At 36.8% G+C, this 144179-nt stretch overlaps 3 protein-coding genes across 7 annotated transcripts; 2 read left to right on the top strand and 1 right to left on the bottom strand.

Moving 5' to 3' along the window:
* Positions 1-24324: 24324 nt before the first annotated feature.
* On the bottom strand, positions 24325-31278 carry CGGBP1 (CGG triplet repeat binding protein 1). Of its 2 annotated transcripts, none has more exons than XM_065913448.1 (3): positions 31097-31278; positions 30310-30513; positions 24325-28417 (listed from the first exon to the last, which is right to left on the bottom strand). In XM_065913448.1, the coding sequence occupies exon 3, from the start codon at positions 28396-28398 to the stop codon at positions 27895-27897; it is 504 nt and encodes a 167-aa protein (XP_065769520.1). In that variant the 5' UTR covers positions 28399-28417; positions 30310-30513; positions 31097-31278; the 3' UTR covers positions 24325-27894. The 2 variants fall into 2 exon arrangements, with proteins under 2 accessions (XP_065769520.1, XP_065769521.1); XM_065913449.1 differs by lacking the exon at positions 31097-31278 and adding an exon at positions 30665-31005.
* A 148-nt stretch (positions 31279-31426) lies between these two features.
* Positions 31427-121686, top strand: ZNF654 (zinc finger protein 654). 3 transcript variants are annotated; one of them, XM_065913443.1, is made up of 9 exons: positions 31427-31798; positions 59302-59447; positions 85791-85872; positions 101037-101172; positions 104082-104284; positions 104864-105003; positions 111773-111914; positions 115121-117467; positions 118068-121685. In XM_065913443.1, exons 1-9 carry the CDS (start codon positions 31610-31612, stop codon positions 118073-118075), a joined length of 3393 nt encoding a protein of 1130 aa, XP_065769515.1. In that variant the 5' UTR covers positions 31427-31609; the 3' UTR covers positions 118076-121685. The 3 variants fall into 3 exon arrangements, with proteins under 3 accessions (XP_065769515.1, XP_065769514.1, XP_065769516.1); XM_065913442.1 differs by having other exon boundaries at positions 115121-121686; XM_065913444.1 differs by lacking the exons at positions 31427-31798; positions 59302-59447; positions 101037-101172 and having other exon boundaries at positions 115121-121686.
* A 4546-nt stretch (positions 121687-126232) lies between these two features.
* On the top strand, positions 126233-132866 carry C21H3orf38 (chromosome 21 C3orf38 homolog). 2 transcript variants are annotated; one of them, XM_065913446.1, is made up of 3 exons: positions 126233-126639; positions 129582-129820; positions 131045-132866. In XM_065913446.1, exons 1-3 carry the CDS (start codon positions 126513-126515, stop codon positions 131615-131617), a joined length of 939 nt encoding a protein of 312 aa, XP_065769518.1. In that variant the 5' UTR covers positions 126233-126512; the 3' UTR covers positions 131618-132866. The 2 variants fall into 2 exon arrangements, with proteins under 2 accessions (XP_065769518.1, XP_065769517.1); XM_065913445.1 differs by having other exon boundaries at positions 131042-132866.
* Positions 132867-144179: the final 11313 nt, after the last annotated feature.

Here is a 144179-nt window from a genome sequence, read left to right as displayed (position 1 = left end):
TTTACTATTTGCTGGGTGACCTTTTAATCGTCAATCTCTGCAGCTTCACATTACTAGAAAGAGTGGAAAAGGGATCACAGATGTATTCATAAAGCAAAAAATAAGAGGACAAGTTCCAAATTAGCTTAGTATTTCAAACAAACATTGTTGTTTGCTGCCCCTTACTGGTAAGATAACAAAATTGCTAAATCACATTTTAAAAGTATAGTTCTTGGCATTGAAATCAGATTTTATAGGAAATAGCTCTTTTATCACATGCACACACACAAAATTACACAAGTGAGTTTTCTCAAAGACTGAGCACCATATGGGATGAGTCACTTAATTGAAAGCAGTTTTCTGGCCTTCAGTTTGGATAATTGTGCAGAAAAGTTAAGTACTAAAACAAGCCTCATGTGTGAGGTGCTCTCCCTTGCTTGAAAACTTCAAAGTTATCATTGGCAACAAATACAGTCAATTTCCTTGAAGTGATAGTCTTAGTTTTGAGAAAATATGTGTCAGGTGCCTACATCTGGATAACCAGGGTGTGTCTTCCAGTCACTCTTTCAGATAAAAATGGCATTCCTTGAAGAGCAGCAGCTAATTCAGATTGCAGTGGAAACTAGAGCCCAGGTTCTTCCGTCATGATAACCATCATAATACATCATTATTCAGCAAAAGGTTTTTGTGCACAGGTCCCATGGTATCACGCAGAAGTTAGAGAGCAGCAGGACTGAACTTCCAGAACACAGCCCAGAGCCTGGACGGTTCTCAGAGCCAGGGGGTTGGGCTTCTGCACACAGAGCCAGCGCTTCTGCCCTGGTCCCTGTTAATGGTTAATGAGCCCAGGGTTTCTGAGTAATGTTCTACCTTTACTGCCAGATTGCCTCTCCATGAAGGACTTTAATTTGGGCATGAAATGGCCATGGAAGTGATCCAGAACTGTAGATTAGCAACTGAAACTGTGATTTTCTCTGGTACATCATCAGGAAACCCCATATCTCCAGGGCCTGGGTTGAGATAGGCAGCCGCAAACAGTATACAGAAAAGACCTAATTCTTGGTGAACAGGTAAGAAGATTATGGGTAAAAAGACAATGCTAAAAATCCAGCCTAAAAGACAAGACAAGGATGAAAATAGAAAGTGAATAATGAAGGCAGAAGTCAGGATAGGAGAGAGCAGACAAAAGGAGGAAGCAATTGAAAAAACACTTTGTGCAAAAGCTGAAGAAAATAAAAACCTCCATCAGCACAAGAGTTCCAGCAGTCGCCCCCTTATGGTACCTGGTATGTGATTTGGGGCTTAAAGGCAGCTCCATAAAGGAATTATGCAGGGCTGGAACCGACAGCTAGGTGGGAGAAAAGTACCGGAAGCTGAAAGAAAACAGGATCAGAAAAAGTGGCCCCAGGAAGGGATCTGAGAGTCCGAAGGTAATTCCAGGCAGAGATGCATCCTCTCCTGTCTCTCTCTGTCCTCTGACATTCTCAGTGAGCTGCTGGAAAGAATAGTGCTGTCTCCTCTTGCTCCTTTTCAACTCTTTGCACTCAAACTTCATCCCCTACACCTCACCCATTATTAATGTCATCAGTGGCTTTCTAGCGGAAAAATCCTGTAGACTTACTTTAATTCTCCTTTTGCAACTTTATTTCCATCAAGCCTCTTCTCAAAAGTATCCTGATCAAAAGCCTCCTCTTAAAAGAGAAACCTTTCTTAATTCCCCCAAATAAAACAGCAGTCATTGTCATACAGTCACTATTCCTTATGTTATCCTCTTTTTTATGTTTATTTTTTGAAAATTCCGGACATAGGAAAGTAAACTGAACTGCTTCAAAACTTACCTAATTCATGGGCAAGTTTGTTTTACCTTGTTCCACACTAACTTTCCCCTCCTATATTATTTTGATGTAGTTTCCAGACATACCTTTTCACCCATAAATATTTTATATGGAGTATTTTTTGTTAAGCAATCATAATACCATTATCATAACTGGAAAAAAGATAATAAGTCTTGATATATATATGTATACACACACACACACACAATGGAATATTTATTCAGTCATAAAAAAGAGGAAATCACACCTTTTACAACATGGATGGAATGTGAAGTCCTTATGCTAAATGAAATAAGCCATATAGAGAAAGACAAATACTGTGTGATCTCACTTATGTGTGGAATCTAAAAAGAAAGAGAGAGAGAGAAAACCACTCATAGAAAAAGAGATTTGATTTGTGGTCACTAGCAATGTGATGAACAATGTGATGGCTATATTTAATGCTGTTGAATGATGTATAAAAAGTCATTATAAGAATAAATTCTTAGAGTTCCATGAGGAGAATTTTTTTTTCTTTTCTTCTCTCTTTTCCTTTTATTGCATCTGTATGTGTAGATGGCTGTTAGCTGAACCTATTGTGGTCATCATTTACAATATATATATATATAAATCAAACCATCATGTTGTATGCCTTAAACTGATACACTGATGTATGTCAATCATTTATCAACAGAACTGGGAAAATATAATAATTAGCTAATGTAGCAAATATTCAGTCAGTGCTTAAAGGACCAAGTTGCTCATTAATATCAGGTTTTCTTTGTTTGAATCAGTATTTAAATAAGCTGTATAGCTGATTTGTTGGTAAGTTTCTTTTCTCTCTCCCCACCTTTTCCCTTGGTAGTCTGTTTATTGAAAAAAAAACTTGATCATTAGTCCTGTATCATTTCCCATTCTGGATTTTGCTAGTGAGTTTCATTACCACTTTTCCTTTTTGGTATTTCCTGTGAAGTGATGGTTGGATCATATGTGGTTTTCTTGGTGAAACTGCTTTATAGGAGTTGTGGTGTTCTTCCAACAGAAATTATACTATTTACTTTAGTGACACAGGCAGAAATTGATTGGTATTGACTTGATCCATTAACGCACTAGAAATTTTAAAATGATAAACTTCAATTCTGTTGTTCTATCTTATTAACTAGAGTACTGTTATAAAGAAAAACTTCACCAGATCAATTTTTTTGGTTACCCAGCTGTAGAGTTCATACAGGAAAGGTGGGATAAATGCTTGATTGGTTCTCTTTAAAAAAAAGAAAATGAAGTTTCAAAATAATGAGTTTCTCAGCATCTTGTAGCAGTTACCAGTTGTGAAAGTTGCTCAGTTGTGTCTGACTTTTTGCAACCGGATGGACTGTAATTCACTAGGCTCCTCTGTCTGTGGGATTTATATCAGTTTGTTGAAAAAAGTCTCCCATTCCCCACCCCTACAAACTCAGTAGCTTAAAACAGTAAAGCACTTATGAATCTTGCCAAGATGGAGAAACAAGGTCCAGATTATCATCCTGCCTAAAATAATTTTTAAAGGTATAAAATATATGAGACAGCAATTTGTAAGACATTGGACATTAGACAACAAAGGACAGTTATCTCTGGGAGACACGAAACAAGGTAAGCTCAGTGGACGTCCCAGTGTCCTAACATGGGGGGATTTAGAGGCCATAACAGGAAGGGAAAGCTGAGACAGATCCCAGCAAACTCCCTGAACCAAGGAGATGCAGGCAAGATTTTAGTGAGTCCAGAGAAACTAGAGTTCACAGGAGATAGTGCCAAAGAAGAGAGAGAACTGTGGGGATAAGCAGAGGTACATCCTCAAGTATCAGCTGAGTACTGATCAGTATATGCATGTGAGGAAATTACCTGAGGTTGGAGGAGGATCAACAGAAAGGATGAGAGGCAGCGGTACCTAGCACTCAGAGGGGCCACAGATAGTGTCTGTCCCCACTAACCAGACCAGAAAACCCATAATTTATAGAGTGTTAGGAATAGTACATGGAAGGGTCTTGTCTCAGGATTAGAGATTACATGGCAATGGACTAAGCACTGAACTGATCTCACTTAAGAATCTTAAATTCAAGAGTTTGAAAGGTCAAAGTATTTCAGGTCACAAAACTGTAACCCAGAACAAAGTTCAAGAATCCTTTTGCAATGCAGAAAATGCCCAATACCCAACAAGATAAAGTTTAGATTGTCTGGTGTCCGGTAAAGTATTATTAGGTATGGAAAGAAGCAAGAGAGTTAAGACTTACTATTATGAGGCTATAAGCTACTTAATCAAAACCCATCAAGAATGGACATACCTGTTAGTAAACAAAAACATTAAAACATTTATTATGACTTTATTTCATACATTTGGCAAATTAAGAAGAGACAGGAAACATTGAAAAGATTCAAACCAAATTTGTAGAATTGCAATATGTGAAATGAAAATGTTGAATGTAGTTAATGGCAGGTTAGAGACTCTAAAAGAAAAGTTTAGGGGTTAATGAACCTGAAGATACCACAATAGAACTATTCAAAATAAAGCACCCAGAAAAGAGGGAACTTTTTTTTAATGAACAGAGCTGTGAGCTGCAGCACGATTGAAAGAGACTAATCTACTCATATTTGTAGTCCCCGAAAGAGAGGCGAGAAAGGAAGAGAAAAATTATTTGAAGAAAACCAGCTAAAATTTTCCAGATTAAATGAAAACTATAAAGCCACATTTCCAAATATTAAGCACAAGAATCATGAGTAAAAATATATCAAGGTACATCATAATCAAATTGCTCAAAACCAAAGTAATCTTAAAACCAACTAGATGAAAAAACGCAAAATACACAGTATATACATGTGACAGCAGATTTCTTGTCAGAAACAGTGCAAGTAAGAAGACAGTGAAGCAAGAACATTAAAGTGCTGAAAAGAAAAAGAGTGTCCCTTCTATACCCAGTGAAAAATATTTCAAAGATGAAGGTAAAATAAAGACATCTTTAGACATACAGAAGCTGAAAGATCTCCAGTATACCCACACTGTAAGAGATATTCAGGGAAATCCTTCAGTTAGAGGAAAATGATGCACATATGACCAACACTAAGGAATGAATAATTCCAGAAATAGTAAATTCATGGGTAAATGAGCATTTCTTTATTATCTAAATATTTTAGAAGATAATTGATTATTTAAACAAAAATAGTAACAATACAGTGTTGAGTTTATAACAGACAAGCTATATAACAAAAAATATGATGACCACAATAATGCAAAGGTCAGGAGAGAAGAAGGAGGTATGTACCATTGTAAAGTTCTCTTGATATACTTGAAGATACATATGATAAAGTAATGGAGTAGGAAATGGAAATCCACTCTAGTTATTGCCTGGAAAATTCCATGGACAGGGGAGTCTGGAAGACTACAGTTCCTGGGCTTGCAAAGATTTGGACATGACTGAGCTTGCACACAAGGCAAGGATGATAAAGCTATATACAATAAAACTTAAAGCAACCACAAAAATGACAAAGCAGTAAGTTACAGCTAATAAGGAAATAATGGAAATAAAATTTTATAAAATATTAAACCAAATGAAGGAAGGAAAAGAAAAGGGAGAATAAAGTAGAAAAAATGAATAAAGTAGAAAAAATAAAATATTTAAATCTACCCATACTATCCACATTAAATGAAAATTGTCTAAACACCCCAATTAAAAGGACAAAATTGTCAAATTGGGTTAAAAAATCAAAACCCAACTGTATGCTACCTACAACAAAACACACTTCAAACATATATTTTGTATAGAACAAAAATAAAAACCAACACATCAAACTCTGTGAAACACCAGTAAAGAATTACTTAGAGGGAAAGTTATAGCACTAAGAGCCAAAAAAAAGAAAAAAAAAAAAAGATCTCAAATAAATTAGTTTAATTTCCACCTTAAGAGTTGCATAATTGCGCCAAAGACTCTATGGCCTGCAAAGCCTAATGTTTTTACTATCTTTTTCTTTATTGAAAAGTCTGTTAATACATGACAGAGAAGACTAGGAAAGTACCACCACTTTGACCTAATGGACATTTATAGACTACTCCATTCAACAGTAACAGAAGACATTCATTTTAGATGCATGTGGTACATCTACCAAGAAAGACCATATTCTGAGCTATAAAACAAGTTTCAGTTCAAAAAGGTTAAAGTCATGCAATGTATATTCCCTGATCATAAATAGAATTAAATGAGGATGATGGATATATCTGTCAAATCGTTCACAGTGATGGTTTTATGTGTGTACACATATGTCACAATTTACCAAGTTGTACAGGTTAAATATGTGCAGTTTATTGTATATCTGTTATATTTCAATCAAACTGTTTAAAAAATAGGCTTGAAAAGTAATCTGGGCAGTTCAGCTTCTCCAGGCTGAGCTTTGTTGGTCAGCAGGCAGCTGGCTGGTATAGAATGACCTCAGTCAGCTGAGATGACTTAATTCTTTTACATGTAATGTCTCATCGACCAGCAGGCTAGCCTGGACTTTTTCACAGCATGGTAGGAGGGTGGCACAAATGAGAAAGCCCAGCTGTGTAAGAGAGCAAGCAGAAGCACACTTACTTCTTGAGGCCTAAGACCTGGCACATGGTCCTTTCTGTTGCATTCTGTTGGTCAAAGAGAGTTGGAGGGCCAGTCCAAATTGAAGGGATGGAGAAAAATACTCTGCCTTCTGATGAGAAGAACTGCAGTCATGTCATAAGGAAAGGAAAGCATTGAGGCTGTTTATTGCAATCTATCTTAGGATCATTATTAACTCATGGATTTAATCCTATTTGATGTATTTTAATCAAATGTAGTTATACTGACTTCAGATTGTCTGTATTAGGACAGTGGGAGCCACCATTTGCTTGGAAGCCCTGCCACATTCTCCAAGTCTGGAAACCACATTTTCCAGATTCCCCTTTCTTGTGTGGTTTTAGGTCAGAGTTTGTCAGTGACAGGAATGCACGCAAAATTCGAAAGTTGAAAGTGGAGGCAGAAGCCATTTTTTGCAGGAGTTTTCTGTGGCCAGATTCATTGGCTTCACAGATCTGTCCATGAGCTCACACTTCAGAGTCACAGAAGGTGGAATGACAGCTTCTCAAACTCTTCTAGAATTCTTTCTTTTCAAACTGATTTCAGCTTCATGGTGAAGAATTAGAGATGTGATCCTCTGGTTACTTTCTCAGCTTTTCCACACTCATGTAAATTCAGATTCTTATAACAAACCCTTTTATTCCTATAATAATTGTGTGACTCTTCTTTTAGTTGAATCTAGACTGATAAAGAGGTTCTTCAAGTTGGCCTCTGAGTCCTTTTGATATAATATTGTGTAATCTTTAATAACTCTCTTACTTTCTGGTATAAGAAGATACTCTTAAGTTTACCTTTTATTATTACTGCCCAAGATCTGAAATCAGTCATTTCTTCAGGGACCAGCTATTTTTTTTTTAAATTACTTAGAATAGTTGCTCTCTGAGTACATGGTTTATTAATAATAGCTCCTTTCACTATCTGACATTAAGTCATATATATATTTGCTTATTGTCTGTCTCCTCCTCTAGAATATATCTAATGGAAACAAGGACTAATGGGATACCAGTGTATCCTTAGTACATTTTCAGCTACTAAAATGCTTTATTTTCTTAGTCTTATCAAGTGATTTCTTACATTTTCTGTTCTACTGCTAAATAGCTTGAGCCCCTTTAATGCAGAATTAACTCCTGTACCAGAAATTTGTTTATATTCTTATCTTGTTTATCTATAAAATATATCCCAAAGATTCCTGACATCTGTTTATTTAAGGCTATGTACAATGAAGAAAATGTTGGCAAGATAAGTTTAATTAAAATTACTATGCAAGGTAACAAGTCAGTTGCTATTTTTTGTCTTTATTATACTGCAATTAATTTGAACATTTACAATTTCAGAAAAAAAATTGCAGGAAAGTGACTGTGATATGCAGCCAGACATTTTTCTTCCAAGGACAAACCTTGGATTATATACAATAAGAATCTACTAAACTGGAGCAAAAGTAAGTGTGGCTTTGAGCAAAAATTTGTTGCAATGCAGCTGTCATGTGACACCTAGTAGCTCTGTGGGTTTTGTGGACACAAAAAATAAACAGTGAACTCAGAAATGTATCACCACAGTAGTCTATTTTATATAAATATGCCAGTGCCAAACATTTGATGCTAACCACAGAGCAAAAAAGTCAGTATGCAGATTAATACATGGTAAAAATTGAAATGTAAATAATCATAGTCACACCAGTACAAACCACATGTTTTTCATAAAATGCCTCCAATTTGAATACTTAACTGTCAGGGTAAGTATCTGTAATTGGAGAAAGGGTGCAGTCTAGAGAAATACAAACTCTCTACTATAAACTTCAGTGATTTGATTGAGATAGAGGAGTACCTATAAATCTCTTGATGTTTTAACAAATTTGATGTTTAACAAAAAATTTTTGGTATTTTAACAGCTAAACTAAGTGTAATTAGAGAGGTCCTTTATGTTTTACCAAGTCAATATGCCTTAATATAAAAATTAAAATGTTGAAATTATATTTGCATTTCAAAAATTCATCAGGTTTTTTAAAACAATTCTTTATATTTTTGTATTCTTTTTTTTAATTTTTGTATTCTTTTATAATTTGCTTATACAATCTTCAAAGATCCTGTGAATTATTCCTATTTGAATTGTTCAGTTTCAGCATTTTGTAAAGTAGCAACAGATTTAAAATGGAAAATGTTAACTCTAAATAAATCAGAAACCACTCACAGATTTCTTAAAGCCAAAAAAGTAAACAAGAATGATATAATTGGTGCTGCCAAGCCAATATCTTAAGTTGTGATCTACAAAATGCGACTATTTGGTTAACTATAAATAAGTTAAAGAGCTAATAGTATTTTTATTCTTTTTTATACTATTAATATACTTTATGTCAAACCAGGGAAGGCTCTAATAAAAATAATCTGTTGATGTATAATAAATATATATCTATTTTTGATAGCTCAAAATTCATTTCACTGCAAGCCTTGATGGGACAAGGAATAAGGAAAGCAGAGCATGCTGGGTAGTAGGAGTCCATTTCCTGTAGCAGCATATGGGAAAAATCAGATTGCAAGTCTTCTGGGCTGGGCTTTCTTCTTAAATAAATACTGTGCTGCGCTATGCTGTGGTCAGTACACACACACTGATTTTCTCCTGTCTGTGTTGTCCTGGAAACAAACACCAGCGTGGAGTTAGAAATGCAGGAGCTATAGTGGAGATAGCACATGTGTAAGATGAAAAGCAGAGGGACCAAAAGTGGTCAAAGAAAGTCTACAGCCTCCAGTGCAAGTCTGACATGCGTGAAAGTGAAAGGGGAAGCAGGACTGTGGAGGAAGAGCCTCAGACCACGCTGCAGCTCCGAGAAAGTCTCAGTCAACCCAGCGGGGAAGGCTGGTGCAAAACTGTCCGTAGTTTCAAACTGGGAAGAAACTGCATGCTCTTCTAACCTGCTGTGTTTAGTCTCTCCAGGGACCTGCTTGAAGACAGCTTGGCCTTGATTTGAACCCTGGAATATGACCTGAAGGCACTGCTGTTGGAGGCTGTCAGCTCACTGAACTTGTGGCAGCTCCTCTCTCTTTTGTAAAAATATTTCTTAATTGAAGTATAGTTGATTTACAGTGCTGTGCCAATCTCTGCTGTAGCAAAGTGACTCAGTTATATACATGTATAAACTGTTTTTTTTTAATATTCTTTTCCATTATGGTTCATCACAGGGCTTCCCTGGTAGCTCAGCTGGTAAAGAATCCACCTGCAATGCAGGAAACACCGGTTCGATTCCTGGGCTGGGAAGATCCGCTGGAGAAGGAATAGGTTCCCCATTCCAGTATTCTTGGGGTTCCCTTGTGGCACAGCTGGTAAAGAATCTGCCTGCAATGCGGGAGACCTGGATTGGGACGATCCCCTGGAGAAGGGAAAGGCTACCCACTCCAGTATTCTGGTCTAGAGAATTCCATGGACTGTATAGTCTATGGGGTCACAGAAAGTCAGACATGACTGAGTGACTTGAACTTTTATGGTTTATCGCATGATTTTGAATATAGTTCCCTGTTCTATACTATAGGACCTTGTTTATCCATTCTAAATGCAGTAGTTTGCATTTACCAACCCCAAACTCCCAGTCCATGCCTCTTCCTTCCCTCTCCCCCTTGGAAACCACAGTTCTGTTCTCTGGGTCTCTGAGTCAGTTTCTGTTTTGCAGACAGGTTCATTTGTGCTGTATTTTAAGATTCCACATGTAAGTGATATCATATGGTGTTTGTCTTTCTCTGAGTAACTTCACTTGGTATGATAATCTCGAGTTGCATCCATGTTGCTGCAAATGGTGTTACTTCATTCTTTTTTCTGGCTGAATAGTATTCCATTTATCTACATGTATCACATCTTTATCATTTCATCTGTTGACTGGCATTTAGGTTGTTGCCATGTTCTGGCTATTGTGAATAGTTGTGCTATGAACATATGAACAAAGGAGTTCCAGAAAAACTTCTGCTTCATTGACTATGCTAAAGTCTTTGACTGTGTGGATCACAATAAACTGTGGAAAATTCTTAAAGAGATGGGAGTTCCAGATCATCTTACCTGTCTCCAGAGAAAAGTGTATGTGAGTCAAGAAGCAACAGTTAAAACGACTTGGAACAACTGACTGGTTCAAAATTGGGAAAGGAATACAAGACTGTATATTGTCACCCTGCTTATTTAACTTATAGGCAGAGTACATCATGCAAAATGCTAGGTTGGATGAATCACAAGCTGGAATCAAGATTTCCAGGAGAAATATCTATAACCTCAGATATGCAGATGATACCATTCTAATGGCAGAAATTAAAGAGGAACTAAAGAGCCTCTTAATAAATGTGAAAGGAGAGTGAAACTCAACATTCAGAAAACTAAGATCATGGCATCTAGTCCTGTCACTTCATAGCAAATGGAAGGGGAGAAAGTGGAAATAGTGGCAGATTTTATTTTCTTGGGCTCCAAAAATCACTGTGGACAGTGACTGCAGCTGTGAAATTAAAAGACGCTTGCTTCTTGGGAGAAAACCTATGACAAACCTGGACAGAATATTAAAAAGCAGAGACATCACTTTGCCCATAATGGTTCATATCGTCAAAGCTATTGTTTTTCCAGTAGTCATGTACAGATGTGAGAGTTGGACCATAAAGAAGGCTGAGCCCTGAAGAATTGATGCTTTCAAATTGTGGTGCTAGAGAAGACTTATGAGTTCCTTGGACTATAAGGAGATCAAACCAGTTTCAATACTAAAGCAAATCAACCCTGATTATTCATTGGAAAGATTGTTGTTGATGCTGACACTCTAATACTTTGACCATCTGATGGGAAGTGCTGACTCTTGGAAAAGACCCTGATTCCGGGAAGGATTGAAGTCAAAAGGAGATGTGGATGGCAGAAGATGAAATGGTTGGATGGCATCACCGACTCAATGGACTTGAGTCTGAGCAAGCTCCAGGAGATAATGGAAGACCGAGGAGCTTGGTCCTTGGGATGGCAAAGAGCTGTACACGACTTAGTGACTGAACGACCACAACAACAACAGGAGCCGTGCCATTACAGTTCCAAGGCGGACCATAAAGGCCAAAAAGTGGGCCATGGCCCAATTCCTGGAACTCCCCATCCCTCCTCCCAGATATCTAGAATGCTCCCCCCACTCATTAGCCTATAAAATTACCTGCCTGTATCAATGCTGACAACCCCATACCCTGGTGCTGCTCTCACCTTCTGAGATGGCCCACACTGTGTCTGTGGAGTGTGTTTCTAAGGAAGTCCACTTCTTACCTATTACTCTGTCTCTTACTGAATTCTTTCTGCAATGAGACATCAAGAACCCAGGCTTCATTAAGTCTTGAGACCAGGTATGACCTCAGTTACAAGACGATGGGGTCAAGTCCCAATCTGAGTATCACAGTTTTCAGAGGAATGTCAAATAATTATGAGTCATTTTTAATCCACCAAACAGCCCAATTACCATTCAGCAATTCTTGCATATAAATGATATTCTTGAATATGTTTTTTCAGTACCCAAAAGAAAGAAACTTTTTGTTCCTCTCTGTTCTCAGATTAATTCTGCTATAGCAGAATTACGTTGTACCTTATATTATGCTACTCTCTATATTTTAATATATTTAAATATTAAATATAGTTTAATCACCGCTTCTAAAGTCTACACTAAGTTATTTTACATTTATGCCCAAGTTGTTTATATACCAATATGAATGAAAAGTGAAGACAGAAATTTCATAATGCTCATTTTACTCCTCACTCTTTCTTTCTTTGCCTCTGACTGTTTTAATACTTCCAGTCTCTTTGCTCTTTTAAAACAGACTGAGTGTGCAATTACAAGCATCTCAGTGCGCACAGACTTTTTCTCACTATCATTAAATGATAGCGTGTAAACCCCAAAGTATTTTGGGAACCACTAAGACCAAATGTGGCATTTCACAGGAGTGAAATCCAAGGCTCACAGAAGTCTACACAAGCTTGTTCAAATCATGCAAATAATTTATGGATGAACCTAAAGTAACATTGAGGGTTCATCGATCCTCTCAGTTGCACAGATAGCATAAGTGTTTTTCGTTGGTATATTTTTCAAATGGAATTTTATTAGAAAACTAAAAAAACTATTTTTAAAAATTTTTATTGGAGTATAGTTGATTTATAATCTTGTGTTAGTTCCAGAGGTACACAAAATAAATCAGTTATACATATACCTATATCCACCTTAAGATTCTTTTCTGTATAGGTCTTTACAGAATATTGAGTAGAGTTCCCTGTGCTCTATAGGAAAAACTATTTTTAAATGTCAAGTTAACCATATTCAGAACACCAAGCCATAGCAATGATTGAATTTCCTCTGATTACCCAGTTACATCCTTCCTGTCTCTTAACACAGTTCTGGTCACTTTAGCCTTATGCAACCACTGACTCTTAACTGTTTTCAGGATAATTTCTTGTGGAAAAATACTGGGTTGGCCAAAAATTCATTCGGGTTTTTCTATAACATCTTTGGGGAAAATCTGAATAAATTTTTGGCCAGCCCAATAGAATGCATTTTCCTTCCATAGGAACCTACTGGTTTGTTAGTCCCTACCTCGGATATCTAGTAGAAAACTTACCTCTCCTAAAGAACCTATAAGAGGCAAATCAACTGTAGATTTCATCTTATTGGCAAACTTGGGTTTCCTCAGACTGCCTGCCTGCTAATGAGGATACAGATGATAAATAGCACTTGAGTAGTTAAAATTATAACACCAAGGTTTATAATTAAGAAATTCCATCATTATAAGAAATTTCACTCCAAGGAAATGACAAGTTTCATTCGGTCAAGGTGACAGACAACTCTCTCAAATGCCAGGAACCAGTTTAAAATTTTTTGACATTTCTTTTCCTGTAGACTATTCTCATCACTGAGGACACAGGACCTACTTTATGAGCTCACTGTCAATCAGATCTAGCTGTTTTAAAGCTGAAAATGTAGACAAAATTCTTTAAAAAGAAATCGGCACACCATTCCAGTTTGCCAGGGCTATTAAGTACTGTATACATGCTAGTGTGGCTTCGTAGCAGCTGAGTAAAGAGGGACGATGCCAAATTTATAAAAAAGGATTATCAAAAGTGTCAGTGGTTCCTGAATTTTCAGAGTGTCGAGCATAAATTTAAATAATTGACACCTTTTATGCAGATCCTTCAGAGTATAATTCTACATTAATATGACCACCATACCTTAGGCACCTCTCACACTCATAAAAGCAGCACATATATAAGATTCTCTGTGATGGGTTTGATAGGCTCCCACTACCTAATGGTCAGTTGTTTGCTCTAGGGACATTTCCAGATTAGAAAGTACACATATGCATGTACTAGAAAATAAAAATCCCTGTGACTCTATTACCCAGAGATAAATGTAAATACCTAAGGATGGATGTATTGTAATTTCTTTTTTTTTTCCACTTAAAAACATGATGTGAAAAAATTTTCATGTCTAAATCCTCTCTACAGTATATTTTTCTAAAAGTTGTGCAACATTCAATCCTATGGCTGGTTTAGAAAAATATACTAATTGTTAACCATTTTATTTATTTATTTTTTTTACTAATAATAGCAACACTGGGCGAATATATTAGAAGCATAATGGTTGCATACATTCATGAATTTTATTCATGACAGAATCAAAGAAGTGAAATCTCTGGACCAAACCAAAAGGTTTGCACATTTGAAGGTTTTTATAGCTTATTCCCAAATTGTATCCAGAATCTATAATTTGTATTGTCTCAGCAATTTGAGATATTCATTCTTCCCATACACTGCTGCTGCTGCTAAGTCGCTTCAGTCGTGTCCAACTCTGTGCGACCCCATAGACGGCAGCCCACCAGGCTCCCCCGTCCCTGGGATTCTCCAGGCAAGAACACTGGAGTGGGTTGCCATTTCCTTCTCCAATGCAGGAAAGTGAAAAGGGAAAGTGAAGTCGCTCAGTCTTGTCCGACTCTTAGCGACCCCATGGACTGCAGCCTACCAGGCTCCTCTGTCCATGGGATTTTCCAGGCGAGAGGACTGGAGTGGGTTGCCATTGCCTTCTCCATCCCATATTATAACTAACATTAAAAAATAGTCTCATCTTTACCAGCCAGAAGTAGTTACCTCACTAATATTTTAATTTTCCTTTATTTGACTAGAGTGAACTTGTGCTATGTGCGTGTGTGTGTGTGTACTCAGTCGTGTCCCACTCTTTGCAAACCCATGGACTGTGGTCTGCCAGGCCCCTCTGCCCATGGACTTGTTCAGGCAAGAATACTGGAGGGGGTTGCCATTTCCTACTCCAGCGAATCTTCCAGACCCAAGGATTGAACCTGCATCTCTTGCATCTCCTGCATTGGCAGGCAGATTCTTTAACACTGCATGACCTGGGAAGCTCTATTGTACTATACTGCAGTTTTTTTTTTTTTCTCTTCATATTCTCCCATATTAGAGTTTCTTCTTGAGAATAGCAGCCTACTCTTGTGTCCCCTTAGGTCTAGAGCAAAGAGTGCTGTCACAACACCTGAGTAGTTTCTACCCAGTAATATGTGTTGAATAAATGAAAGTGACATCATAAAATATAAGTCAAGAAACATAATAGATAGTGAGTATACGTCACCCATGACTAGAAATTTGTTAAAAACACATACACACAAAAGAACAGTTCACACATACGTAGGTAACATTAAGAAATTCATTCATTCTCTCATTGTTATAGGTTCTAACTGGATAAAGCTGTCTTAAGTAGTGAAAATCTTTAACCTTGGTATTTTTTTTTATGTGATTTTACTAATTTATGGTCATACACCCACAACTTGAAGAAGGTGCTTCCAAAACCTTTCAAGCCTACTATGCACCTGCTACAATGAACAGATGAGATGTATTTGTAATTTCAGCATTCCCTTGCCTGTATTAAATTCTTCATTAAAACCTCAGAAAGTAGATTATCTTAAGTAATATGATGAATTCTGTTGATTATTCAAAAGCTGCTAAAAGAAAAAACCTAGTTACTGTACATAATGTAATGAAAACCTCAGAGTAAGGAGTGTAGCCAGTAGAATACTAGGTACAAGCATGTGGAGTGAGTGAGGCTGTTTCTGTGTGTGTCTCTCCATTGTACTATCAACCAATTAAGTAAAATAAAGTTCACTGCCCTAAAGACTTTCTAGAGGGAAATCTTCCTAGATGACGAAGCAGTACACATCAATATGCCTTGTCATCCAGGAAGATTACCTCTTGCTATTATTTCTGTAGGAACACAGTTCAACTCCCAAACTTGTCCTTTCACTAGAGCCTGGAGTTCAGTCATCAGAGGAGGAAGAGAATAGAAGATTGCATGACAGAGATTAAAATTTGACTTCCACTCCAGGACTCCATCACCTGGGCAGGTAGGCTGGGATCTGCAGTTCCCTATCTGCAGGTTCGGTAAGCAGCTAGGCATTCTGTGCCACATCTTGTTTTATGTTTTGTCATATTTGTATAGCATTACACGGTGCCTTTGAGGATTTTGCTGTACCTGAGTCTCACAAGTGCTATTATTTCCTTGGTCTGTTTTACATTCACTTGCTTTTTATACTTCAAAAGATTTATTTAAAAAGAAAGCTATTACAACTGTAGTTGGAAAGTCAAAGTGAAATATCCATGAATAGGACTTAATTATAAAAGTAAATGCACTGAAAACAAAAATTTGTGCACATGGTAAGGAATGAGAATGCTTTTATAAAAGGGAAAAGGAAGTTGGATGGGTTGTCTTAAAGAGTTCACGGCTTTTCATTGGCTGAGTCCTTGCTAGGAAAGTATAGGTGTCTTTCTTTTTCCTGTTGGGTTCTGCCATCATTATCATCATCACAGGCCATGAGAGCTCCCCCTTCTGATCTTTAGACTCTATCTGATTGAGGTTTCTGTTTATTAATTTTTATATTTGTCACCTTTCTCTCTGTGAGTTTAAAGAAACTGAAAGCACTTAGATAAGAGATTTTCAACAACTTGATTTCTGAGTTCTTCAAAAATTGTTTGTGATTACTTGTTGCCAGGTCCCAATTATGCACATATGGATTCCAGTCATCTATTTAGTTCTCAAATACAAGTGAGCATCTATGAATCACTATATACTTAAATAATGTTTCCAATTAGGAAGAGATAGATTAAAATTAAGCAGTCAAAATAGAAGAGCCTGGAGGAAGCAAAGACAGTGCAAGAGCAGAAGAAAGCTTTTAAAAAGTTAGTTGTCACAAGATAAAAGAAAATTCTGCAGTCATAAACCTAAAATGGGATGCTATGAAAAGAAAATGTTCAGAAAACAAGACAGAGGTCTTTGAAGTCAAAAACAGAATGGAATAAATGAAGGAGAATAAATTATCAAAGAAATAATGTGAATGTAATACAAAATAATATGTATTTCAGCCCAGATTGGATGCATGATACAGGGTGCTCGGGGCTGGTGCACTGGGATGACCCAGACGGATGGGATGGGGAGGGAGGTGGGAGGGGGTTCAGGATGGGGAACACATGTACACCCATGGTGGAGTCAAGTCAATGTATGGCAAAACCAATAGGATGTTGTAAAGTAAAATTAATTAATTAATTAATTAAATTAAAAAGAAAAAAAATAATTGTATTCCATTTGTTTCCTTGGAGATCTTTCCTAGCCCTCTTTCCTTTGGCGCCAACCTGAACCTGTTTTTCTATAGATTCAATACAATTGTTATTGTCCAGTGGCTAAGCTGTGTCCAGTGCTTTGCAACCCAAGGGACTATAGCATGCCAGGCTCCTCTGTCCTCCACTATCTCTCAGAGTTTGCTCAAATTCATGTCCCTTGAATTGGTGATACTATCTAACCATCTCATCCTCTGCCATCCCCTTTGCCTTTTGCCTCTAGTCTTTCCCAGCATCAGGGTCTTTTCCAAAGACTTGGCTCTTTGCATCAAGTGGCCAAAGTATTGGATCTTCAGCAACAGTCCTTCCAATGACTATTCAAGATTGATTTCCTTTCGGATCAAAAAAGCAAGAGAGTTCCAGAAAAGCATCTATTTCTGCTTTATTGACCATGCCAAAGCCTTTGACTGTGTGGATCACAATAGACTGTGGAAAATTCTTCAAGAGATGGGAATACCAGACCACCTGACCTGCCTCTTGAGAAATCTGTATGCAGGTCAGGAAGCAACAGTTAGAACTGGACATGGAACAACAGACTGGTTCCAAATTAGAAAAGCAGTACATCAAGGCTGTATATTGTCACCCTGCTTATTTAACTTACATGCAGAGTACATCATGAGAAACATTGGGCTGGATGAAGCACAAGCTGGAATCAAGATTGCCGGGAGAGATATCAATAACCTCAGATATGCAGATGACACCACACTTATGGCAGAAAGTGAAGAAAAACTAAAGAGCCTCTTGATGAAAGTGAAAGAGGAGAGTGAAAAAGTTGGCTTAAAGCTCAACATTCAGAAAACTAAGATCATGGCATCCAGTCCCATCACTTCATGGCAAATAGATGGGGAAACAGTAGAAACAGTGGCTGACTTTACTTTTGGGGGCTCCTAAATCACTGCAGATGGTGACTGCAGCCATGAACTTAAAAGGTGCTTACTTCTTGGAAGGAAAATTATGACCAACCTAGACAGCATATTAAAAAGCAGACCTTTGCCAACAAAGGTCCATCTAGTCAAGGCTATGGTTTTTCCAGTGGTCATGTATGGATGTGGGAGTTGAACTGTAAAGAAAGCTGAGCGCTGAAGAATTGATGCTTTTGAACTGTGGTGTTGGAGAAGACTCTTGAGAGTCCCTTGGACTGCAAGGAGATCCAACCAGTCCATCCTAAAGGAGATCAGTCCTGGGTGTTCATTGGAAGGACTGATGCTGAAGCTGAAACTCCAGTACTTTGGCCACCTGCTGCGAAGAGTTGACTCATTGGAAAAGACCCTGATGCTGGGAAAGACTGCGGGCAGGAGGAGAAGGGGATGACAGAGGATGAGATGGTTGGATGGCATCACTGGCTCAATGCAGATGAGCTTGGGTAAACTCCAGGAATTGGTGATGGACAGGGAACCTGGCGTGTTGCAGTCCATGGGGTCGCAAAGAGTTGGACACAACTGAGCGACTGAACTGAACTGAACTGAGGATTGACTAGTTTAATCTCTTTGCAGTCCAAGTGACTTTCAAGAGTCTTCTCTAGCACCACAACTCGAAAGCGTCAATTCTTCAGTGCTTCTTTATGGTCCAACTCTCACATCTGTACGTGACTACCATAACATTGATTATACGAACCTTTGTTGGCAAAGTGATGTCACTGTTTTTTAATATGCCGTCTAGATTTGTCATAACTTTCCTTCCAAGAAGCAAGTGTCTTAGTTTCATGGCAGCTGTCACCATCCACAGTGATTTTGGAGCCCCACAAAATAAAATCTGTCACTACTTCCACTTTTCCCCCTTCTATTTGCCATGAAGTGATGGGACCAGATGCCATGATCTTTTGTTTTTTGAATGTTTTTTCACTCTCCTTGTTGTTGTTCAATGACTAAGTCATGTCTGACTCTCTGTGACTCTGCTAAGAGTCACTGCAGCACACCAGGCCTCCCTGTCCATCACTAGCTCCTGGAGCTTGCTCAAACCATGCCCATCGAGTCGATGATGCCATCCAACCATCTCATCCTCTGTTGTCCCCATCTCCTCCTGCCTTCAATCTTTCCCAGCATCAGGGTCTTTTCCAAGGAGTCAGTTCTTTGCATCAGGTTGCCAAAGTTTTGGAGTTTCAGCTTCAAATGAATATTCAGGACTGATCTCCTTTAGTTTGGACTGGATCTCCTTGCAGGCCAAGAGACTTTCAAGAGTCTTCTCCAACACCATAGTTTAAAACCATCAATTCTTTGGTGCTCAGCTTTCTTTATAGTCCACCTCTCACATCCATACATTCCTACTGGAAAAACCATAGCTTTGATTAGACAGACCTTTGTTGGCAAAGTAATGTCTCTGCTTTTTAATATTCTGTGTAGGTTGGTTATAGCTTTTCTTTCAAGGAACAAGTGTCTTTTAATTTCATGACTGCAAACAGCATCTGCAGTGACATTGGAGCCCCAAAATATCAAACCTCTCACTGTTTCCATTGTTTCCCCACCTTTTTGCCACGAAGTGATGGGATTGGATCCCATGATCTTCGTTTTTTGAATGTTGAGTGTTAAGCCAGGTTTTTCACTCTCCTCTTTCACTTTCATCAAGAGGCTCTTTAGTTCTTCACTTTCTGCCATAAGGGCAGTGTCATCTGCATATCTGGGGTTATTGATATTTCTCCCAGCAGTCTTGATTCCGGCTTGTGCTTCATCCAGCCCATCATTTCACATGTTGTACTCTGTATATAAGTTAAATAAGCAGGGTGACAATATACAGCCTTGATGTACTGCTTTTCTAATTTGGAACCAGTCTGTTTTTCCATGTCCCTTTATAGCTGTTGCTTCTTGACCTGCACAGAGATTTCTCAGGAGGCAGGTCAGGTGGTCTGGTATTCCCATCTCTTAAAGAATTTTCCACAGTTTGTTGTGATCCACATAAAGGCTTTAGTATAGTCAATGAACTATAAATAGCTTTTTTCTGCAATTCCCTAGGTTTCTTTATGATCTAGCAGATGTTGGCAATTTTTTCTCTGGTTCCTCTGCCTTTTCCAAATCCAGTTTGTACATTTGGAATCTCTCAGTTCACATTCTGCTGATGCCTAGCTTGAAGGATTTTGAGCATTACCTTGCTAGTGTGTGAAACAAGGACAATTGTACAGTAGTTTGAACATTCTTTGGCACTGCCCTTCTTTGGGATTAAAATGAAAACTGACTTTGACCAGTCCTGTGGCTGCTGCTGAGTTTTCCAAACTTGCTGACATATGAGTGCAGTACTCTCACTGCCTCATCTTTTAGGATTTTAAATAGCTCAGCTGGAATTCTGTCACCTTGAGTGACTTTTCAGTAGTGCTTCTTAAGGCCCACTTGACTTCACACTGCAGGTACATCTAAAAATGTGGGTTAATGACTACATGGTATCTAGACATGAATTTCCTACTTACAGCTCTTGTGAACTCACAGTGAGTTGATAATATTCTCTGTTAGTCAAAGAATTGTTGTGCTATTCTTAAAATAGCATAAAAATCCACAAGAGAAGAAGATGAAAAAGCGTTAGAGGAGAAAAAGGAAATCAGATGGGAAAGAAAATTTAGGGACTGATGGCTGCTGGTAACAAGGAAAGACTGCACCTTATTTGTTTTGTGTTACTATTATACTAAGTATTGGGTTGGCCACAATGTTTGTTCCATGAATATGGAAAAATGAGAACAAATATAGTGGCAAACCCAACAGTAAGGAAACTACTGTTGTGTTGTGGTAGTAAGCAAGGAGATGTAAGCTTACCCCCTGGTAGAAAAAGAGTATTGAGAAAAATGTACATTCCACAATAGCAACCTTCATGGAGAGGAACAGAAGTAAATTACAAATGATTATCAGATATGGAGTTCCAGTCCTGATCTAGTGCTGGTTTTCTGAAATAGGATATTAAGGTGTTACATAGAGAAACTACCTGATGATATTTTATGACATTCATCTTATTATCATTACCCGACAGATTAGAAAATACCTACGGGGTTGCTTCCCTGGTGGCTCAGAGGATAAAGCATCTGCCTGCAATGCGGGAGACCCGGGTTTGATCCCTGGGTTGGGAAGATCTCCTGGAGAAGGAAATGGCAACCCACTCCAGTACTGTTGCCTGGAGAACCCCATGGACAGAGGAGCCCGGTAGGCTACAGTCCACGGGGTCGCCAAGAGTCGGACACGGCTGAGCGACTTCACTTCACTTCACTTCACAGGGTTTTAGCAGTTTAATATTAGATTTTTGTTTGCCAGTTATTATTGAAACATTGTGGAGTAGTCCTTATAACTGCTGTAAAAAGCTAGAAAATTTAGGCTATTTATAGAACACAGGGATACCAAAGTCATAGTTTCGAAACTGACTCTCCATTACATACTTAGTAATGAATAACTTGGGGAAAAGAAAATGACTTCACTTTGTAAATATGCAACTAAATTTTATGAAGGTAAATTTTAAAGAATTCAAAAAAGATGGTTAAAAATATTTGTTAATCTATTAAAATTTTTTAGTAATCTCATTAATAAAGAGCGAATTATGTGACATTGCTGCTCTTTACAGTTTGGATTAAACTGTTATGTAGCATGCTTCAGTGAAGTCTACTGTATATTCTGTGTGTGTGACACAGATAACATGTGCTTATTTTAAGTCAACATACAAGAGTGTGTAAAACAAGGTAGATATTGCCCCCAGCCCCATTCCATACCACCACTTGTTAGTAATCTTAATCTGAATCATTTGGTGTATGTTTTTTTTTTACCACATAAAAACATATTGTGCTTTGCTTAACATTGTTTTTTCTCCAAAATACATTTGTATTTATATATGTGTGTGTGTGTGTGTGTGTGTGTGTGTTTGTGTGTGTGTGTGTGTGTATATATATATATTTAAATTTAACACTGTGTCTCTTTTAATCTGTTCTTTTGGATCACTTGAATAATGTCATGATATGGCTGTCATAAGTTTTGGACCATCCCAGTGGCAACCCCCCCCCCCCCAGTGTTCTTGCCTGGAGAATCCCAGGGATGGGGGAGCCTGGTGGGCTGCTGTCTGTGGGGTCGCACAGAGTTGGGCATGACTGAAGCGACTTAGCAACAGCAGCATCCAGTACTGCTGGACATTCATAACACTTGCAGATTTTTTATGATTACAATATTAAAATGAACTTTTTACATATCTGTTTATACATTGGCTATTTTGTTTCTGATATATTCATAAAAGTGGAATTTATTAGATTAAAAGGAATGCATAAAATTATTATTACTACTGAATAGGTACTAAATGAGCACAGTAAGAAAAAAATAAAAAAGTCACCATGTTCCATTACATACTAATTCCTTGTATGCTTTAACAGACAAGATTGTGAAATCTGTCATCTGATTTACATATCAACCCAGGAGGTTGGATCATAATTATCATTAGTTAGTGTCTAATCGGTGAAGTACACCAGTGACTATCTTGATATCCAGTATTCAGTGACACTCTTGATTTATCATGGGCATTGCAGTAAAATGTGTGACAGGTTCTTATATTAACAGGCATTTATATTGGTCAGTCCCATTGTTTAATAGGGCTTCCTTGGTGGTTCAGATGGTAAAGAATCTACCTGCAATGCAGGAGACCCTAGCTTGATCCCGGAGTTGGGAATATCCCCTGGAGAAGGGAATGGCAACCGACTCTAGTGTATTCTGGCCTGGAGAATTCCATGGACTGAGGAGCCTGGTGGGCTAAGTCAATGGGGTCACAGAGAATTAGACATGACTGAGTGACTCACACTTTCATTTTTTAACAGATTTTAATATAGAAGTTGATATTTTATGGATAAAACACACTGCCAGATTTTCAAAGGAGATGCAGACAATTTGCAAATTTTCAATTTTTATTGCTTCTGTACAAAATAAGACTGGGAGAATGAAGATAAAACCAGTGATGAGTGTTTCGTTGGTAATTTACTAGTCTTGCAAGGAACTGGTTTAAAGAAGTTGGCTAGAAAAGACATGTGCTCTCCTATTCTCCTGCCCCCATTGCTGTGTTGTGGTAACAAATCTTTATTTTCTCTCCTGTATCCTCAGTGGCTAGAGTAGCTTCAAGCACACGATAAGAACTAAATACTAGTTGACTGCATATTACTCATGTTTAACCAAGAACTTGAGGCCATGAACTTTTAAATTATGATTCCAACATTTAAACAAGAGCACGCCAAGCATTCATCCTAAGTAGTATGCATATAAAACAAGTGAAATCAAGTAACATGATGGAAGTCATGCCATACATATAAAATACATCACAAGTCCTATTCTACTTGCTAGTTTTAGTCTTCACTGGGCTAGGTTAGCTAGTCTTATCCCAGGAATATTTTTGCATCATGAGATACCATACTATAGGTGCATAATACAACTCAATTTACACAGAAAAAAAGGGAACTGTTATGAAACTCAAAAGCATACATTCAATTGGTTTACATTTAATAAAGGTTATGATGAGATTTTTTAGGAAAAATGATAAGTCTCTGAGGGTTTGGAGATACTAAACTGGAAACAAGAGTATTGACAGATTTCTTAAGGCCCTACCTACCAGTTGGACTTCAGAAAAAAAAAGTCAATTACTTTATAAATTCACTGAAAAGTCGAAGTCGCTCAGTCGTGTCCAACTCTTTGCAACCCCATGGACTATAGCCTGTTAGGCTCCTCCACCCATGGGATTTTCCAGGCAAGAATGCTAGAGTGAATTGCCATTTCCTTCTCCAGGTGATCTTCCCGACCCAGGGATGGAACCCAGGTCTCCCGCACTGCAGGCAGACTTTACCAACTGAGCCACCAGGGAATCACCAAAAATATAAATTCATCAATATTTTACAAACAGCAGTAAATAGAAGGGCTATTCGCCCTCAAAACTATGCAAAACTAATAAAAGACACTTTCCTCTTCTATACATTTTCCTCCAATGATGAACAAGGATATAGCAAATCTTTCAAAATCCCACTAAAACTTATGAGATGCAAACTAGGCCCTTGTCTTCCATAATTAGTATTTCTAAAGGTAGAAAATTAAGAGTATGTTTCCAATTAAAAGTACTGATTAAGTTTATTTAAATATTACCTATATAATTTTAGGGGAAAGGGGTTATCTGTAGCTATGATGTAGATTTGATTTGACAGAATATATGTTTTGATACTGGGGGTAAGGACTGATAATCTTTCAAAGAGATGTAATTAGTAGGAAAATAAATCTATACTCAAAATTTTATTATCTGTTGGAATTACAAAATATATGCTATTAACCCACAAAACAAAACATGCTTTCAAAAAATTCTGAAACAATTTTTGAAATTTATTTCTAAAAGTCACAGAGACAAAACTTTAAAAGCAACAATTTATACTAAGTATACATGCATGAGCAAAAAAATAAGCAAGGGAATACATAAATGAACATAGTAAAATTTTAATGAATACAGTATTCTGGATACAAGTAGAATACCACTACGTAAGAACTGTATTTACCTCAAAAGTCTATGGTAGTATGGATTGAGATAAACCAGGCTTAGGATAGTCACTTCACTATTCACATTTTAATCAGGGCTGACTAGAAGCCAAAACAACTTATTTTAGGCTAAGATTTTCAATTAAATTATAGAATGAATTTTCTATTTAATAAACATGTTTGAAAGTGATCTGTACTCATTTAAAGGCAGCTGGGGCAAGTCAAACCACAGAGAGCCCTTACAAAGACTAAGCACCAAATGACAAATTGTGGCTTTTGTTTTGGGCCACCTTACATTTTTTTAAAATGTATTTTCTATTAATATTTACGTACAGATTCTTTCAGGCAAAAGATCTGAATGTGGAACTTTCTGCTTCAAGATCTTGCCAACTGTCACTTACAATAGTTTTTAAGCAATGAATACTTCTGAACAATCCCAAGCCGATACTTAATTGGTTACAATTTTAAGATGCAGAACTTTAAAGTATTTTGGTCCCTGAAAATTCATAGGGCCAAATGCCTTAACTGGAAGTAGCATTTGTTTAAAATAAAAGAAGTCTTACTCAAAGATGATAATGAATAAAATAACTATTTAGGCTCCAGTACACAACCTTTCTAAATTTTCACCCTGTAAGAAATGATTATAATGTCTTTCAGGCTTGCTATATGCCCCGGAGAATCAAAAGAAACCAACAAGGAATTTAACATTTCAACAAGTTAGGAACTATTTACTGTAAGCATATAGTGAAATTCTGGAAGACATACTACCATACTTTGAGAAAACGCTATTTTTTAACAGGTAAGCATGTGTTGAAGGCAGTTTATAAATGAAACATAACAAATCTTGTTTATGCATACAACTTATAAAGTAGAAAATAATGTGCTATTTCTTTCCAATAGTATAGCATCACACTAACACTATAGTTAAGGTTGAAAGCATCTGTACACATGTCCACTACACGCCACAGAAGCATATGCCTCTTAGACATTCTGTTCGTTATCTAACGTATGCCAACCATGGTTTCACAGATTTGTACCAGTTTGAGCAGGCTAATACAATCATTCTGCCTTATCTATTTAACTATGAAGTAAAGTTAACCAGTTTCAGGGAACGAAAAATTTCACAATCAGTAAAGAAACATATTAAACCTCTTTAACAGAATGGAAAATGCTTCTAAGGGCATGATATAATCCTAACAGGAGGACAGATTATGCCTCTAGATATAGTGTATGTGCGAAAAGTTAGGAGCCTGGAGAAATACATCAAGCTATATGGGACCTAAACGATTATCAAATTAGTTTTAACTACTAAATACTCAAATGTGAATTATTGGTGTTTTTCTAGTGCAACATCATCCGGTTTACTGCTGAGGACTACTCAAAGCTCTTCTGCCACTACGTGTTTGCTGTTAGTGCAAATTAGTATCTAAATAGGGAGCTGTCTGATTCATGAGTCTTGAAAAAATTAGAATGATTGTTTATCTAACCTTATCTTTGTATTCTGAAAAGAATGCTATAAAACCCAATTATTTTCCTAGCTTTGTAGATCTTGTACCATCTTAGATAATTCAAATCAAACATGGTTGCCTGCAAATCCTTTATTAGAAGTAAAAACAAAGAACATTTTGGTTATGTTTTGCTGCTGGTCTCCTCTTGCATGTGCTTTATCAGTGAGAGCACTATTCTGGGCATTAATTGTTCTCCTTTAATGTAACTGAACATGAGAAGACCTGGTAGCTCAAATTTTGACAAGTGATTTTTTTTTTTTTTTTGGTGGCAGGCTTATTTAAAAATGAAAACAGCCAAAAAACCTCACATAAATCTAAAATCAGATGGGCACTTTTGACAACCCAAACTAGGAACTTAAATCTACCAAAAAAGATATAGAAAGCTGTTTCTGAAAAACATAAATCTTTTTCTTACTCACTTTGGCTTTTTTTAAATGAAGATTTGTGGTAAAATGATCTCAAGGATAACTCCCTCTACATCACATAGGGCATCAATTATCAGTGCTTGTAATAGAAATATATTTTATAAACACTTTTAACTTGAATGTTTTCAAAGAATTTAAGACTTTTTTTTTTAAAGCTCTAGTCCAAGTTTTCAGCTGTTCAATTTTTAAAAAATATATTTAGGGTATCCAACAAAGACAACTGGGCTAAGCTACTTTAATTAACCTTACAGGACAGTGAAGTTCAGATAGAGCTCATTTCCTGAACATGGTTGACCTTTAACAGAACTGATTTATTTCCTCACCCAAACAGTTATGCAGGATACTGCCAGATCGCCACTACAAAAAAACCTTGCCAGTATTTCTAGACAATGGTTTATCATCTATGTTTACAAACCTTGTACCACCAGAGGCAAAGCACGTAAAAGTGAAAGTAAGTAAACTTATTTCTAGTCTATTTATCTAAATAAACTTCTATAAAATCATATGGAAAATTAATGCATAAAAAGTAATCTCCTTATTATCTGATTTGTCAGTCAAAAAGTAATTGCTAATTCTCTGTAAAAACAGGAAACTCAATCATAAAATGTCTACTTGTTTAAATTAAAATGCCAATCTTGAAGTCTTTTAATACCATGACATAAAAAAAGAAGTTTGCAAATTCAGGATGACACTTGAAATAAAAGCTATGGTTCAAAAGTCTGTTTATAGTTAAGAGACTAAAATCGTATCACTGCAAAATTCCCGGTGGCTTTTGGCACTGACATGAAGATTTCAGTCTTTTGGTCACTTGAAGCTGCTACTAAACAAAGAAGCCTTAAAAAAAAAAAAAAAAAAGGGGGGGAAAAGACAGTGAGGAACTGAAGGATAGTTAAAGTAACTACATCATTTACAAGTAAAGCATAGTCTGCAATAAACAGTCTTTCTCTGCTAGGAATCTGAAGATATAAGAATAGTTTCCCACCCTCCCTTCTTTTTTGAGGATCCTCTAATCAGGGAAATAATTTAAGTTACTGTGAGTGGTATTGCCTGGCAGCAGCTTCAATTTCCTAGGCTAGTCGTCAATCCAAGTAATTAAGTAATCTCACAAGGAATAATTATACATGGCAACAGGGTAAAAAAGCAGGGCAGATCTTCCATGCACAAACATTTCAGGAGAAAAACCATCAATTTTAAAGATAACCATCAGGTTTCAGGTATCCTAGCACACTCTAAACCCTAAGTTTTGCTTTACACCATTGGTGACTAAAATTAACAATACATTTTGCAGTGAGTTTTTTTTTTGTTTTTTTTTTAAATTTTTTGCCTGCAACTGTATATACATTGCAAAACTATTCTGCATCACATGATTTAAAATGAAATAAATATAAAAATGAACCACACAATCAACACATAACTTTTAATACTCCACATTATTTATCTTGATCACAATGGTGGTAACCTCCTTGTCAACAATCTTGTGAGTTAAGGAGCTGATTCTCATTCTCGTATCCGTCAGGCAGGTATGCTCTCCTCAGCTGGTCTGACTTGGGTATGGAGCCTCCATTCTTCACATGGCGAGACAGGAAAGCACGGACTGCTGGGTGATCAGCCTTCTCAAGTGGGATATTGGCTTCCAGGCACATTTTCACAAAGTCCTGGATAACACTGACTTTCTCTGTCTGCGCAGTACTGTTGCACTGAAGCGATGCAGTTAGAGGCCTCTGCTTCTTTCTCACATTCTGCTCTTCGAATTCTGCCTTCCTCTTGGTATGAGTCTTTGACTTGAGGTGGTCACTAATGGCAGACTTGCGAACATGATTCAGAACCACATTGCAAGAAGTGCAGAAGAGTTTTCCTCCATCTTCGTGCAGCTCACCTCCAAACTCAGTGACTCGATCCAGGGGAGTCACATACAAAGCAGTCTTAGAACGGTTTCGAGCAGGTGGTGCTGTTACTACAAATCGTTCCATTCTGACTTTGAATGGGGTTCTTTCAAGACAAGGGAAACAAAGATAAGTGTTATAACACTTCATGCAGAAAGCAAAAATAAAAGGCAGGTATAAACATTTTGAGATTAAAGGCGTCAGAAAATTTAATTCAAATTATTATTAATAGCCTTATCTAGTAAGTCTTAACTTACCTGAAATATGTTAAGGGAAGGGAAAACCAGAGCAAGTTACTAGTACCAAATAAGTTCATTCCTTGATTTTGAAGAAATTAAAGTCAAACAATTAAAAAAGAACTCCAACTATCATAGATGTCACTGTCCTTTAGAAAAATCTAACTACAGGTCTACATTAATAGTATCAATTGTATGAATCTCATCTAATTTAGATGTATGTTCAATTTTAAAAGAACTTTGTTCCTGTCACAATTCTGGGACGACAGATTTTAGGAAAACAACTTCAAGGAATTATGTACAAAATTTATTCAAACAGGTGAGCCATTAAGCTGGTATAATTCTACATGGAGATGAATATAACTTCTAAAGTTGTTCTGAGAATAAAGAGAGTAAAAGTCAAGAAAGGACACAGGCCAAATGTGATTAAAAGCAGCAACAATCACATTAAATTTTAGTCAAAATATAGAGCTCAAATTAGTCATTTTTATTTAATGTATATACACCTCTACTAAGACACCGTTCCAAAAGGTGACGATAGTCAAGCTATGCAAAGTAGCTTTTCTAACACTTTTGTTTACACTGAAGAGTAATGTTTATATTTGCGAATATTTATTTATTAACTATTAAGTTAGACCAAAACTAAGAACTTAATACAGTATCTAGTACATGATGGATGCTCAATCACAATTTATTTGATATGGGATAAGTGATTCTTTTCACAAATATTTAACTCAGAAACAATAATTTCTCAATTTATCCCAACAACAGATTTTTCTGATCATTGCCAAAATCATAAGGTTACGGGCACTGAAAACTTGAGATAACAAAGGTTGTAAATGATAACCATTTGTTGGATTAAACTTTTACATTAGTCCAGATAAAAGAAACTGAAGTGAATTTGATAGATTTCAGGATGGAATTCTGTTCCATTTAAATACACTAGAGAAAAATTCCCAGGTGTGTTCTGAAGAACTATGCTTTATAAGCATAATCAAAAACATTGGAGTATTCCATTAATCTATGCTACAGAATTCACAACTGGTTAACATGAAATCTCTCTCAAAAAAATTTATGTATTAGCCACCTGTGGCCATAACCTCAGAGAACTCAACATTTCACAGTATTCTTGGAGGGTTTAGGCTTTAATAGGTTTAATTCTGTTCTTTTTTTTCCCAATAAAAATCTGTTAACCCAAGGCTCTCATGTGTCAAATATTATTCAGGCTATAGGTTTCAATTGCAGAAGACAATTCTTGCGTACTTAACAGTGAATTACCATTACACATATTTGTACTTTATGGTATGTGTTGTAGAATGTTATACCAAGTCAGTCCCAATTATAATGAATGGTTCCAAGCTCTTTATGAAAAACATTACATATTTGTGCCTAGTAATGATTAAATCATTCTATGTTTAAAGTCTTCTATCTTTGGATTTCAAACTGTAAACAATTAACATGTTCGTTATTCTCCGAAGCATAAAACACGCAATCACTTGTGTTAATATGAAAGGCCTATTCATTACAAAATCTTGTAAGTTTTCTAGTATATTTGTGTTACTGCAGAGGCAAGTATCTACCCAGTAGAGGTTGCTCGAGTTTACAGAACCGAAGAACAAAAGTGTTTTCCATAGAAGTATAGATATTTTAAACGAGGAAGTTAAAAAGTTAAGGGCAGTAATTGGCCAGCAAAAGAAAACAAGCAAATCATTTACTGGATAAAAATCAAACTCATCATAAGTTTTCAAGTTTAAATGTTTACCGGATGAGTTTCCAGTTTTTTCGTCTTGATACCTAGCAGTGAAGGGTCTCCAGCTCAAAACCAAAGACGCATTAAATCCTGGCACTTTCCGTTTGTTCAAACCCGGATATGCCTTCAAATCAGTTTTTCAACAAGTGGTGATGGGGAAACAGTTTCTGGGCTTGCACCCTATTTTCCCTGAGGTGCTGGGAAGTCATGCCTTTACTGAAAAACACGAAAAAGAAACGGAAAGAAAAAATGGAGGAGGGGGAAGAAGGGTGGATGAAAAAAAACGAAGAACGTGCACGACAGCCACCACGCAGGTGTGTTTAAAATCACCCTAGTTAAGTCCATAAATCCGGATCCCAACGTTTACCCCAGCTCTCCTCAGCCCAGTCCCTCAGTCGTCCGCCCCGATCTGAGCCTCTCGCGCGCCCCAGCCCCAGGGATCGGGAGGAGGGAAAGGCGGGGCTCGCGACGCTCCTGGCGTCTAGACTCCCTCCTCCCGCGCGGAGCCCAGCACGCCGGCGTCTCACCGCCCCTGCCCGCTAGCTGGGCAGGGCCGAGTCCCAGCTGCCGGCCGTGGGCCCGGGAACTCGACAGCCGAGTTGGCGGCAGTCTCAAGGGAGGAGGCGGCAGGCGCCTGGCGGAGGCGGCCGCTGTCAGGCTTCCCGTCCCCTCCCTCTTCCTCCCGCCGACAACGGCGCCCCGGCCCCGCCCCCCGGCTCCCGCTCGGGACGGAAGGCCCCGGGCCCAAAGCCCGCACCAACGGCCGGGCCCACCCTCGGCCTCCCTAGCTCCTCGGTACCGTAGGATCTGGGCCGTCGCTAGGGGAAGTGGACGATACACGGCCGGAAAGGAAAAGAGGAGGAAGAATAGGAGGAGCAATAGGGTGAGGGAGGAGGACCAGTCGCCGCCGCCACCGCCGCCGTCGCCGCCGCTGTTGCCCGATCGAGCCCCGCGGCGGCCGCCGTGTCCCCCGCCGCGCCCCGTCCTCCTGCGCCGCCAGTGGCAGAGCTCGTAGGCGGGCCCCAGCAACCGCCGAGCAACATTGACCAACGGACTGCAAGTCTATCAAACAGACGGCAAATTTGACCAATAGTGGTGGAAGGGCGGATATGTGCATGATTGGCGGCTAGCGTTTTCCAATGAAAACTGGGGGCGTGGGTGGGCGGAGCCGGAAGTAGAGCCAGCCGAGAGCCCCCTGTCCGGCTGGGGAGGAGAGAAGGGGGAGGGAACTAGAGGAGGAGGAGGAGGTTAGCCGAGGCAGCTAAAGCGGCGGCGGCGCAGGGGTTGGTACGCGCTGGGCGGCGAGAGCCTCATGGCGGAGGAAGAGAGCGACCAGGAGGCCGAACGCCTCGGAGAAGAGCTCGTGGCCATTGTGGAGTCCCCGCCAGGCCCAGCCGGGCTTAGAGCTGCGGGCGACGACAGAGGCGGCGCTGGCGGCGGCAGCTGTGGTGGTGGCGGCGTCGGGATCAGCAGTCGGGATTACTGCCGACGTTTCTGTCAGGTGAGGCGCCCGTCGGCCGCCCGCCCGGACTTGTCAGCCGGTCCTGGGCCTCCCTGCCTCCCCTGTTCTTCTCGTCCCCGAGTCTGGGCTGTGTCCGGCGCTCGCGCCACAGGCGCAGCGAGGAGCGTGAGGATGAAACTCCCCCCTCCACCTATCCGGCTTAGGGTGGGGGGCGGGGAGCGGGTTCGGGATGACCCGCGCAGGTTTAGGGTTGCGGAGAAAGTGAGAGTTTGTCCGGGGTGGAGGGGCTGGACCGGAGGGTCAGCTGGCAGGAAAGCTCTGTACTGACATGCCTCCCCTGCCCCGGATAGACCCCTTTCTGCCCGAGGGTCCCGCCTTTCTTGTGTTTCCTATCCTGTTTCTTGTCACCTCATTTGGAGTCTCTGGCAACGTATCTTGCCTTCCCTTCTCCGCCCCTTGCCCCCCGTGTTCTCCCCTTTTTCGGATATGGGAGGCGTGCCATCTCTCTACCGCCCCCTCTCCTGTCATCGCCACCCCTCCCCCTCTGCTAGGGTCTCCTGTCATCCCCTCACGAGATCCCGCTGGGCCAGTTCTCCAGTTGGCTTAGGCGCTGACCCACAGTGATTAAGTTACTTTTTTGGGAGGTGGGGTTAAGGCCATGGGATTGTCATCTTTCCTTTTCTTACCTCCTTTCCCCGATACACACAAGCTCTTTTCTGATAAACTGCTAATAGAGAAAGTAGCTTTCCTGAAAGTATTGCTCTGGTTACATCACCACCCCCCCCCTCTTCCTTTAAATTATAGTGTATTTTATTTAGCCTGTAAAAAAAAAAAAAAAGACAACAAAACAGTGTCTAAACAGTGACAGTAAATTACTTACTTGGTCGACAGCCACAACGATTTGATGTATTTAGAACGTTTAAGCATAATCAAATATTAAAGTACCATATTTGTGCAGGGATAAAATTTATGTAATCTATACATTTATATCTGCATATATTTGTAGTTTAACATTTTGTTCTCTTTCATAGCGCTATTATTTTGCAAACTCTTGGGAAAAAATTTAATTAATCCTTTTCCATCTCATTCCTTTGTTTATTATCTTGGATGTATAGGATTCAAATCTTGGTTCCACTACTCCTAGCTGTGTTATCTTAAACAGATTACTTAACCTCTTTGTGCCTTAGTTTCTTTACCATAAATCCGGATAGTAATTAAACGAGTGAATATGTAAAGGATCCAAACTGTTTGGATCCTTTACATATTAAAGTTAGCCATTAATTTCATTCTGGTAACAAGTAAGAAATAAAGCTAAGCAGAAATGAGCATCATGTTTGCTGAAATTTGATTTTATGTCTTTCCAAGCATTGAGAGATTGCTTGGACAAAGGGTGGGGTTGACATTTTCAGGGAGATTTCATCCCCCTCTTCTCCAAAATAGGTAAGTTTGTTTGATGGTGGAAATTGTCTTGTTATACGGGATATGTGAGTTTCCTTTGGCATTGCTGTTTAGTAACTTTCTTAAAAAAAAATTTTTTTTTTTTTGGTATTGGCATTCAGAATTGAGAGGTTGTGTCTTTACAGAGTTTGTCTTCTGTTTTACATGTAGAAACCATGTTTTCAGTAGATTATTTACCTGTAGGAGTTTTAAACTTATGTAAAATTATGTTACAATTGATCTTTTTAATAGAGTCACAGGCAGAAAGTCTATCTTTATCTATATTTTGCTTTTTATGTCAGTAATGAGCATCTTGGCTTTGGTTATATTTAGCTTTGTAAATCTATTTGCTGTAGAATGCGAAACTTAGTTTGAGGGCCAGAACATTTTTGGAGAACTTTTAATTACTTTCCTTCTATTTCTTGAAACCAACTTCAAGAACAAATTAATAAATTTAACTTGTGAAATACAGTGTCCGAATAGTGACAGTAAATTATTTTAAGAACAAAAGAAGTTGACTATTTTATAAAACTCCATTACCTCCTAAACTATCCAAGGAAATAAAAGTAAATAGGAAGAGCTTAGTAACCTTTATATTGCTAAATTATGACTGTTATACTGACATACTTTCATGTTACCAACTTTTACCTGAAATCTCATATTTTATAGTACTCTACATTACCAAAAGATCTCTTCTTAGGGTTCCTATCCTGGTTCCACCTTGCAGGTGAGCTTTGTGAAGTGTTTTTTTTTGTGTTAAAACTTTAAGATGGAATAAAAGATTACCTGAATTAAGTTGAATTTTACCGACTGATTAATAGTATTCTAGTATAATAATTATGCTTTATTTGCCAGTAAGGAAAGCAGTGGATTATACAATCTAATTCCTAAAGATTGTTTCTTTTTAAATATTTGGTTTCCTAATATTCGCTCAGGGTAACTTGCCTTCATTAATAAATTACTAGTTGTGAGTAATCCATAAAATGGATAACACGTACTTGAGTTGGTGACAGTTAACTCAGTATATGAATTATACACACAGCCTTGTAAAGTTGAGAAGAAAGGCTCCAATTTTTCTTCCTCCTTTTAGAGAGAAATATGAATCAAAATTTCTTGGCAGTTAGTTGTGTGGGTGAAGGGAGAGGAAGGAACACTTCTTTTCAAGAATGGTTCTGTGTCTTTTACCACAGGGAAAAGTAAAACAGAAGACTGTAGATAATATAAGTGAAAAATTATGCATGCACTCAATGCATTTGATGATAAAGTTTTCTATTTGAGAAATAATACTAGTAATTATAAATCTTAAACTAAGGGGATAATCCCTTAGCCTGTAGCTGATTTTTGAGATGATGGATTTGGGAGACTGAAGATGTTCATTTCTAGTTACATTGAATAATGTTTGACTGACTGCCCCATCATATCCTCCCTTGGCTTTTATTAGTACAGACCCAACAAATGCTTAAATAGAATTGGCCCTTAGCTGATATTTAATTTGAGGATGAAAGGAAGAGAAATGTTTTTATTGAGGGCCTACTAACTCTTAAGGCCTTCAGATAGGTCTTGTTATGCAAGTTACATTGTTGAAACTGAGGCCTGAGCAAGTTAGTCTGTCAGGTGAATAAGCTGGGATTTTTGGACCCAGCCTTCGATTTCTTATGAACTATAGATTGAAATTACAAATGAATCCTCAAATAATTATAAAGTGACTTTTACTTTTCTTGGTCAAGTTGTACAAAAGAGATGAAAAACTTACTGAAGAACTCGGAATAATGGATGGAAAATTTTAAAAGTACTCTTTCATTATGCCACAGTATAAAAAATATTCCAAGTAACAGTTAACTATCTCTGATTTCTTAGGGGCTGTGAACATTTATTTCCCTGATACCTGAAGGTTGTGGTAATTCAACTTAATTTTGTTGCTAGATACATTGAAATTTTTTATCACAAATTATAAATTAAGCTAGTTAAAGATACCCTTCTTAGTTCAGTGCCAGAATGGATATAGTGAATGATATATAAGTATTTCTGAAAGCACTTCGATATGTTTATTAAAATAGACTTTAAAACCATTTCTTATTATAGTGGGGTTAAATAGTCATCCCATGAGGGTGTCATAAGTATAAAATGAGAGAATGAACATGAGGTTCTCAGTATTATACCTAGCACATAGATAGGCTTAAATAGATACAGGCTATTAATATTTCTCACATGTGAAATCCTCTGAAGGTTTAAGAGGAACATTAGAGATAATCTAATCTGTAGGTCACTTAAAGTTTGTATCCTGCAGTAAACTTGAGAGAGAATTTAGAAATGTTACAATTCTAAATTGTTAATTAACTAGAAAACCCAAATGTTCCTAATGAAACACTAATTGATTTGCAAAAATAACTATATTGTTTTTCAGATTTTATTTCTTGTAGCAGACATCGGGCAACGTCTGGAGATATTTGTGATTGTCTTACTTGGGGGCTTGCTACTGGCATCTAGTGCGCAGAGGCCAGAGATTTTGAGCATTCTGCAGTGTGCTGGGCAGCCCTAACAGCAAAGAATTATCTGGTTCATAGTGGTCAATAGAATTATCGATAGAACTATCTGGTGCCAAAGTTGAGAAACCCTCCTGCTATAACCTTACTTTGGAACTTTTAGTGGATACTCTGTTTTGAAAGAAAGTATTTACTCATCTCATCAAAGAATTTTAAGCAGCTAATGTGCATCCTGGGTCGCAAGAAGGGCTTCCCTGGTAGCTCAGCTGGTAAAGAATCTGCCTGCAATGCAGGAGACCCCGGTTTGATTCCTGGGTTGGAAAGTTCCCTTGGAGAAGGGATAGGCTGCCCACTCCAGTATTCTTGGGCTTCCTGGTGGCTCAGATGGTAAAGAATCTGCCTGCAGTGCGGGAGGCCTGGGTTCGATCCCTGGGGTGGGAAGATCCCTTGGAGGAGGGCATGGCCACTCACTCCAATATTCTTGTCTGGAGAACCCATGGACAGAGGAGCCTGGCGGGCTGCAGTCCACTGGTCGCAAAGAGCCCCACATGCCTGAGCGACTGAGCACGGCACAGCGTGTAGCAGGCACTTTAAACAGATAAACAGTCTAACAGAGAGAAAGTTCACTCCATAGTTTACAAAATACATGCTCATGCCTCTCTAAATTAAAATTTAATTGTTTTAGGAAAATACAACCCTTATCTCTGAGTCTTGGTATAAACTTCACATAATATAGTTTCTTGAGCAGTTACTTAGAGTATAACAATACATTTTTACTATGCCTGGAATTATTTTTTGATTTAGTTTTATGTTTTTGTATGTGCTTTGTTTATTAATAAGTACATATAAGACTTAAATATGAGGAACTGCATTTTGCTGCTAGAAGAGACTTGACTTAAATAGTTTAAACGAGTACATATTTATTTCTCATATGAAAAAGTCTTGAATGGTCAGTAGGAATGATATGGTAGCTTTATCATCATTTGTTCTTTCTTATTAGTCATCTTTATCTTCTATCTCAAGTTTGCCTCATGATCAAAATAGTTGCTGAAGTTGCAAACATCAAATCTCAGGTCCATGTAGCAGGAATGGGGTGTCTCTGGGGTATGCCAAAAACATCTTGCTGTAAATTCTACTCAGTAGCTTTAATTTCCATCTTGTTAGCTAGTCTCATCTGAAAAGAACGTTAGGATATATTTTTGTGTTTTTCTCCCAGATAAACACGTGTCTGTCATTCCCTTGTGGATCAGCTGGTAAAGTATCCGCCTGCAGTGTGGGAGACCTGGGTTTGATCCCTGGGTTGGGAAGATCCCCTGGAGAAGGGAAAGGCTACCCACTCCAGTATTCTGGACTGAAGAACTCCATGGACTAAGTCCATGGGGTCCCAAAGAGTCTGACATGACTGAGCAACTTTCACTTTCACATGATTCTATTAATAAGGAAGGAAGAAAATAAGAATGGATATTGTAGAGGCAACTTTTTGTTTGTGTTTTTATTTTTCTTTTTCCTATTTTGCCATAGATTATAATAAAAAAATAGTGGTCATACTCTTGTCCCGTTCCTTCCCCGAATATTTCCCAGAAGTAATCACTTGCAATTCTTTTAGCAAGTATGACGTTTACCTCCATGTTATTTATTTATTATAATTATTATAATAAGGAAAAACAAAACAAAGTGAATCCTAGACCTTGTTGGCTGTATTTAGGGAGCTAAATGCTTTGCTATTGTTTATGGGTTTTTTTTGCCCCCTGGAGAGGGAAATGCCACTCCAGTATTCTTGCCTAGAGAATCCCATGGACAGAGGAGTTTGGCGGGCTATGGTCCATAGGGTTGGACACGACTGAAGCAACTTAGCAGTGTGCTTTTTTTGGTTGACTTTCAGGTTGACTTTCGATTCTTTCAATTATGAAAGGTTGACTTTCAGCATTGAATACTACTGATTGTTCATAATAACATTATTTGTAATAGCAAATTATTAAAAATTAGCTAATAACAAAAGTTAGGAAAATGTTACATTTAATGGAATCCTTTCTCCTAACAGTCACGTGTTATTGTTTAAACTCCTGTGATCCCATAGAATATAGCCCTGCCAGGCTGCTCTGTCCATGTGATTTCCCAGGCAAGGATAGGGGAGTGGGTTGCGATTTTCTTCTCCAGGGGTTCTTCCTGACCCAGGGGTCAAACCCATGTGTCCTGCCTTGGCAGGCTGATTCTTTACCACTGAGCCACCTGGGAAGCCCCTAAGAGTCATTATTTAAGGGATATTTACTCACATGGGAAATTGTTAGTGGTATTAGAACAGCAGAGAAAGACACTGACGGCAGGTGACGTCACTTTTGTAAATAAAAAGACCAAAATAAAAAAATAAAATTGAAGCAGTGGATAATTTATTATAGTGATATGTTTATAGACGAATGTTTTTATTTAATTTTTTTGTATTTGTACAAAATACAAAAATATTTTGTATTTTGTATTAATATTTTTGTATTTTCTTCATTAAATCTACTATCTTTATAATCAGAGGAAAAATAAAATATAAAAAAAATACATTTTATTTTTATTTCACAGATTGCTTATTTTCTGTGAATAAATGCAAGAATATTTTGAGCATGATAAAATTTGAACTCCTTTGCTTCTCAAAAATATGTGAAATGCTTTTTTAAAAAATGAATTGGTTTATAATTTTAGGTTAACCAATGACAGCCTAAACTTAAATAATTTCTTTATATATAGTCTTGCATTAAAATATATATTCATTACTGCTTTGTAATAATCACCCATGACATTGGCTTAAAGAAATTTATTTCAGTTTTTGTAGATAAAATGGTAGAAGAAAATATTTTTAAATGAAGTCATTGCTTTAAAACTTCGAGTGATACCATTATTTTACAGTTCTGCCGAACAGACATTAAGGCACCAATTGTACTATTATTGTTGGCACTGATCTTTATTTTCTTGCCAACATTTGCTAAACTATACCTTAGCAATTACAAATAAAAGCACAAAAGAAAACTTCAAAGAAAGATGTGGTAAAAGGTGTATATGGTGAAGTATTTGAAAAATAAAACATGATCAGTAAAATATGGTCAATTAATATGCTATTTAAAATGTATATTGGGACTTCCCTAGCAGTCCAGTGATTAAGACTCCATGCTTCCTCTGCAAGGGGTATGGGGTCAATCCCTGGTCAGGGAACTAAGATCCCATATGCCATGCAGCCAAAAGTAGTTGTTGTTTTATTATTTTTATTAATACATACTTTATTAATATAAAGGATATTGGGCCATTTGAAATCTAATATAATTTATTAAAATACTAACTCTAGTTATATTTTTACAATACCTAGTCTGATTTGGAAGTATTTTTAAAGTTTGTAATTTCAAATGAATCTAATACAAGGTAGTCTTCAGCTTCCATGTAATACGTATCACCTTTATTTTTTAGCTTATCTCTGACAGGTTGGTTCATCATTTCAGTGATACACTCTGTTCAGTAATAGGTCAGGTCTCTGGGATGAGACCCAGTCAGCATCACCTGTTTAGCACTGTGGTGGAACACTTGGTGGCAACTAAATTTGAGAGGAGGTCAATCTGTATAATGTGTGACATAAGATCCTAAAGTTCAGTGTATTGACACTCTTATACCAACCACTTAATACCTTCCGTTCCCCAAAGCAGTGGTGAATGTGAAAAACAGTAGAAAAAAAAGTGATTGATGTTAGGGTTGATTCTTGTTGTTTATAAAATTGGGCCTCCATATCCACAGCTCTACAGCCCCGAGTTCAGCCAACCAGAGATGAAAAAATATTGGGGGAAAAATTCCAGAAAGTTCCAAAAGGCAAAACTTGACTTTGCTGCGCACTGGCAACTGTTTACATAGCATTTACGTTGTATTAGGTATTTAAGTAATCCACAGATGATTTAAAGTATTCAAGAGAATATGTATAGGTTATATACAAATACTGTACTGTTTTAAATGAAACACTTGAGCATCTGCAGATTTGGTATCTGTGGGCAGGGCAGAGGTTGTGGGAATGGTCCTGGAACCAGTCTCCCAAATCCTGATGAATGACTATATAAGGCATTGGTCATACAATGATAATCAAACAGGCATTGTCCCTGTTTTTGTGTATAGCTATAAATTTGATAAGGTCTATGAAGAAAAAGTATATATAAAATGCAGGCAGGCATTCTTGGGCAAGTTGACCTTGACTGAAATTCTTTGCTTTAGTTTGAACATGTTGAATTTAAGGTGTCTCCAAGGAGAGATCTTAAAGACGATTGGGTTTACATAATCCAGAGCTCAGAAGTGAGGTCTGGTCAATCATAGTTGTGTGGATGGTATTTGAAGCCATGCATGTGAATGAGCTCACATAAAGAGATAATACAGAGAAAAGGACTTAGAAGTGAAGAAACTCCACAGTTAAATGGCCTAATAGAAATATTGAGACTTGATATGAAGTCTGAGAAAGATTAAAGGGCTTGGAGGAAACCAGGTAACTCTGGTGTCACAGAAGATGAGAATTAAGATGGAGTGAGTGGTACTTGGCATTGAAAACTCTTGAGGTCCAACCACTGAGTTAACATGGAGATCTTTGGTGACTTTAAGCAAAGCTCTGTTTTCATGTAATGATGGGAGCAGGAGTCAGACTGGAGTAGTTTGAGGAGTGGGAAGCAAAGATGTAAATAGTAATATAGATAATTTAAGAAGGAGATGGGAAGATATGGGTGGAAACTGGAGAAATTGTGGGTTGAAAGTAAAGTTTTTTTTATTTTTCCTAAAATAGTTGAGAATTTATTTTGTTTAAAATTTGATGAGAATGATTCATTTGAAAGGAAGAAATAATGAAAGAAGAGATAGTCTGTAAAATAAGATCCTAAAAAGGGAAAGGATGACAAGATTCAAAACACAGATGGAAGAGGTGCTTTGTATAGGAGCTTTGGGGTAGGTGGAAGCTTCATCTCTGAGAGTATATGGGGGTGGCTAGAGATTTAAAGTGAACAGAGGTCTAAAATGGTAGCTTCTTAAAGAGATAGATTTAATTGACCTGCAGTGCAGGACCATTTGAGTTTGTTGATTTTGAGAACAGAGTGACCACTAGTCTTTACTCTTGCTCCTCAGGGCTTGTCTGGGTAGGTAAAGGCATGAAGAACTTGATTAGCTATATTTATTCAGTGTTGAGTGATACACTATTGGAGAAGGAAATGGCAACCACCCCAGTATTCTTGCCTGGAGAATCCCAGGGATGGGAGAGCCTCGTAGGCTGCCGTCTGTGGGGTTGCACAGAGTCGGACATGATTGAAGTGATTTAGCAGCAGCAGCAGCAGAGTGATACACTATAATTGATTAGTTAGTTAACTTTGAGAGAGAAGGGGACATTTTCCTTTTCTGGCTACATTTATGGTAAAACAGAAGTGAAAAGAGAAAGAAGTTAGAGAAGTAGTTATATCACTAGATATTAATAGATGGGTACACAACATTGTTCTTTGTACCTTACATATGTGTGTGTGTATTTGATACTCTGATAAAACATGTACACAATTTACTAGTACATAGTTCTATAACTGGAGTTAACTAAAATTACCCCATGTCTGTTTTAGTTACCCTGAAGTTAAAACGTTCTAAATATTCACTAATCACTGGTCAATGATTTGCTATGTGTGTGTTATAGTTTTAGTTATCTGAAAGATTTACTTAGTTTATTGGAGTTTATGAATATAAGTGATATTTTGAGTGTTTTCTGTATGTCAGATACTGTGATGAGTGTTTTACCTCTTCTGTCTCATTTAATTCACTATTCTACGTGGTACGTGCCATTATTCTCATTTTACAGTTTAGAAAATTTAAGGCTAAGAGAGATTAAATGGCCTAAGTCAGATTGGAATCCTGGCCAATCTGTCAAGAGCCTGTATACTTAACCATTCCAGTATACACATTTATTATATCCAGGAATAAGCATTCAGTATCTGTTATAGTATCTGTGCATATATATCGGTATATACTATACTTAAGCAATTATTGAGTGGAAGTAGTGATTTAAAAATACTTAAGGCAGCAGAAACTAAAGATGTTCATGAATGCTAAAGAGAGAAAAAAAATTACACTTAAGCTATGAGAAGTTCTCTCTAATAAGTGGTTTTCAAACTTTTTATTTTATTGCTTCTCTCTGAAGCAGCGGCCCCCTTCAGTGGCCATTTTTAGAACGCAGGAGTTACGATGACTACACGCCAGTTACTTCATGCTGTTACCTGGGATTTTGAAGGCTGGAGGGTTCTGGAATATATTTCAGACGTTTTTCTTAATGATTAAAGAAAGTTTTAAAGTTTGTCTCTCCATGTTATTTAGATTAACCTTGAATATCTTGAAATTTTACTAACGCAGAGAAGTGGATGTGCATTTTTAGACTTTATTATCTATCCTTTGCCATGTTTTGGAAACTCTTGCCAAAGATCTCTCAGGTTATAGAACTCATCAGTAAAGTTTAAGATTTGTATTCCATGCTCATGAGGGTGTGGTGAAATGGATATCTCATGTTCAAATGATGGGAACAGAAATCATCACAACCTTTCTGAACCATAATTCATCAAAATAGATTAGAAACATTAAAAATAATTAGTACTTTTTGACTTACAACATTAATTTCTGAGAAATATAAATTTGGATATAAAGCAATTCATCGTAATATTAACTGTAATTAAAAGAATGAGTTGAAAATGAAAACGCAACCAGAACATCTAAAACAACTAAACATTTTTCTACCTCATAAACTATTCAGCCTTAAAAAATGTTCTCAGTGACTATATAATGATCTAGGAAGATAAAATATAATGATGAAAAAATTAAGCGGAAAAATTTGTTTGTAGGAAGACTATACAGTTTGAATATAGGCTGGTCCATTCTCACTGTATGCATGTATTTTAGAGGGGGGTGGTGCTGTAAATAAGTCAAATGAGCTACTTCACTAGAGACAGGATTTCTTGAAGATAAACTATAGGAGCCATTTGTGACTTCAGGAAGTCTGTGAACTCTAAAATTATTTGCAAAAGAAGTTGTACTTGCATTTCCTTGGTGAGCAAATCTAAAGTTTTTGTTTTTTATCAGATTCTTCTAAGAATTTTCAAATCTTACTAACAAAACACAGACCACAGTCATCCAAACACACCAACAAGTTATGAACCTTTGCTGTAAGCCATTGTGACATAAGCAACACTGCCTGCTTTTGCAAATAAAAATGTATTGGACTTTGCCCATTCACTTCTGTATTTTCTACAGCTGCTTTCATGATATAACAGGGCTAAGTAGTTGAGATGGACAGTGTGCAGCTCATAACAGCTTTCTGGCCTTTTCAAAAAAAAAAATATCTCAGCCCCTGTGCTACTTTCTTATTGATTCTTTTCTATAATCCTGTGAGATAGGTACTATTTTTAATCTTCATTTTATGAATGACACAGATGAGACTCAGAGAGGTTAAGCAACTAACCCCAAGTCACATGCTAGGAAAGAGAAATTACAATGTTAATAGTGGTTATATGTGGGCAGAAAATGATGGATGATGTTTTTAATAATCCAGGTTTACTACAGTGAGTGTATATAACTTATCAAGAGGGGAGGCAGTTGAAAAAAAATTAGAACTGAGTTAGAATGTTAAAACTCATTCATCCTTTTTTATTATTTTCATTTCCCCCATTTCATCCTCTGCTTGTGGACAGCAAATACGCGATTTCTGCTTCCCTGTATGGGACTTAACTCTTATTATGCAGTCCTTTCTTAACTCGATTTTTTTGAGGAAAAAAAAAAATCCTCTATTTGTAGTTTCTTTAAAACTCTGTATTAACTGAAGCCATTTTGTCCTTTAACTCCTTTTTTTTATTATTGTTTTAAAATTTTATTATTTTGAGTTACGAGTCTTTCCTTTTACTGAAGCATAGTTGATTCACAGTGTTGTACCAGCCTCTGCTGAGCAGCAGAGTGATTCGGCTTTACACATACATACATTCTTCTAAAATATTACTTTCCATGATGGTTTATCCTAGAAGACTGGATATGGTTCCCTGTGCAATACAGTAAGACCTTGTTGTTTATCCATTCTATGTGTGATAGTTTGTATCTACCAACCCCAGATTCCTAGTGCGTTCCTCTCCTCCGTCCTTCTCCCCTACTGTAAGTCTGCTCTCTCTGTCTGTGAATCTAGTTCTGTTTTGTAGAGAGGTTCATTTGTGCCATGTTTTAGATTCCACATGTTTTGCCCTTTAACTCTTGAGATTCTTTGTATTCTCTTTTATATTTTGAACTTATATTTCAAAACTTTTATATTTTGAATTTATATTTTATATTTTGAACTATATTCTCAGTAACTACTAAGTGCTCATAACTTAATAGGTATTTATAAAATGCTGCATATATGCCTGTTTGACTGTGTGTGTGTGTATATATATATATATAAAACTTATTTTTTCTTAATATCAACCTATTGAATTATCCTTAATAATCTTAGGCATAGATCTAGATACATAAAGTGTTGTAGAAGGTATTCCTAAAAAAAAATTGGCTGTGTACTATGTGGAAAGTTTCATCCTAATGATTATAGGAGATTAAAGGAGGAAAAGTTCACAACCCCTTCCTTCAAGAAACTGAATCATCTAGTAAGGGAGAAAAAGTTTATCTGACTGCTGCAACCACTGTCACGACCTTGATCCAAGCCATAGTCATCCTTCCTCTGGGAAATTTTATCTCCCTGCTTCCCAGTTTTCTCAATTCTTTTCTCCACATAGCCAAGTGATCCTTTTAAAGACGTAAGAGTGAGGTCTCTTCTAAACTAAACCTTCCATGTTTTTCTGTCTTAGGGTCGAAGCCAGAATTTTTGCCGTGGACTGCAGGGCTTCATGATCCAGCCTCTGTCCAGCTCTTTAACTTGTCTCCTATCACTCTTTGTCTCTGCTGCTTACCTTCAGCCACTCTAGTGTTTTTGCCCCCTCCTTCAGTTTGAATAAGTATTCTCCTGCTTCTTGTTATGTCTGCCAGAAACACTTCATTTGGATCAAATGAATGGTCTCCTATGATTAATTTCACAAAGTAAAATTAAAGTCTAGAGTCCCAGACAGGTTAAGATACCAAATTTCTGCCTTCCTGGAATATTGCTTAATCAGAGCCATTGTGCCTGTCCTGTTAGGGCTGGGGAGTTTTCAGGAGCTATAGCTTGGTTGTCGTCTCACTGGGAGTGGCTTCTTTTGCACCTCAAAAGGAAAACCATTTAATCTCCAACCATACTTTTTTTAAGAATCCAGAAGGTAAATAGGGCAAATACTCCTTACACTACCCAGCCAACACCCGTTAAACTTAGAAACGCTAGTAATTACTTGAACTTAGTACATAGTACTGTTGACTCACATCACTTTTGCCAGTAGGATTTAGTGGTATCACTAAAGATGAATATTAAAGAAAAGATGGGTGCACAAAAGTCAAGATATCAAGTCAGTTTTGGTTTCAGCCTCATCAGGGTGCTAGTCAGTTACAGCAACTGCCAGTGTCTATGACTTCTAAAGTTTTACTGGGAAAAATTCATCAAACGGTTGTGCCACTCTATGCTTATGATAATTTTTTGAGAGGTGGAAGCACATTACTTGAACATTTCTGCTTTCTTGAAAGCTGTTTCTGATTTTCTGTCTTTCAGAGTTTATACATTTCATGAATGACAGCCCCAGGCACCAGGTCATACTTGATATCTCTTCCTTAAGGTTTCTTTCATATTAAAAACTTTTAATTTCTATTTTTTTCTGTATTGTCCTGGAACTCCTGTGCTACAGTTAGGATAGATTCTGTTTAGTGGTATAGCTTCTTTACTGACTTTTGTAAAGAGTATATAACTTACTTGTAGTGTGTAAAGCTCAAAGTACAATCTCTGCAAGGCTCCACAAGACAAGCCTTGCAAATACCATAGTTCTGATGTTCTGCCCTCATCTCTGGATTTCTCTGTCCCCAGCCTGTGCCAAGGCATTTTTAGCCTTGTGTTACCATGACTTTTGCCGCTTCCCCTGAAATTCTTAGGCCTGTTGAGCTAAAATGATAAAAGCACTCCTCCTGTGCTGCACATTTGTATTATTTGGACAATAGCCATAATGAAATAAAGCTACTTTTAATATTTCTGATGTCTGTACTCAGTGAAGATACTATGTCTTCTGCCACTTGCCCCTCTAAATCCTTTCTTTATTCTGCTTTTAACTGTTCTTTTGTCATTCAGTCTCTCAGTCATGTCTAACTCTTTCCGACCCCGTGGACTGCAGCACGCCAGGCTTCCCTGTCTTTCACCATCTCCTAGAGCTTGCTCAAACTTATGTCCTTTGAATCAGTGATGCCATCCAATCATCTTGTTCTCTCTCGTCTCCTTCTCCTCCTGCCTTCAGTCTTTCCCATCATCAGCAGGGTCTTTTCTAATAAGTCAGCTCTTTGCATCAGGTGGCCAAATTAGCTTCAGCATTAGTCCTTCCAATGAATATTCAGATTGACTTCCTTTAGGATTGACTGGTTCCATCTCTTTTAACAGTGTAAACATTCCTTTTTGTCACATTTCTTTCAGCAGTGATTGTTGTTATTTAGTCACTAAGTTGTGTCTGACTTCTTTTTGTGACCCCATGGACTGTAACCTTCCAGGCTCTGCTGTCCATGGGGTTCTCCAGGCAGGAATACTGGAGTGGGCCGCCAGTTCTTCCTCCAGGATTCCTGATCCAGGGGCGTCTCCTGCATTGGCAGGCAGACTATTTCTGAGCTACCAGGAAAGTCCTTCAGCAATGATAGGATATGCCGTTTCATATAAACACAGTTGGTTTCTGTTTTTGTTTCTATTTTAGCCTATTCTTAAGTTGGTCCCTCCTGTCTTCCTTTCCCTTTCTGTTTGCTTTTGGGCTTAGGTTTTATTATTGTTCAGTTGTCTCTTATCTTCAGTAAGATCTCCTGTAATATCTGAGATGAAAGTCAAGGAATTTGGAATTTACTGAAAAGCATTCACCATGAAACAGATTTTGCCCATTCTTATCTCCAAGATTTAAGGAAATCTTACCAGCTCAACATCAAACCAAGGTTTAGCCTCTTATTTTGCTTTTCTTCAGTTTTGCTTTTCCTGTCCATTCTCTGAGGCCTAACTTTGAGTTCCTGGGGCATTTTTCTTTGTGATACTGTGCCATATCATACATTGCCTCCTATAGTAACTAGTAATTTGAAATGCATCTGAAATGCTTCAGGTATTCAATGATAACCTCTGTTTTTCTTTTTTTTTTTAACCTTCCCACAACTGTACAGATTTTATGTTACTGAATAACAGTCTCAGTCTTCATGGTGTGTGGTTTTTACACTTACTCTTATGTATTTTCTTTCCATTTCTTTAAAATACTGTTTTACCATAGTTGGATTTCCATTCTGATCCACTGCAACTTCCATGCTTCAGTTTACCTCCTGTGCCTCTGTTAGATACCTTTGGAATCAGTCACTCTTTCTTTCTGATGAGTAACAGCTAAAATACATGCCCCCCCCCCCCATTCCATCTTTAAGAATGCATAGTTCTGGTATATATCAGTATATTCTCGTTTCTTTTTTCATATCTGACTAGTTTAGTTTCTGAGGTTGAATTCATTCTTAAGAAAGTCCTGCTTTGTTTCCATCTTAACATGACCTCCTTGTATTTATTTATTTTTTTAACTCTTTCACTGTTATTTTGATTGAAAGGTAGTCATCTTTTAGAAACAAATTTAGTTCTTGAGACTAAGCATACCTGGTACCTAAAGTTAGTTTTTGTTACCCTTTTTAGTTTCTGCTTTGGGTGTGTAGTGATTCCATTGAGTTTTTCTTCTGCCTCAGTCTAGGAAAGTGACTTACATCCTAAATAATAATTAAGTTTGACCTTTCTTTATCTCTGCACTTAATAAAATCCACTGAACATCTTCATTGAACTCAAATAAAATCTTGATATATATAGCTTTGATTAAGTTCATGTACATATCATTCTCAGAAGTTACTAGAGATCATATGACAGTGACTCTAGAAGCCTTTGGGCAAGTCACATGAATATAAGAGCTCTTCTCTGAGAACAAAATTAACATGGATCAAAGTAAGTCAGCTCATCTAAGACTAATATTAATAATTTAAAGTCTAGACATTCACACACACTGGTATTCTAAGACACATATGGAACTTAACTGGCTTTTCAATTTAATTCTTTGGCTTGTGGACTTTGTTGAGAAACCAGACAGAAGGAACAAAAAAAGATTTCCATCTGCTAGTATCTAAAAAGCCTGTATAACTAAAGGACATTTAAAAAATTCAAAATATAATTATTACCTCAACAATACCTGCAATACCATCATGCCAGGTCATGCTAGTTTTTTTAAATTGTAGTATAGTTGACTTACAGTAGTTTGTGATAGTTTCAGATGTGCAGCATAATGATTCAGTATTTCTGCAGATTATATTCCATTATAGGTTATTACAAGATAATGGGAATACTTCCTTATGCTTTATGGTATGTTCTTTTGACTATCTCTCATATATAGTACTTTGTATCTGTTACTCACACGCCCCTAATTTGCCCCTCCTGCTTTCCCTCTCCCATTTGGTATCTACACGTTGGTTTTCTATATCTGTGAGTCTGTGTTTTGCATAAACATTCATTTGTATTATTTTTTAGATTCCTCATATAGTATTTGGAATATTATCATATAATATTTGGCTTTTTCTGACATATTTCACTAACCATAATATTTTCTAGGTCCATCCACATTGTTGCAGATGGCAGTATTTTTTTAAATGTTTTTGTGGCTGGATAATATTGCATTGTGTATATATGTCTCATCTTAATTTGGTCATTTGTTGATGGGCACTTGGGTTGCTTTCATATCTTGGTTACTGTGAATAGTGCTGTGGATATTGGGGTGCATGTATCTTTTCAAAGTAAAGTTTCTTTTTTCCTTCCCAGATATATACCCAGGAGTAGAATTGTTAGATCATATGGTAATATGGTATTCTTATTTTTAGTTTTTCAAAAAACCTCCATACTGTTTTTCATGTTTGCTACACCAATTTACATTTCCACCAAGAGTGTAGAAGAGTTTCCCTTTCTCCATATCCTCTCTAACATTTGTTACCTGTAGACTTTTTGATGATAGCCATTCTGACACGTGTGAGGTGATACCTCATTATGGTTTTGATTTGCATTTCTCCTATAATTATCTTTATTGAGCATCTTTTCATGTGCCTGTTAGCCATCTGTGTATCTTAGGAAAAATGTCTATTCAGGTCTTCTGATCATTTTGTGATTGGATTTTTTTTTTAAATTGAGTTGTATGAGCAGTTTGTATGTTTTGCACACCCCTTGTTGGTCACAAAATTTGCATTTATTTTGTCCATTTCTGTAGGTTTTTTCCTTTTGTTTATGGTTTCCTTTGCTATGCAAAAGCTTTTAAAAAAAGTTTAGGTCTCATTTGTTTATTTTTGCTTTTATTTCTTTTGCCTTAGTGGCCATGCCAAATTGAAGTCAGATGCAGGGTTCTGCTTAGCCCATTCTAGTTAAGACTTTATCATGTACACACACATCCGTGGATATCACCAGCTGCAGGCAAATGAAGAGGTCTTTTCACTCCACATGTTAATTTGATATTCTTATACATTTCCACATATTTTGGAGTTCCCTTGTTTTAATGTTTACACAGGGGGTTTTATGCTAGTTTTAATGTTTATACAAGGAGCATTTAGTATATTGCTTTCCCTAGTGAGTTTGGAATCAAATGAAAAATTGACAGGTACCAAAATCTATTAATATCTATTCAGGCATGAAGTTATTTTATTTTATTGCTGTATCTAGGATATACTTTATTTGTCAATGAATATTGAACAAAATAGTTGAAACTCAGCAATAGCTTTTGAATAGGTTTTATTTGTGAGTGACTTATCTGCTTGCTAATAATAGCAAGTAAAATTTGTTATAATTTTACATCTGGAAACAGTTAACCAGTTCATACTGATGCATTGAAATAGTCACCAGAATAAGCTTAAGCTTGCTGGGTGTTTTTTGAAACAGTGTACTGGTAGTAATATCTGTTTGTTATGTGCCCAGAATTATCCTGGATTTTGACATATTACCTCAGTTCTTCAATAGCTCTGTGATTAATATTAAGTTAATTTTACTGGAAACTTAGATTGAGAAGGTTAATAACTTTGCTAATGTTACACAGCTAATAAATGACAAAGCCCAGTCTGTCTTGATTCCAAAACCTGTGTTCTTCCCACAGTGCTGGTAATCTACCTGTTGTATTTTTCTATCTGACTCTACAAATGAAACCCATATGTGAGGGTAAATCTTGGTGTGTAATTGGGTAACAACGTAAGGAAAGTAAATGTATTTATATTATAAAATAGCATCCAGAAAATAAGTGAGAACACTGAAATCTGAGGGGAAAGTTTGGAACAAAAAAATCTGGTTTTAAACTTGAAAACTGAACTAATTTTATACTTCTAGAAAAGAATACACTTATCAAGCTCAGGAACGTAACATTGTATAATATCCAGTAAATTACAGACCTTATTAGAAATTTACCAGTTTTCCCACCATTGCTCTCTCTTTTCTTTGTTTCAGGATATTATTTCTGATCTGGCATTGTGTTTAGTTATTAGTGTCTTTCACTCTCTAGCAGTTCTTCAGTTTTTCCTTTTTGTGACCTTTGCATGTTTGAAGAGTACTGGTCAGGTTTGTTTTTTTTTTTTTGTAAAGTATCCAATAGTTTGGGTTTCTTTGAGGATTTCTCATAATTAGAATGAGGTTTTTGCCTTTTTGGCAAAATTACCACAAAAATGCTTTTGTCTTTCTTGGGGCATCATATCAAGAGGTTTATGATAGTATGCTTTACTGGTTATTAGTGCTGTTTGCCTTGATGGCTTGGTTAAGTTTGTGTCTGTGAGGTTTCTCCACTCAAAGATACTATCTTTCTGTTTTTTTTTTTAATTTTAATTTTTTATTTTTCTGTTTTTAGTTGATAACTGTCTTGTGGGAATTGCTTTTGAGATGGCAAATCTTGCAACTCCTCAAATTTTTCACCCACTAATAATAGCATAGATTCATGGTTCTTGTCTGCAACATTCATTGCTGTGTATAGTATTTGCGTAACAGTGATTTTCAGTTTCTCTCTTTTCATTGATACGTATTAACTGGTATTCTGCTGTGAGGAAAAGCAGTCTCATCTCTAACTTTTATTGATGAATTAGATTATTTCTATCAGTAAAGACTCATGGATACCATCATTTATTTTGTTGCTCAAATTGTTCTAGCTTTAACTGCTCAGAGCACCTTCAGGTTGGCTCCCATGTTCTTATATTCCATCACTGTTTGAGCATTTCATTACTTTCTGGCAGCACAAAGTGTTCGAGTCTTATCTTGATATTTTCTCTGTTCCATCCCTGCTGGAGGAGGGCTTGAGCAGCCCAAGTCCCTTGTGTCTGAGGAGACCCAAGGATATTGGAGAATAGTGTTTAGAAACAAAGATTTGGGTCCCAAGTGTGTATACTGCTATTGCTCCTAGACCCTCTCAATGGACAGAGCCAGGAAATATATGTACACACACAAACATATGTGTGTATATATAAGCTATATTATAAACGAATAACCTAATGATACTGAAAAGGGTGGGGAAAAGACTAACAATATTTGTTACAATGTTGGTTTTAGGTTTTTAGAAGATGAATAGATTTATTCAGTGCATAAATTGGGATGTATTATAGCCATATTTTGAAGCTCTTAGAATGATTGTGATGTGGTTTAATCACATGACAGAGTACTAACCACTAAAAGATCATGGCCATGTTATGTTAGATTTAAAAAATGGGTGGATTCATTGTAAGCAAGTAATGAAATTAACATTAGTGAACAGCTCTGTTGACCCCAGTGAAATGTTTGAAATAATGTTGATGACAGTGGGAGGTTTGAGGTAGGAGAGTGACATGGATGCGAATGGCCAGCTAATAGAAGCAAAGTCATCCTGGATAACTGTGTTAATGATCTTAGTCTATTATAACTTGGACTTAGATATCAGGATCCTTTGCTTAGTGACAAACTAGTGTTTGGCAGTCCTCACTGTTTTGTTAGGAAAAAGGAGAACTCAGTTAAGAAACATAATCTTCTTTTGGTTGATGACCTTGTAATTTAGGGGTTCTTAAACTGCTGCATTTGTGTTATTTTTATACATTTGTGCGTTAGGCAGCCCCGGCTGCTATAACAAAATATCCCATTTCTAAATGCAGTCACACTGGGGTTAAGACACCATTCAGTACGTGAACTCTAGAGGAACACGTTGCAGTCTCTGTAACTTGGATGCAGCATTTAACGCCCTTAGGCACAGTGTGTAGCTATCTGGGCGGCAGCTCTGTCCAGAGGAGCGGCACAGGCTGGGGCTCCTCGCGGCGCGGCGCTGGGCAGCGCCTTCGGCTCATGCTGTCACGGGGTCGCCTCTCATCAGCTGAGTGCTCACTCTGAGTTACAGTGCGGGAGGGACACGTCAGAGTAAACAGACAGTGTGATGTGAAGTTTCATACATGTTAAGGAAAATATTTAAAAGAAGTGTTAGAGTGAATGTTACAGTACAGTATTAGGATATGGCACGACATTAAACAGTGTGAGAAGATTCAGTCAGAACTCCATATCTGTGCGTCCCACATCTATGGATTCAACCAACTATGTATTAAAAATACTTGGAAAAAGACCCAGAAAGTTCCACAACACAAAACTTTAATTTGCTGTGTGCTTGCAACTATTTACATAGTACTCACACTGTATTATGGAGAAGGCAATGGCACCCCACTCCAGTACTCTTGCCTGGAAAATCCCATGGATGGAGGAGCCTGGTGGGCTGCAGTTCATGGAGTCGCGAAGAGTTGGACAGGACTGAGCGACTTCACTTTCACTTTTCACTTTTAGGCATTGGAGAAGGCAATGGCCACCCACTCCAGTGTTCTTGCCTGGAGAATCCCAGGGACGGGGTCGCACAGAGTCGGACACGATTGAAGTGACTTAGCAGTAGCATTACACTGTATTATGTATTATAAGTAATTTCAGAGATGATATGCAAATACACTTTTATATAAAGGACTTGAGCTTCTGTAAATTTGGATATGGGGTGGGCGATCCTGTCATCTGAGTTAAATTCACCCATTCCTGTCCATTTAAGTTTGATGATTCCTAAAATGCCAACGTCACACTTGCCGTCTCCTGTTTGACCACTTCCAATTTGTCTTGATTCATGGACCTAACATTCCAGGTTCCTATGCAGAAGTTTTCTTTACAGCATCGGAGTTTACTTCCATAACCAGTCACATCCACACCTGGGTGTTGTTTTTGTTTTGGCTCCATCTCTTCATTCTTTCTGGAGTTACTTCTCCACTGATATCCAGTAGCAAATTGGGCACCTACTGACCTAGAGTGTTCATCTTTCAATGTCCTGTCTGTTTGCCTTTTCATACTGTTTATGGGGTTCTCAAGGCAAGAATACTGAAGTGATTTGCCCTTCTCTTCTCCAGTGGACTACATTTTGTCAGAACTCTCCACCATGACCCGTCCATCTTGGGTGGCCCTACACGGCAGTTCATTTTAGGGGACTTGAATGAAAAAGTAGGAAGTCACGAGATACCTGGAGTAATAGGCAAATTTGGCCTTGGAGTACAGAATGAAGCAGGTCAAAGGCTAACAGAGTTTTGCCAAGAGAACGCACTGGTCAGAGCAAACACCCTCTTCCAACAACACAAGAGAAGACTCTACACATGGACATTACCAGATGGTCAATTCCAAAATCAGATTGATTATACTCTTTGCAGCCAATGATGGAGAAGCTCTATTTTTCAGCAAAAAACAAGACCAGGAGTTGACTGTGGCTCAGATCATGAACTACTTATTGCCAAATTCAGACTTAAATTGAAGAAAGTAGGGAAAACCACTAGACCGTTCAGGTATGACCTAAATCAAATCCCTTCTGATTATACAGTGGAAGTGAAAGATCTATTCAGGGGACTAGATCTGATAGAGTGGCTGAAGAACTATGGATGGAGTTTCGTTACGTTGTACAGGAGGCAGTGATCAAGACCATCCCCAAGAAAAAGAAATGCAGAAAGGCAAAATGGTTGTCTAAGGTGGCCTTACAAATAGCTGAGGGGAAAAAAAGCTGCAAAAGGCAAAGGAGAAAAGGAAAGATATACCCATTTTAATGCAGAGTTCCAAAGAAGAGCAAGGAGAGATAGGAAAGCCTTCCTCAGCGATCAATGAAAAGAAATAGAGGAAAACAACAGAGTGGGAAAGACTACAGATCTCTTCAAGAAAATTAGAGATAGCAAGGCAACATTTCATGCACAGATGGACTCAATAAAGGACAGAAATGGTAGGGACCTAACAGAAGCAGAAGATATTAAGAAGAGGTGGCAAGAATACACAGAAAAACTATACAAAAACGATCTTCATGGAGAAGGCAAAGGCAACCCACTCCAGTACTCTTGCCTAGAAAAATCTCATGGATGGAGGAGCCTGATAGGCTGCAGTCCATGGGGTTGCTAGGAGTCAGACACGACGTGAGCGACTTCACTTTCCCTTCTCACTTTCATGCATTGGAGAAGGAAATGGCAACCTACTTCAGTGTTCTTGCCTGGAGAATCCCAGGGACAGCAGAGCCTGGTGGGCTGCCGTCTATGGGGTCGCACAGAGTCGGACACGACTGAAACGACTTGGCGGCAGCAGCATCTTATGAGGTTGTATTGGACAAGGGCATGTGTATCTCAGGAGGGGAGCAGAAAGTCACCTATTTTGCAGGGATTTTATGAGACCTGAAGATTAAGGAACTTACACTGCTATTCTTACCAGTTTCATGTCTGTTAATGTTTTGTGATCCTCAAAGGCCCAATGTCAGTGAATGCAAAAAATCAGGGTGAGGAGAGACATGTCCATGCCTTGGGGTAGATTGTTCTTCACTTGCTTCTCACCTATCCTGTCCATCTTTCCCTCCTGAATTCCAGAACACTGAGCACTGTTCTGGAGTTTCAGGAGGGGACTTTATGCTGTCAGAAAGGAGGACAACATGGGCCCCCTGCAAGTGGACAGTCAGGGCATGATGGTTTAACTCCAGACACCCAGAAGGGGTCAGCTCCAGATTTGGATAACTATATATCTACACTTGAGATTCTTATTTTAACAAAACCAAATGAAATTAACTCAGGAGTTATGACCCAACCTTTCCATGAGGCAATCAAAGGAGACCCTACATCAATAAACACTGCCCCTGTCACCCGTGTGGGGAAAAAAAAAAAAAAAGATCTTCCTGACCCAGATAATCACAATGGGGTGATCACTCACCTAGAGCCAGACATCCTGGAATGCAAAATCAAGTAGAACTTAGGAAGCATCACTACAAACAAAGCTAGTGGAGGTGATGGAATTCCAGTTGAACTATTTCAAATCCTAGAAGATGATGCTGTGAAGGTGCTGCACTTAATATGCCAGCAAATTTGGAAAACAGCAGTGGCCACAGCACTGGAAAGGAGATTTATTCCAATTCAAAAAAAGGCAATGCCAAAGGATGTTCAAACTACCACATAATTGCACTCATCTCACATGCTAGTAAAGTAATGCTCAAAATTCTCCAAGCCAGGCTTCAACAGTATGTGAACCATGAACTTCCATGTGTTCAAATTGGATTTAGAAAAGGCAGAGGAAGCAGAGATCAAATTACCAACATTTGCTGGATCATCGAAAAAGCAAGAGAGTTCCAGAAAAACATCTACTACTGCTTTATTGTCTACACCAAAGCCTTTGACTATGTGAATCACAACAGACTGTGGAAAATTCTTCAAGAGATGGGAATACCAGACCACCTGACCTGCCTCCTGAGAAATCTGTATGCAGGTCAAGAAACAACAGTTAGAACTGGACATGGCACAACCGACCGGTTCCAAATTGGAAAAGGAGCACGTCAAGGCTGTATATTGTCACCCTGCTTATTTAACTTATATGCAGAGTAAATCATGAGAAATGCTTGACTGGATAAAGCACAAGCTGGAATCATGAAAGTGAAAGAGGAGAGTGAAAAAGTTGGCCTAAGACTCAACATTCAGAAAACTAATATCATGGCATCTGTTCCCATCATTACATGGCAAATAGATGGGGAAACAATGGAAACACTGAGAGACTTTATATCTTTGGGCTCCAAAAGCAGTGCAGATGGTTAGTGCAGCCATGAAATTAAAAGACACTTGCTCCTTGGAAGAAAAGTTATGACCAACCAAGATAGCATATGAAACAGCAGAGCCATTATTTTGCTAACAAAGGTCCATCTAGTCAAAGCTATGGTTTTTCTAGTAATCTATATGGATGTGAGAGTTGTACTATAAAGAAAGCTAAGAGCTGAAGAATTGATGCTTTTGAATTGTGGTGTTCAAGAAGACTCTGAGAGTCCCTTGGACTGCAAGAGCTCAAACCAGTCCATCCTAAAGGAAATCAGTCCTGAATGTTCATTGGAAGGACTGATGTTGAAGCTGAAGCTCCAATACTTTGGCCACCTGATGCGAAGAACTGACTCACTGGAAAAGATCTGATGCTGGGAAAGACTGAAGTCAGGAGGAGAAGGGGATGGCAGAGGATGAGATGGTTAGAAGGCATCACTGACTCGGTGAACATGAGTTGATGACGGAAAGGGAAGCCTTGCATGCTACAGTACCTGGGGTTGCAAAGAGTCGTATGCGACTGAGCGACTGAACTGAACCGACCTGCTGCTGCTGCCGCTGCTGCCAAGTCGCTTCAGTCGTGTCCGACTCTGTGCGACCCCATACACGGCAGCCCACCAGGCTCCCCCGTCCCTGGGATTCTCCAGGCAAGAACACTGGAGTGGGTTGCCATTTCCTTCTCCAGTGCATGAAAATAAAAAGTGAAAGTGAAGTCGCTCAGTCGCGTCAGACCCTAGCGATCCCTAGGACTACAGCCTACCAGGCTCCTCCGTCCATTCTCCAGGCAAGAGTACTAGAGTGGGGTGCCATTGCCTTCTCCCATGAACTGAACTGGGGGATCCTATAGCCAATCCTCCGCAGATACTGAGGGCCAACTGCTTGTAAGTTTCAACTAGTTTTATATATTTTCCTTCACGCGTATTATGGGAGCATACTGGAGGTACTGCACACAAGTCCTTTTACTATTTTGTGTTCAGATGGATCAGGTGGGGTATTAATAGCTGAATCTTGGTGAAGAAGGAAAGCTACAATGATTATAGAACCTGATAAAGTAGAAGGGTTCTCTTCTAAGGAGATAAACCCAGCCCATAAATAGGAAGTAAATAAGGTTCTAAGTAGAAATGTATTAGGGCAAACTAAAGATAGAAAAATGTGAGTTTGTTAGGTACCTATTTTTAATGTGGCACCAGAGAGGTTTTATGTGGGCCAAAAAGAGGCAATAAAGTTGGTCAAACACTATAGTGAAGAGAAAATTCAAATCCAGGAAACCACCGTTCTTTTTTTTTGCCTGTGGTGGTTTGGAAAAATCTGTCCTACTTGGGGCCATCATAGTTAGTAGTAGTTTTTAATTCCCAGGTTAAGAAGTACTAGATACTAGAAGAGGGAATACACGTTCATAGAGCTTATGCTCTCTAGCTTTCTTCTTTATCCATACTTGTTCCTAGAAACATTGGAGACATACTGGCACCTGGCGTTACAATTTGAAATTGTCAAAGAACTGTGAAAAGTCAGGGGTTTTATCTAAGGTAGATCACCAGTTTCACAAATGCTGGCCGAAGACGGGAAACTCCTGGACTCTGTTACTTTTATAGCACAACAAACACCACGAGCTTCGAGTTCATGGTGGTTCCCTTTGCTTCTCAAGTATCACAAAGGTTTTGTGAATGGTCCAAGTGAATCCTGAACTCGTACTAAGTTTATATCACAGCTTAGGAACCCCAAGCTTAGCGACTCCTAATCTTAACCCCATGGATAGAGGAGCCTAGTGGGCTACAGTCTGCAGAGTCACAGAAGAGTGGGACACAGCTTAGTAACTAAACAACACAATATTTTATAATGGTGGGCAAGCATGTGTCTGCCTGACCTTTGCTCCGGAGAGAGCCATTGCTTTGAAGAGAGACATCATCTCTGTATTTCAGGGCTGTTTCCTATGAACATCTTTGAAAGGAGGAAGGCAATCTGGGTCTCTTTTAAAACCCAACTAATAAAAATAAATGGAAAAAAAACAAACTGGAAATACAAGGACCCATGGAAAATTACCTCTAACAGGAAGTGATTAGTATGAAAAGTCCTTGAGCTCTAAATGTTCTTGGCTATTCTACTCTTCTCTAGTTTTACCAGCTTTAAATCAGGAGTTGGCAAGCTTTTTCTGTAAAGGGGCAGATATTAAATATTTGGACTTTTGTTAGCCATATGATTTCATCATAATGACTCAACCTGTTATAGCAGGAAAGCAGCCATAGATTATATAATATGTAAGTGGATAAACCTGGTTATGTTGCAGTAAAACTTTATGGATATTGAAATTTGAATTTCATGTAATTTTCATGCATCACAAATTTTTTTCAACCATTTGAAAATGTAATACCCATTCTTAGATTGTAGGTCATAACAAAGATGGTGGTAGGCTGACTTAGGCCTACATGCCATAATTTGCCAACCGGTTTTATAAGATGAATTTCTAGAATATAATAGTTTGAATACAGTAGTCTTGCATACGAGAGATCATAATTAACATTTTATAGCAATTGATAGTTCTAAATTGTTGTCTCATAAATTGTTCCCAGTTTAGCCTCAGAGTAAATCTGCAAGATAAGCATTGTTATCTTCATGTTATGGTGAGGAAACTAATGCATTAAGAAGGTAGATGACATACCCAAATTCATAAAACTAGTTAAGTGACAGAGCCAAGACTGATTTTATTTTGTAATCTTTTCCCCATAATATGGTACAGTTTATGAAAGAGAATCATACCACTGTATTTTTAATACTCATTTGTTGCCAGAATGTTTAGTTCAGTCTTATATAAATTATAATGATAATAATGGATTCCTATTTCTAATTTTATTTATTACTATCTTCTGCTGACTAACTATTTTAATATTTGATAATTGGTATTTGGGGAAAAAACTAGATACAGGATGTGAAAGCATTTATTAAAACATTTGGTAAAGATTTGGCAGTTGAACCATATGGTCTCTTATATACTATAATTTTTTCCCACATTTTCAGATAAGAGTTCATTTTATTTTCAGATGTATACAATGAAACTAAGCAATAAAGAGGACCTTCACTGGTGACTCAGCAGTAAAGAATCCACCTGCCAGTGCAGGAGATGTGGGTTTGAAGATCCCCTGGAGAGGGAAATGGCAACCCACTTCAGTATTCTTGCTTGGGAAGTCCCATGGACATAGGAGCCTGGTGGGCTACAGTCTATGGGGTCACAAAAGAGTGGACATAAGTTAGCAACTAAACAACAAAACAAGCAATAAAGAAGTTTTTTCCCCTCCTAAATCACTTGTGATCATGCTGAACTAATGTTTTATCTGGTAAGTTTTATCCAAATTTAGCATTTTCTCTAATAATGTCCTTTCTGGATTGCTTCCCTGTCAGGTGGTTGAAGACTATGCTGGAAGATGGCAGGTCCCTCTGCCACAGCTTCAGGTCCTCCAGACGGCGCTCTGCTGTTTCACGTCCGCCAGCGCGTCCTTCCCAGATGAGTGCGAGCACGTACAGTATGTTCTGAGTAGCCTTGCTTTGTAAGTACCTTTACTTCTCAGACAGTAGATCTGTTTAAGAATTGAGTTTTGATTATTTTTTTCTGCAGACAGAACCTTTCTTAAAGTCTTGCCTCAAAAAGAAATACCCATTTCTTCATGTAAGGGTTTAGGTTTAATTTTGAACATTTAGCCATAATTTTACTTTTAGAGTTAAATGGAATAGTTATAAAGATTTTTAGGTTTACTATTAGCACTTTCCCTTTTAATTCCCCAGAGTCTCTTGGCAAACTTTAATTGTAAGTCCCAGTAGCCGTCATAGTTAGCAGAGGGAACTTAAATCAGGTCAGAAAGAGGTTAGGAAACTTTGGTTTTTAAAAACACTTGTAAAGGACTTTGAGTTAAAGATCACAAACTGAGCACTTTTGCCCTCCTCAGTTCAGTTCGGTCGCTCGGTCGTGTCTGACTCTTTGTGACCCCATGAATCGCCGCACGCCAGGCCTCCCTGTCCACCTAGATCCTACTAAAGTAGTAAGGAAGTAGAAGAGGGAAATACAGTGAAAAGAAAATAGAGAAGAGTCATCAGTGAATGAAAAGATTTCAGCAGTTTTTTTTGGGAAAGAAAATAGATAGAGGAGTGGCTTTTGAAACATGGCAGAGGAAGTCACAACTTAATTTTTTAAATTATTTTTGGCTCCTTAAATTAGACTCATATCACATTAGTGGGTTGTGAATTCATTTATCAGCATTGCAAAATACAACAGAAAATATCAGAGTATGTCTCATAGGAAAAGTATTATTTTGTGCAACTCTTTGTTTTGTATATTTATTTTTATGTATGTGTATAATTCATTATTTGTAAAACATTTTTTGAAACTGTGGTTAGCTTATAAAACAAAATTATCCTAGCCTCATAAGATGGGAGGAAGACTATCTGTCATGCATCCCCCTTGGAATCCTAGGGAGGTATAGAATTTGAACATGCAAGGAAGGCATCAAGTAGAGAGTAGGGAATGAGATACTTTGGGAGAATACAGATAAAGGAATTAATTGCAGTTTTTCCATTCAGGTTACTCACCAGATCTTAGGGCCTGTCAGGTGGGGAAACAGCATTGATATTTTCTTTTTCTCTCTAAAGAAATTAAATGACTTTGGAGCAGTGACCTTTGTATTCCGGCAATTAAAGGTTTTTCTTTGAGACAGCTACCTCATCACTTAATTACCCCAAAGAAAAAACTTATCAATCACCAAACTCTAAACATGCTCATAGGGTTCCCAATTAATTCTTAGATATTAATGGATATTCAAAAATTGTCAGACATCTGGGGGATGACTTCATCATGGAAAAAACACGATGAAAACAAACTAAAAGAATTCTGGGAGAAATACTGTTAATGTTGAAAACAAAATTAGAAGAGAAATATAAAATCTGTAATTCGCCTTTTCAGAGAGAGTTGAGATTTGTAGGACATTAAAACATCAACATATCATGCTGCGTGAAAGGAATAATGAGTTACCAAAAATGAGTTTGTGGAAATAAAGAAAATATGACGGTTAAAATTTAGAATTCTCTAGGGAGTTGGAAAGTTGAATAATCCAGAATGTAAAACAAAACCAAAGTGAAGGAATATGTCAGAAAAAAACTGATGCAGTGACCTCATGTAGAAGGTTCATTATTTAACTAGTTGGAGTTCCAGAAAAATAATTTACAGGATACATGTTGAAGGAAATTTTCAAAGATGCAGTAAAATAATTTCCCAGAAATAAGTTGTAAACTTCCAGACTGAAAGAGCCCAAGAAGTGCTTAGCACATTGACTAGAAAAAATACTCTCATAAATACATCATTTTGCAACTTGAAAATATCAAGAATGAAAAAACAGATTTGAATACCTTCTAGCGAGAAAACACTAGGTCACCTAAAAAGAAACAAATATCAGATTGGTATTAGTTTTCATACAACCAACAGGGGGTGGTAGAAAATAATGAATCAGTGTCTCTACAGTTTTAATGAGGACTTATTTTCAGTGTAGAATTTTATACTCATCCAAACTGTCAGTGAAGTATGAGAATAGAAACAGTCTTTCCAGGCATGTAAGGACCTAGGAGATTGATTTGTCCACATTTTCTTTCTTATGAAGTTATTAGAGAATGTGTATCCAGAAAAATGGGTTATGATATAAAAAGATCATATGACAGTGGATCTTGAAAATAGTATTTTTTACTTAAGATAGGAGGGAAGTTCCAGGGTCACTGCCGAATAGTAGGTCTTACAGATATGTCACTTCAAGAGGGAAGTATTCAGTAGGAGATTTGAAACTAACCTTGAGACTTTGGAACCATTTAAGGTAATTATATAAGTAGACGAGGCAAAGGAAATAAAAAAGCAATTAGATACTCCAGGAAAATTAAAAATAAGCTGAGTAGGAAAAGGATACAGAGTGATAACTCACTCACTTAGATATGCACTGAATGTTATTTAATATTATATAAATATTATTTATGTATTCTTCATATACATGATGCTTAGGGTACTTCCCAGGTGACCCAAGTGGGAAGGAACCCACCTGCCAATGCAGGAGAGGTAACAGATGTGGGTTCAATCCCTGGGTCGGGAAGATCCCCTGGAGAATGGCATGTAACCCACTCCAGTGTTCTTGCCTGGAGAATGCCATGGAAAGAGGAGCCTGGCGGGTAATATGACTGAAGTGAGAGAGAGAGAGAGAGAGAGAGAGAGACACACACACACACACACACACACTGCTGAAGTCACACACACAAACACACACACCACACACACACACACCACACACACACACACCACACACACACAATGCTGAAGTGACACACACACACACACCACACACAGACACACACACACCACACACACACACTGCTGAAGTGACACACACACACACCACACACAGACACACACACACCACACACACACAGTGACACACACAGTGACACACACACACACCACACACACACACACACCACACACACACAGTGACACACACACACACACACACACCCCACACACAGACACACACACACCACACACACACACACACCACACACAGACACACACACACCACACACAGACACACACACACCACACACACAGTGACACACACAGTGACACACACACACACCACACACACACACACACACACCCCACACACAGACACACACACACCACACACACCACACACACACACACCACACACACACACACACACAATGCTTATTGACTTTAAGCTTACACACACACACACACACACACACACACACAATGCTTATTGACTTTAAGCTTATAAAAGCACAAACAGTTACACACACACACACACACACACACACACACACACACACACACAATGCTTATTGACTTTAAGCTTATAAAAGCACAAACAGTTAGAGTTACAGAACAGAGGAAAATTATTAGCCTTTCAGTATAAGACTATTTAGTGGAAACTGTGAGTTGAAAGTGAAGGAAAGGGGTACTAATAGCCTTCCTTTATTTTGTATTTTACAAAATGGAGTTTCAGTAGTATAGGAAACCATAAATAAAAGTATAAGTAAAGTTACAAAGATAAATAATAGAGGAATAATAATGAGTAACTGTTGGGAGGATGAAATTGGTTGTGTGAGGAGTTAAATTCTTTTTTATCATAGCAAGAAGTTAAGAAATAGTTAAAATTGGTAAATCAAGAAATACTTGCAAAGCTTATTGTTAGTAACTATTAAAAATACTGAGGTTGTTAATTCTGGGGCATTGGCAGTAAGAGACAGGGTTGAAACGTTTCTGTACACTTAGCATTTTTAAATCTCGAAGACGGGTAGATTTCATATATACGAACTTTATGGTTTTTTGATTTATATATATGATATATACATATAAATTTTAAAGAGAGCATGTATATTATGCTTCTTTAAAAGTTTGTATGTATTTAAAGTCATAGGAGCTGTGTGAAGTGATGGATATATTAACTGGCTTAATTATGATTACTGTTGTATGCTTTAAATATATACAATTTCTACTTGTCAGTTTTACCCTAGTAAAGCTGAAAAAAACTTGAAGGCAGGAAGAAGAATTTTGAGTATTACATTATGTGGACCGGTAGGAGCATAGCAGTTATAAAAGTGTGTGTATATAACTTAATAACATTTATTTTTTGTGATACCTAAATGGATATGGGAAATATTAGGACTTGATTATAATTGACAAATCTTTACTCAGGCTAGTTTAAACAAAATAAGAAGGGCATGGAGGAATTTATTAAATGACTAACCCATGGAAAAGCAAGGACTAGAACTAGTTTCAGGATTTTCTGAATTCAGAGAATAAAATATCTAGAATTGATCACTTTCCATCACTCCTTTTTTGGCTTCATTCTCTTGGGCTGCTGACAATTCTGGGATTAAGTTACTTTAACCAAAGGAAAAGAAACCCTCTGCTCCCACTTCTATTTCCCAAAACATTTTGGGAACTCAGGCCTGGCTGAGGTTATTTGCCTGTTGCTTGAATTAATCACTGTGTTGAAGAGAGTGTGATAAGAGTTTTGCCTGTCTGATAGTAAACACACCCCACAGCTAGGGGAAAAAGTGGAAAGAAGGATACTACATTGGCTACCTTGTGAGGACCATAGATTTGTTGGAAGGTAAGGAGTTTACTCAAGAAGTGAATGAGGTAGTGAGATAGAGAGCTGGCTAGGTAGGTAGACAAAAATAATGGATGTCATTTCAAAAAATATTTTTATATGATATTTTGAAAGCTACCAAAACATTTTCAATTATTCTCTGCTGATTTCTGAAGAGAAGAAAATAAATACTGAAAGAAAGATTAATTTTAAGCAAGAAGTACTATTCTTGATTCAGTGCCTATTTGGATTATTTCTCCCAATTTGGATTACTTCACTTTCATCTATATAATATTTAATTTTTCTGTTTTAATGTGAAAATGTTTTTAAAGTTTTCAAAAGTGCTTAAACAGATTTTTAAAGTCATTTGTTGACTTTCGTTCCTTGCTAGCTTTTTTTTTTTTTTTTTACTACTGCACATGAAGAGAATAATGTATTAATAAGCAAAAGTAAATCGTACCTAAGATGGACATTGTTAGGCAAAAGAAAGTAAATTATCTTAGTGGTTTGTTAAATAGTGATGTTTCATATTGGGGAAACTTTCTGCATTATTTGAATTTACTTTAGCGGAAAAGATAATTGTATTTTTAATACCAGGAAAAAAAAAATGGAGAAATAACCACATGGTGGTACCATTAAAAGAACAGTGAGTCTGTAACAGTGTTCTATTTTATTGGAATATTTGAGCCAGAAAACTATTCTAACAATTATTCTATAATTATTCATTCATTCCTTCTGTAAATCTCTGTGCTTCATTCTAAGAGATAAAATAGGAAATAAGAGATGAAATTAAAAAAAAGAGATGAAATCTTATTTTAAAGATCTTATAGACTTACTACATAAGCAACTCCAGTAGCATATATTATAAGTATAAAAGAATTACATGGTATAGTGAGAGAATATAACAGGGGACCTGACCTGGTCTGGGAGGTCAGGGAAAATATGCTTGGTGAACGAATACTTTAGCTAAATTTTAAAGGAATGATGGGAGTAAATTAGATAAAGGAGCAAAAGAAACTTCCAGGAATGGCAAACAGTGTTTAAGATGCTTGGACAGGATGTCAGGATATTAACGTATTTCACTATAACTCATATCTGTTTGTAGAATTCTTATTTATGATATATATCATGTATTTTCAAAGTTTTATTCACTTAACAAACAATGTATAGGCAAGCTAAAGTAGTATCTATAACATGTCTTATGCTAATATATATTTTATATATATATAAAATATGTTAAAATCACTATATTCTCTGGTAGTATTGTCCTGGTCTATATATGTTCACTTTCATAAAAACCAATACACACCTTGTAAATTAATACATATGTGAAGATCTACTTTCTATAGGCTGGGAGATTCTAAAAACTATACTTTTTCTAGGATGTTCTTTACAGAGAAGAAATTGGATTCTGTTTGCTGTTTTTTAGATTCTTAACCTGAGTGTTTTTTAAAATTTTACAGAAGTGACTAGTCATATAGGGAATTTTCTTAAATGGACTAATTATAATTTTTATCTGGGTTGACTTTCCTTGTAAGCTGTATTTTCTAAAGAAATGAAACTTTTGCTGTGTGTGTACATATGTGTTGGCACTAAAAGGGACCTCAAATTAATTCCTTTTTATAGATAAGAAAACTGAGACCTGAGAAGTTTGGGGATTTTTGTACATCTAAGCTAATTAAATATGTTTATTTTTTCCTATTGTTTTCTTGTTTTAGATCAGTTAAATATTGATTTCTAAGTTTTCCAAGTAGAACAAAGCCAAACACCTTTAAGTAAGTGGGCCTTCAGACAGACAGTGTAAACTTTATATCAGTTTTACATAAAAGCAAACTTTAATGTTGCCTTTCTAGCCTCTTTTATCTGGGCAGAAAGTAATATTCATAATTTCAGCATTCCAGGCAGGGTTCAGTAATGGAAGTAATAATTTGCTTGGCAGCCATTAGATCAAAAAGGACCCACATGATCTACTGGAGGTGAGAACTAGTTCAGCTAGCAGCATTTAGTATATACACCAGCAAACATTAAAAGTATATATGCCAATTTGTATAGAGAGAGAAGACCAAAGGGCCTTCTTTTTCATGGAACTAAGTGGGTACACTCTGCCTCTTAATAAGAGTGACTAGACTGTCATGGGCCACACATATAAAGAGATATCAGTGACCATTTCTGATTATGTTGCTGTATTGTACCATACTTCAGATATAGGCTTTGAGCCTAACTTTAGTCTCTGCTGTGTTAAACCATGTTTTATTTGGTTGCATTTATGACTTAAGGCCAGGTTTCAACTAATTTAGGGGACAGCCTAGACATCAAAGGAAGAAAGGCTAATTCTAAAGGACTTGTTTTGGGGGGATGATGGTAGGCCCCGCAAATTGAGAAGGGAATGGCAACCCACTCCAGTATTCTTGCCTGGAGAATCCCATGGACAGAGGAGCCTGATGGGCCTCAGTCCATTGGGTCACAAAGAGTCAGACAGGACAGAGTGACTAAACAACAACAAAGGCTCCATTAAAGGTGTTAGTTCTGTAGGCCTCAGTCAGTGCATCCTTACTCTACAACATGCAACACTTCTCTTACTTCTTGACGCTTCAACTATTTTGAACCTTCTCCAGTTTTGTATTCATTATATTTACTAATCATTTGTGGCAGGTGAACTTTATTTTAAAGAGAAATGAAGATTGTCTAGCCTTCTATTTCTTTATTTTCTCTCTCTAAGGAAGAAATCCCTTTTGAGCTCACTGGGGGTCTTAATTAAATTCCCTTACTAAATTCTCTGAACATTGTTTTTTCTTTGCTGTTACATTAGAATATTTTGTCTTCAGGATTTGTCATGCTTAAAGTCAAACTAGACAAACCTATATGCATTTACTTATATTGGCCATGTTTAAATGTTCAGCATTTCATTTGGTGCTATATGTGGACTGGCATCTTTTTTCCTTGTAATTGTGGTTTTTATTACTCCTTTTGTTAATTTCAGAGTGAAGTCATTGAGACTGTAGTCATCTTAAAGGCAAAAAGATACCAGGATTATTAACTGGCATATTTGTTTTGGCAGAGGTGCAGTGATCAGAAGACATCCTCTATTCTCACATCCAGTACCTGTTAAAATCTAGAAGGATGAATGTGTGTAGTTTTAAAAATGGTATTTATTATTTTCTAAGTAAAGGAAGGAAAGCTTGATAATTCTTTTGATTTCCTTCCCGTGGTAGCTTTGGTTGACAGAACTAGACTATATCATATACTGTCAGCTTTCACTGTGGAATGAAGTCAGAAGAAAAAACAAATAAGAAATGCATCTTTGGTTGTTGAAAATTTGACAAAATTTTGCTCATTGCTCCTTATACAGAAATCATAAACTCCCTCAGATGCACCCAAATACATAAAGCACATACTAATATACATAAAGGGAGAAATAGGCAAGCAATACAATAGTAAAGGACTTTAATTAATTGGTGGATCATCCAGACAAAATCAGTAAGGAAGCACTGGCTTTGAATGACACTTTAGACCAGATACACTTAACAGACATACAGAATATTCTATCTAAAAGCAACAGAATACACATTCTTCTCAAATGCATAGGATAGATAGATCATATGTTAGTCCATAAAACAAGTCTTAAAACATTTAGAAAAATGGAATCATATCAAGCATCTTTTCTAACTACAATGGTATAAAAGTAGAAATCAATTACAAGAAAAAAATTGGAAAATTCACAAATATGTGGAAATTAAACAACATGCTACTGACAGTCAAAGAACAGGTCAAAGAAAAATTAAAAAGTACTGAGAAAAGTGAAAATAGTAATACAGTATATCAAAACTTACGGTATATGGCAGGAGTTCTCAGGGGAAAGTTCATAGGAATAAATATTTACATCAAGGAAAAAAAAAAAGATCTCAAAAGTGTTGCCTCACTTTATATTCCTAGGAATCAGAATAAGAACCAACAAATGAAGCCCAAAATCAGTAGAAGGGAAGATATAACTAAAGATGAGTGGAACTAAATGAAATAGAAACTAAAAAGATTGATGAAACTAAGAGCTGGTTCTTGGGGAAGATAAAATTGACAAACTTTCAACTAGACTCACCAAGAAAAAAAAAAGAGAGGACTCAAAGTCAGAAACAAAAGAGGAGTTGTTATAGCCAATTCCACAGAAATGAAAAGGATCATCGGAGACTATAGTTGTCTCACTGCATCCGTGGGGGCATGGTTCCAGGATTTCCCCAGAGATACCAAAATCCACAGATGCTTAAGTCCTTTATATAAAATAACATGGTATCTGCAATTATCTCTAGATTACTTTTAATATATAGTACAATGTAAATGCTATGTAGATCATTGTAAATACAGAGTAAAAGCTATGTGAATCACTGCTACTGTTCAGCAAATTCAAGTTTTGCTTTTTGGGACCTTCTGGAATTTCCCTTCCCTTCCGATATTTTCCATATGTGGTAGACTGAATTCATGGATGTGTTGTGTGTGCTGTACCTATGTATATGGCGGGCTGTCTGTGCTATGAAGAATTATACCCCAATAAATTGAACAACTGAAGAAATGGATAAATTCCTATAAACATAGTGCCTACTAAGAGTGAATCATGAAGAAATAGAAAATCTGAACAGTACAGTTACTAGTAAGATTGAATCAGTAATTCAGAACCTCTCAACAAACAAAAATTCAGGACCAAACAGCCTTACTGGGAAACTCTACCAGACATTCAAACAATTAATACAAGTCTTTCTCAAACTCACCCAAAAATAGAAGAGAAAGGGATACTTCCAGACTCATTTTATGAGGCCAACATTACCTTAGTATCAAAACCAGACAAGGATATCATGAAAGCAAATTACAGGTCAATGTCCAGTGAAAATAGATGTATAAACCCTCAATCAAATATTAGCAACAATACATTAATTGTTGCAACAATACATTAAAATTTTGACAGAAATAGAACTAACCATTCCTAAAATTTGTATGGAACCACAAAAGACCCCAAATAGGCAAGGCAACTTGAGAAGGAAAAAGCTGAAGGCACCATACTTCCTAACTTCAAACTACAGTTGACCCTTGAACAGTGAGGAAGTTAGGGGCACCAACTCTCCCATCCGCTGTGCAGTGAAAAGTAACTTCACCATCAGTGCTTACATTTGAAGTTCCACATCCACAGATTTCAACCAACCAAAGGTTGTGTAGTATGTATTTAGGGGAGAAAAATCCAGGTGTAAGTGGACCTGTGCAGTTCAAGGGTTCTTCAAGGGTCAACTATATGTTACAAAATTATAGTAATCAAAACAGTATGGTACTGATATAAAAGCAGACATATAGGTCATCAAACAGGATAGAGAGCTCCGAATTAACCAACACATATATAGTCAATTAATTTATAACACAGGAGCCAAGAACATACAGTGGGGATTGGAGACTCTCTTTAGTAAATGGTTTTGGGAAAACTGAACAGCAAAATCAAAAGAATAAAACTGGACCATACACAAAAATCCAGTAACAGTGGATTAAAGAATCAAATGCAAGACCTGGAACTATCAAACTCCTAGAAGAAAACACAAGTGGTAAGTTTTTTGACATTGTTCTTAGTGATAATTTTTTTTTTACTTGACACCAAAAGCAAATGAAACAAAAGGAAAAATCAGCATGTGGGACTATATCAAACTAAAAAGTTCCTGCACAGCAAAGGTTACCATCAATAAAATGAAAAGCAACTTTATTGAATGAGAGAAAATATTTGCAAATTATATGTCTGATAAGGGGTTGTTATGCAAAATATAAAAGTATAAAGAACACATACAACTCAACAGCGAAAAAGAAAAATCAGATTAAACAAAATGGGTGGATATGAATAGATAGTTTTGCAAAGAAGACATGAAGATGGCCAACAGGTATATGAAAATGTGTTCAACATCACTATTCATCAGGGAAATGCAAGTCAAAACCACAATGAGATATCACCTCACATTTGTTAGAGTGGCTGTTATCAAAAAGGAAGAAGTAATAAGATTGCAAGGATGTGGAGAAAAGGGAATCCTTGTGTAGTGTTTTGGGGAATGTAGATTGGTACCACCAGTATTGAAAACACTGCTATGGAAGCACCTCAAAAAGTTAAAAAACTACCATATGGTATAGCAATTCCATTTCTGGGTATTAATATGAAAGAAACAAAAATATTAGCTCAAAAAGATATCACCATCCCTATGTTCATTGCTGTATTATTTGCAGTAGCCAAGATACGAAAGCAACCTAAATGTCCATCAGTACAGGAAACGATAAAGAGATGTGATATGTATGTGTATGTGTATTCACATGTCTATAAACAGCCATAAAAAAGAATGCACTTTTGCCATTTGTGACAGTATGGATAAACTTTGAGGGTATTATGCTAAGTGAGATAAGTCAGACAAACACCATAATGATTTCAGTTGTGGAATCTAAAACAAAACTGAACTCATAGATAGAGAACGGATTGGTGGTTGCCATAGGTGGGGGTTGAGAATAGGCCAAATGAGTGAAGATGGTTAAGAGGTACAAACTCCAGTTATAAACAGGTCACTGGATGTATGTATAGCTTGGTGACTAGTTAATATTTTATTATAAATTTGTAAGATGCTAAGAGAGTGGATCTTACAAGTTCTTACCATAGCGAAAAAACATTGTGGCTATATGTGGTGATGGATGTTAAGCTAGACTGTTGTGGTGATCATTTTGTAATATATGCAGGTATTGAATTATCATATTATATACCTGAAACTAATATAATGTTATATGTAAAGTTGTATCTGAATTTTAAAAAAATTCGAGAATGAAAGCACCAAGACACACTCATATTTTTAAAATATTTCATAAAAATAAATATGTGACTCATCTTGGCTGTATCTTATTGGTTATATTTTTCTTAAGCTATTGACTTTTGAAAAAGTTTTCCATTCTAATTTTGGAGCTGGGGGGATGGAATATAATTTCCTGCTGGTGATATAGGGAATAATCACAAGTAAATTTATTTTTGTCTCCTGTCTTCTTTTTGATTAAGATAGGTTTATATTGTTTAGTCGCTCAGTCGTGTCCTACTCTTTTGTAATCCCATGGACTGTAGCCTGCCAGACTCCTCTGTCCATGGGATTTCTCAGGCAAGAATACTGGAGTGGGTTGCCATTTTCTTCTCCAAAGATAGGTTTAGTAGGTGAAGATAAGTTTATAAGTTACAGGTAAGATTTATAGGTTATTTAAATCAATATCTAATTAGGGAAATGTAAATCATGCTAGATAATTCAGTAGAGGGAATTTAATTTAATTTATAGAACCAGTTTCATAGGTGTTGGAAGATCTGAGAGAACAGACCATGGAGAAGAGGAACCTAGACTTAGCAACTAGTAGTTAAGTTGCTGTTTCCCTGGAAATAGAAGGACAGAGGAACAAAGATGGAAGGCAAGAACTCAGAGACGGGAGATGGTTGATGAGGGGAAGATGTATTGATCTTCGTGAGAGACCTTGGAAGAGATAGAATTACTGCTAACTAGGACCCAGAAGAAGAGCAGGGGTAAAAGACCTCTTACTGCTCCCTTCCTCCTTCAGTTTGCTACCACTGCCTCCTTGGTCAAACCTAATCATTAGGCAGTTGCCTTCTGCACAGAGACGTCTGGGGTTTTTACCTCCCTCAGTTTAGGTAATAAAAATGTATTGAGAAGTGCTGGGATGGTGGTTATTGCCTCCCAACCTTGAGGGAGGAACCTGCACTGGAGGAAGTCACTGAAAGATAGCATGCTGTTCCAACACCTCAGGCCAACACAGTGAGGAGGGAAGTCATGCCTCTGAAAGTGGACCAGTCTTCCTTTATCCAAGAAGGGTGGAGAAGACTGGAGCAGAGGCGACTGTCACTTGATACTGGGGGCAGGGTGGGGTTTGCTGGACCCCAAGCTGACTCCTCAAACACCACGGAAGGGAGAGATTTTTTTTCTTCTCCAGCGGCAAACTCCTCCTACCCTTTATAAATCTTCCCTGGGTGAAGCTTTCATCCTGTAGGTTCATCACAGTGTTGTTAGCATTCAGACAGATATGATACTGTGGTGTGGTGGTGTGCTGATTGTCACAGAGATCAAAGACCTCTGTTTTTGAAAGGTATTTCCACTGATTTTATATTTGGTTGATAGGATTTTTTACCTTAGTACTTTAAAAGGTGTCTATCCATTGTTTTCTGGCTTGTGTGATTTTTTTTCTTTCCTAATGAAAAGTCTGGCATCCTTATTTTTGTTTCCCTGTATACAATGTGCCCTTTGGGGGGGCTATTTTTAAGATTTTCTTTGTAGTATCATTTTTTAAGTTTTGAGTAGGTGGTATAATACAAGTTCGTGGTTCAAAATTCAAGAAGTATGGTGAACACACAAAGAGATATCGTTCAGTTTATATCCTTCAATATTGTTTACAGTGAAAATGTCCTCTAGTTGCCATTTCCATAGGCAATCAATGTAATTATTCTCTTGGGTTTCCTTCCAGAGATATTTTATGCATATATCAAAAAGAAAAATCATGTTTCTTTTTCTTCCATTTAACAAAAATGCCAAAAGGTGCTATAGTATGCACCCTTTCTTCATCAGTCAGGACTATCATCAGTCATTAAAATGGCTATAGAGTATTTAAATGTTATGGATTTAACTAACTGGTACTCTGTTAATGAGTGTTTAGATTTTGTTCCAATCTATTGCTATCAAGAACCCTTTATCAACAACCCCTTAATTAATTGCCATGTATGAATGGCCCTAAGAATATATACAGGCACATTTTGTTTTGTTGCATTTTGCTTTACTTAATTCATAGGTAACTATTGTTTTACAAACCGAAGGTTTCTGGCAACCTTGCATTGAGCAGATCTGTTAGTGCTCAACAGAATTTGCTCATTTCATGTCTCTTTGCCTTATTTTGTTAATTCTCACAGTGTTTCACACTTTTTCATTATTATTATATTTGTTATTATCATCTGTAATCAGTGATTTTTGATGTTACTGGTACAGTTCACTGAAGACTCACATGATGGTTAGCACTTTTTAGCAATAAAGTATTTTTAAATTAAGCTATATGCATTTTTATGTATAATATTATTGCACACTTAATGGACTACACAGTCTAGTGTAAACATAAATTTTATGTGCACTGGGAAACCAAAAAAATAAATTCACGTGTCTTGCTTCATTGCAATATTTGCCTTATTGCGGTGATCTGGACCTGTATCTGAAATATCTGATTTCAAGGACTTTTTGCATATTGTACAGGTATCCTGGGAGTAGAACTGCTAAATCAGAGAATGTTAGGTTTATCATTTTGATAGTGCCAAATTTTCTCTGTTTACGTTGAGCCAATTTACAATATTGTTAGCTATATAAGAGGAGACCTATTTCCCTACATCTCTGTTAATGCAGCATTTTATAAATTTTTAAGATGATGACAATTTTCAAACCTACACAGAATTAAAAGGAATAGTATAATGAACTCCCCATCACCAGTTTTAATAATTATGAGTATATCATCAGCCTTCTTTTATCTCTACCTCTACACTCCTTACCCATTGCTAGTTATCTCTTTTATACCTTTATTGAGGCATAATTTCCACTAAGTTCTTGCAATTTAAGTATTATTAATCGATCCCTGGGTTGGAAAGATCCCCTGGAGAGGAAATGGCAGCCTACTCCAGTATTCTTACCTGGGAAATCCTATAGACAGAGGAGCCTGGCAGGCTACAGTCCATGGGGTCTCAAAAGAGTTAGATATGAGTTAATGACTAAACAACAACAGCAAATGATTTATAGAAAATTTATAAAGCTGTGCAGCCATTACTACAATCCAGTATTACTACAATTCTCCACCCCTGAAATATCCCCCATGCACACTTTCAAACAATCCTTAGTCTCTCCCCAGCCCAAGGAACATCTGTTTTCTATCTTAATATTACAGCTGCTATACCTAGACATTCCATGTAAACAATATATCACAACATGTAGGCTTTTACATATGAGTGCTTTCATTTAGAATAATGTTTTTGAAGTTCATGTTTTAGCACATCAGTAGCTCATTCATTTTTGTGCTGGATAGTAATCCATTTTATAGATACAGTACATTTTGTTTTTAAAATCTAGTAATTGATGGATATTTAGACTGTTTGCAGTTTTTGGCTATGAACATTTGTGTACAAGTGGACAAATGTTTTTATTTTCTTTGACTAGATATTTAGGAATGGGATTGCAATATTCTGTGATAGTGTTGCGGGCTTCCCTGATAGCTCAGTTGGTAAAGAATCCGCCTGCAGTTCAGGAGACCCTGGTTCGATTCTTGGGTCAGGAAGATCCCCTGGAGAAGGGACAGGCTACACAGTCCAGTATTCTTGGGCTTCCCTTGTGGCTCAGCTGGTAAAGAATCCACCCGCAATGCGGAAGACCTGGGTTCGATCCCTGGGTTGGGAAGATCCTCTGGAGAGGGGAAAAGGCTACCCACTCCAGTATTCTGGCCTATAGAATTCCATGGATTGTATAGTCCATGGGGTCGCAAAGAGTCGGACACAACTGAGCGACTTCCATGATAGTGTCATTCACTCAGTCGTCCAGCGCATTGCGAGTCCACGGACAGAGGAGCCCACCAGGAATTCTCAGGCAGAATTCCCTTCTCCAGGAGATCTTACCAACCCAAGGATCGAACCCAGGTCTTCTGCGTTGCAGACGGAGTCTTTATGTTTAACATAGAACTGCCAAACTCTTTCTAAAGTGACTACACCTTTAAAATTCTAACCAGCTATCTATAAGGGTTTCAGTGTCTCCGCATATTCACTGACACTTACTATTTGTCTTTTTCATGATAGCTATTCTAGTAGTTGCATAGTGGTATCTCAGTTTTGGTGCATTTCCTCAGTGCTGTTGATGGTAGATCTTTTCATGTATCTATCTTCTATGCTTATCTTCTTTAGTCTTTTCCAATCTTTTGCCAATTTTTAAATTGGATTGTTTACTTTATTGAGTTTTAAGAGTTCTTTATACTAGTTATACATTCTTTATCAGATATATGATTTGTAAATACTTTTCCCTATGCTGTGACTTACCTTTTCATTTTCCTATTGGTGTCTTTTGAAGTTTATTACTGGTTTTAAGAAATTTGATTGTAATTTTACACAGTAGTTTCTTTCACATTTCTTACTCTTAAGCTTCTTGGAATTTTGCGTTTGTACTTTTTCCCAAATTTGTAAAATTCCTTTGAGAATTTTTTTAGAAACAACCATTATGTTTTCTTAAAAGACGCCACTTGAAGGAAATCCACGGTTGACTCACATGTTACTGACTGTTCTGTTCATTTTTTTCAGTCTTTGTGTGTGTGTTGTTTTAATAATGCTGTATCTTGTTTTTACTGACACTGTCTTCTGCAGTTTAATCTGACATTAATCCCATACAATATATTTTCCATCTCAGACATTGTATTTTTTTATTTATAAAAGTTTCAGTTGGGTCTTATGTGTTCCCTTTCTCTGCTTAAGATGATGATTCTTTACCTCAGGAGTTGGCAGACTGGCTCATGGGGTCAAATGCTGTCCATAGCTGTTTCCATTTTCATTTTTAATATGGCTCCCAAGCTAAGACATACTATATTTTTAAGTAATGGTATTTAAAAACTTGTGAGGTTGGTGGCAGTGGGGACGGGGGAGGGGGGAGGAAATAAAAATGTGAGAGAGACCTTCATGTAAAGCCTAAAATATTATCTGACAACCCAGGCTCCACCTTCAACACAATACGACAGTGGAGGAATCTGAAGCCAGTGGTGCACTGCAGGTCATGATAGCAACAACTCACATGATGGCAATAACACAAGCCCACCCAGCTCATGACTAGATTTCTTTCAATGCCCAACAGTAAAGGCTAGCAGAAGAAAAGGCATGTCATTTTCCAGGTACCAACTTTATTAGTATCTGTCTTTACGTTCATAATCATGAAGCCTAGCTTTCAGCCAAAAATTATGGACACATGAAAAAGAAAAAATAATGCACTATCAAGGGACAAAGCAGTTTGTAGAATCAAATTCACATATAAAGATCTAGTGGTAAAAGTGGATAACATGATTGAAATATATTGAGAATTTCAACAGAGAGCTAGGACACTTTAAGAAAGATTCAAATGGAAATGCTAGAAATAAAAAATATAGTAACAGATGAAGAATGCCTCTGATGGGCTCATCATAGAGTTAGCATAATACAGTTAAGAAAAGAATAAATGAATTCAAGTGTAGGTCAAAAGAAATTACCTAAACTAAATGACAAGGAGAAAAAAAAGAAAACAGAACAGAGGGTCTAAGAACTTTAAGAAAATATGAACTTGTATAACATAAGTCTGTTAGAATCCCAGAAAGAGAAGTAAAATGAGGCAGAAGAAATACAAGACAGTAGCTGTGTGTTTTTTCAAATATACTGAAAGACATTAAACCATAGATCTAAAAATCTCAGAACAAAGAGCAACAAACAGAATAATAAATAGAATAATAAACAGAATAATAAACTCTCTCTTAGCCTGCCACCTAGATCATCTGAATGCATCACATTTAAACTCAGAAGATCACAGAAAAAATCTTGAAGGCCACCAGAGAAAAAAGACATTAATTTAGAATACCACATCAGACATCTCAGAATCTATGTAAGCCAGAACATGGTCAAGTGACATCTCTAGTACTGCAGGAACAAGTCTTTCAACTATTAATTCTTGAGGGAGAAGTAAAGATGTTTTCAGGGAAGCAAAAGCTGAAACATGTGAACTACAAAGAGATGTAGCACAAGTATAATGCCAGACAGAAAATCTTATCAGTATTCTTATGCCGCTCCTGACTTTTGAATCATAATTAAGAAAAATTTCTCTATAACCAAGTTGTATGTGATTATTTCTGATATTTGTATTAATTTTTTTATATTTAGCTTTTTGATCCATTTTGAATTTTTTCTTATGTTTGGAAGTTGGAATGAATCAATTTTGTCTTTTAATACTGGGCTATCCTATGAAGTCAACATTTTCCCTGATTTGAGATGCTGCTTTTGTCACATAGTCACTTCTCCCATGCAACTGTCCTATTTTTGGATTTTCCATTAAATTTCATTAGGCTGTTTGTTCATGTGCCAGTATAATGCTGGTTCAATTATAAAGACTTTCAAATGTTTTAATATTTCAAAATGTTTTCATATTGGCTAGTTGCTTTTCATTGCTCATGCTATTTCATGGTTTTCATGGATATTCAGTTTTGTAATCAACTTTCTACTTTCAGGTATACGAATATATAAATTAGGAGAACTTAGTACTGAAGTATGTATTTTGTAGGCTTTTTATTGTCCTTCAGCTCAAGAGCACTAGAACACAAAGACTGAAACTTCTTACTCCAGTTTTAATGCTATCGATATTATATATTTTTACTATGATTTTTAAAAGCCCAGATGAAATTATTATTATTGCTTCATGCTGTCAGATTTTTTAGTCATTATATGCTTACTAATTTGCATTATTGAATTAGCATCTGCTTCCCTCAAGGCTCAAGCAGTAAAGAATCCACCTGCCAATGTAGGAGGCACAGAAAACGCTAGTCGCTAGTTTGATACCTGGGTTCAGAAGATCCCCTGGAGAAGGAGATGGCAACCCACTCCACTCGTCCTGTGGACAGAGGAGCCTGGTGGGCTATATACTTCATGAGGGTGCAAAAGAGTTGGACAGCACTGAGCACACACGCACTTTACTAATTTGCATCTAATTTCCCATGTCTTTTAAATAGTCTATTTTTTTTCTGGTTGTTTATACATTGTTCTTTGGTGTTTTATAAGTACTGTGATTAGGTAGGTATAGATTAATCATTATGGAAATTTCTTGGGCTTTCTAGATCTGGTATCTTTTATCAGTTATAAAAAATTCTTACCTAGTTTTTGTCTTAGCTTCATTCTCTCTTTTTTTTTATTTTTTGTGGAAGTATAATTAGTCATGTTAGAATTGTACACTCCATTCCTCATGTCTTTAACCTTTGCATGTGTTTTCCATTTCCTTGTCTCTCTATATTGCACTTTATTTTTTTACAGATCTTTCAGTTTACTAGTTTTACTAGGTTTTTTCTTCAGCTGTGTCTAACCTGCAGTTAAATGTGTTCATTGACTTTTAATTTTGTTGATTTTATTTCTATAAGTTTTTGATTGCTATTATATTTTTAAATCATTTTTAATATTTCTTTATTCCTTAAATGTGGAGTAGGAAATGGTAATTCACTCCAGTATAATCCCATGGACAGAGGAGCCTGGTGAGCTACAGTCCATGGGGTTGCAAAGAGTCAGACACGACTTAGTGACTGAATAATATTCCTTAAACTATATTATCCTCATTTTATATTCTAGATCTGGTTTAAATATATAGTGTCTTTGTGAATTTTCTTTTGCTTCTTGCTTATGGTGTTGTCTTTCCTTATATAGGCTATGATTTTTACTGACATCATCATTACTAATATTTACAAATACTACAATATTTTCAAATTGTGAATTTGTATGTTCTTGGAATAAATTTATTTGTAAAAATTGAAGCCTGGGTTTGAAGTGGATATTTAGAAAGGATTTACATTTGTTTCAGCCAGAGACCTAGAGATACTACTAGCACAGGACCAGTCTCAGTTAAAGTCGTGGCCTTGAGAATTTTTGGACCATGTACAAATATGAATTCAGGTGAAAACCCATATGAGAGGATTTTAAATTAGTCTTTTTTTCCCCTTTCCTGTGTAATTCAGTGTGCAACCAGGCAGTTTTCCTTACAGGCTTAGAAATGTGGTGAAACTGGTGGGAGGAGCATATTAGTGTAACTATTTAAATTTTTAGTCAAGGGAAAAGCCAGCTGTTTTAGCCAGCATTTTACTTATTTTCAGAGGGTGAATCACCAAAGGTAGTGATTCATAATTTAGAAAAAATAATGTACAGTTTCTTTATCTGTATATATTTGAAAAAAAATTATAGACTTTTTTCCCCTCAGTAAAGACATTACTGAAGAAATTGTTTTGAAGATAAATACATTTGAATGGTTGAGTATGACTAAATGCTCTTTGTTAAGCTTAAGTAGCATTTAAGTTGAAATATCTACATGATCAAAGATTTAGAATTATTATTGAAAAAATTGTTAAAAATTGAGAGTTTATAACATTCTATTCTATTCTTATTTAATTCATGTAGAATAGACCTAATTTTATTTGGCTTAAATTGGTAAGTGGATTTCTCGTATTTGGGTAGTTAAGCATCATAATTTAGTGGAATTTTCCTGTGGTACATAAGTGTACAAATCCACATTCTTGTATTTCATTGTGAAAATTACTTAATCTGCTTCAGAGACCCAGAAAGGAAAAGTAATTCTGGTCATAATTACCAGTCTATTATTGTGCGCCTGTGTATTTTAGGAAGTACCTTATTACCACTTGTAGTATATGTGAAAATATCTGAATTCTAAGGCCAGAATATAGTTTGTTTCATAAACTGGGACTCTAGTGGTATTCTAGTTATTTAAGCTTACATAGCTAATAGGAATATACTGTTTGATAAAAGTAAAAATGACTATAAAAGGTATAATTTTTTTATTCAAAAGGCATGCCATCTATAATATACTCATCCCACTGCAAATAATTTGTTTTTATATAAATAACCTTATTTAGGTATTTCTATTTTGAATAATTATTTCAGTTTAGTTGAATGAACTGTAGGTAACCTATAATTAGGACCAGTACTATTTATAATTGACTTATGTATAGACCATTACATATTAAGCATTATTCTAAATATATTAGTTTATCCAAATATTAAGCATTGTATGAAACACATTCAACATTTCCAATATTACATTATACAATAATACATTTCTGAAGAAAAACATTTTGATTAATTTTGTTAGATATCTTAAAAATCTTCATAGTATAAGTAAGGAAAAATTGGTGTCTTATATTTCAACAAAACTGACATATGCACAGCTGGGAAAATCTCATGAAGACTTTAGGTTTTCTCTTAGATTGTTGAAGGAAACTTTGATGGCAACATTAATGATAAAAATAGTTCTGTATTATTATTAGCAAGCACCTATACAGCACCACCAGGGATCGTTTTAAGTGCTTTACAAACTATTATTATTGTTCCTGTTTTATAAATAAAGAAACTGAGACACAGAGATGCTAAGTGACTCGCCCAGGGTCACATACAAAGGAAAAGTGGCGCTGAGAGGGAAGCCCATTGTTGGCTCTAGACCACGGCTGAGTAAGGGCCAGAGAGCAAATCTTTTTAGGCTTAACTAGGAAGGGCTAGTTGCAGCTACTCAGTTTTCTTATCTGGTGTGAAAGCAGCCATAGTAAATATGTAAATATATGGATGTGGCTCTGTTGGAACAATCATGTACTTACTGACAATGATATTTAAATTTCATGTAATTTTTACCTGTTAGGAAATACTATTCTCTTGTGTTCCCCCCCCCCTTTTTTTTGTTTTTAACAATTTAAAATTTTAAATTTAAGTGTTCTTGTTCATGCATTAAGAAATAAAAACAGTAGTTTGCTAGCTCTGCCCTAGACTGCTGCATATTTTGGGGAGTCCTACCTTGTTCTAGGGCTTCCTGGTGGCTCAGATGGTAAAGAATCTGCCTGCAATGCGGGAGACCTGGGTTTGATCGCTGGGTTGGAAATATCCCCTGGAAAAGGGCATGGCAACCTATTCCAGTATTCTTGTCTGGAGAATTCCATGGACAGAGGAGCCTGACAAAGTACAGTCCATGGGATCACAAAGAGTCACACACGACTGAGTGACTAACACACACACACACCCCCGTATTGTCACACACACACACACAAACACACACACACACACACCCACACCCATGTTGTTATACATCATTATCTACTAGAGAAGAAAATGGTAACCCACTGCAGTACTCTTGCCTGGGAAATCCCAGGGACAGAGGAGCCTGGTGGGCTACAGTCCATGGGGTCACAAAAGAGTCTTAGCGACTAAACAGCAACTCTTTATTTGTTTTTCATGTGGTTTTTCTCATTATAATGTCATTACAATGGGCCTTGTTATTGAAGTAGCTGGTAGAGATATACAGATCTCTTGTAAAGTTGGCTCCCCTTTCATGTTCACATAATACAGCATAATTCTGCATATTTTTTTTGATTATCTACCAGGTCATATAAATCTGCACACTCATCTCTAAATTAATTGCTGTAACATATTTTATGTCTACTGAAAACCTTGTATCTCTCCCTTCTTCAATAAAATTAAGTACTCTACTAATTAGAACCATCTACTCAATGTAATGATGCAGTTTCTACCCCATTATACCTAGTGCAAATTTAACATTTCCTTGTTTCACCATGTTATAATAGATATATATGCAAAGTACACTACTTTGATAGTACAGATGAATCACCTATATATTTGTCTGGAGAGAAGGCAGGGAGTTGTTAGGCTAAGTTCCTAGGTAAAATCTTATAAATAGGTCTGAGGAAGCAAAAGATCCAAACACCTTTATGCACACAGTAGTTTTAAGATGTGTAGGAAATGCTGCAATTCGTGTGCATGGAATTTGGTAACAGGTATGTGTATAAAAGTAGTTTTGGGTCAGACATAAAGGTTGTTATGTCATGTCAAAATAAGGAATTTGAATTTCCTTCTCTTCATCAGTGGTCTCAAATACCTAAATAGAATAGGAAAGGAATATAAGTAATAAGTCAAGTAGGCAGTGTGTTGAGGAAATGGGAGGTAGATGGAAACTGGCAAATTGGAAAAAAGTCCATGCCCTGACTAAAGGTAATACCTGCTCAGCTTATTTTGCTGTGGGGAGATAAAGGGGGTTTCTGTGTTTTAAGAGCTCAGAGAAATCTATATTTAGTCTGAAATATCAGTTTTTAAACATTGGAAACTGACTAAAATATTTGAAAATAATACGTTATCCATATATAAAGCAAATGTGTCAGCTGGAGGTCTTTGTTTTAGATGATACAATCTACACAGCAATTGGTAAGTTTAAGTAATTAGATCATTCTGTGTTTTAGGAAGATAACAATGGCAGCTATGTTGAACATGGATTTTAAGTAAAGTGCAATAGCAAGACAAGAGATAGGGTCTGTTAGAAATTTAAAGATGAGACAGATGTGAATTAATGCTTTATTAATAGGGATAGAGAAGACTCCAGAAATACATTGATGGTGCTATTTTATACTGACTTAATGATGGTAAAATAAATGCTTAACGGTTGATAATGAAAAATAATTCTCCTTTTCATCCCTGACCTCTAGTTTCTGCTTCCCCTTTGTAAGGCAGTTGTTTTTTACCAGTTTGTTGCTATCGCTGGCAGTCTGGTATTTTGCACTGGTATACATGTGTCCTTTATGCGTTCCTTTCCTTTGCACCAGTAATGATGTAATGAATAGATTTCTCCATCTTTGCTTAACAGTATATCCTGGAATTTTTTCCCCTTATCTGTTCATACAGATGTAGACATATTCTCACTAATATTCTCATTAATGTTTATATTTCATTTTATGGGCGTATTATAATTAATTTACCCAGTCCCCTGAGGTAGACATTGCGTATGTTTCCATTCTTTTACTACTACAAACCATCTGTGGATACATATCCATATATGTGTGTGTTTCTGAACTTGTGTATTATCTGGAGGATTAAATTCTTTAACTGGGAATGGTAAGTGTAATGGTATATGTGCATTTTTAACTTTGACTATTACTGTGCTGTCTTTAAATGAAGTAGTGCCACTTATCAGCCCCCCAACTAGATATCAGAGCCTATTTCTGTCCTTCAGAGCCATCATATGATATTTCAATGTTTTTATTTTTGTAAATTTGATAGGAAAGATGAAATTTCATCTTAATAATTTCACTTAGTTACAGTAGGGAATCTTTTCATATTTGAAAAAAATCCACTTGAATTTCTTTTCCGTAGTCGTCTTTCTAGTTTTCTACTAGGTTGTTAACTTTAAAAAAAAATTTACTTGTATAAGCTTTTTAATTAAGGAAATCAGCAAAGATTCTTAGTGTATTATTTTGTTTTTGACTGCTTTTATGTGGTTTTGTTCTGTTGACATTTAAAACTAATAAGTAGTCAAATTTATAAATAAATATAGCAATTTATGGAATATGGTTACTATGCTATATTTAGAAAGGTCTTTGTAACTATTGTGTAATATCTAGGTCTTTTATATAATTAAAAAAATTCTCAGTTACATTCTTCATTTGCATTAAAAATTGTCTTTATTAGCAATTTACTTTGAATAAAGGCAAAAATAAAAAGATAAGAAATAACACACATTGGCAAGGAACTGGAGAAAAGGGAACCTTTGTACACTGTTAGTGGGAATGTAGATTGGTGCATTCTGGAGGTTCCTTGGGAAATTAAAAATGGAACTGTTAATACAATCCAGCATAATAATAATACTTGGGTATTTATCCAAAGAAAATAATTCAAAAAGATATATGCACCAATTGTTTATTGCAGCATTATTTATAGTAGTCAATATATGGAAACAGCCTAGGTGTCCATCAGTGGACTAGTGGGTAAAATAGATGTGGTATGTGTATATATATGCACAATAAATAGTATTCAGCCATTAAAAAATGCAGTATTGCCATTTGTGACAACACGAAGGAACCTGAAGGGTAGTATGCTCAGTGAAATAAGTCAGATAAAGACTGCATGAGCTCACGTATATGTTGAATATTTTAAGCCTAAAGAAACAAGAAAACCCCAAGATAACAAGCTCATAGATACAAGCAGATTAGTGGTTGCCAGAGGTGGACAGTGAGGGTTAGGCATAATGGGCGAAGAGAGTCAAAAGGTACAAACTTCAGTTACAAAAGAAATCATAGGGATGTGATTACACAGCATGGTGACCACAGTTAATAACACTGTATTGTATACTTGAGAGTTGCTAAGAGAGTAGATCTTAAAAGTTCTTTCAGAAGAAAATAATTGTAACTATGTGTGGTTATAGATGTTAATTATAAACTTATTGTGATCACTTCACATGTACAAATGTTGAATCACTGTGTTGTATACCTGAAACTAATATATTATTGTGTGACAATTATGCCTTAAAAGGGGGAGCCAAAAGTGTTTAAAAAATATTCAGGTATTCCTAATTGAGTCTTCTAGGTTAATAAAATTAAAAAAAAATTAGGGTTTTGTCATTTGTGTTATTTTAGGATTACTGAATATTAAATAATTTTTAATAGTTTTCCATGCTCATGATTAGGAAATAAGTCATATTTCTTCCTGTGTGAACTCATGAATTGTTAAAGGCACATAAAGTACTTAGTAACAGTATTTTCCAAATAACTCATTTAAAAAGGAGGACTCACAGAGTTCAAACAGTTTATCATAAATGGGATAATCAAGGTCGGCCTAGGATTTGAGGACTGGTGTGTTACTTTTTAGCTATAGAATTGGTGATTTTGTTGTAATACAAATGTTGACTGAGAGTTTCATTGTGACTCTTAACTTTTTTGTGTGTATATATTTTATATTTTGTGTCAGTTTTACCCATCCCTGGCTTCCCTAGTGGCTTATATGGCAAAGAGTCCATGTGTGATGCAGGAGACCTGGGTTTAACCCCTGGGTTGGGGAAGAGCCCCTGGAGAAGGAAATGACAACCCACTCTAGGATTCTTGCCTGAAGAATCCATGGACAGAGGAGCCTGGAGGGCTACAATCCATGGGGTTGCAAAGAGTCAGACATGACTGAGCGACTAACCACTATATCCCTCTGGAAAAAAAAAAAAAAAATTAGATTTTGCATTTTCTCTGGGGTCTGTTGTACTGGGGCCAAGTGGGACTATGATTTTTTAATCATTTTGATATAAGCCATATTTTTGCCACCTGGTGTATCACTGCATTTTTTTCCCCTTGGTTGCAAAACAGGAGACCTGAGTTTGATCCCTGGGTTGGGAAGATCCTCTGGCGAAGGGAATGACAACCCACTCCAGTTTTCTTGCCTAGAGAGGATCCTGGCAGGCTGCAGTCCATGGGGTCACAGAGAATTGGACACGATTGAGCGACTAACACTACTCCTATTACTAGACTCAAGTAATTGTATTGATATAGAACTTCAGAAGAGCTGACTCATTTGAAAAGACCCTGATGCTGGGAAAGATTGAGGGCAGGAGGAGAAGCGGGACGACAGAAGATGAGATGGTTGGATGGCATCACTGACTCAATGGACATGGGTTTGGGTGGACTCCAGGAGTTGGTGATGGACAGGGAGGCCTGGCGTGCTGTGGTTCATAGGGTCGCAAAGAGTCGGACACAACTGAGCGACTGAACTGAACTGATATTTCTTTTTATTATAATTTTACCAAAAACATAACATGAATCCTAAATGATTAATGGGCTTCCCTTGTAGCTCAACTGGTGAATCCGCCTGCAGTGCGGGAGAGACCAGGGTTCAATCCCTGGGTTGGGAAGATCCCTTACAGAAGGGAAAAGCTACCCACTCCAGTATTCTGGCCTGGAGAATTCCATGGACTGTATGTATAGTCCATGGGGTTGCAGAGAGTCGTATGCAACTGAGTGACTTTAACATCACCTCACTTCAAATGATTAATATAGCTTTTCAAAGCGAACTATTTTAAAGCTAAATATCTGGTATTATGTAACTGTTATTTCTTGACAATCTTTTAAATTGGGGCAAAAAAAATCAATCCATTCACTTATTCTTTCTAGGAGTTTCTTTGAGTTGCTGCTGTTCTTTGGAAGAGATGAATTTTATGAAGAGCCCTTAAAGGATATTCTTGGATCTTTCCAGGTAAAACAGTTTATTAATTTCATTTTAATATACCTTTGAAACAGGCCCTTATGCTCCCCCTGAAAATAGTATATTGATTATAAGCTTCTAGATTTCTTAACATGGCAATGCGTAAGATTCTGTTACACTGGCAGAAAAGAAAGTTCTTAAAGGTAACTTTTAGCTGTACTTCTAAGCAGTTTATACATTAGATTTTAATTCCTTATTTGCTAGACTGGAGCCTGCTGCCACCACCCCCTGTAGCTTTCCAAGCACATCCTTTTATTGCTAGCATGCTTTTTATTGCTAAAGGCTTTCATTGCAAAACCCCATGCAGAACTTAGCCGTAGAAAAAGCAGTCTTTTTGCTTAGACTAGAAGCAGGCTGTCTGTCCCCATGCCACTTTTTCCCTTGGCTATTTTCTGATTTTCTCATCTATTTCCTTAATAGCCTTCCCAAGAGAGGAGGCAGGTTTTTTTTCTTTTTCTTTTTGCATACACTCTGTGAATGAAGAGTAAATCTAGAAGGGGATGACTAAAGATCTAAGACGTCACCTGTAGATACAAGATCACATGATTTTTTTTTTACCATTTTGTTGGAAAGCCGTATATAGTACTGTGACTTACTAATGTGTCCTCGCAGGCAGTATCTCATTGCCCTTTGTGGCAGTGGAATAAAGGAAGATGTGGGGCTTCCCAGGTGGTGCAGTGGTAAAGAATCCTCCTGCTAATGCAGGAGACACAGGTTTGATCCCTGAATTGGGAAGATCCCCTGGAGAAGGAAATGGCAAGCCACTCCAGTATTCTTGCCTGGGAAATCCAATGGTCAGAGAAGCCTGGTGGGCTAGAGCCCACGGGGTCGCAGAGTTGGACACAACTGAGTGACTGAGCACACACACTTAAAGGAAGATGGACTTTGAGCTCCCCCTAGGGGTATAATTGTTCAGACAACATATTGCATTCTACATTGAGGAAGGAAATCATCAGAGTCACAGGGAAGTTGTGCAGTGCTTTCTCTCCCCTATAGTTTTTATTTCATGTTTACTTAAAGAGTTTTAGATTGAGTTAAAACAGATTTTTATGATTGGTCATTCTGGTACATACATAAAATAGGAAGTGAAGTGAAAGTCGCTCAGTTGTGTCCGACTCTTTGCGACCACATTGACATATAGTCCATGGAATTCTCCAGGCCAGGATGCTGGAGTGGGTAGCCTTTCCCTTCTCCAGAGGATCTTCCCAACCCAGGGATCAAACCCAGGTGTCCTGCATTGCAGGTGGATTCTTTCCCAGCTGAGGCACCAGGGAAGCCCAAGAATACTGGAGTGGGTGGCCTATCCCTTCTCCAGCAGGTCTTCCCGACCCAGGAATCGAATCGGGGTCTCCTGCATTGCAGGCAGATTCTTTACCAACTGAGCTATCAGGGAAGTCCTAAAATAGGAAAACTATAAGCAAACTTAATTGGCTAAGGTATATCTAAAACTTCTTCACACTCAGAATCTGACTTTAGAATTGCTTTTCTCTCCAGTTATCAGTGTCTGTTTTTCTACACTATTTTGTGTTCAGTGGCATCGAAAGTGTTGGTGATGTAGCATTTCCTAAAATAATTAATAAAAGAACTAAAAGTCATTTGTACTGGGTTTTTAAAAGCTTAAAACGACTTAAAATAAGTTCCTGCTTAACTAGTCACCTTTTGACTCCTGCTTCAGGGGTATTAGGTTAGATTAATTATCCTAAATGTCACCTCTACCATCACCAGTAAACCGTTTGGCAAGGTTTCATGCTGTCTTTAATGTCCTTGCGTTCAGAATGACAACTACATCATAACCATTACCAGGCTGACATGGATCCAGATAGTATTGTACAACAATCTGATTTCAGTGTTATAAAAATATGAAAAAAACACACCTTAGAATCAGTTACATTATATTGAACTTTCTATTGTATCCATCCTTACATCCAGCAGAAGAGGTAAAAACGCCTGTTCTCATGGAAACTGCATTCTAGCTAGAGTCTATATTCAGTATTTTAAAATAATCTTCCATTCCATTTTTCCTTTGACGCTTGTGTCCTTAGCAATCTATTCTTGAATTTTTGCTTCAGTAAATATTTATTTAGGTCCCACTGTGTGCTATGCACCAAGTGCTGTAAAAAAACCTTAATAAGCAAAACCAGAAAAGCCTTGCTATTGTGGACTTTAATTCTAGTTTAGAGACAGAAAGACAAGAAGTCAAACCTTTGTAAATTGCAAGTATTTTAGAAAGTGACAAATGACTTCAGTGGGAAATACTGAAGTGTTTTTAGAGTTGATGAGAGACAGTATTTGACTTCTGTTTTAAATGTGTGAAATCATAATATTTGTGAAGGGTATATCCTTTTTTCGCTTTGTCAACAGAGTTTCCATTCAGTTATCTAAATAATTAATTCCTCAATAGAGAGAGTTCCTCAACCTCAATAGGTTTGCACTGTTTTCTATTTCCTTAATAAATTCTAAAACCCACCCCTTCTCTTGTTTGTTTTCAATCCCTGCATTTCTGCTACTTGTGATATTGTGGCCGATTCCTACTCTAAATTTTCCTAAGCCTCTAATTCCTGCCTCTTTGGAGAAATTTCAACTTTTGTTTCCATTTTAGCTTTATCTGGAGAATAGTCTTTATTTTCTAACTGAACCACTGTTGCTGGTGCTTCCCCAGCCGTGTGCCCTAAGGGACTCAAGAAAGGCCAACATGTAGTCCATCATGTATACTTTTTTAAAACCTCACGTTTGTAAGCTTGTGAATTCTCCAGGCTGTAGACCAACCTTTGATAATCCAATGATAAACCCAATGTCACCTTTTGAGTTTTTTTTTTTTTAGTACTTTCTTCTAGTGCAAGCCCTAGTTCCCAAGTGGTACATTTCTATCCATCTTTCATACAGATTCATACCAACTACAAGAAGTAGGACAAACACAGCGCTGCTCATACTCTAGTGTACATAAAGATCACATGGGAATTTCGTTAAAATCCAAGTTAATGATTCAGTAGTTCTGGGTTGGGACCTGAGAATCTGCATTTCTAACAAGCTCTGAGGTGATACTGATGGTGCTGGTCCCTAGATCACACTTTGAATTAGCAAGGGACTAACATTCTTGGCAGATGTGAGTTAATTGTTCATTCTCTTCCCCACCCACTTCCTTCCCATTTCCCGATTTGCTGCTCTGTCATCTTGGGCGAGTTACATAATTTTGGTGTCAGTTTCATTGTTTGTAAAGTGGGAACAGTAATTGTATTTGCTGCATAGGGTCCTTCGTTTGGCATTGTTCTTAAAAAAAATGACCAGGTTTAAGGCCTAAGGGAGGCCTATAGCCTGTCTGGTGAAGTGTGTGAACTCATTAAGTCATATTATCCGGATTTCTGTTTTTCATGATGAAATCAAAACCTACCTCTTAAACTCATTCTTTTCTTCTGTGAATTTCAGATTTCCTAAACCTTGAGTTGTTTAGGTAGAAATTACTTACTCTTCTTATCCATTGACTATATTTTTCTCTGTGCTTTATTCCAAGAGGAAACTTCATTCTTAGAGCAAGATGTTCCATATACAGATTGTCCCCAACTTACAGTGGTTCAACTTAGGATTTTTCAGCTTTACGATGGTGTGAAAGCATACCATTCAGTAGAAAGTGTACTTCACATTTTGAAATATGGTGCTGTCTGATGATGCTGGGCAGCGGCAGCAGCTTCCAGTAGCTCCAATTGGCCATGCCATCATGAGAGTAGACAACCAGTACACTTAAAACCATTCTGTACCCAGACAACCATTCTGTTTTTCACTTTCAATATAATCAATAAATTACATGAGGTATTCATTACATTTTACTATAAAATAGGTTTTGTGATAGATGACTTTTCCCAACTACAACCCCAGTATAAGTGTTCTGAGCATTTTTAAGGCAAGCTTGGCTAAGCTATGATGTTTGGGAGGTTAGATGTATTAAATGCATTTTTGACTTAGGGTATTTTATCTTACAGTGGTTTATTGGGCCTTAACCCCCATGTAAGTTGAGGAGGATCTGTGCTGGCTCCTAAAAGCTTGCTTTCTTGGTACTTGGCTTCTGGTAATTTTTCTTTACCTCAACATAAGAAGATGACACATTTCTTGTGTGATGCACCAACTTCATTATTATTATTTTTATTCTGTTTGTTGGTGAGCTTTCCATAGGCTTGTAATTGAATTCATACACTTGATCTCCAAAATCCGTTAATTTAATTAAATAGACTCCCAATGAAATGACAAAAATAATGTAAAATTTGGAAAAAAAATTCCTTGTGAATGCTGTAAAATAGACAGTTGATTGACTGAATGTGATCAAATAGGGAAATGAGAGACGGAGATAAAAGAGAGAACTGTCCAGTGCTATCCAGTAATATGTGGCTCCCCCCACCAGCTTGTGACAGTAGAGGCCAGAGGAAACAGCAAATAGTGGGGCCTTTGGTATGTGGCCAGTCTCATTCTGGTTGGTGCTTCCTGAAAATACCCTAGGTGTGCAGCAGAACCAACAGAACAGAGATTGTGATGTGACTGTTAAACCTACATTAAAAATGGCATGTATGGCTCTGCATGAGAGCATTCCTTTCATTGAGAGAATGATGGTATGACCCAAACTAAATGCAGCCTGTCCCAATACCCAGAGGTAAGAAAGTCTTCTGAATAGCTCAGCTGTACAGTTCCAGCTGTAGCTTCCTCATGATTTACTGCCTCACAGGCCATTACTCTTAACAAATCATACTTACGAACTTTTACCTTCTGTTTGGACTTGAAAAATTTGACAGAGACTTCTTTATCCATTAGTAAAACAGCTCTCTGTTGTAAATACTGTAGGTAGAGATGAATAATGAGACTACATAACATGAATTACCATCAGTTACATGGTAAGATAAAAGGTGGTTTTTGTTTGTTTGTTTGTTTTAAGGATCAGTTATGTTCTTGCTGTGGTTGAGTCTCAAGTATCTTCCATGAAACTGAAGTGAAATTTAAAAGAAAGGACAACCTCAAGAATGTATGGAAGGAAAATACTGTATGGAGAGGAAACCACTAAATTAAAAGTATAGTGAAGGCTATCAACAGCAGATTAGCTTTAAGAAAAACCAAACCAGTGAAGTAAATAATTTTTAAAAATTAATTTTCAATTCATAGTTATATACAGCCATATCTTATTACAGTCTTTGATTTTAGGATAAAAAAAACTCTTACAGATGCAGGGCTCATAGAAAAACTAGGATTCTCACAAAGGAATAAAATCAGGTCTGCAGTGAACTTCTTCATTGTAACAAATGCCAGAACAAATAATATCTGGAGTTTTTAAAGGGAGAAAATATTATTTAATAATACAGATGCCAAGCCCTATAGTTTATGAGAGAGGGCAACAGAAATAAATAGTCCAGATATTTAGAAGACAAACCAGCTACATCTTTTATCAGGAAAACAAAAGAAAGAAACCAGCTGATTTAGAAGTGATCAAAGTAAAGAATTTACACAGAGTAGTTATAGGAAAAAAAAATAGGACTGATCTGAAGAAATAAGTAAAAGTAAGCACACTTATTGTTAATATGTTGTTATGAAAATCCTATTAATATCAGAAATGATTCTGAAAAAAGAAACCATAAGTTTTAAATAAAAGTACACACACAATAATCAACAACTAAGATCTCAGATTATAGTACTGATTGGATGGAAGTAAGGAAAATAAGGAGGAATCAAGTATATTCTTGGGCATTTAAGTTGAAGTAATGATGTATGTGCTAAGTGACTTCAGTCCTGTCCAACTCTTTGCAACCCTGTGGACCATGGCCCACCAGGCTTCTCTGTCCATGGGATTCTCCAGGCAAGAATAATGGAATGGGTTGCCGTTTCCTTCTTTGAAATAACCACATAGAGTAGTACTATTCACTAACTGAGCATTGATCATATGGGGAAGAGGAGGATCTAGAAAGAAGGTAAGTTCCATTCTAGACACAAGAGTTTTAAAGATCTTTGGAATATCCAAGTACTAATGAGGCCCAAAAGCAGAGACATTACTTTACCAACAAAGGTCCATGTAGTCAAAGCTGTGGTTTTTCTGGTAGTCATATAGGGATGTGAGAGTTGGGCCATAAAGAAAGCTGAGCGCCGAAGAATTGATGCTTTTGAACTGTGGTGTTGGAGAAGACTCTTGAGAGTCCCTTGGACTGCAAGGAGATCCAACTAGTCAATCCTAAAGGAAACACGTCCTGAATATTCCTTGGAAGGACTGATGCTGAAACTGAAGCTCCAGTACTTTGGCCAGCTGATGCCAAGAGCCAACTCATTGGAAAAGACCCTGGTCCTGAGAAAGATTGAAGGCAGGAGGAGAAGGTAAAAACAGAGGATGAGATGGTTGGATGGCATCACCAACTCAATGGACATGAGTTTGAGCAAGCTCAGGAGTTGGTGATGGACAGAGAAGGCTGGCATGCTGCAGTCCATTGGATTGTAAAGAGTTGGACACAACTGAACAATTGAACTGAACTGAACTGAATGATGCCCAATAATGGTAGATTTATGGGTTTTTATGTGTATCTCCCTAATTTGTTTCTTTTTAAGTCAAGATCATGTGTCATTTTATTAATCAAGAGAAAAATAAATGTTATATAGATTTTTGTTCAATTATTTAATTTGGGGAGGGGGAAGAGATTGACCCTGGAGTAGTCAACAAAATCCCAACCTGTAATCTAAAAGCATTACGGCTAGAGTTCTGTCGAGATGCAGGTTCCATGCCAGGGTCAGGGAAGGTCCCCGGGAGAAGGAAACGGCAGCCCACTCTGGTATCTTGTGTAGAGAATCACACGGACAGACGAGCACCGCTGGCTAGAGTCCACAGGATCATAAAGAGTCTGACACAACTGAGCGACTGAGCATAGAAGTTGGCCTTAGTTAAGATTTTTTTTTCTTGGTACTCCACCCTATTTTTCCATCTGTTTGACCTTCTTTGTGTGAGTAGGGAAAGGAGGTGGAGGAAATAGGGGACAAAAACTCCCAAACAGGAGGAGGCCCAAGGCTATCTTACTGCAATAGCATTTTGAAGAGCAAAAAATAATCAGAAGTAAAAGAACCAGCCACAAGAGAGGAGTTTAAATAGCTTGTTATGTCCACCCTGTTTTACTGGGGCAAGTGTTGATTGATCTCCCCCGAGAAGTTAGAGGGGCTTCCCTGGTGGCTCAGATGGTAAAGCATCTGCCTGCAGTACAGGAGACCAGGGTTCGATCCCTGGCTTAGGAAGATCCCCTGGAGAAGGGAATGGCAATCCACTCCAATATTCTTGCCTGGAGAATTCCATGAACAGAGGAGCCTGGCAGGCTACAGTGCATGGGGTCACAAAGAGCAACTGACACACACACAGAAAGAAGTGAGAGTATATATTCATCGTCTTCACAAGACCAGTGTGTCTCCCAGATTTTATTATTTTAGCTAATAGGAATATGTTTAGAATTACTGACATTTCACTAAAACCTTCTCAAAACCTGGATCATGTCCCCTCCCTAGACTACATGGAATAAATTTCCCAAATGATTTGGCAAATTTCTCATCTTGGTATTCAAAATGACCTTTGTAGCTCTGGTTAAAAGGTTTTTAAATATAACTCCAAGCAAGGCTTCAAGAGTACATGAACTGAGAAATTCCAGATGTATAAGTTGGACTTAGAAAAGGCGGAGGAACCAGAGATCAAATTGCCAACATCCGTTGAATCATAGAAAAAGCAAGAGAATTCCCAAAAAACATCTACTTATGCTTCATTGACTACACTAAAGCCTTTCTCTGTGTGGATCACAACAAACTGTGGAAAATTCTTAAAGAGATGGAAATACCAGACCACCTTACCTGCCTCCTAAGAAAGCTGTATGCAGGTCAGGAAGCAACAGTTAGAACCGGACATGTAACAACAGACTGGTTCCAAATTGGGAAAGGAGTAGGTCAAGGCTGTATATTGTCACCCTGCTTATTTAACTTATATGCAGAGAACATTATGCGAAATGCTGGACTGGTGAAGCACAAGCTGAAATCAAGATTGTAGGGAGAAATATTAATAACCTCAGATATGCAGATGACACCACCCTTATGGCACAAAGTGAAGAGGAACTAAAGAGCCTCCTGATGAAAGTGAAAGAGGAGAGTGTAAAAGCAGGCTTAAAACTCAGCACTCAAATAACTAAGATTATGGCATCTGGTCCTATCACTTCATGGTAAATAGATGGGGAAACAGTGGAAACAGGGAGAGACTTTATTTTCTTGGGCTCCAAAATCACTGCAGGCATAACATTAAAAGACACTTGCTCCTTGAAAGAAAAGCTATGACAAACCTAGATAGCGTATTAAAAAGCAGAGACATTGCCGACAAAGGTCCGTCTAGTCAAAGCTATGGTTTTTCCGGTAGTCACATATGGATGTGAGAGTTGGACCATAAAGTATGCTAAGTGCCAAAGAGTTAATACTTTCTCAAACTGTGGTGTTGGAGAAGACCCCTGAGAGTCCCTTGGACTGCAAGGAGATCAAACCAGTCAATCCTAAAGGAAATCAACCCTGATTATTCATTGGAAGGCTTGATGCTGAAGTGCCAATATTTTGGCCACCTGATGCAAAGAGCCAACTTACTGGAGAAGACCCTGATGCCGGGAAAGACCGAGGGCAGGAGGAGCAGGGGACGGCAGGGGACGAGACGTTTGAATGGCGTCACTGACTTCATGCAATGGACGTGAGTTTGAGCAAACTCTAGGAGGTGCTGAAGGATAGGGAAGCCTGGCATGCTGCAGTCCATGGGATTGCAACGAGTCAGACACAACTGAGCGACTGAACAACAAATATCAGCTTACGAGCAAGGCATTCTGTGAGAAGCAGTTTCAAAATATTGTTCCCATATTATCTGAACATATTAATACTTGAAGTAATATATATTTTCCCAGATAAAATATTTCTAAATAAATGATTAAACCAAAAACCTGAGAAATTTTATTCATTCATTCAACAATATTTATTGGAGCTTAAGTAACTTGTCAATTTGTAGCATAACCCATATTGTGACCTGTTCTCTTGACTGACCTATTCACAGAGTCATATTTTATGTTTAGCTTGCCTGGTAACCTGTGCTCAAGTAAATCTTGCAGCTACCTTAATTCTGCTTCAGGGTCTATCTTACAGGTTAGAACTGTAACAATAGCACTTCTCTGATGGCCATATCATTTCATTACTTATTTTAAATTATTGATAGTTGGGTAGGTTGTGCTTTCATACTCAGCACACATAGAAATATATTTCTTTGTAATCTTCAGACTTTCTATGTAAAAATAATTTTAAACTAAATTAGAAGTAAATGTTTCTTAATAAGATATCCAGAAATTAAATTTTCTGTCTTTAAATTGAAAGTGCTGTGCTGTGCTGTGTGTGGTTGCTCGGTCATGTCCTACTCTTTGTGACCCCATGGACTATATATAGCCGCTAGGTTCCTATGTTCATGAGGATTCTCTAGGCAAGAATACTGGGAGTGGGTTGCCATACCCTCCTCCAGAAGATCTTCTCCACCCAGGGATCAAACCCAGGCCTCCCATATTGCAGGTGGATTCTTTACCATCTGAGCCACAAGGGAAGCCCATTATCATGGCAACTACCAATTAATTCTGAAATCTGATTACACTCTGAGTTGGTGGCTTTACTTTATTTATGATTGATTTCCCCTTCAGAGAAAAACTAAGTAACATTTACATTGTTACCTAAAAATTTTAAATGTTTAAAAAGGTAATCAGGTTTATTAAATAGGAAACAATAACTCATAAATATTTTTATTTTTTCAAAAGCCCCAATAGTTCACTTATAAGTACATGATTTCTAGTTATTTTTAAAAATGAAATATGGATAATTTATATGCAGTAATGAATTTTTTATAATTTTAAGATGAGACTCACCTTAGAAATTTAATCCAATAATTCCTTATTTTATGGATCAGAAAATTAAGCTCAAATGAGTTGAGGTTTATAGAATCCTATTCTCAACTCAGCCTTCTTTCCAGTGTTCCCTAATCTACTAAATGGTGCAACCATGTGTTTGAAATAATGTATGGGTCAAAAGGATAGGTTTAAAGAAATGTTTTTATTTATACTTCTATCTTAAATGCTTCATGGTCTTAACATTTTAAAGCCTTTTCAAGACCACCCTAATGGGGAGAGGGAGAAATAAGAAACCTTAGTGCGACTATCTGACTAATAGCAGCTGAAGGCATCGACTAGAGTGCAAACTGTAGGAATGGCAAGGAAGAAGCAGACCAGGAGATGTTGGAGAAAAGTGCCAAGCCATTAGGATCAAAAGAAGAAGATGAGTTTTATAACTGATACCAAACACAAATTAAAAATGAGTAACACCTAAAACTAGGAATCCTTAGACTTCTGATATCATACCCATTCAGACTTTTTTTTTTAAGTTTGAACATATATCCCCAATATGTGTATAGTTGTTATTTTATGTACATGTACTAATACTATAGTATTTGGAAATATTCCCTGTGGCTCAGATGGTAAAGAATCTACTTGGAGTGTGGAAGACCCAGGTTCGATCCCTGGTCCTGAAGATCCCCTGGAGAAGGGAACGGCAATCCACTCCTGTATTCTTGTCTGGGGAATCCTGTGGAGCGAGGAGCCTGGTGGGCTACAGTCCATGGGGTCACAATGAATGGGACACGACTGAGGGATGGACACTTTCACTTTCACTAATACTATATGGACTCCCAGGTGGCTTGGTGGTAAAAAAATCTGCCTGCCAATACAGGAAACATGAGGAAATGGCAACCCACCCCAAAGTTCTTGCCTAGGAAATCCCATGGACAGAGAAGCCTCATGGGCTATGGTTCATGAGGTCGCAAAAGAGTTGGACATGATTTTAGCAACTAAAGAACAAAAATATGTAGTAAAATAATATTTTAACAGCGTAAAACTTTAATGACACCAGTATGACTGAGTGTGCTTTATTTTTTTTTAATTTTAAGGTATTATTGAAAAATTTTTAATAAAAAATTTGCAATTTTCAATTTTTTTTCAATTTGACTAAATTTGTTGTTTCTGAAATCACTGTTTTCTTGAATAGTAACTGTTTTTTAACAAATTAACTGAAAACTCATTAAAGTGCTCCAAATGAAGGATGTTTTAAACAGAAAATTCTAATTATGACATAGCTACAAGCATTATAGTTGGTATTGATTTGGGGCAACAACAGTCATGTAATGATGTAAATACATCCAAACATCTATTTTAAATGATCATCTCCTAAGAACTTTCTTTTACAGAGTAGTAACTTTCTCACTGTATACTATTCTTTATATATTAGAAAACTCAGAATGCTAAGTTTTTCAAAAACATCAGATAAATACTTCTGAGAAACCTATCACAGAAAAGAATAGCAAATTTGTGAGAACTGTTTTTGTAAAAGAAAACTGCATAACATCTTTGAATTTTACCCCCTTTGAAGTACTTTACCATACTAATGAAAATATATTGATAAAAGATATGATCATTCTCATTTCAAAGTGTTAGAAAGATTTTGCTGTATTTTAAAGTCTTTGTTTTTATAAATCAACCACATTGAATACCTTTTATATTTTTGCTTTCATCTGCTGCAATATCTTGCTTATGAATGAATTTGATGTGGTGGTTTATACTTTTATTCTGGAATCTGATTTCATTCAAAATAAGGCCTATTTCATAGTGCTTCTACTTTCACAGATTTCTGTGAAATCCTAATTTGATTTAAAAAGTTATTTATTATTTAAGAATATGTCTTCTCTGGTATACCTTTCCTTTTCTGACTAAAGAAACTTAACTACCTAAAGTAGTTACTACCTAAAGTAGTAAGATGGCAACACCTAGTCAGTAATGCAGGGCCTTTCTCCTATGTAATGAGTACCAGAAGAGTGGAGTTGTACAGATTTTCAATACTGCTGGAGAATATGTGGATTGAGGTAGCTAGTGGAGGCTTCTCAGTGGGAAGACAGGAGAAAGTTGTAGGAGAGAGTGGTAGGAGAAAAGGCATAGGCAAGAAAGTAGGAGATAAGTTTGGGAGACATTAAAAACCAGGCTGGAGAAGAGGAGTCGTGGTGTTCATTAATAGGTGAATCAGTTAAGTTGGTAAGTTCAGAGGTCCTTAAACATGAAGTTTGGGTATTAAGAACTTTTATACTACGATAAACGAAAGGATTCAGATTAAGTTTGTGTAATGGCCAGAACACTGACATGCAGCTACAGAGACATGTTGCGGTGGCCAACTCTAAAGTGGCAGCAAGTTTGGGAAAGAAAAGTCTTCTGGAACTAAACAGATTATAAAAGAAGAGTGAGGAAGTTATGCTTTCTCTCTCCTTTGGCAAAAACACAAGGCTGAATGTAAGTTTCCAAGGGAAATATATTTAGCACAATGCAGTGGGTAAATAAAGGATTAAGTTAATATATAGGTCCAAGTTTTTAATTAAATAAACCTCCTAAAAATGCAATGTAAATATACTCTAGAAAAGATAAGTTGTAAATCTAGAGTGATTTAAGTATTTCCTTTTTCATTTGAGAGCTTTTAAATTGAAAACCATTCAAAAAAGCCACCATACTATTTAAGGAGAAATGAGCCAAAAGACACTTAAAAACTTTTCTTTCATTCTGTTTCTTATTAAATAGACCAAAGTGAAATCTTTATTTCATCTCTATTTCCTATCCAGACTTACATAGAAGCAGTCTCCAATATATGTTGTATTTGACTCGAGTGCACACACCAAAAAACAAAACTTTCACTTAAATGTAATTTTATCTTAGAAAATGAACTTAAGCTAATTTACTAATTTTAATAGAAGGATTGGTAGGAAGGAGTACAAGTATATACTTTATAGTATAAACATTTATGACAGTACACTTTAAATGTAGGAGATACAATCAAAACATATGCCAGAGCTGACTGAGGGGTGCTGTTGTTAAACATACAGATTATTAGGGTTTTCCCTTAGAAACTTTGAATTATAATAATTAAATAGTAGGTTTAATAATTATAGGTTTGAATTGGGGTCTGGGAATCATCTTTTAACAAGACCTCCAAGTGTTTCTTATTTTCTGCCAAGCTTAAGATATTAGCAGTAGATGTGTTTCATCATCTTTTGATTTTAGGCCCAAGTCCTGTTTTAGGTGCCACAGTGCTAAGTATTGTATTATTGGGTCTCACCAAGAGTTCTGCAGCAGAGTGAAAGCCTCACCGGTGATTCATAGACTGGCATCCCGCTCACTTTATTTCTTGTGCTTTGGACCAAAAGCCAACTTACAGTAGCTTAATTTGTATGGGCAACGATATGTATGTCTAGAGTAATTTAGGAATTTGTTTGCCTTGAGGTTTGAAACTGATTATAATTTTTATCCGTGAAGTCATTGCCCAGATCATTACTGTGTTCCATGTGTTAAAAAAATCATGACTGATCAATAACCTTATACCTTATTTTTATGAGTGCTATAACATGCTGACACATGGAAATATAGAAATTAATTTTACGCTAAGCAGTTGGGTGTCGTAAAATTAAATATTTATTCAGAATCTGTAAAAACACTAGGCAGAAAGTAGCTTGCATTTATCAGCATTTGTTCTGTGCCAGGCGTTGTCCCAGGTACATTCCAGTGCTATGTGTTGTTTAACCCTCCCAACAACCCTATGAAGTGGGTGTTCTTAGTGTCCGTTTTGTAGAGGAGTTAACTGAAAAAGCAGAAAGGTTAAGTAACCTGCCCACTGCTTATAGGGTTTTTGTTTGCTTGCCTGCTTATTTTAACTTGGGAATTCCATAAATAACTTTTAGAAGTTATTTTCATGTTTTGACTTAATGATACTTCTTTGAATGGTTCTTTATCTTGAAACTTGATTTCTTCTACTGCCTTGTTCTCTTAAAAGACAAAACCTCTTTCATGTATTTTAACAATGAATGAAAAGTAGCATAAAGATACCACTTCGGACTACTGAAATAATGAAAGAACATGACAATTTAATAAAAGCAAAATGTTAATTGCCACTTTGAATATGTAGTCTAATGATTAAGTAAAATTTGTAAATATATATGGTTTTATCCTGAAGCTTTGCTTTATAACTAAGTTTTTCATGTCTGAGGGATTTTTTGAGCACAGAAAAAAATTTTGACAGTCTGTGTTTTAAGTAATGTGCATTCTATTCCAGTTTTTAGCATTGCCAATGTCAGTATCTAGTTTTTTCTTAAGGCCTTAAGTTCAATTTATGCATTAAAAAATAAATCTATCTATACCTTCACTAAGGTCTTCAGTTAATCTTTTTAAATTATCAAATTCCATGAAACATTTTTAAAAACACCTAACAAAGTACATAATGAATCTAAGATGCATAATCAAATGATTAAATCATGTAAATCTAAGTAAACCAAGTTATCTTAACATTGTTTACAAACTTATGTTATATAACTTATATTTTAATCACCAGTCTATAAAACATTTCAAATATCTTTTGTAACCCCCACAAATGCATAGGCAAATGATCAGTTAATGCCCAACTTATCAATAGTATCTTTATCTTAAATCTAATGCAAAGTCTTAATATTATAGGCTAGATTCATTCCTTCAGCCTTTCATTTCTCATCTCAAGACTATAAATCTACTTATACAGCAATGTGGAATGGAATTTCCATCTTCCAGCCTCTGCTACAAGATGTTAAGATTCTACATCTGGGATCAGGGACAAGGACCTGTACCTACCTGCCAGCCAGAGTCTGCACTGGACAGGGACCTCTTTATTCCCTTCTTATTGTCAGGCCTGCCATTGTTAATGGAAACTTAATGAGCCCTCACATAACTGAACATACATGTTTTATATTTTTGCAACCCGGTTCTTTTCCTAGGAATGATGCATCCCTTATGTTTTTTCCTTAGGTTACACTTTATCCCTGCTATAACGGGATTTTCTAAGTCCAGTTATGTACAAACTGTGTAACCTTTGGCATTAAAGCCTATTTGTGTACTAATGGGGTTTTGACACCCTAATTAGGTTACTAAAGCAACCCTTTCTCTTTCATAGTTTTAACAGCTGCCTCATTGACCATCAGTCATTTTATTGACAATGATGATCAAGTTTAGTTTTAACCCCTTTAAATTCACAAAGCCAAAATGATTTTTCTCTCCTAGGAATGCCAGAATCACCTCCGCAGATATGGAAATGTGAATCTGGAACTGGTGACTCGAATCATTAGAGATGGTGGCCCATGGGAAGATCCTGTGTTGCAAGCTGTTCTAAAAGCCCAGCCAGCATCTCAGGAGATAGGTACTACAGGAGACTCAAATCTAAACCTACATTTGTGAGAAACAAACACAATTTCATTTTCTAACTAGAGCAGTATTAGTGTTTTTTATTTCACAATACTGAATGAGAGTAATGTATTTTCACATGAAGTGTGTTTAATTTGCTATATTAACCCAACCCAAAAGTGATTTGACACAAGATTTAGGTAAAACTATCTCTAGTAATTTCCTATTAAAATGGGAATTCAGACTGTTAATATATTTAGTATCCAGATGCTACTTGTTTACAAAGAGTTTGTATTTGTCACTTCAGTTATGTTTTTAAAATCTATTTAAGTAGGAACACCCTTAAAAAAAAAGAAAAAAACACCTTGCTTAAGCACATGGAATCTCCCTTATACAGGAAACTCTGTGAAGGACGGAACTCCTTTAGCTTTTGTTTTGATAAACACTAACGTATCCTACACCTAGCCCAGTGCCTGGTACAGAGTAGTAGGTGTTCGGTATCAGTACTTGTTTATTGAATGAATGACCACATGAATGCATAAGTGAATGTATGACTAATTAAATGAGTAAGTAAATTTCAGTTCCAAATACTCTAGAGCAGTATTTCCCAAGCTTCCTTCATCAGTAGGAGTTTTGCCTCATCCCCTTACCACCTGCATACCTTTTTGACATCACTTTCTCTTTAATCTAGATTCCTATGAGCCAAAATCTCCTTTTGAAGGCAGGAAGCTCTATCAACTATTTCTAGTTAATTCTTATATATATATATATATACATATATATATATACTTGCCATATTATTTCTGAGCCCCAGAACATTTGGATCACCAAAACTTAGAATAAACACAAAGGTCTGGACACTGGAGAGCATGGAGAGCGTATGGAGTGCAGTTATAACATGGCCAAAGGTTGAAAAGACCGACCTCTCAGCTGGAAACATCCAGATATTGGTCTGGTGAGAAAACGTTGCACACCACTAATTGCCTGAGTGTGTTAGGATCTTTCTGTTTGTCCCAGGTAAAGGGGTGGGAGTGGGTTGTGAGAAGAACTGAGTGGGGAAGGAGCTGTGATTCTGAGCAAACTGACCCCCAGATACAAGTGCAGGGGACAAGAAGAGATGTGAGAGAAGATGAAAAAAGAGATAAGACCAGGAGAGATAATGCAGAGTGGTGGAATGAGATGGGAAACAGGAGAAGACTAGAAGGAAAGAGCTAAGGTACATGTGGCAGTGGTATCGTTGTATAAATATAAAGGACAGAAAGGAGAATTAGCACTTGATGTGAAGTTCTCAGAAAGGAACTGAAAAAAAACAAACAAACTGAAGACAGAGGCAGTAGTTACATCCGAGGAGGAAGAGTTGGATTATTGAGGGAACTATGAACCATCACATACAGGGAAGACGGGGGTAACAACCTTGAATGAATCTGAGGAAGCTGGGGAATGTGGCCAGAGGGGACAGGAGCTAGGCAAAGACAGATTCATTCGGAGTGAGAACAGGAGAGGAATTTGGATTTTTCGGATAACTTTTAGGTTTCTCTAAGTAGAAGCTGGAACAAACCTGTTGTTGGTTGATGTGAGGCTGACAGCCTTTGTATACACAGTTCATAGGCTTGCCTGGTGACTCAGATGGTAAAGAATCTGCCTGCAATGGTTCAGTCCCGGGGTTGGGAAGATCCCCTGAGGAGGGCATGGCAACCCACTCCAGTGTTCTTGCCTGGAGAGTTCCCGTGGACAGAGGAGCCTGGTGGGCTGTAATCCATGGGGTTGCAAAGAGTCGGAGGCGACCGAGCGGCTGAACACAGCACAGCACAGCGCACACCATGCCATGCGTAGCCCTTCATGCACACCTCTCATGCTTAGCCTAGCACACTGCATTGTGGGAAAAGCTGCTCTAGAAGCTCATTAGTGTGGATGACTCAGCTCTTGTGATCATTAGGGTAAAGAGCAGTCTGAAGTTTATTTTTGCATTAACTATACAAATGAGTATCTGCTGCTCATATATTATAAACAGAGTTGCAAGGCAAATGCTGAAGCCCAAATAAAACATCATTCATAGGCATTTCAGAAGCTATTGATTAAATATATATAATTAACTAAAACATTTTTGGATTTGAAATCATGAAATATGGGTTCCATTTCCTGCTCTGCCACTTATTTAATTAATTCTTTGTCCTTGGGCAAGTCATTTGACCTCTCTGAGACTCAATTTTGTGATCTGTAAAACAAGTATATCTGTCATGACGTTGTTGTTAGGTCTGAATAAACTTATGTAGATAAAGGTGTTTATATATTTTAAAATTGTGTGAAAACAAGTATTAAGTTTAGTAATTATCCTTGGGCATATATTAATGGACATATATTAATAAGCAGTCCTATTTGACATTACATTTAGATTACTTTTTTGTTAGAAAGTAATAAAATGTATTTTATGACCAAACTTTTCATTAATTCAGATTATATTTCTCTATAATTAATCTGAAGTAATATGGTTTTAATGACAGATTAGCATTTAACCTTCTAATCTTACAGTAATGAAAATATGGTAAGAAGACAAAGTACATAATCTTAGACTAGAAAGAAATGCCAGATCCTGTGTCATTTGAAACATATTTTAACATTAGAGAACAAAAAAAAAGAGTATTTCATGGTGTTATTATTATTATTTTTTTAATTTTGCTTCTTTCTTTAGATTGAGAAAGAATCAGCAAATAGTTCTTGGGCACAGTTTTGTTGTCTTTTTTTATTGCCATTTTTCCAATCATTTAACTGATATTTTCTTTTCACAAACACCTAATAAGGAAAATGCTATTTAATTAAATAGTTGATTTAATTAGATACTACGTGTCAGTGCTGAAGTGTCAAAGAAAAATGTTTGAGACAGTCTTTTCTTGAGAGTAATAAGAGTCTGTTTTCTTTTTAATATAGTGAACAAATATTTAAGTTCTGAAAATCCACTATTCTTTGAACTACGTGCCAGATACCTAATTGCTTGTGAACGCATACCTGAAGCAATGGCTCTTATTAAATGTTGTATAAATCACCCAGAAATCAGTAAAGACTTGTACTTCCATCAAGCACTCTTCACCTGTTTGTTTATGTCACCTGTAGAAGATCACCTATTCCGGGAGGTATTATTTGAGATTATGTTTGCCTATTAAACTTACCAAAAAATATGTAGCCCATTTTTGGTAAATTCCTTTTACAGTACTATCAAAGGCCATAAGATTAGATTATCTAGATGTATTCCCTTTGACACCATTCTTTAAGCTCATATTGAATTAGCTCATATTAACAAATGGTGAAATTAAAATTTTTGTTGATAAGCATTATTCATGTTGAGCGAGTTTCTGGTATGACAGGTTAAATAGAAACTGAGAAGCATCAGGATTTTGTATCTTAATTAAAATACTAAGAAATTAAATTCCAATGTTTGTTACTTTGGTCTTTTTTTAAGATGAAAGAATTAATGTTTTCCTAATATGGACCCTATGTACCTACAAGCTATGGACATTGAGGTTAAAAGTAGTCATTATAAACTGTAGGTGCTATATAGTGAAGCTATGGAAAAACATATAGTTCTGTATAACTCACTGTCTTTGTAGAAGAAAAGTAGAAATCTAAATTCTTCTGAATGCTTAAACATTTATTACAGCTATCTTTCTAGATATTTTTAATGATATGAACTGAGTTTTCTTTTCATCTTATAGCATTTACTGAAAACTGATTGTAAGAGTGGAATTGATATCATCTGTAACACTGAAAAAGAAGGCAAGACTATGTTAGCCTTGCAACTCTGTGAATCCTTTCTTATTTCACAGCTCCAGAATGGGGATATGTACTGTATCTGGTAAGTGTTCATAATGCAGACAAAGAAATGGTGAGATGGGATGCAGAAGGAGAATTCGTCAGCAGAATTTATACCTTATTTTTTTTAAAGTTATGTGAAAATGTCAAGCCACTTACCCCCCACCATACACATTTATTGTGCAAGAAACAATGAGTTTTAAGACCTAAGGGTTAAAAAAGAAAATGATCATGTGCCAGTAATAAACAGTGTTAATATTTAAGAAATGTGTTATAATGAAATAATTATGTTTTACACTACGTTTAGAGTGCTATTTGTAAATATTTTAAGAGATTATTTTTCAGAGAAGTTTTAGGTTTACAACAAAATCGAGAGGGAAGTACAGACATTTTCCACATACTCCTTGTCTCCACAAATGCATATCCTTCCCAATTATCAAGACACTCACCACAATGGTACATTTTTTTTTTTTAACCAAAGATGAACTTATATTGACATGTATTAATCACCCAAAGTCCAGTTTATGTTTAGGGTTCACTCTTGCTGTTAATTATTTTACGGATTTGGACAAACATAATGATATATATCATTATGATATCACACAGAGTATTTTTGCTGCCCTAAAAATCCTCTTTGCTCGACCTATTCATCTCTTCCCTCCCACCCCTGCCCCTTATCTTCATAGTTTTGCTTTTTCCAGAATATCATATAGTTGGAATCATACAGTATACAGCATTTTCAGATTGGCTTCTTTCAGTTAGTAATAGGCATTTTAGTTTCCTCCATGTCTTTTCATAGCTTGATAGCTCATTTCTTTTTAGTGCTGAATAATATTCCATTGTCTGGATGTACCACAGTTTATTTATCTGTTATCTACTAAAGAACATCTTGGTTGCCTCCAAGATTTGGCAATCATGAATAAGCTACTATAAACTTCTGTGTGCAGGTTTTTGTATGGACATTAGTTTTCAATTCCTTTAGGTAAATACCAGGGAGCATGATTGCTAGAACTTACGGTAAGAGTATATTTAGTTTTGTAAGGAATTGCCCAACTGGCTTCCAAAGTGTCTGTACTGTTTTTCATTTCCACCAATAATGGATGAGAGTTCCTGTTGTTCTACATCCTCACCAGCATTTGTTATTTTCAGTGTCCCAGATTTTAGCCATTATAATAGTGTGTAGTGGTATCTCATTGTTGTTTTAATTTAGTTGTAGTTTGCATTTCCCTGATGACATATGATGTGGAGCATACTTTCACATGTTTATTTGCCATCTGTATACCTTCTTTGGTGAGGTATCTGTTAAGGTGTGTAGTCTGTTTTTTAATTGGGTTATTTGATTTCTTATTGTCCAGTTTTAAGAGTTCTTTGTATATTGTTGATAACAGTCGTCCATTGGATGAGTCTTTTACAGATATTTTCTTCCAGTCTGTGACTTGATACTGTCTTTCACAGAGAAGTTTTCAATCTTAATGAAGTCCAGCGCGTCAGTTATTTCTTTCATGGATCATGTCTTTGGTGTTATATCTAAAAAGGCATCACCATACACAAGATCTTCTGTGTTTTCTGTTTAGACCATGATCCAGTTTTAGTTAATTTTTGTGAAGGGTGTTAAGGTCTGTGCCTGGAGAATCCCATGGACAGAGGAGCCTAGCAGGCTACAGTCCATAGGGTTGCATAGAGTCAGATATGACTGAAGCCACATAACACACAAGATCTGTTAGATTCATCTTTTTTTAAATGTGAATGTCTAGTTGTTTGAGCACCATTTCTTGAAAAGATATTTGCTCCATTGCATTGCCTTTGCTCCTTTGTCAAAGAACAATTGTCTGTATTTATGTACATCTATTTCTAGGCTCTCTGTTCTCTCCCATTGATCTATATGTCTATTCTTAAACCAGTACAACACTGTCTTCATTATGTTAGTTTATATTAAGTCCTGAGGTTAGATAGTATCAGTCCTTCAAGTTTGTTCTTTTTCAGTATTGTATTCACTATTCTGGGTCTCTTGTTTGTCCATAACAACTTTAGAATCTGTTTGTCCATATCCATAAAATAACCTGCCAGGATTTAGATTGGGGTTGAATCTGTAGATTAAGCTGAGAAGAACTAATAACTTGATAATATTGAGTCTTCTTGTCCATGAACATGGACTATCTCTTCATTTATTTACTCCTTTGATTTGACTCATCAGAGTTTTGTAGTTTTCCTCATGTAGATCTCATACATATTGTGCTAGATTTATAGCTAAGTAGTTCATTTAGGGGGTGGGGGGGTGCTAATATAAATGGTATTATGTGACTGTTAGTGTTTCTGAGCATTTAAAAAACCATTAAAAAGTTGTTAGAACATAGGAAGCGTACAATTACATGATCCAAGTAATCATGTAATTCAGAATGTGGTTTGAGATATTTTAATTTAAGAGTATTTAATTTAATTTGAGAGTATTTTACTATTAGATAAAATTAAGAATAATTAGAAAGAAATCCTAATAACTTTTTGCCTCCCCTACCTCAGTACACACAGACACAATGCTACCACTCTGACATGTCACCAATTCTCCAGAGAAAACTAGGTCTTATTTACCTAACAAAATAATATGAAATGGTGTGGGCTATAAATATTTTTAAATGAATGTTTTCAAATTTTAAGTTCTTAGATACTTAATAGTTTGAAGGAGGTGTAAAGATAAACTTATTTAATATAGATGTTATAGATTAAAATATTTAGATTCAGAGATGAGTCAAAAGCTAATTAATAGAGTTAGGTCTAGAAACTAGTGGATTTATCTTCTGTGGGACTATACTCTTAAGTTAGATTATACAAATTTTTATTCAAAAGTGTACTATGTAAATTGGAGTTGCAAATAGAGAAGAGGATCAGGAGACAGTGGTTAAGACATACACTTTTAAGTAGTTTTGAAAGTATTATCATTTCTGATAGATAATTATTTTGAAACAATGTATAGTCATTACTGTTTAATATATCTTTTCTATGGTGATAAGAATGCTCTCTACCCTTGGCTTTATTAAACTATGTAAGACTAGTCTTTCATTTTGACATACTCATAAGTAAACTGGAATCACCTATAAACAAACCAAAAAATGACCGGGAAAACATTTTATTTTCTTCTTCTCTTAGCTAGGATTTCTACTCTTTAGAGAGGAACTTTAAAAATAGAACAGAGCCTATCTTTCCTGCTCCTGGCCACAGTCACCTTCTAAAAATAGAAGGTGGGTGTGTGCCTCTCAGCTGCCTAACAAAAAAGGGCTCCTTAGCCTGCTTCTTTGTCCTTCCTTCTGAGTAGGCTGAGTTCTGATTGCCTGAGCTCTTATTTCTTTTACCTCTATACTTTGTATTTCTGAGTGCTAGGGTCTTCTTTCTTCTAAAAGTTGGTTTTCATGGGATTCTTCCAGCTTACAAGGTCTGTGTTGTCTCTTTCATCTTGGTCTTCAGCTTGTTCTTCATCTCCCCTTTCTGAGGATGAAACTTGATGTACAGTCCAGTTTTACTCTGTCTCAAACCAATGAAACAAGCTACTAATCTAGTTCTCTCACCATCAATAATAATATAATAGTAACAGCTGCTTATATTAAGGCTGAGTGCTTTCATTAGTCTGCTTTATGTATTTATTATCTCATTTACTCCAGCAATCTCATGGGGGGATTGCTAAATGAAGCCAAGATTCAAACCTAAGCAGCCTCTGCTATTAAATATTACTTACTATAAAATGGGTATAGTATGAAAAAAATCTATGTGGTAAGGGTGGCTATAAATCATTTTATAGTCTCTCTGCAATTAGATAACTTGATGGTTATATTAGCAGTAAGCTACCTGGGAGATGTGTTTGTACACCAAGTCAGTGCTGTGAGGCTTTTTGTTTGTTTTTTATTTGTTGCACTTGGGTCTACATTGAGGTATGTGGACTCTTCATTGTGGCATGCAGGCTTTTCTACCTGTGGTGTGCGGGCTCTTAAGGGTGCGGGCTCTCTAGCCTGCAGCATGCAGGTTCTCTTGTTGCGGTGAGTGGGTTTAGTTGCCCTGAGGCATGTGGGATCTTAGTTCCCAACCAGGGATCAAACCTGCATCTCCTGCATTGGAAGGCAGATTGTTACACCACTGGACTATCAGGGAAGTCCCAGTGCTATGTTTTTTGTAAGGACCCTTTTTGGGAAAAGAAAACAGAAGCTTCATTAAACTTTCCCTCTGGTCTTCACAAAGAAGACTATCAGTAAGCGATTTATTAAAAATCAGTATATACTAGACATTTTACCTAGGCGTTTTCACTTATCTTTCTTAATGCTTTTTATGTGTAAGAAAATTCTGGATAAAAGAGGTAAAAGCCACACAGCTATTAATAATAACAAAATGGAGTTGGAATTTATTCTAGTCAGTTTGCAAGTGATGTCATTCTGTGTCTAACTGGTTCAGGAAAAAAGTAGCGCTTACTGAATGGATCTTGGGATATTACACAAGACACATAAAGGGCAAAGATATGGGTAGTCCTCAGAAATAACTGCTAACAAGAACGTTGAGATTGCTGGGGTTTTTTAAAAGTATCTCTGATCTGCCAGTTGGCTTCAGTCTTTCTTCTTGTAGACCAGAAGAATGCCAACACTCCCCAGGCTTCATAGTTTAGAGTTGAGACCATTCCAGGGGTTCTAACTGAACTGAGGTCAGTTTCCCATCCTTAGATTAATATTTTAGGGACAGTGACGAGGGTCATATAGAAGGCATGGCCACTGAGGTTCCCGCCGTGTGTATTAGGGCTATTCTTAGAGAATGCTGGTTCACTGTGAACTGGGTAGCACCATCCCAGTTGGTACACAATGCCTGATTGAGACGTGGGCCTCCTGAGTAGGTCGCATTTATTCTCAATCCCTGTTCTTGTCCATTAGTTCCACTAGATGGTGTGTCATTGAGAAGATTTACAGTGTATTAATACGTGAGGAAACAGGCCTTATAAAACAAGCAAGTTTATGAAAGGCATGAAATCAATAAGAGATAAGATCTGTTCTGACGTAATTATCACTTTAGTTTGGGGTATTCATGAAAGTTTTCATGAAGAAGGTACCTGATAGGGACTTTGGCAGATAAGTTCATCTTAGAAATAATTATTTTCCAAGTAGAGCAATCAACAAGCGAAAAAAGAGAATAAATAAAGCACATTAACTGACACTGAGGAAACCAACCTAGAAGAATGCCCAGGATTCAGATCCTGATCCTTCTGACTCCAAAACCCATGTTTCTGTTGCTTTTAACACCATAAAGCATACTGAACAAGTACTAAATGAAATAATCTAGGAGACTGGTAGCAGATTAGTTTAGCAACCCCTACAGAAGTACATGGAAAATTAAAGGGTCTAAGGTGGTAACATTGAGAATGATAACATTGTGGGCAAAAGTATAATAAAAATACAGAGACTATGAAAAACAAACAGGTTAGAACCGAACAGATTAGAGGAATATTTAGTGTCTTTGGGCAACAGAGGATGAGATGGTTAGTGGCATCACTGATTGAATGGATATGAACTTGGGCAAATTTCGGGAGATGGTGAGGGACAGGGAGGCCTGGCGTGCTGCAGTCCATGGGGTCGCAAAGAGTTGAACATGACTGAGCAACTGAACTGAACTGAAATGGATTAAAGTGATAGAAACCAATCTAAACTGAAATAACCAGTTATTCAAACTGGAGAATAAGTCAGAGCTAGAGATTTGGGAGCATGGTATGAAACCTCATGAGCTTCCCAAAGGAATTCTGTGTGCAAACAAAAGTGAGCTGTGGACTGAAACAGGAACACCTCCCCAGCTAGTGTGAGATGGAGGGAAACTGGTTTCACTCTCTGCGTCGCTTGCCCTTTCTTTGTTTTGTGTTTTCTGGGTTGTCTCTCTAAATAGAGTATGTGCACCTTCATGATAGTAGTCAAACTGTCCTTAGATGTAATAGCTTTATGTGCTTCGCTCAAAGTACATAATCAGTATATCGCTTTTAAAAAATATATATTTTCACCAGTTATTTTAATACTTTTTAGACTATGATGCTTTATGTAACTTTTATGACACTTTTCAAGGAATTCTAATTTGCTGAAATGTAATACCCAAACATTACAATGATACCTTACAGTTTCCTTTGCCTCAAAACCCATCACTCGCTTCCGTTGTTGTCGTCCAGTCACTTAGTCATGTACAACTCTTTGTGACCCCATGGACTGCAGCACACTAGATTCCTCTGCCCTCCATATTTTAGAAGAGAATCTACCTGTGAAATATTTTAAATGGTCCATAGCTTGTTCCTTTAAAAGCACTACACTGTAATGGAGAGTAGATGGTGTAAAACATAAAATTCCAGACTCAGAAGTGACACTTCTAATGTGTAGTACTTTTGGTATCTTCATAGATTGAAGAGTATGAACCATTTCTTCCTTGCAGAAAGTACAACATTGATTTCTAAATTTGCAGGTGGATATTAATTTAAAGGTCAAAGTTATTTTTTTTAAGTAATCTCATTAATATTGGTACATTGAAATTAGAATGTGTTTTGATCAAGTACTAGAGATGCCTTAGGTTTGTTGGCATATGATTGGGATACATTCTGTACCACTGCAAGTCATAATTTCTGATCTCTCCTTTTCCCCCAGCTTCTGTTACTCCCAAACAGGTAGCTTCGGAAGTAGCTTGGAGTTAACTTAATATCCACTTACACCCACTTTGTATACATCCCAGCCAGGGCACTATAGAATCAAGGAGAGACAGCTAATATCTGTATTTGAATAAACTGTATTTTTGATATTTCTCTTTTTTCTCATTTACAGGGAGTTGATTTTCATATGGAGTAAACTTCAGCTAAAGTCTAATCCTTCAAAACAAGTTTTTGTAGATCAGTGCTACCAGCTCTTAAGAACAGCAACTAATGTGAGAGTCATATTTCCTTTCATGAAAATCATTAAAGATGAGGTAAATCGTATATATTTATCCCTTCATTTTAAGTTAAATTTAAATGACAGTTCACTGAAACTTGCATCTCTTATACAATTTATTTGATCATGTAATTGAAGTAAAGAAAGATTTTAAGGCCACTTTCTCCATATATTAAATACTCCCCTCCCCCTAACCTTAAACTCCCAAGACACAAAGCTTATACATAAATTAAAATAACTGAAAAAAAAAAAGAGATTAAAAAGCCAATTTAGTGTTACATAAAGTTTAATGTGGGAACAGCTTGCTTCTCCAAGAAACTGTTATCTCTTTTCTTAAAATAAGCCTGTCACTTTTAACATTATTCTAAATCCTGTTTATATAATCTTAACTAATTTGCAAATGATCTTTGTGTAACTTTAGGTAATACCTAATTCACTGTCATAGAGAAATACAGTTGATAGTTTTAAGTTTGATGTTTAGATGAAAAGGAACAATGAATTCTGAGGCATTTTTGAAACCTAAGGACAAATTTTTAAAGTGTTTATTTAAAATAAGAGTAAAAATCCATTACCTGTTTTTAAAAATAGTTCTGAAGCAAGTTTTTCATGGGCTACTGGCAAGTGTGTAGAATTCTACATAAGATTCTTATATAGACATGAAAGTAGATCCTACAGATCTTTTTACTTTTTCTCCTCAAATATTAACAGAACTTTGAATACAAAAATAGGAAAGATAAAACTACCTTACATTTTAGATAGCTCCATTTAACTAAATCTTTATGTGGGTTACTTTTAAATACATAAGGAGGCATCCATTAAATAGTATATTTTAATTTTTTATACATTTATGCATTTGTCATATTTATTATTGCATCACTCATTAGATGTATGACCATGTAGTGATCATATTCCCCTGATAGGAAGTTTGGTATCATGTTCCCATGATATAAAGCATTGTATCAGAGAACTTTTTTAGGTTCTTTTTAGCTAACTACATTAATAGCTTCATTATTAAATAGTGAAATGTCATTTAAATGCATCATCAAAGTTAACCTCTCGTGCCACCAAAAAATGGGGGAAAAAAATCTATGCTGTAGAGTACAAATTTTGCACTTAATATTTGAAGTGTATCAGAATCACCTGTAAAACTTTTTTAAAAATAAACATTTCTCTCTATATGTTTTAAACAAATGATTCTCATCTCAGATGGTAAAGAATCTGCCTGCAGTGCAGAAGACCTGGGTTCAATCCCTGGATCAGGAAGTTCCCTGGAGAAGGGAATGGCAACCCCCAGTATTCTTGCAAGAAAATCCAATGGACAAAGGAGCCTGGAGGGCTACAGTCCTTGGGGTTGCAAAGAATAGGACATGACTGAGTGACACTTTCACTTTTCACCAAAAATTGAGAGACTCTTACAGAAAGTTTAAAATATAGGTGAAGTTCAGCCAATTATCTTAGAACTTTCTCAATCTCACATGCATGGTCAACTTAAGAATACATGATCAGAAAAATTCAGAGATGAAATAAGTATTTTAAATATGCTTAGTTTCTTATACACTCTACTAAACCCATTTCATCTGATGGAGTATATCATTCATATGCCTCAGTGCTGTGACAGGAGGCACAGGTAACATTGTGAGTTCAGAAGGAGACATTACAGATAGTGCGTCTGAAAAGGCTTCACAGAGGAGGGTGCTTTCAACCGGGTGTTAAAGGATAGAATAGGGTAATACTGATATTTGTAGAGGACTTCTTCATTTTATTATTTGGTTCTCGTAACTGTCCAGTGGCATTAACAGGAGAGTGTGGATGAGGAAACTAATCAAAGAGTTTAGTTGCTGTGGGGTTCGGGTTGCTACAGATACAAAAGGGACTGAATATTACACTAAAAGCTGAAACAATTCCTAAATGTAGTGGAATGGTTAAGGGCTTTCAGGTTAGAAAGTAGCCTTAGCCTGTTCCCTTTTCTGATGATCCTGAAATTTTTTTAAACCTCAGCAACTAAGTACATTATAATTCATGAAGAAAGGTAGAGGATGTAGATAGAACTTTGGAGAAAGAGAATGAATTGTCTTGAAGCAGTGGATTTGAATTTGCTGTATCGGAAAATTTATGCAGATTTTGTAACTGACCATTAGAAATTATAAGTAACAATAAGAAATAAGAAATTCAAATTCAGAGAAGGATTCCAAGTTGTAAATGGTAGATTTACAGAAGACTAAAATTGGTATAATATATCTGATCTCATTCATTCTGCAAACACTTATTCAAAGGTCTTTATATGCCAAGTCCTATGATAACCACAGAAGATGCTAACCACATGAGATACTGTCCTTGTGATTTAGGATTCTCAAAGAATGAGTAGGAGATAGGAATTTACCAGCTAGGTAAAGTGATACGCAAAGTTAAGGTCTGCTTGTGGAACTGTAAGGGTTACATAGCACATAAGGAACTCAAAGGACATAAGGCTGGCAAAGCAGTATTCCTCCCTGTCATCCATAATTTACCATATGCAGGCAATATGATACACACACATAACTGTTAAAAACATATTATTTTATCTCTTTCTCTTCAAACGAGCAAATCATTCCAAATCACTAGAGGCATTATTTACAACTTGAATTCAGGTGGATAGTCAACCAATTCCCAACTAAAAGCTTGATGCAGTTATATTTGAGTCATCAGTAAAAGTTTCAAAGCTTGAACACTTTTCAGATAACTTTCAGTACGTTCATTATTCTGATACCTTATTTGGAAAGTTTGTAATTGCCTTCTTCATATGGGTTACATTTCTCTGCTTATTTTGATAAATAATATTACTTAATAAGTAAAATAAGTAATATTATTTAGTGCAGCTTTATGAAAGAGTTTCCATAAGCCATCCTTTTTTAAAAAAAATCTAGATTTGTAATAAACTTTAATCACCATAAGTTTATGAAGCATTTATATTTTAATCACCATAAGGTTACAACATTTTCTATTATGGTTAGTAAGGCTTGTAAACTTGAAAATTAAATAAATTGAAGCTAAAATGCAATCTTTTCCAGATTATTCTCAAGTAAAAAAAAGAAATTTATTTACATATTAAAAAAGAGTAAACAAGGCTACCCATTGAAGAAAACTGCATGTTTAGAATACTATGTTTATTCAGCTTTCGTTTCAGAGTTGTATTTGAAAAAGATAAACTAGTAAGTGTTAATGATTTTTTAGAAGGTATTCAGTGGTAATATTTTTCTTTTACAGGTTGAAGAAGAAGGCTTACAAATTTGTGTTGAAATATGTGGTTGTGCTCTACAACTAGATCTTCATGATGATCCCAAAACTAAATGTCTAATTTATAAAACAATTGCACATTTTCTACCAAATGATTTGGAGATTCTCAGGATTTGCGCACTCTCAATATTCTTTCTTGAGCGCTCCTTGGAAGCTTATCGTACTGTCGAAGAGCTTTACAAACGCCCAGATGAGGAATACAATGAAGGCTCAAGCAGTGTTCAGAATCGCGTTCGTTTTGAATTACTTCCAATTTTGAAAAAGGGATTGTTTTTTGATCCTGAATTCTGGAACTTCATAATGATTAAGAAAAACTGTGTAGCATTACTGAGTGATAAATCAGCAGTTAGATTTCTAAATGAAAGTGCACTGGAAAATTCTACAGGTAATGTAAAAAAGGCATTGGATCAGCACGGTTTAGAGGAAGGGCTTGACTCTCCTACAGATCAAAGCCCTGGAGAGCTTGATCCTGATGATAGATCTGGAGTGCAACCAAAAGGCTCTGTTAATGCAAAGAAAAACCTTACAGCTCTTAATGCTTCCAGAGTAGACCACAATGTCCCAAGGCATCGGTGTATGTTATGTAACAAGGAATTTTTAGGTGGTCACATTGTAAGGCATGCCCAGGCTCATCAGAAAAAGGGCAGTTTTTCATGTGTGATATGTGGCAGGAAATTTAGAAACAAAGGACTTATGCAGAAGCATTTAAAGAATCACGTTAAGAAAATACAGAGACAGCAAATTGCTGCAGCTCAGCAAGAGGATCAAGAAAGTCCTGCTTTGGAAGAAATGAATTGTTCTGATACTTTCATTTCATTTGAAAATGGGAATTCTGATAATAAGGATTTGGAAGTAGAGACTATTACTGGTTCCAGTGACGGAAAAAAAGACGTCATCCCTGCACATGTGGGTGAGTTCACTGAAATTCCTGTAAACGTATCAGAAGATGTTAGTGAAAACATTACTGAAAATGGCAGCCCTGATGCTTCTTTAAATAATGTCTCAGAGCCCTTACCTATCTGTGTGGATGACTATGAGGAGGAAGAAGATGAGGAAGGTGATTATGAAGAAGATGACTATGACCTGAATCAAGAAAGTTCAGTACTTCATAAAATCAATGGAGCCGTGTGCCATCCAAAAGACATATATGCAACAGATCAAGAAGGAAATTTTAAGTGCCCTGCTCTTGGCTGTGTCAGGATATTTAAAAGAATTGGATTTCTGAATAAGCATGCAAGGACTGTACATCCAACTGATTTAAATGTGCGGCAAACAGTAATGAAGTGGAGCAAAGGAAAATGCAAATTTTGTCAAAGGCAATTTGAAGATTCTCAACATTTTATAGATCACCTTAATAGACACAGCTATCCAAATGTGTATTTTTGTTTGCATTTTAATTGCAATGAATCATTTAAGCTGCCATTCCAACTTGCTCAGCACACAAAAAGTCACAGGATATTTCAAGCTCAGTGTAGTTTTCCAGAATGCCATGAGCTTTTTGAAGATCTTCCTCTGCTATATGAACATGAAGCTCAGCACTATTTAAGTAAAACACCAGAATCATCTGCACAACCCAGTGAAACAATTCTTTGGGATGTTCTTACAGACCCAAAATCTAATCATCAGGAAAAAGACTTATCTGGTAATGAAAGACAGACTATTAGTCTGCCAGTTTCTACTAGCAAATCAAGGAAAGATATTACAGAACCAAAGACATGTATAGAAAGTATGGAAAAGAAAACAGACTGTTTAATTCAGAATGGAAATGAACATTCTGATGACACTGTTTCTGATACAAGCTTGACAGACCAAAAGATGCCTGACATAGAGCCAAATTCTGAAAATAATTGTAGTATTAATGATTTAGTCAATGGACACAGTGGAATAGAGCAAACACCTTTAGTTTCATCAGATCCTGCTTTCAAAATTGATACAAATAGAATCAGGACAGAAAACGGTTCCATTTTACCCAGTGTTGTACCACAAGAACACAGTACCCTGCCAGTATCTCAGGCACCTTCCAAACCAAATCCGACGAGCGAACATACTTCATATGGCTTAATTTTAACAAAGCCATATGTCAGACCATTGCCTCCCAGTTACCTTGATGAACGGTACCTTAGTATGCCAAAACGCAGAAAATTTCTGACTGATAGGGTAGATGCCTGTTCTGATCAAGATAACGTTTGTAAAAAATCAGTGAAAAGATTAAGATGTGGCAAATGCCTGACCACCTACTGTAATGCAGAAGCACTTGAGGCTCACCTTGCACAAAAGAAATGTCAGACCCTCTTTGGATTTGATTCAGATGATGAAAGTAAGTCTGCTGTCTTCTCAGTAGGTATATCTGTAGAAGTAGAAAATGCCATAAATCGTCATAAGGTTAAAAAAATTGACATTTGTATAACACAGATAATAAAGCACTACTCCGTACATTATTTCCTGTAATCCATACAACCACCATAAGGTTCTGTTCCTGTTTTATAGATCAGGCAACTGACATTCACAAGTAATTTGCATAGGCATAGGCCTATGAACTTGTGGAAGCCAGAACTTAAACACAATTTTTTCATACTTTTGGATCATACATTTTAACTACCTGAGGCTTTTCTTCATCCCATGTTTTTATGTAGTAAGAAATCTGAAGACAAACTAATTATGATGAAAGTGTTTTTCATCTGCATGCCAGAATATAAATCAAGTGAAGCTGAGCCTCTATTACAAAAACAAAAATTAAAAAAAAAAAATAATAAAAACAAAATAATTGAAAAACAAACTGAGCTAAAGAAGAACATGCTTTTCTACTAATATTAATATTCTTTGAATGAGTAAGGGTATAAATAAACAGGAAATCTAACTTAGAATACTAGATGCACATCTATAAAATATGAATTAACAGACGTGTTCTGTTTTACAGGTGCCTGATAAAAATGTTTCAGAAAGATCTGTCGATCAAGCAGTAGTGTGCAAAAAGCACTACAAGAAAATGCATCATCAGTTTGCTATTTCCCTGATGGCCTTAATTTTAGAGCGATCTTGGATTACTAAAGATAAAGACAAAGCACATTTTCTAGAATGAACCCACAGAGGAGATGTGCTGGTTTAGACTCCAAAAGGGTTATTACAAAACTCCCAAAGTACCAGTTATCCAGAAAAACCACATTTTTTTTTTTTTTAAAGAAGTTGATGATGATCAATAGCAGCATGTTCAGTTTCGCTTATGTGAGAAACATGTTCAGGCAACTAGTCAAAAAGGATAACCAGCTATGGCCTTACAGAAAGGGAAAGACTAACCCATTATATATATATATATATGTACATATATATGTACATATATATATATATATAAGAAGGAGTGGTTTACAATAAACAATTTACAGTATTCTACAAATAGGATTCTTGTCATGCGTAATCAGATTTTGTCCTCCTTTTGGGTCAAACATGCTTCAAGGAACCATTTCTATTTGGTTTATTATTATTTAGAAACTGATAGAATCAAACTTGACTTATCACCATCCTAGCCATAAAAGATTGCAACTTGTTTCCCGGGGATTGATTAGGTCAGAGTTCAGTGAATGGCATGCCAGCATTGAAAATTAACAGGAGACAAAACAGTAGTGCTCTTTGCTAATGAGCTCTTGACAGAACCTCCCACTTTCCATTTTTATAATACCAACGAGCTGTAAAGCAGCAGCCTCGATAGAAAACATACTATCAGTAACTCTGGGGAGAGATGGGAGGAATGTAAGACCATTAAAGGCTGTCTTAGATGTCTTAGTTGAAAGAAAACACTGAATTGCAAATTTTTCAATGTGAATAATGGTATAAGCACACTGGGATATTTCTATTTGTATATAGAGTAGTGTCAGGACATTGCTTGATGATTCATAGTAAGGTCCTTTAGACATTAATGTGAATTATCTAAGTACAGTCCTATGAAAATAACTGGCTGTAAAAAAAAAAAAAAAACATGCAGCCAAGAATCAGGTCAAGAATTCATTGGTTTTATTCAATTAGGAGAGTTTATTCTAAAATAAGCCATATTACTCATGCTTTCTTATTTATTTCTGATAAATTTGGCCTGAATAGTAATTTTTATATATAAAAGGAAATATTTACACAAAAACTTGCACAGCAAGAACACAGTAAGATATATTGATGCATTTATTTTCTTTGATGACCAGTAATTTTCCTAAGGAAGATTTTAACTTAATAGCCAATAAATTGTTTAAAAAGTTTTTAAAAATACCCTCTCAGATGTGTTCCACTTGTATAGTCTTTAAAAGAAGAAGCTTAAAGACTTCCTTTTACCTAATAGGGTATTAATCTATAGCAGGGGTAAAATGAACAAAAGCTGCAAAGGTAGATTCTTTAAAAACAGAGCTATTAACATACAAATATGTCAACCACATATTCCAGTTATTCCAACTGGTCTATTCTTGTTCAAAGTATATAATCTCATCAGGCCCTACATTATAAATTTGGGGATATTAAAGTTTATTGAATGAAGCTACTAAGGAAGTGAGACTTTTCTTCATGGACAGGATCCAGACTTTATTAAATTAGGATTTCCAGGTCATGATAAATCAGACATCTAAAATAATGTCCCAATTTTATTAGTTTATTTATCACAGGCATTTACTACTATGCAATTGATAGTCGGCAGTCCATTTCAGTCAAGTCAGGTTTTTGTTTTGTTATGTAGCCTATATTAGGCTATGGATTTTACATTTAAATAACATAAGATAAACAACTTGATCAGATGTTTATGTCTTTTAAGGATATAAAGAAAAAAACATTTTCCATGCTTCCTGATACTAAAATATAATACTTGAGTTCTATTTCAGTTCAGTCATGTATTAAAAAAGCCTGTTTGGAAACTAGTTCATATGGGCAGTGAAGTTATTTTGAAATATTTCTGCTTTGTATGTTTTCCAGAAGTTTAAAACCACAGCTTAACATTTTATCACATTTTTAACTTTTTATTTTTTTATAAGTTGTAACTATTGACATAAATCCATGTCTGCAAATTGTTTTCATTCATTCTGTAGTTCATACCAAAATGTTTTAAACATATTCCACATGTTATTTTTTTGTCTTTAATTTGAGGTTTTATTTCTACTTTTGTTTTGCTAAGGGAAAACTTTCTGAAAGACTGAGCTCAGATTGGTTTATACATCAAGGGATTGTTATATAAAATTCTGTTGGACCACATTGTTCTAATTCTAACCTCTTTACTTATCAAATGATTGCTATTGAAAGAATATGTGCATTTTCTTATGTATGCCTTATAAAACTTACATCATTTTGCTTTTACGAGGTGCGTAAACTTCCAACAGTATCTAATGTGAGATTCAGAAGACAAGGAAGCTTTCTTCTTATTCCTCAAAATCTTTTTCTTCTCTACTCCTTCTATTTTAAGGATGTGTTTATCTTACATGGACCAGGTTTCAATCCTTCATTGTCAAATAAAAATTTCCATTGAAATATTAAATACTAGCTTTCTGCTATGTTTCAGTAAGGTCAAAAGAATAGCAAATCTGAAACTTTGCTGCTCAGATATTATGGAGAAGATAGAAGAGGAGACCCTTTGTGGACAAGGACACTGGTACTTTGGGCTTTAGCCATATTTTTTATTTTCTTTTAAACCACCAATTATATAATGGAAAGATAACTTATAACATCAAACTTGTGATTCTTTTCAAATCACACTTGAAAGTACAGCCGTACTCCTTTCATATTTGGTTCAAACTGTAGTATGGGTGAAAAACCTAAAAAGAATGGTAGTGTTTATTTTTTAATTTATTTGGTACTGTAAAACACCTTTTCAGAATGACTAAATGCTGCATATGCATTTTGGAATTGTTAATATGTGAAAGGTATTACAGATTCAGCAAGAAAGGAAATTTGTGCTTCCTTGTTGAACATTAAATTATTTTACTTTGCATTTTATATGAGTACAAATTAAAACTGAGCCATTGAACTGCAATAAATCAACAATAGTGTCTCATTTCAAGAAATTTTTTGTATTGTACATAGATTTGTTCAATAAAACATTGTCCTTGTTGGTAATGAAGTGTTCAGTTTTATGTAGCACATTACTTCAAAAGGAATTAGGCTTAAGGTAAATGTTAAATAAGAAATTTATATTATGCTTCATAAGAGAATGAGGTATTTCAGTTAATATTAACTATATTCATATTATTGAGTGATAATACATGGAAAACAGAAAACCCTAAAAGTTTATATAAAATAGATATTTTTAGACATTGTTTAAACTAATTCCATATGCAGGAATTACAAGTTGATAGAACACTGTTTACTAAAGTTATTTCAGGTAAGTAGTTTCAGTATGAAATAGTAGCCTCTGCAAACTTAGTACATGGAAGACAAATGTCAGAACTCTCCAGGACAGTGGATGGACTGATCTACATTGGTACTTCTTCAGAGATGAAGAGCCTCTGGTGGAACTTAAAGACTGTGAAGTCATTTTGAAATAAGATGCACATTATGATAATTGCTTCCTACAGAAGCACCTCAGTGGGAACATGTTTAAGCCAGTTAGTAATCTGTACCTGAAAGTGAGGTCCTTGGTCATGAGGGCTCCTACTCTTTTGGCTCACTAACAAAGGTATACCTCCTATACTTTTTGCTATAATTTGCAACTTGGAAAAGTTAGAAAAGTAGAAAGAGAAGCTCTTTGATGTGATGATAGCACTGCAAATCAAAGAATAGATATTCTGTTAATTACAGTGATTTGCAAATATTACAAATGTTATGCTTTGAAAAACGCTATGAGAAAGTTATTAAAGCATTCCAGAGCTGAGATCTAGGATTCACCATCTATGATTCGTGGTCATGTGATCTTAGATGATTAAATAAATGCATTGAGGTATTTAGATATAAAGTTACTGGGGTTATCTCGACTTTCTATTTTTTCTTTTCTGAAATTTGAGGAATGCTGGGAAGCAATTGAATATTAAATACATTTCCAAGACAAATGAGTTAGATTGCTTTCATAGCATAAAATTCATACTGATTTCAAGAGTCATCCGATAATGAGGCCAGAAATTTGGGCTATATAGCCATCGATACCTGAAATGGAGGCAATCCAGTATTACTTGGAATAAATACTAAAGATGGGAGAGAGATTCATGCCTTATTTTTGGGTACTGCAAATGGAGAAAAAATTATTGTGTACCAGCTTACTTTATGTTACCTCTAATTGTTAAAACAACCCAAAGATGGTTAGCAGCAGTGCTTTTTAGACACGAAGGCTCAGGAAGGTTAAATAACCTGACTAGTCACATAGCTAATAAATGCAGAGGTGGGACTGAAAAATCTGCTGTTTCCTCCTAAAATCATGTCATGTAGTTTCCATTCTGGCATGCAGTTTTCCCTACAAATGTGGGGCACGAGCGGATCTGATAATATCCAAGTGGAAAGGGTTAGACTTGCCTGAGGATCAGTGATTTCAGAGACAAAGGAAGAAGTCTAGTACAGACAGGGCTGGTTGATGTTTCATTCTCTTCTACTAGCAGTGATTCTTAAAAGTGTGGTCCCCAGAACAGCAGCATTATCACCTGAGAACTTATTAGAAATGCTAAATTTGGGGGACTGCTCTGGCAGTGCAGTGGTTAGGACTTGGCACTTTCACAGGATTCCGTAAGTCACAAGGATGTGGTTGTGCCCCTGCCCCCAAGAAAACAAATGCTACATTTTTGATCAACCGAGGGACCAATCTGTCTAAGTCATCTAGGTGGTTTTGATACACACTAATGTTTGAAAACCACAGATCTAAATCAACAAGGTTTTTCATATCTCCCTAGCAGTTAAACTATTAAATGTATAGAGTCTTCTTAGAAATCCAATTTCCAGGGCATTCAAGGAAGACACCTTTAATAGGTTTTAAACAACTGTTGAATGAATGAATATTCTTACCAGCTCTTATACCCCAAATCTGCTAATCTAGAAAAAAAATTTTTCCCCATGAAGTATTCAGTGAAACTACCAGAATGTAGTTTAATGAAAAGAGCTCAAAGATGTGCGATCAAATATATTTAAATTCTAGCATAATAGCTTTAATGCAACTAAGCCCATCCCACAGAATTCAGACTCCCTTGTCTGTTAAAAGGGGAGAGCCAATCTTGAAAGTTTAAGAATTAAGTGCCTGAAGGGCCTAGTGCTGAGCCCTTCCTGTTAAAATTTTATTGACTTGACTTTCTTTTCATGTTATGTCTCCTGTCCTGTCCTTGTTCTAGCCAAAAACAGCCATGCTGTTCCATGCATTTTTCACTGTGGCTCCCTCTACCTGTACTTCTTTTTCTGCTTCACTTATTCTTTGCTTAATCTTCTTGAGCATCATTACACTCTCCAGAAAGCAGATCTCTCTTGATAATTCTGGATTTCTCTATTGAAACCTCTCTCTCCCAGTCTTCCTCCTCAGTAAATAGCAACTCCAGTTGCCCAAACCAAAACTTGCCAGTCATCCCTGACTTGTTAGCATGTTTTCCACTCTCACCTGGACTATTGTATTAATCTTCTAGTTGAGTTCCCTGCCTTTATCCTTGCCTTTCTGGCGGTCTGTTCTAGACAACAGCAGCCAAAATGATCCAGTTTGAAACAAGTCAGATCATACCATTCCTTGGTTTAAAATCCTCCAATGGCTTTACAGTTCATTCATTTATTCAACAAATATTTATTGCATACTATGTGCCAGCCTCTGTTAATAGACAATGAAAAAGAAAAAAAAAAAAACATATAAAAATCCCTGAATCTCAGAACTCACATTCTACTGGGGGGGAGGTGCAAAAGTACAATATAAATGGTATAGAGAAAAGTAGGTAGAGACGTATAAGTAAGTATGGCATCGTAGGTGGTGATTTTAAACAGGATGATAAGAGACGATGATAGCACTTCTGATAACTGTTGGGCAGGGGAAATAATGAAGTAAGGGAAAGAAAGCCACTCGGACCTCTGAAGGAAGGATGTGCCAGGTAAGAGCAAGGGCTCTAAGGCAAGTACCTGCATGGTAAGTTTAAGACACAAAAAGCAAGAAAACCACTGTGACTAGTCTGGAGAGACTGAGAATAGGAAATGCAGACCGAGGTAAAAGATAAAAGCCAAAGTCTTTACAATAGGCTGTAAGACTCTAGACTGCACTATTTGATACAGTAGCCACTAGCTACAAGTTACTGTTAAAATTCAAGGAAAATTTAAAATTCACGGATTCAATTACACTAGCTGCCTTACAAGAGCTCAATGGCACAGATGCAAAACAATTTCATCTTAGAAAGCACCTTTGGACAGGTGGTTCTGTATCAGTGGTTCTCAACTGAGGGAATTTTGCACCCTACCCCCAAAGAAATATTTGAGGAAGGAGATATTTTGGCAGCCCAACTAGGGGAGAAGGCTAGGATCCATTGGGTAGAGGTCAGGGATGCAGCTGGGCATCCTATAATGCACAGGGCAGACCCACAAAAAAGAATTATCCTGGCCAAAATGTTAATAATGCCTCTGTTAAGAAACCCTGCTCTAGATCAATCTTGACTACGGCTCTAACCTCACTTCTTATTGCCTCCTCTTTGCACAAGCTGCTCCAGCCTCCTGGCCTGCTTCCTATATGCCAAGCATTCTGTTCTTTCCTCAGAACCTCTATTGCTGCTTTTTCCTAGAACACTCTTCTGTGGTTCAGTCTCTTACTTTTTTCAGATCTTCCCTCAGTGTCATTTAAAGAAGCCTTTCTTCACAGCCTGTATAAAATAGCAACATCCTCTCCTCCATCTCTCTGACTTCTCGCCACAGAAATTTCCTGGCATTATTACATTTCTGTCTCCTTCTACTAAAATGCAAGCTCCAAAAGACCTGTAATTGCTCCCAGCATAAAAAACAGTGCCTGGCAAGTGAAAGTGAGAAAGTAGTGCTCAGTAAATACGTTACACACACACACACACACACACACACACACACACACACACACACACGAGTTTGAGCATGTCTTTCATGTGGCTCCACACCAGTATTGTGAGCATTTATCTCTTTATTTGCAACACTCCCAAAAGCTTCTCGGAGAAGGGTCTGTGTCATTCCTCATGGTAGGCGATCAATGCTTAATGAAAAATGAAGAATTGGTATCTGATAAGTAAAATGTACCCTAAATGACATCCACTGGCAAGTCAGTTTAAATATGCTTTGAATGCCTTATCTTTAAGACGACATTCACAGTACGTTTTGACTGATATTTAGCTGTGATATTTACATAAAAGTTAAATTTGCTTATCTGGATATGCAAGTGTGCACATTTCAGCTACTAACTGGCAATAATCTAATTAATGTTAATAAATAAACTGGCTCAAACAACGGAAGGAGACAGAAGGCAGTGACTGTGAATTTAAGCCTGAAGTTTCCCTCGTAAATGTTGACACTAACAGTGATAACAAGAGCTAATACATACTGGGCTCTTTCTAGACGCGACGGTTCTTCACCCTCCTCCCCCGCCCCAACAACCCCATCAGGTAGGTGTCTCTACTGTATCCATTTCGAGACAGAAAACTGGGAGACCAAAGAGCTTGCTCAAGGTCACAGTTAATAAATGACGGAATAAAATCCTGGCAGTCTGGTTTTCAGAGTCCCCAACCTTAAACCATTCGCGATATAGCCTCGACTAAAGCCAGGCCGGCGAGGATCAGAAGAGAAGCAATAGCGGACCCCAGCTTGTTGGCGAGTTAAGCTGAAAGGCGGACAGGCGTGGCATAGGGTAGGTGATTTTCTTCCTAAACTTTTTTTCCAAGTACAATGTTAAACAACGCCAGATTGTTTCAACACACAACTATGTAACTTAATATCAAACTACAGGTGTACCACCCAACTCTCAAGTGGCCACAGATAACTTTCGTGCGCTGCCGAGGGGCTGTGCCCGCGGGCGGGGAGGAGACGCCTCCATTGGCCTGCCCCGCTGCATCACGGGAGCTCGCCGTGCGCGGGGGCCGCCGGCCGCTTTCCACGCACCTGTACTGCGCAGGCCTCCCAGGCGCTCTTTTGGAGGCGGGACTCCTGAGGAATTGAGGGTTTCGTTTTATCTTGTGGAATGCCGGCGTTCCAGTGTAAACGCGGAGCTTCCCTAAAGTGAGATGCGAGAGACTTCTCTCAGTTCCCAGCAGCCCGGAACCACCGATCGGAGCACCGAGTTTCCTGAGTCCCTCGTTTACTACCACTTCCGCCCACGGGTCTGGAATACCCGAGGCTCTTTGGCGGCGAACGGCCCGGAAGGCACTTCCGGTTTCTGTTGCCAAGGCGCCGGCCCGGTGGGCCTAAGGAAGCGACATTGTTGGCCGCGTCCTCTCCCCCCATTCTGGGGGTCGAGATGACGGGGCTCAGCTACACGGAGATGGAGGGCTGTCGCAACCTGCTCAGCCTATTGGACAACGACGAGATCATGGCCCTATGCGACACTATCACCAACCGTCTGGTGCAGCCTGAGGACCGTCAAGGTAAGGGTAGTCATTTCTCCTCAGGCCTCACTCGGCCGCCAGCTTGCCGGAGCGTGTGAGTGGAGGCCGTGGTAGGTCTCACTCACGGCCGGTCCGCGACTGCCCGCGGAAATCATGGCCACTGTAGCTGCTGTCTTGCCTCGTAGCCACGGCTCACCCCCGCCTCGCCAAGCACTGGGGGAAACGGTGGGCTGAAAATGGCGCTGCTTTCCAGGTTTTAATCCTTTAAATGTTATGAGCAAATTGCTGCTTGTTTCGTTTCGAAAATTCAAGGTACGTGAATAGTGATTTTTTTTTAAAAAATTTGGGAAGTCGGGTGTTCTCCTTTTTCAGTTTCGTTCAGGGAAGGAGTGTCAGCTGCTGCTTATTTTCTTGAGCTTGGGGAAGATATCATAAACACGATCAGTCTGCTGCTTTATGAGTTTAAAACAACTGCTGTGATAAAAGAGCAGCAGGTAGTTTGAATCCACGTCTCTCCTTGGATCCACATTTTTTCAGAGATGATTCTGCGTACTAGGACTACATTACTTTCAGAGCCAAATAAACATTTCGGTAGAGTAGATATCATGGGTTACAAATATAGTTTGGTTGTAATGTAATGAGTAGCTTAAGCATTAAGCATTTATCATTTTGTATATTACCTGACTAGTTTTATTTTAAATTTGCTGAAACTTACTTTAAAGTGGGAAAATTTCTGACTCTTACATTAGCTTATGACTTAAGTATCAGAGTCTGCGTTTTATAACTGCCTTTCTCTTTTGAGTCCTTTTACGTTTTCGCCGTTTAAGATCATTCATTTGAAAGTGAACCATGGACACCAAATGAATTTCTAAGACGTTAGACTGAAAATAATTTTAGAATTAATGTAGTTCTTTGGCATTTATATATTTTACATGGTAATCACCTTCTAACACTATTGATGAATAGATTAAAATATAATTGATGATGGATCTAAAAGCAAACAAGAAATTAAACTACCCCGTACAAAAATGTTAGGTGATTTGACAAGTCATTTCTGGGGTGGTGGGGGTAGGGGGAGAGCATAGGAAAAGATAGTCAACATCTTTACAAAGCAGTGAAATAAAATCCTGAAATATATGGTCTCTTTAATATGTACCAAATTTCCAAAAACTAAACATATAAACTTCAAATATTGTTTATCTTGTGAAGTAAGTCTTTGACAACTACTGGAGAGTGTAAGTTGGAACTACTGCTTTGGAAAACAAGTTTGATATTACCTCCTAAAATGGAAGATTGCTTACCTGAGAGTTTCAAACTTCAATGTGCCCGTGAATCTCTCGGGGATTCTGTTAAAATGCAGATTCTGATTGAGTAGTTTTGGAGCGGGCCCAGAAATTCTCCCTTTGTAACAGGCTCCAGGTGATGATAGTTCTTGCCCTTCTGGGCTGGGAGACATTTTTGTACTGGGTAGTTTCATTTCTTGTTTGCTTTTAGATCCACCATCAATTATATTCAGCATTTTAATCTATTACAGTTTTAGTCACGTTCACCTATAGTGTGGGAATGTTCAAAGCAATAGTATTTGTACTTGGATACACATAAGTCTATAAAACAAAAGTAAATGCCTTGTGGTATAGTCTATAATTACCTTAGGTACAGTACTGAAAATCAGTTGACTACAGCTGTGTTTATCCTCATAGCTTAATCTCAGAAACAATAAAAATTAAAATTACAGTAATATAATGATGGTTTAGGTTTATAGACCATTCACAGAAATACCAAACTATATTCTGTAGGGAAACATGGTTGTGTTGTACTATTATAAAGAAAATTGAGGGAATTCCCTGGTGGTCCAATGGTTAGGACTCTGCGCTTCCACAGCTGGAGGTCTGGGTTCAATCCCTGGAATTCCTGGTCGAGGAACAAAGATCCCACAAGCCCCGAGGGGCAGCCAGAAAGAACAAAAATCGAGGAAATGATAAATAGCAACCTGTTAGGAGAGTATCTACATGTAAGGTAAAGAGAGAGAGATAATAGCATTATGTAGGGAAAGTTAAAATGTGGATCAAAGATACTAGTTATTTCTATGTCTTAAGCTATGTTGTGTGTATATAGGAGTTCATTTTATTGCCATTCTGTATACTTCATATGGGCTCTCCTGATCGCTCAGTTGATAAAGTATCCACCTGCAATGCAGGAGACCCCGGTTGAGTTTCTGGGTCAGGAAGATCCCCTGGAGAAGGGAAAGGCTACCCACTCCAGTATTCTTGGACTTCCCTTGTGACTCAGCTGGTAAAGAATCTGCCTGCAATGCGGGACACCTGGGTTCCATCCCTGGGTTGGGAAGATCCCCTGGCAAAGGGAAAGGCTACCCACTCCAGTATTTTGACCTGGAGAATTCCATGGATTGTATAGTCCATTGGGTCGCAAAGAGTCGGACACGACTGAATGACTTTCATACCTCACACATGTAAAAATAATGTTTAGTCTGTTTAACAGAAATTCTTTAAAATTAAAAAAAGAAATGGTCTTGGCTCTACCACTTCTTACACGTATGATTGTTGATACCTCATGTATCCCTGACTTTCATTATTTCTAGAGTAAGGAGATTGAACTGAAAAGAATTGTAATTTTGTCTATTTTTAGGGATTGTAAATGAATGTAGGTCTATTGACCCTATTCGAAAGAAATTTTTTTTCTCTAAGTTTTTTTTTAAAATACAACCATTCCTTAAAATACTTAAATTCACAATCTCTTATGAGAAGTAAAAGGAGGAATTTTAAGTAGGGAAATTAAAAAAAAAATTTTTTTTAACCCAAAACCTGACAACCCACTTTCTGGTTTTTAAAAATGATAACCATCTCATACAAAAGCAATAATGCCATGAGAAGAGTTTATAAAATATCATTTGATTTTGCTAACCCTGGACAAATTTACAAATGACTCATGATTTTCTGCTAATCTTTACAATTTTCTTTTAGATGCCATTCGTGCAATATTAGTCTACAGTCAAAGTGTAGAAGAACTTTTGAGGCGAAGAAAAGTCCACCGAGAAGTCATATTTAAGTATTTGGCAACACAGGGTGTTATTATACCTCCAGCTACTGAGAAACACAATCTTATTCAGCATGCAAAGGATTACTGGAAAAACCAGTTACAACCAAAATTGAATGAAACACCAGAGCCAGTTAAGACAGAGGACATTAGACTCTTTGAACAGGTAAAATGGATTTCATAGTGATATCCTAAACCATAGTTCTGTGTAAGAATCTTTAGATAATCGTAGATCTGGGGTGACATGGTTAATTAATGTTTATTTTTTTATAATTTTAGCTTTGTATCTTTTGCATCCTAAAGGAAGAGCAGTAAAGCACCTAAGACAAAGTATTAAAAAATTTTTTTTTTATTGAAGCATATTGCTTTACAGAATTTTGTTGTTTTCTGTCAAACTTCAACATGAATCAGCCATAGGTATACATATATCCCCTACCTTTTGAACCTTTCTGTTTTGTGGGCTTTTTTTTTTTTAAATAATGTATATGTGATATTCTGTTGATTTGTGAGAGAAAAATGTTTTGCAGCCCTTTAGCAAATGGAGACTTGATTTTTAAAGACAGTAGATAGACTGCATGCGTGCATGCTAAGTCATTTCAGTCGTGATCCTATGACTGTAGCCCACCAGGCTCCTCTGTCCAAAGGATTCTCCAGGCAAGAATACTGGAGTGGGTTGCCATGCCTCTCTACAAGATAGACTGCAGGGTCAATTTAATTTTAATTTAGCCTCTGGTTCTCTAATTTTTTTTTCCCCCTTCTTTAAAAGAACGCTGTTGTAAGCCCTTTCTTTGGCATTAAATTGCAAAAATGAAAGCAATTTTTGTTATCTATAAAAAAGTCCCTGTTTTAGTAACTTCCTCTAGCTGACATTGGCTGTTCGTATTTCTTTGTATTTCCACTGTGCATTTTAAATACTGTGTGAATATTTAAATACCTATTGACCCTTTAGATAGCTTGAAGTTTTTAAACTATACACTCAGATAAAATTAAGTGAGAGATGTTTGCCTTCACATTAGGAAAGGATCTTCTAGGTCTTCTTTAATGTACTGAAAAGAGTGTTAACTTTGAAATCATATAGATGTGACTTCAAATTAGGGGGCCTTGTTTTCTTTATAAAACAGGCATATGCTTATGTAAATCATTATTATTGACTTAATTCATGCTGATATTTTAAGAGACTTGGTTTTGAACCTTAATTTCTTAGACGCGTCACAAGTTTAAACTGAGAATTTCTTAAATGACCTCCCCTTTGTGAGAAAGAACGTACTATCATTGAGTTCATAGGTGGTTCATTTTCTTTCTGCTATAACTAGTATGTTAAAACTTGACTCTGAAATAGCCTCGATAGAAAATAGATACGAGAATTAACCTTGGTTTTATTAATCAGCAGGAGAAAGAAGACAAAAAGGCCGAAAAGGTTGATTTTCGTCGATTAGGTGAAGAATTCTGTCAGTGGTTCTTTGAACTTCTGAATTCTCAGAATCCTCTTCTGGGACCACCTCAAGATGAGTGGGGGCCACAGCACTTCTGGCACGATGTCAAGCTTAGGTTTTATTACAACACATCTGAACAAAATGTGATAGACTACCATGGAGCAGAAATCGTGAGCCTTCGTCTGCTGTCACTAGTGAAAGAGGAATACCTCTTCCTCAGTCCCAACCTCGATTCCCATGGACTCAAATGTGCTGCTTCTCCCCATGGTCTCGTTATGGTTGGAGTTGCTGGGACTGTCCACAGAGGAAACACTTGTTTGGGCATTTTTGAACAAATCTTTGGACTCATCCGCTGCCCTTTTGTGGAGAATACTTGGAAAATCAAATTTATCAACCTGAGAATTATAGGAGAGAGTTCCCTTGCTCCTGGAACATTAATGAAACCGGCTATTACATTTGAACCAAGTGACCTGGAAGCCTTTTATAATGTAAACACTTTATGTGGTCCGGTGACGTACAACTCCATGTAAGGCAGGCATTGGACAGTGGGATTGGAGACCAAGATTCATCTGCTGGAAGTTAGGCACTGTTGAGCAAAAGAGAACTAATTTTACCTAGCCCTTGAACCACTGAGTGCAATGTCAGTCTGAAAAATCTTCTATACAGAAATTCATCCAAATACTACATCAGTAATGTCCGAGTGATTTCATATTGAGGGGTTGACATATTTTAGTTGAAATGTCTTTCTTGACTACACGCTAACATTATGTGAACACTTGCCTCTTTTCTACTTGAGTTGCAACAAATATACTGAAAATTTCATGCAATTTGTCAAATAAATCCCACTTCAGATGTTGTAACTAACAGTGTGCCTTAAAAACCAGTTAATATTTTCACTTAGTGGGTATTCTGCTGCTATCTACTTTTCATGTGGGGAAAAAATTAATAGTGTTCAAGGCTTCCCCTTTAAGTTTTTCAGTTACTTTTGTCTAAATCTAGGTAATTTTACAAATGCATCTTATGACAGTATTGCTTTAAAAAGAAGTACATATTTTAGAGATGTTTAAAGTCCGATTATTTTAGAAACTTGAATGACATTCTCATACAAAAAGTCCAGAAATTTAGCTGGTGAAGAAAAATTTAATTTGCTTTTTAAAATATTTAACGAACATTTTTCAGAGTTATCTATTGTCCAAGCTAAATATCTTATAATATGCAACGTTTGTGAAGTATTTTGGGTAATAAGTGCTGTTCTTAGACTTTTTTCTTTAAGCTTTCAGCTAACAGTTTTATAGAGCATGTATTATACTGTTAAAATTTTATAAAAGGTATACCCAGTTTCCAATTTAAATGAATTTTTTCTCTTGAATGATCTTAGGTGACCAGTACCCCAAATTAAACATATATTGAGATATATTCCCACATCATAAATTATTAGAATTTTTTTCACTTCTAATTTGTTTTACTGAATTTGAGTTACAAGATTAGATTGCCAGATTACACAGTTGCTTTCAAGTTTAAATTCTCTTCACCCAGCAGCTGCTTGCTGAGTCTGAATTTATTTAATAATTTTAATTTACAGAAATGTTGTGATGAGGTACTAACTTTAACTCAATTCATGATCATCTAAGGTGACTTACAAAATTTTGGAAACAGGAGGAAAAGACTGATCTTTGTAAATTTTTTTTAGTGCCATGCCTCTTATGAAGGGTACAAATTGATACATCCCCAAATAAGAACTTAATAAAGGAGGGAAATCCTTTTAGTCTGCTGTAAGAATAGTGCTTTGTTTAGGTTTTTTCTTCTTTAAGTTTGAAGTGTCATTTTATCATGTAATTGATAATTTAAAATTATATTAATAATTTAAAATTATTCACATTTTCTTTGTTCTATTGCTGTCAAATACTGTAGAAATAATACTGAAGGAAGATGCTCGGGATGGGCAGAAGTTACCTGTAGGTATGTTCAGTATTGAATTTTTGAATGTGTAATGTTCAAGTTAGGCTGCAATCTGTATGTCCCTTCAGTCACCCTTTAAAAATGTGAAATCTTTCTGATCTACTAAATGAGAATTCCCCTGGAGAAGGAAATGGCAACTGCAGTATTCTTGCCTGGAGCATCCCATGGACAGAGGGACTTGGTGGGCTACTGTTCATGGAGTCACAAAGAATTGGGCACAAATGAGTGACTAAGCGCAATTGAGAATTAGAGCTATTTTTATTTCCTTTGAATCCCCACAGCTGGCTACACAGTGGGACCTAATGTCCAAGTGAATGGGTGAATGAATGAGTAAAAGACACTTAACCTACTGTATAAAAGACTTTTTTTGCATCTAGATTTTGTCTTTGGTTCTGGTCATTAGTGGTGGTCTTGGGATTATAATCTCTTGGAATTTGATATGTGAATGCACAAACTTTTAGGCCCCAAATTAGGATAAAATTTTAACTTCCTGTTAAAATTTACTGACATAAAGGTCAGAGTAGGATATAATGGAGGGCCTTAAGATGCTTTGGGGAAGGAAATGGCAACCCACTTAAGTATTCTTGCCTGGAGAATCCCATGGGCACAGAAGCCTGGCTAGCTTCAGTCCATGGGGTCACAAGAGTTGGACATGACTTAGTGACTAAACCACTACCACCACCAAGATGCCTAGAAACAGTTTTGCGGAAGTGTGTACTTCTGTTCAGAGAAAGATCTAGAAGAGTTGAAATTTGTTCATGACACTTAAAGCTTGGCCAGGCCTTTGAGAACATCCAAAAGCACACTTAATTCATAGTAATTCAGTGGTCAAACCAGGGGATACCTGGTCTATTTACTGGAGGCTGATTTGCTGCAGCTGACAGTGACACGTCAGTATCCTTTTTTGTTAAAATGAAAACATGTTCATTGTTTTGGGATGTTTTACTAGTGTCCGGAATGCCAAAAAACCTTTCATGTGTCTTACTAAAATATCAAATAATGGAGAAAAGCCCTCTCTGGCTTTATTAAATCAACTTGAAAATGGCAAACACAGGAAAACATTCTTGGGCTATCAGAAAGGCAACATTTTTATGCCAAAGGAAGGCTAGTTAGTTAAGCCCGGTTAGACAGTGTAATAGCACTCCAGAAAAGGATTTAGAGAATAGTGGTATAACTAAATAAAAAAGAATCAGAAACATTGTATTTTAACACAATGGCTCTTATGACCTAAAAAGTCATAAAAATGAGTGAAAACCATTTCTCAGCAGTTATTTTCACAAACTTAGATGCCCCTTTTAAAATTTGGATTGTGGGGGACCTTTGAAAAAAGGGAGCTATGTTCTCTCTCTATAAAAATATGTTTGCATATGTTGTTGTTCAATCACTAATTTATGTCCAACTCTTTGCAGTCCCATGAGCTGTTGCACACAGGTTCCTCTGTCCTCCGCTGTCTCCTGGGGTTTGTTCAAATTCATGTTCATGGAGTCGGTGATTCTCTAACTAATCTCATCCTCTGCATATAGTATTGTAATTTTTGCATAGTTCAGTGAATTCATGGACTTCCCTAAAGCACATCTGTGAGTCCTGTAGGGATCCTTATATTTGATATCCAAATTCTGCCATAATTTATTTCCTGCAGACTTAAATTATTTTTAGAAGATTTTGTGCTCTTACCAAAGTCCTTAAGCCAAAAGACTAAATCTTACTAAGAATAATCTCAAGAAAGTCTGTTAGTTTATGATAGTTAACTTGTGAGTTTTTCTTTTTCAGTGTTAGATGTTATGATAAAACCTACTAAAATAGCATGAAGTGAAACAAAAATATTAATGCAGAATTCATTTTATTTTGACAAAATAGTTTAATTTAGGCCATGCTTTGGAGAAAGTGATTAAATGTGTATCTAGCCAGTTTGAATGCACATAGCACAGCTGTGGTGCTGGAAAACAAGACTTTCTACATCTGGGTTTATATGCATGTATTTATTGAACATCTGCAATCTGTAAGTCAATGAATCAAGCATAAGAGAAAACAATACATCAATAGATTGATGTACCTCAACTTATTTTGAATTCAGATCTCTGGTTTTAGATGTCTTAAGGTGAGAACTGCATTAGGCCCTTTGCTAGAATAGGAAGGAAAATATTTCTGCATTAAGAGAGCACTAAATCCTTTCAGCTTTATTTTTCCTAGTTTGAACCTTTCCTATAGTCTTTCAGTAAAGTGTTGAGTGATATTTACTGTGAGTTATAATGTGCCCCACAATATTAAACCAGAAGCCCCAGAAATCCTTGTGTATAGTCATGAAATGTTACTGGAATCCCTGGCCTAATCTCATTTGCCTCTTCAGTGAGTCACTTAGTGAGGGTTCTTTGGTTGGCAGTTTTCTTCTTAAGTTTTAAAACAACTTAAATCTCAAGTATGAGATCAGTTATATTTGAGTTAATGAGTGTAAGGATTGCAGGAATCTCTTGCTGTTCACTGCCGACTGTGTTACTTATCTGGTGGGATGTTTCCTGAACAAAGCGTCATAACCACTTAAAGTCTTTTTGCTTGAAGCATTTCATAAACTGGAATTAATCTTTTTTATTTCTGATCTTTTACTCTGCTAATTGTTCTCAAATTGTTAAAGGTACTTTTGTCTCCCTAAGTAGTTCCTGGAATTGGTAATTCTTCCTTATTTCACAATCATTCCCACCTGTGCCTTGCACAATATAAATAATAGCTAAATTAGGGTATTTATTATATGGCAGTTACTTTTTTGTGCATATTGTGTGTTTTAATTCATTTAATCCTGTGGACAGCTATCACTTATTGGAAAATAGGGTTGAGTAATTTCCTGAGCTTTCAGAGTTGATGGTAGAGTCTAGGGTTAAACCCAAATTTTAGAGGTTGAGAGCCAGTGTGTGGTAACTACTCTACCTAGTGTCTTGTATCTACAGTAGGTTGTGGGTTTTGGGTTTTTGGCTGCATTGAGAGGCATGTGGGATCTTATTTCCCAACCAGGGATCGAACTCCTGCTCATTGCAGTGGTAGCATGGGGTCTTAACCACTGGACCACCAGCAAAGTCCGTAAAGTAGTTTTTGGTGAGTCTTTTTTGACTGTCATTTGCTGTCACATTTTCAAAGCAAACATGCCTTTGAATTGTTCACCTGGATTAGGCGGGAGTGTTAATGCATACTGTTTCCTCTTGTAATCATATTATACCTCTTAAGTTGCTTGTTCAGTGGTATAAAACCACTTGGAAGAAAGATAGAGAATGTTAATGTATGACAGTTTTACTTACGAAAAAGGACAAGTTGGATAATTGGGAAATTAAAATTTTAAAAATGTAAGGATTTATATCAGATTTCTTGAACTCCCTGTGTCACAAGCTCTAGTGCTCTTTCCTTCCTGTTTGTGACACCATTGTGTTTTCAGCCGTGGAAATAGTCTTTGTTTCATACGTGCAGTTTCTAGCCGTGTCTGGATGTAGCATATCTGTAGTATTGTTTTCTGTTTTCAGTTCAGTCGCTCAGTCATGTCCAACTCTTTGCGACCCCATGAATTGCAGCATGCCAGGCCTCCCTGTCCATCACCAACTCCCGGAGTTTACCCAAACTCATGTCCGTTAAGTTGGTGATGCCATCCAACCATCTCATCCTCTGTCGTTCCTTCTCCTCCTGCCCCCAATCTCTCCCAGCATGAGGGTCTTTTCCAGTGAGTCAACTCTTCACATGAGGTGGCCAAAGTATTGGCGTTTCAGCTTTAGTATCAGTCCTTCCATTGAACACCCAGGACTGATCTCCTTTAGGATGAACTGGTTGGATGTCCTTGCAGTCCAAGGGACTCTCAAGAGTCTTTTCCAGCACCACAGTTCAAAAGCATCAATTCTTCGGCTCTCAGTTTACTTCACAGTCCAACTCTCACATCCATACATGACCACTGGAAAAACTAGCCTTGACCAGACGGACCTTTGCCTTGAGAACCCCATGAACAGTATGAAAAGGTTTTCTGTTTTAGCTGCTGAATTTAGACCCTCTTTACCTAACCCTTGACTTATGTAATAATTTCTTATTTCTTTGCTTTAGTATTTCTTGCATATTTGTGACATTAGGATTTCCTTAAAGTACTACAGCTTTCATCATAACTTCCGCATTCAGAAATTTCACTGGTGTTACATTACCTACAAAATAAAATCCGGATATCACAATCTTCTTTTTATCACTGTCTAGCTTTGATTCCATTTCATTTTCACACAGTTTGATCCCAGCGGACATCTATAGCTAGGTGGTCTTTGTATTTACCTTGCACTTACTTAGCTCTCTGCTTTTACTGGCAAGTATCCAGAGTTGTAGAATTTAATTTTTTTGTTGTTGCAGACAGTCTTATTGTAGAAAGAAAAGGACTCTAATAGAAATGGCGTTTAAAAACTGAAAATTTCTCTGTAAGTCAAACTTTATTTTCTCTTGAGGAGTTTTGTGTACCTTGTCTTACCACGAATAAACTTTCCACAGCTTTTTGTATGGCTCCTTTTTCATCTTTGAGGATTTGGCTTAAATCTTTTCTCAAAAGTGGACCCTCTTTATAATGTTGGTATTTGTCAGAGCACTTTGTTTCAGTTTTAGCACTTTAGATACTATTGTTAGTTGAATTTCCCGTACTAAGATTTTAAGCTGAAAGCAGGGATTGTTTTACTTTTCCATTGTATTTCCATTGCTTTGCACAGAGACAAGATATTCAATAATGTTTATTAAAGATATAAGGGAACAAATGCTAGTTTTTATTCAGAGCCTTATATGGTCCTAGTTCTTTGTGTATCTGCTGAAGACATTGCCTAGCACATATATTAAATACTCAGTAAATATGTAATGAGTAAAGCCAAAGTTATTTTCCTAAATAATATATGAATTCAAATTAGCAACACTGTTTGGTCAACAGAATTATTAAAGTCTATGCTTTTGTAAAGATGAAGAAACAGGCCCCAGAAGTTAAATAATGTGCTAAAGTTCACATAGTTTTGTTGTAGAGACTTTTTTTTCCCCTCTGGCTTTTTACTTTTTGGTTTATTTTCTTTTTAAGTTACAAAGCCTATTTTTTCTTGCACTTTAAAGTCCAGTCTGACTACTGCTACTTCCTTATTTTGAAGGAATTTAAACTCAATTGCTTCACATGTAAAAGTGAACCAGATGATTTCTAAGGTCTGCTACAGTTTTTTTTTTTTTAAGTTACACATGATTTTGTGATTGTATGCCTTCTCAGCAACTTACAAATATTTTAAGTGAATTTGCAGTTCATTGTTAAATTATTATTTTGCTTCATAAATCATGCTCATTGAAAAACACTTTGTTTTTTCCAAACATTTTTAAGGATGTGTATGCAGTGTGTACTTGTGTTTACAGAGGAAATATACATAAAAAGATTACAGATCATATCTAGAAAAGAAAAAAAGTATGAAGACTTTAAAATACTGTCCTACTTTCTAAAATCTATAAATGCTTAAATGTGAAAAAGTGGTGTTCTGTACAACTTTTTGCTTTGTTGCATATGGTTAAAATGTAAGTCCATGTCTTAGTCAAGAAAAGTGTGAAGTGGTGACAGAAGGCCAAATTGTAGACTGCCAATAATCCCCAGTAAAAATAAAGATGTTGATAATTAAGGATTTGTGACTCTAAGAGGTTGAGTAGTAGGAGTGACATTGTAGACGAGTGGCAGGTTTGAGATAGGGTTTTGCTGAGGGGAGCATGGCCCCGGATGGGTACTGGCTCCTGCTCTTAAGTTATTCCAGGAAGTGTGATGGAAAACATTTGTAGAGCAGATAGGTTTTGCTGTACTGATTGCACTTACTAGAGAAGTACAACTTTACGATAAAATGAGTTTAGAGTGCAGAAACTAGATAACATTAGAAAAATTTAGCATGTCAGGAGCTTTAATGCTGGAACTAGTAATAGGACAATCAAAATTAATGAATAGTAGATGCCTAGGAATTAACAGAAATATAGAATAAGCCATTATTTTAATTCTGAGAGCAACCTTATGCTAGAGCAAGAGTTTAGGACTGAGGGAAAAGGTTGATTTGAAATAACATCAATGTTTTCTCTTAAATGCTCTTTGAATTTGGTGAACTATTGAGCTCTTACTATGTACCAGGTATTTTGACAGAAGACAGTACATAAAGTAGCTTATTGTTCTAGTTTCTTAATGTTTTTCTCACTTTAACTTGTATAAAGTAATGATTACTAGTTAATAGTTTATTATTATTAGAAGGTGATTCTCTGTGATCTCATTGATGCCCTTACTACTTTAACTACTGACATGTTTTGGTGCTTAATCTGAATTGTAGGTAAAATCCTCATTTTTAGATTGGAGCAATGCTGCTAAAAGAATGGAGACCATAGTAAACCGTTTCATTGTTCAGAAGGAAAAAAAAGGAAATATTTTTTCAAATGTATTTTTACAAGTTTTTGCACATAATTCATATTTTCCAAATTTTAAATGTAAGATACGGTTTTCATAGGAAATCTCATTTTTAACTATGTTCTTTCTAGTTATTAGATACATATGTATACAAGGAGTGTTGGTCGGTTTACTTTAGCCAGCATGAAGTCAAATGTTCATCTTCACTAAGGTACTTTCTGTTAATTTTCATGTAAATTAATTAGACATGAATCCTACAGTTGATGCTTCTTTATTCCCAATTCACAAAAATAAGTAACTGAAAAATGATTGAATAATAATGAATACCACTATTCACAGAAACTTCATAATGTAAATAGTAGAAAGAACTTCAGTGTGAATGGAGTTAGAATCTGTATGTTCTGTGCAGGAGATTTTGTGAGTGTGATGTCTTCAAAACATCAACTAAACCATATAAGGAAGAACAGTAATAAGCATCTGAAAAAACTTTTTGGACTGAATCTATTTACCATTGGTCAGTAGCACATATATTTGCATGTTGCTAAAGTTTTCAGATCCTTTTAAAACATTGATTTCTCTAGTAAATGAACTTAGGTAATTTTATTTTTTCTGAGTAAAAGTCTGTTTAAAACATTATAAAAGATGGAGGAGAGTCCAGAATTATAGAAGCATCATCCTGAATTGCATTCCTTAAGGCCGAGTGTAAGATACTGTTGTCAGTTTCTGTCCCAGGCGCCTGGCTTACAGCTCACTCAGCACCTAGTGGTGTGAAGCCGCCTCACTTAAGAGTCATTTTAGTCATGCACATTTTAGCATCTCTTAATGATTATATCCATCTGTCCTGTGTTTTCCTGCCATCAGATGTAGTCCTCAGAAGTTAGTTATGTATAAAATTATATATAATAACGCTAGCCTCCCAACAGCCATGAAGCAGTCCATTACATGTGGGTCTGAACTTACAGACTCAGTTCAAACGTCAAATCTGTAACAGTAATAGCAATAATAATAATATTAAAAAAAAAGACTTGTTGAAAGCTTGTTAAAAACAGTTTCAACATTAACACTAATCAGGACAAAATTGGTACTGGGAAAGTTGTATCGGAAAGTTCTGTAATTTAGTGACAACACAGAAGAGTAATTCCTTTCATATGTGTTCTAGAGGATATTTTCAGACCCATTATTGGGTATATGTGTGTTACATGTATGTATTGAGAGAGAAGTCCTTAACTTGTCCTAATTCATCCCTGAAAATCTGTGTATATAGGAAATAGTAATATACTGGAAAATAAATTTTGGTGAAGACTGAAAAGGATGTCTTCACCAAAATTTATTTTTCAGTACAGGATGTGGGCTTTCCTGGTGGCTCAGTTGGTAAAGAACGCCTGCAATGCAGGAGACCTGGGTTTGATCCCCGGGTTGGGAAGATCCTCTGGAGGAGGGCATGGCAACCCACTCCAGTGTTCTTGCCTGGGGAATTCCACAGACAGAGTCTGGCAGGCTACAGTCCAGGGGGTCACAAAAGAGTCAGACACAATTGAGCAACTAAACAGACACACACACAAAGTGTGCATCATGATCTTCTAATGATGGAAGACCTTCTATTAGGGCAGCCATGAAGGTGGTGGCTAGGTAAATTAAAGTGTTATGCAAAAAAGTCAAACAACTCATCTTGTTAAAAAAGAACAGTTAATTATCAACTATGAACTGTCTAGATGTTGATCCAATGCTGAAGGGGAAAGAAAACAGCGAGTTTTAAGTCTACACCATTTTTGTAATGCGAGCGCTGGGCATGAGGTGAAAACTTTCTCCTGGATCCTTCTGGTTTGAGAGGAAAGGTGTTCGCATGAGGTTCTGAAATCAGAGCAGAGATGAATATTTCTTTCAGACAATGTCAGTAAATGGCTTTATCTTGATTTTAGGTGCCTTGCTCATGTGGCATACTCAACCTGTTGACCTCATTTCTTGAACACTCATCCCTCCAGGTCCATAATGTTAATTGTAATACAGAAGTCTTCTGCAAGTGGCCTAGTTGTAGAGAGCTTTATCCCCACCTAACCTCCATCTCATTTTCTTGCCTTAATACATAAACATCAGGTACATCAGGGTACTGCAACATAACATGAAAAAATTCTTTCTTGAGCTGCATGCAAAGGACAGATTTGGAATCCATTTACCATTATCTGCAGGTAGATTTTTCTTATGATGACTCAAGATTATTGTGAGAGAAAGTATATGACTAAAAAGAAATTTGATATGTGGATTCATAAAAACAGGAGGTTTGGGGCCTCACATGTCTATTAGAATACCAAAGCAGTGACAAGCTTCCGCTTTCATATGAACATGGTAATACAAAACAGATTTATGGGATAAGATAAAATTGCTTATACATCATTCTTATAGAACAAGTTGTACACTAAAAGCTTATGCTGACCTGATTTTCAGTTCAGTCGCTTAGTCATGTCTGACTCTTTGCGACCCTGTGAACCGCAGCATACCAGGCCTCCCTGTCCATCACCAACTCCTGGAGTCCACCCAAACCCATGTTCAATGAGTCGGTGATGCCATCCAACCATCTCGTCCTCTGTCATCACCTTCTCCTCCTGCCCTCAATCTTTCCCAGCATCAGGGTCTTTTCAAATGAGTCAGCTCTTTGCATCAGGTGGCCGAAGTATTGGAGTTTTAGCTTCAACATCAGTCCTTCCAATGAACACCCAGGACTCATCTCCTTTAGGATGGACTGGTTTGGTCTCCTTGCAGTCCAAGGAACTCTCGAGTCTTCTCCAACACCACAGTTCAAAACGCATCAACTCTTCGGCACTCAGCTTTCTTTATAGTCCAACTCTCACATCCACACATGTCCACTGGAAAAACCATAGCCTTAACTATAGTGTTTTAAAATAAAACACAGTAATCACCTTTTCTCACTAACAACTGGAATCATTATCGTTTTTTAGCAACTAGTCAATGTTCTTATTTTCTGTCCTTTTATAACCCATATTCTGGCAATTTGTCAGATCAATTTAACTGTCTCCTTTTACTTTCCACCCAAATAAAGCTGCTGCTGCTGCTAAGTCGCTTCAGACGTGTCCGACTCTGTGCGACCCCATAGATGGCAGCCCACCAGGCTCCGCTGCCCCTGGGATTCTCCAGACAAGAACACTGGAGTGGGGTGCCATTGCCTTCTCCACCAAATAAAGCTACTTTGAAACATTTTCAGTCCTAGAGTGAAAAAATTTTAAAAGAACCTATTTGCAGGGTTCAGATCAAGATGGTGAAGTAGGAGAATGGAGCTCACATCCCCACACAAACACATCAAAAATCCACATACAGAACAACTCTCATGAAAACTAACTGGAAATTGGCAGAGTTTGTTCACAACGGAAGCTTCAAGAAAAATCATATACTGGTAGGATGGAAGAAAGGGCGTAAGGTTGGGACCTCCGACCAAGGAAAGTGACCTACACAAATCAGTCAATGTGATACATCATATTAATAAAGGGAAAGACAACACATGGTCATCTCAATAAGATGTCAAAAAAACATTTGACAAAATTCAACACCTATTCCTGATAAAAATTCTTACCCAAGTGGATACAGAGGGAATATACCTCAACATAATAAAAGCCATTTATGACAAACCCACAGTCTGCATAATACTCAACAGTGAAAAAAAAAGCCTTCCCACTAAATTCAGGAACAAGACAAGGATGGCTACTCATAGCTTCTCATGGTGCCTACTCTCATAGTATGGGAAATCTTAGTGACAGAAATCCAACAAGAAAAATAGAAAATATCCACCTGGAACAAAAGGGGTAAAACTTATTATTTGCAGATGACGTGTGTGTGTGTGTGTGTGTGTGTGTGGTGCTCAGTTCTGTCCAACTCTTTGCTGCCCCACAGACTGTAGCCCATCAGGCTTCTCTGTCCATGGAATTCTCAAGACAAGAATACTCAAGTGGGTTGCCATGCCCTTCTCCAGGGGATCTTCCTGACCCAGGGATTGAACCCAGCTCTCCTGCATTGCAAGCAGATTCTTTACCAGCTGAGTCACAGGGAAGCCCTGGTGATATATACAGATATATAGAGAACTCTAAAATCTCCACACAAAATCTATTAGATGAATTTAGCAAGGTTGAAGGATACAAGGTTGATATACAAAAATCTGTTGCATTTCTTTATAGTAGTAATGAAGTTTTAGAAACACAGTAGAACAATCCTGTTTAAAATGGCATCAAAAAATAAGTAAACCTAGGAATAAACTTAAACAAGGATGTGAAAGAGCTATATGCTGAAAATTATAAAACACTGATAAAATTGAAGATGATTCAAAGAAATGGAAAAATATCCTATGCTTTTGGATTGGAAGAATATTGTTACAATGGTCATCCTATCCTAAGCAACCTACAAATTTAATGTAATCCTCATCAAAACACCCATGATATTTTTCACACAGCTGGAACAAATAATCCTAAATTTATGTGGAACCACAAAGGACCCGGAATTGCCAAAGCAATCCCAAGGAAAGAAAAAAGCTGTAGGCATAACCCTTCTAGACGTCAGACTAAAAACATTAATCAAGACAGCTCATGAGGCTTAACATCATCAAAACAATCCAATCCAAAAAATGGGCAGAAGACCTAAATAGGCATTTCTCCAAAGAAGACATACAGATGGCCAAGAGGCATACGAAAAGATGGTCAACATTGTGAATTATTAGGGAAATGCAAGTCAAAACTGCT

Source organism: Muntiacus reevesi, chromosome 21 (assembly GCF_963930625.1).
Source record: "Muntiacus reevesi chromosome 21, mMunRee1.1, whole genome shotgun sequence".
NCBI lineage: Eukaryota > Metazoa > Chordata > Mammalia > Artiodactyla > Cervidae > Muntiacus > Muntiacus reevesi.
Note: the sequence above shows the minus strand (reverse complement) of the source record. Positions and strands in the feature narration are given on the sequence as shown.

Coding starts and splice junctions, on each gene's coding strand:
- CGGBP1 (XM_065913448.1), bottom strand. CDS start 28,398: ATGGAACGATTTGTAGTAACAGCACCACCTGCTCGAAACCGTTCTAAG.
- ZNF654 (XM_065913442.1), top strand. CDS start 31,610: ATGGCGGAGGAAGAGAGCGACCAGGAGGCCGAACGCCTCGGAGAAGAG. Junction 101,173..104,081: donor GCCAGCATCTCAGGAGATAG/GTACTACAGGAG, acceptor TTTTTAATATAG/TGAACAAATATTTAAGTTCT. Junction 104,285..104,863: donor AAGATCACCTATTCCGGGAG/GTATTATTTGAG, acceptor TTCATCTTATAG/CATTTACTGAAAACTGATTG.
- C21H3orf38 (XM_065913445.1), top strand. CDS start 126,513: ATGACGGGGCTCAGCTACACGGAGATGGAGGGCTGTCGCAACCTGCTC. Junction 126,640..129,581: donor GCAGCCTGAGGACCGTCAAG/GTAAGGGTAGTC, acceptor ATTTTCTTTTAG/ATGCCATTCGTGCAATATTA. Junction 129,821..131,041: donor ACATTAGACTCTTTGAACAG/GTAAAATGGATT, acceptor TTTATTAATCAG/CAGGAGAAAGAAGACAAAAA.